The following is a 144,179-nucleotide window of genomic DNA, read 5'->3' as shown; positions in this document are numbered from 1 at the left end:
AGAAGAATAAGAAGTTGAAGCTGAAGTAAAATGGTCTACACAAAATTGAGGACATTCCTCATAAAGGAAGCTATTTACTAGCCAACTGACTACCAAATAAAAATTCAAACATAAACATCTCAAGAAATTTATTTCATAAATGTAATATTTGTGTTGTATATATCTGTGTAAATATTTCATTTCTATCTTATGCACATAGTAGAGTTTGTTGTGAAAGCAGATGTCTCAAAGCAGATATATGGCTATTGTAAAGAGAAGGTGAAATGCATTTAAAGACCACTAAAAAATTATTGTCAACACTCAGTTTTACTTGTAAAGCCTAAACCTGTGTTATAAAGATACCTCACATAATAAATTGTAAATTGTAGTATAGTTTTCTAAACAGAAATTGTAGATATGGTGTCTGTTTTAAGATTACTAATTTATACTTTGTGTCGGAAATATGTGATTAGTTGTAAATAGTTGCATTATTCATATCAGAAGTGCATGTTGTACAAGCTAGAGATAAAAGTTTTGAATAATAGTATATGTACTCATGTGCATAAATACTGGACATATTTTCTATAGGATGATGTCCTACGTCAATGTTTAGCCAGCAGGCAAGGGGCTTAGGTCCTCTATCTTGCAATTGAACTATATGCTTATTTTGGCACTTACTGATGTCCTTCGGCATTAGTTTCCCATAAATATGGTACAAAACTGGAAATGGCCCTTTAACTGGGTTTTACTTGGAATAAAGAAATAAACTGTTTGCAAAATACGAACGAAACAAATACGTGCAAAGCACGGCAGCATAACACACAAAATAATGGCCGAACAATTTGCATCGCTAATTTTCAAAGATATTGCAAAAACTGATATAATTACCATTCACAAGCAGCCATGTTCCAATGTAAATGTTAAGTAAGTAGTGTAAGGTTGTGTCGTTTCCAATGATTCTCCACACAGAAAACGAACAAGCTAATTTGGGCGTTAGATGAAATGCATAGTTTCAGTATCAGCGTAATTGACTCAAAAGACTATGTAACTGCAAATGAGTAACAAAACGAATGAAAAAGTCAGTGCTATTAAAGACTTCCAGAAAACACCATAGTAAGTGGACTTTATGTACAAATAAACAAAGCTGTGCAACAGAACTCGTCTGTGAGAAAAGTGAAAATACTAGTGTTGCAAAATGTGGAATAACGTTGACGCTTAACTTCAGTGAAGTGTTCAGTCATGTGTACAGGTGCAGTATCCGTTATACTTCTGCATCCATTTTCAATAAGCTACCACAAGAATTCAAAAATCTTAGCAGTAATCCACACGTTTTCAAATCAAAACTGAAGAGTTTGCTCATGGGTCACTCCTTCTACTCTGTCGAGGAGATCCTTCAAAAATTAAGCTGATTCTTGTTGCATTGTTGATTGCGTTTACTGAAAGTTATGGCACGACTTTTTTCAGGTTCATAAAAATTTTATTTTTATCTTTTATTACTTTTATATTGTAATTTCACGTACTGACATGTTTCATGACCTTGTTGATTTGCTCCTCAATTTGGTCCAATGGAACTTGACATGTAAATAAATAAAAATGAAAAAACTCTTAGGTAAAGCACAAGTAGCCATTCTAGGAAACTCACACTGCTACGAACCGAGTGTACACAGAGAGCAACGCAAACCACACCTCACAATGTTCCACATGAAGCTCTGGATTGTTGAGGTGGAAAGCGAGCCATGTGATTGCTCAGTACTAGCAGCAATTCAAAACACACTAATAGTGATAGCGTAATATGCCAATAAATAAACTGCAATGCTCATTGCAAACAAGTAACAATCATGATGAAATCGAAAAGAAACGACAACATGGACAACACTACAGGTACGGTACCTTAACTTCAACAGAGCAAACAAAACGCAAACGAAAGAAATAAATGGGCAGAGCGAACTTTAAACTATCACCACAAACAGAATATACAGTCATTTTATCCACCCATAGGACAATACATGTACTAATACATCCTCTTTCAGCCAAACCGCACAATTATATGCTTGTATATTAATGCTTAATTTGTTGTGTCCCATGTACCCCACACCTGAGATGCTGGTCCTGCGAAAGAACAAGACCTAGCCACGTGTATCCAGTAACCAGTTGCAAATCCTGGCATGTCTTCCAATGTTTCTGTCTGTACCTGAGGGTCATGGCATCATCTGCTGTCTACCAGCAAGAACCATCGTTCTAGCAATCCTTTGGAACATATATCATCGCAACTACAAACCATTCTGTTTGACGTTGTAAAAATGTGATAATTCTTAATCGTAGTCAGTTTTATAAAGACTTACGATTTTGATTTGTGAGGAAGAACGTTTATGAGAAACTCACATAATGTGACCTTAAAATGAAAAAGCTGTATGATAAGAGACTCTTACACTAAAGAACAGTTTAAAAACTGAACGTTATATGTAACAATCCTGCTTGACATGAAAGTTTTATGGACTTCAGAATGTAACATGACAAAATGCCTATGAATTTCTGTAATATTTGTATTGTCTTGTAACATGTTAAATAAAGTGTAAATGTAAATGTACTCAAATTATCACCCTTTTTCACAAATGAAAGAAGTGGTATCCATGTAAAACTGTACTATGAAAACATTAAATGAAGCGACATTAGTTAAATATTGATCTACAACAGTCAAAGCAGTATCATTTCAACATTTATGGGGCATTTTACAACGCCCCCAACTTTTACACGAAATTTACCCAAAGTAATGTAACTATGCCAGATACCTCTAGAAGATACATCGATATTCATACAAAGATCATAACTTCTAAGTAATATAAACAGTCATCAAACAAGGGCGATGTTATCTTTTTTTCCCACTGCTCTTTTGTTCTTTCCGCTTTGCCATTGTGTTTGTCTCTCTCGGTTAGCTTGATTCTGTAACGTAGTTAATTCAGTGGATTCGAAGAATTGGTTGTAGGAGATCTTTCTTAGATTGGTGTTTAATTATCTGAACTGTTATTAGAAATCAGAATACCAAGTGCATGCGTTTGAATATCTCTCATTTCATGTAGAGGATCTTTTGTTTTCAATATTATGCTGTGTGAAATAGTGTAAATTGACTTTTATTCCCTTAAAATATATTTCATTTTTACCTCTTTCCTCCGTTTATAGATTCACAATTTTGTGTGTTTTTTCAAATATGGAAGCTTTTCTTTCAGTTATTAAATTTCATGTGCCGTAGTCTTTTGTTTGTGAAATACAATAGAACCTTCAATCATTTTAATATCACAATCCGATAATCAGTTTAATACTAATTTCTGCAAGGACACATATTTCAATTCACAGTCAGTAATAAATTTCACCAAAAGATTACCTCTCCAAGCCAAAGCCGTGGCCGTTGCTACTTTCAGAAGACATTGCATTAACCTTTGTAAAAGTTCCGAATTAATTTAGTCATTTAATGAAAGAGGCTCCAGTCTCTTTTAACGTTGCCGCCATTTCTTTTCAGTTTAACATAAAAATAGTTCACAGCCTGAAATTGTCTTTCATATTGTGTATATAATTGTTCCCCCCCATGAACCATGGACCTTGCCGTTGGTGGGGAGGCTTGCGTGCCTCAGCGATACAGATAGCCGTACCGTAGGTGCAACCACAACGGAGGGGTATCTGTTGAGAGGCCAGACAAACGTGTGGTTCCTGAAGAGGGGCAGCAGCCTTTTCAGTAGTTGCAAGGGTAACAGTCTGGATGATTGACTGATCTGGCCTTGTAACATTAACCAAAACGGCCTTGCTGTGCTGGTACTGCGAACGGCTGAAAGCAAGGGGAAACTACAGCCGTAATTTTTCCCGAGGGCATGCAGCTTTACTGTATGATTACATGATGATGGCGTCCTCTTGGGTAAAATATTCCGGAGGTAAAATAGTCCCCCATTCGGATCTCCGGGCGGGGACTACTCAAGAGGAGGTCGTTATCAGGAGAAAGAAAACTGGCGTTCTACGGATCAGAGCGTGGAATGTCAGATCCCTTAATCGGGCAGGTAGGTTAGAAAATTTAAAAAGGGAAATGGATAGGTTGAAGTTAGATATAGTGGGAATTAGTGAATTTCGGGTGACTACAGGGTTATAAACACAAAATCAAATAGGGGTAATGCCGGAGTAGGTTTAATAATGAATAGGAAAATAGGAATGCGGGTAAGCTACTACAAACAGCATAGTGAACGCATTATTGTGGCCAAGATAGATACGAAGCCCACACCTACTACAGTAGTACAAGTTTATATGCCAACTAGCTCTGCAGATGACGAAGAAATTGAAGAAATGTATGATGAAATAAAAGAAATTATTCAGATTGTGAAAGGAGACGAAAATTTAATAGTCATGGGTGACTGGAATTCGAGTGTAGGAAAAGGGAGAGAAGGAAACATAGTAGGTGAATATGGATTGGGGGACAGAAATGAAAGAGGAAGCCACCTGGTAGAATTTTGCACAGAGCACAACATAATCATAACTAACACTTGGTTTAAGAATCATGAAAGAAGGTTGTAAACATGGAAGAACCCTGGAGATACTAAAAGGTATCAGATACATTATATAATGGTAAGACAGAGATTTAGGAACCAGGTTTTAAATTGTAAGACATTTCCAGGGGCAGATGTGGACTCTGACCACAATATATTGGTTATGACCTGTAGATTAAAACTGAAGAAACTGCAAAAAGGTGGGAATTTAAGGAGATGGGACCTGGATAAACTAAAAGAACCAGAGGTTGTACAGAGATTCAGGGAGAGCATAAGGGAGCAATTGACAGGAATGGGGGAAATAAATACAGTAGAAGAAGAATGGGTAGCTTTGAGGGATGAAGTAGTGAAGGCAGCAGTGGATCAAGTAGGTAAAAAGACGAGGGCTAGTAGAAATTCTTGGGTAACAGAAGAAATATTGAATTTAATTGATGAAAGGAGAAAATATAAAAATGCAGTAAGTGAAACAGGCAAAAAGGAATACAAACGTCTCAAAAATGAGATCGACAGGAAGTGCAAAATGGCTAAGCAGGGATGGCTAGAGGACAAATGTAAGGATGTAGAGGCCTATCTCACTAGGGGTAAGATAGATACCGCCTACAGGAAAATTAAAGAGACCTTTGGAGATAAGAGAACGACTTGTATGAATATCAAGAGCTCAGATGGAAATCCAGTTCTAAGCAAAGAAGGGAAAGCAGAAAGGTGGAAGGAGTATATAGAGGGTCTATACAAGGGCGAGGTACTTGAGGACAATATTATGGAAATGGAAGAGGATGTAGATGAAGATGAAATGGGAGATATGATACTGCGTGAACAGTTTGACAGAGCACTGAAAGACCTGAGTCGAAACAAGGCCCCCGGAGTAGACAATATTCCATTGGAACTACTGACGGCCGTGGGAGAGCCAGTCCTGACAAAACTCTACCGTCTGGTGAGCAAGATGTATGAAACAGGCGAAATACCCACAGACTTCAAGAAGAATATAATAATTCCAATCCCAAAGAAAGCAGGTGTTGACAGATGTGAAAATTACCGAACTATCAGCTTAATAAGTCACAGCTGCAAAATACTAACACGAATTCTTTACAGACGAATGGAAAAACTAGTAGAAGCCAACCTCGGGGAAGATCAGTTTGGATTCCGTAGAAACACTGGAACACGTGAGGCAATACTGACCTTACGACTTATCTTAGAAGAAAGATTAAGAAAAGGCAAACCTACGTTTCTAGCATTTGTAGACTTAGAGAAAGCTTTTGACAATGTTGACTGGAATACTCTCTTTCAAATTCTAAAGGTGGCAGGGGTAAACTACAGGGAGCGAAAGGCTATTTACAATTTGTACAGAAACCAGATGGCAGTTATAAGAGTCGAGGGACATGAAAGGGAAGCAGTGGTTGGGAAGGGAGTAAGACAGGGTTGTAGCCTCTCCCCGATGTTGTTCAATCTGTATATTGAGCAAGCAGTAAAGGAAACAAAAGAAAAATTCGGAGTAGGTATTAAAATTCATGGAGTAGAAATAAAAACTTTGAGGTTCGCCGATGACATTGTAATTCTGTCAGAGACAGCAAAGGACTTGGAAGAGCAGTTGAATGGAATGGACAGTGTCTTGAAAGGAGGATATAAGATGAACATCAACAAAAGCAAAACAAGGATAATGGAATGTAGTCTAATTAAGTCGGGTGATGCTGAGGGAATTAGATTAGGAAATGAGGCACTTAAAGTAGTAAAGGAGTTTTGCTATTTGGGGAGCAAAATAACTGATGATGGTCGAAGTAAAGAGGATATAAAATGTAGGCTGGCAATGGCAAGGAAAGCGTTTCTGAAGAAGAGAAATTTGTTAACATCCAATATTGATTTAAGTGTCAGGAAGTCATTTCTGAAAGTATTCGTATGGAGTGTAGCCATGTATGGAAGTGAAACATGGACGATAAATAGTTTGGACAAGAAGAGAATAGAAGCTTTCGAAATGTGGTGCTACAGAAGAATGCTGAAGATTAGATGGGTAGATCACATAACTAATGAGGAAGTATTGAATAGGATTGGGGAGAAGAGAAGTTTGTGGCACAACTTGACCAGAAGAAGGGATCGGTTGGTAGGACATGTTCTGAGGCATCAAGGGATCACCAATTTAGTATTGGAGGGGAGCGTGGAGGGTAAAAATCGTAGAGGGAGACCAAGAGATGAATACACTAAGCAGATTCAGAAGGATGTAGGTTGCAGTAGGTACTGGGAGATGAAAAAGCTTGCACAGGATAGAGTAGCATGGAGAGCTGCATCAAACCAGTCTCAGGACTGAAGACCACAACAACAATATAATTGTTACAATTTCATGTTTGTAGTTATAAGTATTTTCTGTTCCATGTATAAAACACATAACTAATGTCTGCATTGAGACACACCAGGAGAGTGAACCAGCAAAAGGAATAATGAAAGCAATAACGCTATAAGAAGTCGTAACTGGAAGGTATAGAAAAACAGTGATTATCATACAAGAAATACGACAGTGTACTGTTGACAGCACAGTGTCTCCCATCGCCTTTCTCTCTCACACACTATCTCTGTTTTTCCTCCTTATTTTTGTAATATTCAGTGGAGTAAGATGACGAACTATACAAACTACACGAATGTAACTTGGTGGAGAACACAACAACATTTAGCATCTCTTTCTCCCGATACATCGGAAACAAATAGTTTCTGCATATCAACATCAACAATGTGGTGATCTCATTAAATATATATGTATTTTTCCACTGGAGCTGGCGACAAGTGACAGAAGTCGCTCCCATGGACCTGTGTACACTACTTACCTCCTTGTTGTTGCTCCCTGCAAGTTTCAGTGGGAATCAAGTCAGCATGCACAACTGTTTCCCATGAACTGCAGCACTATACGAGTCTGCTGACACATTCTATGATGCATCGGTGTGAGACATTAAAATGTTTCCAGACTTCGAGTTTTCACTATATCCTTCACACGCTGCACTCGTAGAGCCACATATAGCTACAAAGCGACTATGTAGTTCGATTACTTTCATGCTCATTCCATCGGAATTGGATGCATGTAAATCATCAGAAAGAGGGAAATTCGTATGATTTTTTTTTTTTAGAAGGTTGGTGTATATTACATGTATAAAATCAAACCACGCCTGGTTAGCAATATGAGCATATGCAAATAGAAGAAATGTGCAGAAAAAGACCTGAAAACGGTAAAAAGTACGAAAATTGAGGGAAAGTACATATAAACTCAGGGGAGATACGACAAAATACTGGAAAATTGGGGGAGAATGAGAGAGTACTTACTTGTCTGCTTACTGCTGGCAAGTTCTTGTTCATGGGCACGAGTGTGTGAGAGCAAAATCGATACGAGAAAAAAATCGAAATGGAAGCATTGTGACCCAGGGAAACAGTGATGATCGACTATAATAAGACAGCTCGAATAGACTGTTTAATGCGGATAACATAGAAATGTAGTGTAACAAATTTATATATGTCAGATCACAACCTCAGGTATGACCACAAACTTATCTGTAACCACCTATCTTACATATTTTTCTAAAATCTAGGCATGTGACTACGAAAATCTTTTACATCCTTCTCAGGTAATGAGTGTTGTACTACCAAGTTTGGGGCTGCATTATGTAACTACTGAATGGATTGCATGCTTGACCCTGTACAATACTGCCTAAGTGTTTTAAACTCTAATGAGCATCATTTACAATGTGCTTATCTGTGTTCTCTACCAGTAATAACAATGTGATCCTGGTACCTTACACAACAGTTGCTGCATGGTTTTTTTCAATGACATTATACAGTATGTCTACTGAAGTGGTAGGAGTACCTGCAAGTTGGCTGCGGTCATGGATGATTTTCTAGACTGTTGTTAGGGTGTGAGTTAGAGTGCTACCTGCAATCGTTAACAGCAAACCTCTCCATACCACAGCCAACAGAGAACTTCCAACGCATGTATGACGAATCATGGCCACCAAAAAGATGGAAAACCTATTTCAGAATCCTCTTTTACATGAACGAAGGTGCTGGTCAAATTTGAACATGAATAAAGTCGCTGTTTCATTGCTACTTTGATTCTAAGTCACTGACAGGTCCTTTTTTTAGGTACTGCAGAGCGTATGTATACATTTGCCTGACAGGTGTGTGTGTGTGTGTGTGTGTGTGTGTGTGTGTGTGTGTGTGTGTCTGAATCTTTGTCAGGAAGAGAGAGTGTTCTGTACATGGAGTTAGTGCAGCATGTCCACCAAACCGATGGAAATCCTATTTTGGACCCCTCCTTCAGATGAATGAAGACGCATGTGAAGTACATCATTTTAATGTCACATTTTGGACATGAATCGAGTCATGAGTTTCATAACTACTTTGATTCTAAGTCACTGACATAGCATTGTGAGATACTGCTTATCCTGTGTGTGCATTTGCATGACAGTTGTCCTGTTCACAGAGATAGAGCATATTGGTCCATAATTTCACATGTCACATACCACTGCTATGCATTTGTTTAATTCCTCATAAGATGCATTTTCCATTGCTGGCGATCATTTTATAGGACTGATATCAGCATAGCATAATTTCTGAACTGTAATCGGTTGTGAACAGTGGACACTATGCACTTCGGAAGGCTATATTGCGCATGTATCACAAAAATCTATGTTTTTCTTTGTTATATAAGGAAGTAGTTTTATCATCTTAAAGTCGGTCAACGTAGAAAGTGGAATAGAAAACTGGCAGGGTGGATGTATGTCTGAAGTTGGACATGTATGTCCTGCAGTAGAGCATTGAGAGCATTGCATTCTGCACGACTAATATTTCAGAAAAACATATGGATTTAACTTTATAGTGTGTTTAAGTGCACAACTGTATAGCCTTAGGAGTGTATGTGTTTATGTTCTACAATCATTTTTATCTTGCCAATACCTTCTTAGTGCTGACTCCAGACACTAGAACAATAGGCCAGAATTTATATCACAGCTGATTTATGTAAAATTTTTCAAACTCCATTCGTCTGGAGCTCCATCATACATAAGCCACACATTTCTTGTTAACCATCTGTTACATCAACACAGCACCCTCATATCTACTATACACTGATAAGGAGTGCTCACCTCCTCGACATGCACACATCCAGAGAGATCCTGTGGACTTGGATGGGTGCTGAGAGTAAGGTTGATGTGGAACACTCTTCGTTGAGCAGCAGTCACATACTCAGCTCGAGCTCACTCTGTTCCTTCATGAGATGCTGAATGTAGTGGGTGTAGTACCCTCTTATATACGGCCAGTTGCAAATTAAATCGGCAACTGTGTTGCAGAAAGGGTTGGTCAAAGACAATGCAGGGAGCTCTTTCATTCTCGGACTTTGTCCTACAAATGCGAGAATACTTTGTGAATCCCATCCACATAGAGTTATATGGCAAATCTTCATTAAATCTCACCGAATTTATGAAGTTTTTTGCCTAAGGAAGGTAGTTTTCGCACCTTCTCTCTGCTGATTGCTATTTCCTACACTAAGAAACAGTATTTGTGTCATGTGTTGTAGGCAGCGTAATAGGGTTCATGATATATCCATTTGTATACGGGCCTTGCAGATTAATGACGGAGTTGGTTTTGCAATGATACAGAAATTGAGAACCATGCTGCAATGTCATTGGCTGATAACACCGCGACAGTGACGTGATGAGATATTCTGTTGACTTGACAACTCGTCGAAGGTAGTGGTTTGGACCTTGTGTAACTGGATAAAATGTGTTGAAATTAAGGAAAACGTTGTACACTTGCGAAATTGATGGATAATACGTAATCACTGTAGAAGATGAGATTAAATGTAGAGGTTATCACCTTTGGACAGCTGTTTGGAAACATTGTGCCACGCCACAAACTTTTCCAATTTCCATATATTGTAGTATATTCAACATTTTTGTCATTAAGAAACACCACCTCTCTCTCTTATTCCAACCATTCCATATATTGTGGTAGCAGCATAATTTACATCATGCATTGTCTATTCTTTTGTGTGAGAGCCAATGGAACAAAACGTGTTAGAGTTGGATCGAACCTCACCTGGACCCCAAAGTTATGGTAGAAAAACAACATGTGTGGCTGTGTATATAGCTGTAGTCATAAATTGCTTCAGTGTCTTAGAACAAAAACAGTGTATCAAATTGCATATGAAACAACAACACAAGAACACTCTCCTTGTGATTGATAGTCTGTGGGCTGTGGTCTTCCTCCAGTACAGGCGACAAAACTTTACTCAGATCCGTGGAAATGACTTCGATCACTGGCCACCTGGCCACCTGGTCCAGTGGGCCAATACATTTATATGGTCGATGTCAACAAGGATATGGTATTTGTTTCTGATATTACAGGAGAGAGATACAGTAAAATGTTACTCAGTTCCCTACCAGGCGGCGATCATGAAATTTTTGTGGTTTGTAGTTTTGCTCCAGTGGATCTTACAAATATAATTAGGACAGAGAATGGAAGAGAGAGAGAGAGAGAGAAAGAGAGAGAGAGTGAGATACACTGTGCCATCAACAAAGATTCAGACACCATTACACTGTCCTATTTCTGATGTGGTAATCATAAGAATACCATAAAGGAATTAGGACATGTACAAGGGGATATGTGTAGACAGCTGAATTTCTTTGTGTGGTCCATGCATACTGTGCTTGGTTGTGAATTTCCTCCTGTACACTAGTGTGCAATTTTTTTCGATGTGATAGCTCACTGTCTAGTCAGTGATGGGTGCAAGACTAGACAGCCTTCTAACAAAGGGAATAGAGCTCTTAGAATATGATGAGATTGCGAGACAAACATCAGATGTCTGCAACTTGGCGGAGGACACTTCTTACTCTCGAAATCAGGTGTATCCAAATCCTGTTATCGAAGATGAGTGGATTCGTGAGGATATCACAGGTAACCGATAATCTGGCGAAACACATTACAACCTTTCACATACATCTCGCGACGTGACTGCAATGAGAAAATTAGGGGCTAAAATGAACATATCTACAGAGAGACAATCAGCAGCAGAAGTTCTGTCTTTGTTTTCTCGATAAATTGGAGACGACGTTCTTCCTTATCGTTTTGTGTGCCTGTAAATGGATGAACTAACATCATAATATGTATATTAAATTTACATATACATCTATATTCATCCATCACAAGCCATTCTATGGTGAGTGGCGAAGGATACTATGTACCGTTACTGCTCCTTTCTTTACCTATTCCATTCACAAACAGAGACAGGGAGAAAAACATGGTCTACGTACACGTCTCTGTATGAGCGCTAATTTTTCTCATCTTATCTTTGTGGTCCAAGCAGAATGTATGTTGGCAGCAGTAGAGTTCTTCTGCAGTCAGCTTCAGGTGTTGATTCTCGATAATTTTTCTTGACAAGAACATCACATTCCCTCTGTGGATTCCCATTTCGAAAACACATCTCAGAACGTTTTCGTTTGCAGAAGAGGTGAGGGGAGCATATTGTTGAGCATTGTGGTATTTACCCCAGTGGCATTTAAGCTCCCACTCCTTCTGAGAAAGGTAGGACAACTTTTGCAGGTGTGGAATCAGCTGCCTGACACAGTGAGTAGTGGGGTGTAGGACCAGAGCAGTAGACCCAATACGAGGGCAGGAGTCCACGACCCAGTGGTGCGGGTAACAGCTGTTCACATGAAACCCAGTGGCTGGGTGATGATTGGGGTGGAGGCGATGCCGGAGTGGTGAGGGGAGTGAAACATCTCCCTGCACCCGTACACCGACAGGTCTCAGCAGGAATGGTTTGGGAATGGCATACCAGAATTCTAAGTGACTTACTTCCACCAGCATGACAAGGCAACCGAGAGCAGACTAGAGTTAGAGTTGGATATCTTCAACTATTTTAAGACAGTTAGCACCCATTTTGGTATCAGAGGAAGTAACTACCTAGCCTGTGGGGAGCCTCCGGAGATGCCACAGGAGCATCTGTAATGGTTACCTAACGAGTGTAATCTGACAGCAGGAAAAAAAATTACTCACTGTGCAAAGAGACTGTCATGATCAATTTTATTAATTAGTCAATCAATTTTTCTTTGTGATCAAATTTGTCAACGGAATTTCAATCTCCCAACTACACACGGAGAGAAGATCATATTAAATTTAGCTACAGTACCGAATTTATAAAGTGATATGTAGCATTAACTTGATATTTACAACTCCTCTGTGCTGCTACTTTGAGAGACTTTGTAGGTGATGTGGCATTTGGTCACTTTAAGAGAGTTCAAACATGACAAGACATTCTGTGACAGAGGTAGATAATGCTTTGAGCGCCCCATCATAAACCAAAAATGAGCTTAATAGTCTAGTCCTGTAAATCAGGACATGGCAGATATTAATCTGATAATAACATATTTTTCTACCTGATGGGAGCGTACTTAGGAGAAATACAGTCTGTTCCACAAGATTTTCATAACATATCCAGTTTGTGGAATGATGGTGACTTGAACTGTTGTCTGTGGTCCATTTTAATGTATACCAGGCAGTCAAACCAAGTGAGTCATGTACAAAGAAAAGTCTTGGCTGGTTCATCAACAGAAATGTAGATAATTGGAGACATATCAGCCCGACAGGTGTATCTCTCAGTTGCCTTGAGAACTTACCAGGGCCCTTCTGCTGGAGGCAGTAGGCACATAGATTCCATGTGTACATAGGAAAAACGCACCGTGGGATCCGAAAAATGACCTATTGGCCAATGTACATAGTGATAGCTTTTGCTGCCTGAAGTGACACACATGAACTAGTGCATGATAAACAGCATTTCCTAGTACACGGCCAAATGTAGCTGTCCTTGACAAGTTTAACTGTGGTATTAGATCCACAGTGAGTGTTTGATGAACACTTGCTTGCAAAAGACAGCAGTAGGTAAGATAAGGTGTGGGAGGTAGTTGAGATGTACTGCACTACAATGAAGTTTTTGACTCCCTTAAAATACAATTCATTTGAGCTGAATTCCCATGTCTCCACTCACATAAGCTCCTCTGTCTGCATGTTGACTGCTTATTCTGACACATATTTGCCCAATCAATGGTATAGAAAATTCCACTGACCTCGAAAGGTAGTTGGTCATCATGTTTTCAGTCCCTTAAACATGTCTCCCATCTGTGGAAAATTGACTAATAATTCTAACTGCCAAAACCACATCAGGGAAAGGTTTCTTTAGGCCTTGTAAAAACCAAAGTGGTGGGCTTGTTGTCTGCATAAACTGCATACACTAAACAATGATAACCCATAAACAGTGTCACTCAAAAGGGCAAAAACGGCTTACCTGTTACCAAGAGACCAGCTATCAACTTATCACCAATCTCGTTTGTCACAAAAAGCGACGAACTATTTCATCGAACCACAGATGGCAGCAACACCAATATGCATACTCTACTGAGGATACCCTTCATGCTACAGTGTCCCAGACAACTGTTTGCAAAAGCATAGGTCATCAAGTTGCACACAAATTTCCATACTTTTTGAAGATCTGATCTGCTACAGAAGGCAGGGGGGGGGGGGAGGGGAGGGGGAGGGGGGCACTTGTGGGACTAGATGTGTTTCAAGGTTGATATCCAGTATTTTTGGGCATGTTGCATCTCTGTTGTGTGTGCAGCAAACTATCACCTCTTGTTGGTATATGTTAATGATGGATGCATATCTGCAGGATGTGAATAAATTTTGGTTTTTGTTTAGAATTTTTATCTGTGTTATGTTCATTATAGTTAAAATATCTATGTAACTTGACAGAAAATCCTGGGAAGTTCAGGTCTTACGTTAAATCAGTAAGTGGCTCGAAACAACATATCGAGACACTCCGGGATGATGATGGCATTGAAACAGAGGATGACACGCGTAAAGCTGAAATACTGAACACCTTTTTCCAAAGTTGTTTCACAGAGGAAGACTGCAGTGCAGTTCCTTCTCTAAATCCTCATACAAACGAAAAAATGGCTGTCATCGAAATAAGTGTCCAAGGAATAGAGAAGCAACTGGAATCACTCAACAGAGGAAAGTCCACTGGATCTGATGGGATACCAATTCGATTCTACACAGAGTACGCGAAAGAACTTGCCCCCCTTCTGACAGCCATGTACCGCAAGTCTCTAGAGGAACCGAAGGTTCCAAATGATTGGAAAAGAGCACAGGTAGTCCCAGTCTTCAAGAAGGGTCGTCGAGAAGATGCGCAAAACTATAGACCTATATCTCTGACGTCGATCTGTTGTAGAATTTTAGAACATGTTTTTTGCTCGTGTATCATGTCGTTTCTGGAAACCCAGAATCTACTCTGTAGGAATCAACATGGATTCCGGAAACAGCGATCGTGTGAGACCAAACTCGCTTTGTTTGTTCATGAGACCAGAAAATATTTGATACAGGCTCCCAGGTAGATGCTATTTTCCTTGACTTCCGGAAGGCGTTCGATACAGTTCCGCACTGTCGCCTGATAAACAAATTAAGAGCCTACGGAATATCAGACCAGCTGTGTGGCTGGATTGAAGAGTTTTTAGCAAACAGAACACAGCATGTTGTTCTCAATGGAGAGACGTCTACAGACGTTAAAGTAACCTCTGGCGTGCCACAGGGGAGTGTTATGGGACCATTGCTTTTCACAATATATATGAATCACCTAGTAGATAGTATCAGTAGTTCCATGCGGCTTTTCGTGGATGATGCTGTAGTATACAGAGAAGTTGCAGCATTAGAAAACTGTAGCGAAATGCAAGAAGATCTGGAGTGGATAGGCACTTGGTGCAGGGAGTGGCAACTGACCCTTAACATAGACAAATGTAATGTATTGCGAATACATAGAAAGAAGGATCCTTTATTGCATGATTATATGATAGTGGAACAAACACTGGTAGCAGTTACTTCTGTAAAATATCTGGGAGTATGCGTGCAGAACGATTTGAAGTGTAATGATCATATAAAATTAATTGTTGGTAAGGCGGGTACCAGGTTGAGATTCATTGGAAGAGTCCTTAGAAAATGTAGTCCATCAACAAAGGAGGTGGCTTACAAAACACTCGTTCGACCTCTACTTGAGTATTGCTCATCAGTGCGGGATCCGGACCAGATCGGGTTGACGGAGGAGATAGAGAATATCCAAAGAAGAACGGCGCTTTTCGTCACAGGGTTATTTGGTAAGCGTGATAGCGTTACGGAGATGTTTAGCAAACTCAAGTGGCAGACTCTGCAAGAGAGGTGCTCTGCATCGCGGTGTAGCTTGCTGTCAATGTTTCGAGAGGGTGCGTTTCTGGATGAGGTACCGAATATATTGCTTCCCCCTACTTATACCTCGTGAGGAGATCACGAATGTAAAATTAGAGAGATTCGAGTGCGCATGGAGGCTTTCCGGTAGTCGTTCTTCCCGCAAACCATATGTGACTGGAACAGGAAAGGGAGGTAATGGCAGTGGCACATAAAGTGCCCTCCGCCACACACCGTTGGGTGGCTTGCGTAGTATAAATGTAGATGTAGATGTAGAAGTATGAATACTGACTTGTGGTAACAATAAGTAAATTACATGTAATAACAGTCGGGTGAGTTAAATCATTTGTTACCATTACCTAACATGCACCTGATGTGTAACAGGTGATTAAGATTAATATTTCATAACAGAATTTGGCTTGAGTACACATACAGGGTTGGTGGCACTTGCATTGTGTGCTGATGGAAATTTATTGATGCTGGTCACAGGCAATTGGATGGCAGTGTATGGAAGCCAATAAGAATCACTTAACATAATTATTTCTTTCAGTAAGTGAAATGAATTGATTATATTATTTTTAATATGGAGAGCGTTAAATAACTTTTATGTGTCTGGTTATTATAAATTTTAGGGTAGGTTACTGATTTCTGTAGTTGTTTGATAAATGGAAAAAAGTAGATGTAGTGACACAATGACTTGTAGTGAAGCCTGAAGCCTAGGTTAGGGCTGGAGTTTGACCAATTTACTGTGAGTTGGCGAAGCCAACAAATGTGAATGGAAGAAAATGTAGGTGTGCTGACAGACTGATCTGCAGAGTACTAGTAGCGTAAGTCCTTGAAATGTTGGAAAGTGACAGTTCAGTTGTGAGCCACAAAGCCAATGAAGTTCAATATGGAAGTATGGCTGAAATAAAAAACTGATGTGTACTGCAACCTGAGATATATGTTGAACATTGCAGTAATCTACTTATTTGTCCTGTTTCCGATTTGGCCAAAGACTGTGACTGAGTGATTAAATTGTAACCTAAGAGAATAAAATACCAGCTAACTTTCCTTAGAGGCCATAGAAAATTCCGAATGAGCTTCTAGATTTGCAGTTGACAGCTGCCTTTGTAACTGCACTTTCATTCAGTGTTTACATTCATATGTATATGTCTGTCTGTTGTCACACAACAAAAAAAGACATATACCATCTAAACAGTGATTTTTATTACATTGTGTCCTGTATCAGCAGGTAAGTTTTGTCACTAAATTTGTAGACACTACAATCATCATCGATTTGGTGCATAATTGGCACATACATCTCTCAAAAAAAGAAACTCCATGTTATATGTAAACTATATTGAAACTAGAATGAGGAGCTTTGTGCTATGTATTTTGCACTGAGCTTAGACATGAGTACTTTTTTAAACACTATGAAAGGAGGAAACGTATAGTCTTGACCAGAAAAAAGAAATTAGGTAAGTCAGTTTAGATGTAGGTGATGTTGCAACTTTCTATTATTGGGTTTTGATACTAATTAATTAATGAATAGACACTGTTTTAACATGTTCTATGAGCTATCATTTTGCAAGTATGAAATTTAAACAAATTTTTTGTTAAGTGGCAAAATTCAGTTAAACTTTGTTAAATGAATCTGATTCTTTATTTCAGCAATTACTTCCCTTACCAAACAGTGACAATAATTTTAGAGAACATTGAGTATAGGCACATAGATATTTACATTACTGCACAACTATTCGAATTTTAAGATCTCTTAATTCCAGCATAATAAATTGATTTTCTATTTTTGGTCACAATTGTTACAATTAAATAGCAACAGAAAATTTATTAGTGCTTTCAGATATTTAAAGCTGAATTTGAAATGACATCAGATCCCATCAGAATGAAAAACTGTTCTTATAAACACAAATGCCGATATCCTGCGAAATATCCTATGCATAGCATTTGCAACTTACGAAAATTCTCAAAACTGCATTTTGTTTCAAGCTGATTTGCATTTAAATTCTGGGTGAAAGATTTTTTGAACGAGGATAACATTGCTAAAATGGGATCATGCTTGCTTTACTTGAAATTCTTTAAAATTTGATACATGCTTCCAGAGAAAATGTTAAGCTGGAAAATCATACCTTAACACACATTAAACTATATGGAGGTTATGGACTCTATTTTGTTGATAATATATTTTGTAACTAAGTATTTTTGTAATATTTTTCTATTGACATTTTCTAATATTTCTGGCTGCTTTGATTGAGGTTATTTTTACTAGTCTGGGCGTTGTATCTTTAGCTGCCATACAGCTATTCATAGTATTTCAACCAATCTTTACAACTGTTAAAAAATATCGTCACGTTAGTACGATAACTAGGTTACTCGATCTTTTCCACCTTTGAGTCGTCACTATTACTTTTCCCTGTGCTACAGCTAGGTATCTCTCAGGATTTACTGTTGGATCACAATACTCACTTCAACAAATATGCAAATATAATATCAGTGAGCATTTATCTGCTACAAATAGCTGTCTTGAATTGCCCAGGTGTTCCTTAATAAGAACTGTGAATGATAGGATAACAGTAATGCCGGAGGCAGATATATTGAACTACACAACTGTAATACCTAAGTTTCATACAGGGAAATATTTATGTGGTATGTGTGTGATGGTAACACTGTTTATATCGGCAACAACCTTTGGTGAGTATTTTTGCCCATTCTTTATGGCTTTGTCCGTTTATGCCATAAAGAGTAAAAAAATCAGAGGTATTTGTTTGGTTTCAGAGCTCTCTTCTAGAACTAATTTGTTAGTTATGAGTTCCAGAGGAAAAATATGATGGAATTTGTTCTATAGAATTTGTAGTCTCTTGCTTGTATGTGTAACAATATTCTTCTGAATACTGTAGTTTTTGAATCAAATTTCAACATTTTATTTCTCTTCCCTGTTTCCTTCATTTTCTATGGACATAGAGTGGAAACATTTTTTTAAAATTTTTGTGAAGCTGAAGAGTAAGGAAAGTTTGAAATATAGAGCACACAATACCCTAGCATATGTTTCTGTTCTTCTGTAAGTAGCTTTGATTCTTCATGTTTGCTGAATGGGAAACCACCTATATCAGTCACTTTCCTTATATTTTCCTCACCAGTGACAACAATCATACCTCATATTCGCCATCGGATATCTCTCCTTCTATTTTGGAATATCAACTAACATCTGGTTATGAATCAGATGAAGAGGCACAAAAATGAGCAAATTTAAATTTGTAGCAATTAAAGCTTACTGATGGTAACAAAGTTCAGAGCTATTGTAGACAGCCAATAAAGGTGACATTACTGATGTGCACAAACACTGGAAAAAACCTAGAATTCATTGATTTAAAATTCATGTTATTTCGTCACAGTGAAATGGAATTTATCTCATTGCATTTGGCAGTCACTACAGAATTTTAAAAAAGTTGGTAAAAGTGGATTAGCCTGTTGACAGGAATACTATGATGAATACGCGAGAAGAAGGGGGTGGCAAACCTTTTATTGTTCGTGAAACAACACGTGAGAAAATTATCAATTGACAGTATCATGTGATTTGCTATGTTGCTGTTACGAAAGAAGATGTGAACAGGAAACCAGTTAGATAGCTTAGACCGAGTGAGGTGATGCAGTGGTTAACACACTGGACTCGCAATTGGGAGAACTATGTTTCAAACCAGTATCTGACCATAGAGTTTTAGGTTTTCCGTGACTTTCCTAAATCGCTCGAAGCAGAAGTTGGGATGTTTCATTTGAAACGGCACAGCCGATTTCCTTCCCCATCCCTAACACAATCCGAGCATGTGCATTGTCTCTAATGGCCTTGGTGTAGATGGAACGTTAAATCTAATCTTCCTTTCTTCTTCGGATGGGAATGTCATAAAAGAACTTCTATTTGGTATGCGATTTAAAGAAAACTTTGACGAAGAGTTAAGGGCTCATAACTCAAACAAGAAAAATCAACTAGATCTCATTGTCAAGCACCTTGTACATGCCCGTCGTGATTGTAACAAAGGAAAACTGTTCAGATCAGTGCTTCCCAAAAGGGTACAGTGAAAATTAAAGATTCCCAGAAATTTTCAAACGCATTTCTTCAATAACAGCTATTTTAAGTTACCTGTTTGTTGAACTAAAATAGCGATAAGGAATTACCAAAGGGGTAGAGTAGGTATTCTACGGAATTTAATTTTGCATTTTATCTTCACAATTTTCCCATACTGCTAATCTCATAGTCCACGGCAAAGTGGTTTGTCTTACTGCAAGATCTTTGGTTTAGCTGGTTTCAATGTGTTGCGTGCTGTGCAGTCAGCTGCAACCTCGTGCTTTGGCGGAAAAATGTGTGTGACATTCTCAAGGTAATTTATGAGCGTTTTTATACCGTAAACAAGAATAAGCGAAGAAAATTGTTTCGGGAAGTAAATTAACATGGCACTTCATTCTATCACAATAACAGTTGCGTCTGATGAGTGTAATAGTTCGCGATATGTTGTGATGACGCTGTGATAGCTATGTTTGAGGTTGCTGTTCTTTTTATTATTATTTTTTTAATTGGTACATAAGAATGAGATTTTGTTCTGTATTTAATAGTGATCACATCACCTATGGTGTACTTGGTGATGGTGTGTGAATGTTGTAATTTTTTCAGGCTATCTTCATAACAGCCACATACTTGAGTTATTTGTCCTTGTTGTTTTTGGTGTGTCCGGTAAAATCGCTACCTTTATCTTCGTAAAAGAAACGGCTGAGATTGTGACGTTTTGTCAGGAGCAGTTTGCCTATGCAGTGATCTCCGCCATAATCTTACGAGAAAAGGCGGACAGTGAAGTTCAACCATTCGCAATGTTAGTGCGGTTATGTTGACTTACCTGTAATAATGATTGTGATGTTAATTTACTGTGATGTAGACATTTAGCGGCTCCAGATTTTAGGGCTGACGTAAGCATTTTTCAAGTGCCCACAGTTACATCATTTCATGGTTCGAGTATGTTCGCATTAAAGGAAATGCTGTAGTTCTGTTGCATTTTGTTAGTTTTCATTGTGCTTTGATCACTCGTGTCGTTAGTATTCGTCAAATCATGTGTAAATACAGTTTGTTGTAGCGTGTGGGTTTTAATGGAGTTCTGTATAAGAGTACTGTAACGTTATTTACGAACTTGCGAAATACAGGGTACAAATTAACTGTAATTCGTCTAACATAAAGCATTACATGTCATCAGAAATTAATAGATCATTCATCTTACAGTTAGTAGGAAGTCGTTTCAGTAAATCAGTTTTGTAAGAAAAAACTAAACAATGTCCAATCTTGATGGTAATCAAGAATGAGAACTTCCACATTGGAGTGTGCAATCTACGTTACATGTATCTGGTTTTCTTGAAAAGCTGGTAAAAATTCTAAAATGATTTTGCTTACTGTAGAGTATACATTTGTGAATGAATACAGATAAAGAAAGTTTGAAGGTAATACCTATGTGGAAAATGCATATTCACTGATTAAAAAAAAAAAGTCTGTATGTCTGGATTTTCATCACCTCCCTATCAGATTAAAATTAACACTACGAGCAAAGTGTATAATGAAGTATTTGGTTTAATTCCGTAATTTCACTGCAATCTATTGAATGCTTTGATTGTTTGTAATGCTGAAGTTAGTGCATGCACAAAAAAATACACAATCTTTCATAATTGTCACAATAGAACAGTGTCTGTAAGCCAGTGTTAGAAAGGAGTGGTAGCAACTGTAAATTCTGTTTTCAGTGCATATTATTTTATGATTGTTCATGACCTGAGAAATGTGAATTAGTTTATATAAAGGAAAACTCCTTTCCTTAACCACTTTGAATCTGTTTCCTGTGTAATCACCCTCTTACTGTACCCAGTAGGCGAGTGAAAATACTCCATTATAGCTATACCACATGGTAACAGTGGAAACTGAGTAGACCTACAGCTGTTCTTATCTGAATGCTTTTTTTTTTTCTCCAGACTGTAGAACTGAAGCCATGGACCAGGAGCCAACTATGTGGATAAAAAAAGAGGGAACAGATGAAGTACAAACTGAGTTACACTTCATGGTAAGCTATTTACTTGTATTTCTTAACAGTGTTTCATTAATTTCTGTGAGCAGTATGGTGTGTGAATACATACAATTGATGTCATACAGCTGGAGACATGAGTAATTCAATTTACTAAAAAAAAAAAGGTGAACTTTGTCTTAAATATGGCGTTTTGCACAGTGCATTGAGATAATCCTTGTATTAAGCCTCACATAGAATTGAGCAAGAGTTTAATGTTCAGTAAACATGGAAAACTTTTTTTGATGCACAACCAAATTATGCTGATAAAGTGGGTATATTCTGCTCTGATATGCTTCTTTTAAATGAAAACCTTAATGAGCAACTTAAGAATAACTGACTATTGTAAATGTTAGCAGTGCCATTAAATTTATAAATGGTATGGCTGCAGTTAATGCATTATTGCAGTGTATTGTGGTATGGCATGAGAGTTGTAATTTATTTATTGATGATGATATAAAATAAATTATTTGTAAATAATTTTGAAGTGACATTCACATGGTCACTAATCTGAGAAGTACATTCTGTAGCACTATTAACATTAGGTGTTGACTTTGAATATGTGAACAAAGTGTAAGTGGAACTGTCAGCAGTAAAGTTAAATTTCAGACAAATCACATGGAAGCTTAAACAGTTACACAGCCCATAGGTGCAGAATGAATTTTTATGTTGGCAGTAAAGTATCTATGAAGCCATGGGGCTACACATTAAATACTGATAGATTTGTTCATAACCACTTTGTGTTTGCTGCATGTTGTTACTCATATTGTTTGTGAAACTGCCAGAATGTTACACTTACTGGTGGAAAATTATCTTACATATACATGTCACTTAAAATCCAATGCAGTGCAACCATTTGTAGGGTACTCAGCTATCAGCAGGCAAACAATTTCACTTGGTGCCACTAGTATTTTTATTGTGCCAACCAGAATTGAAGGTCCTTACACAATCACACAAACTACTTGTGTACTGTCTGTGCTGAAAAAATCTGTTACAACATCCATCTAGAGTGCAACTGCAGAAGTACTGTGATAGCATTAATTCAGCATTTGCATTTGAATATATGTAAGTGCTTCATTATAGTTTGTACAAACTGTGATCAGCTTGCAATTCATTTGATAAGCTGTATCACAACAATAATCCTAAACTATCACTGTGAGGAAATGGTAGGAAAGTAAATACACTAAATTGTATGAAATACGGTAAGAGTGGTTAGACCCAACATAGTTCAGGCTTTGGCTTTGACTGCTGATGTAATAATGGTTTGGCACACAGAATGATATGTATGCATAACACACGTTATGTGAATGAAAAGCAACTTGAATAGTCATTGACCTTGGGCCTGAACTTGAGAACTATTCAGAGGCTGCAAGGTTAAAATGTGGTGCTAGACCCTCTCCCCCCTTGAAATACTGGTTGTGGTGAGAGACTGATCCATAGTGCAGCTCAAGGCCTGGCCTATGTTGAAAGGTGGCAATGTGACTGTGAGCTGACGAAGCCTAGAAATGTGAAAGCCAAGTAAAGTATGTGGTAACAAATTGACCAGTAGCACAGCCTAATGTTAACCAAAAAATCCAAATGGTGCCCGTAATGTAACTTCTACCTGCAAGAAAACTTCACATACACTATGTTCTGTGTTAGTTGATAGATTGAACTTTCCTGTGACCTTAACAGATCCATGTTCATATTATATTAGTTGAAAGCCACCTTCTGTGCCTGTTAATTATAGCTTAATTTTTAATTGATGTATATTTTGGGCATTAGCACATGCTGGAAGGTAATGGCACACAATTTTTATTTGAAAATTTTTGAAGCATTTTAATTAAAACAGACTTTGACATTTTACATCTTTATTCTTTGTGTTTACATATTTATTTCAAACAGTCACCATGGCACTGGACACTTTTCTCCTAATGAGACACCAGGCTGTTGGTGTCATCACTGTAGAATGTTTGACTTTGTTGGCAGACCCACATCCTCACCCCTGCTCATACCAATTCATCACTATCAAAGTGAGGTCCTTGAAGGTGTTCTTTAGAGTTTGGAAACATTTGAAAATTCATTGCCTCAAATTGGCTCACTGTGGAAGATGATCAATAATAATGAATCAAAGACGTCAGACTGTTCTAGGTGCAAAAAAAGTTGTGTATGGTCTGGCATTGTCCCGCTGAAGGAGAGGGTGCTTCACATGTGGATGAACTATTTGAATTTTTGCTCTGTTTTCTGAGGGTTTTCTCATGTGCTGACATGGTTAAATAACACACACGCATGTTACACACTGTAGTTCAAACCCTACAGCAGGAGGCTGCTGCATATTGAATCAGCAAAATGGTAACATCAACAGAGTAATGTGCATGGCAAGTCATATTAAGAACAGAATCAAAATTTTGGAGGCATTATTTTCTGGTACACCCTTGCAATAAATTGATGCATTTGACAATTGCCTTGAATGTTGTGGAATGGTTCCCTTGGAATTGCCCAGCATACACACATCAGCCAAAACATGACCACGGATTTGCTATCAATATAAACTCATCCAGGCAATAGCACCACCTTGTCTTCTAGTCAGACATGTGCAGTGCATGGAGTATCTGTGAGCATGCTGACAGGGTGTAAAATAGGGACTGCACACAATCTATCCGAGTCTGACCTAGAGCAGATTTTGATGGCCTGACGGCTTGGGATGAGCATTTTGGAAGCTACACAGCTTGTTGGGTGTTTGAAGAGTGCTGTGGCAGTTGCCTTCAACACAGCGTGAAACAAAGGTGACATGTCCAGACACTATGGGGTTGGGCAAGTACCCTTCATGACAGATGGTAGACATTATAGGCTGGGCACATAGGTAAAACAAGACAGACAGCAAACTGTGGCGTAGCTAACATCAGATATTAATCATGGACAGAGTAAAAGTGTGTCTGAATGCACAATGCTGCAAACACTCCGAATGATGAATGTGTGCAGTTGATGACCCACCAATGTGCCAGTGTTAATGCCATGACATTGACAGCTACAACTGAAATACACATGTAACAATTTGCACTGGATGTTTGCACAATGACAGAGCACTGCATGTCTGGCAAATCCTGATACCTTCATCATGTCTTTGGGAGGGTGCATTTCTGTCACCCACAAGGGAACAGCTCCTTCAGTGCTGTAGTGGTGGGGCCTTCATTATACTGTGGGAAACATCCATGTGGGCACCCATGATCCAATGGAGCTCGTGCAGGGCCCTGTCAGAAAAGGAGTATTGTAAACAGGTTGCAAAGCACATCCAACCCCTTCTGTTGTTATCTTCAGTCCCAAGACTGGATTGATGCAGCTCTCTATGCTACTCTATCCTGTGCAAGCTTCATCATCTTAGAGTAATTACTGCAACCCACATCCTCCTGAATCTGTTTAGTATTCATGCCTTGGTCTCCATCTTTGTTTTTACCGTCAACCCTTCCCTGCAATACTAAATCGATGATCCCTTGATGCCTCAGAATGTGTCCTACAAACAGACCCCTCCTTCTGGTCAAGTTGTGCTACAAATTGCTCTTCTCCCCAATTCTATTCAGTATCTCCTCATTTGTTACATGATATACCCATCGAATCTACAGCATTCCTCTCTAGAACCATGTTTTGAAAGCTTCTGTTCTCTTCTTGTCTAAACTATTTATCGTCCATTTTTCACTCCCATATGTGGATACACTCCATACAAATACTTTCAGAAACTACTTCTTGACACTTACATGTATACTCGATGTTAACAAATTTCTCTTCTTCAGAAACGCTTTCCTTGCCATTGCCACTCTACGTTGTATATCCTCTCTACTTCGATCATCATCAGTTATTTTGCTCCCCAAATAGCAGAACTCATCTGCTACCTCAAGTGTCATATTTCCTAATCTAATACTATCGTCGTCACCTGATTTAATTAGACTACATTCCATTATCATTGTTTTGCTTTTATATCCCCCTTTGAAGGCACTGTCCATTCCGCTCAGCTGCTGTTCCAGCTCCTTTGCTGTGTTTGACAGAATTTCAGTGTCATTGGCAAACCTCAAAGTTTTTATTTCTTCTCCCTGGATTTTAATACCTACTCAGAATTTTTTTTTTTTGTTTCCTTTATTGGTTGCTCAGTATACAGATTGAATAACACTGGGGAAAGGTTTAACTCTGTCTCACTCTCTTCCCAATCGCTGCTTCCCTTTCAGTCCTTCACTTCTATAACTGCCATCTGGTTTCTGTACAAATTGTAAATAGCTTTTCACTCCCTGTATTTGGCAAATGCCACCTTCAGAATTTCAGAGAGTATTCCAGTCAATATTGTCAAAAGCTTTCTCTGAGTCTACAAATGTTACCAATGTAGGTTTGCCTTTCTTTAATCTATCTTCTAGATAAGTCGTAGGGTCAGTATTGCCTCACGTGTTCCAACATCTTTACGGAATCCAAACTAATCTTCCTTGAGGTCAGCTTCTAACAGTTTTTCCATTCGTCTGTAAAGCATTCATGTTAGTATTCTACAGCTGTGACTTACTAACGGATAGTTTGGTAATTTTCACACCTGTCAACACTTGATTTCTTTGGGATTGCAACTATTATATTCTTCATGAGGTCTGAGGGTATTTCGCCTTTCTCATACATCTTGCTCACCAGATGGCAGAGTTTTGTCAAGGCTGTCGGTAGTTTCAGTGGATGTTGTCTACTCCCAGGGCCTTGTTTCAACTTAGGTCTTTCAGCACTGTCAAACTCTTCATGTAGTATCGTATCTCCCATTTCATCCTTGTCTACGTCATCTTCCATTTCCATAATATTGCCCGCAAGTACATCGCCCTTGTATGGACATTCTATAAACTCCTTTCATCTTTTTGCCTTCCCTTCTTTGCTTGGAACTGGTTTCCCATCAGAGCTCTTGATATTATTACAGGTGGTTCTCTTTTCTCCAAAGATCTCTTCAGTATTCAAGTAGGCTGTATATGTCTAACCCCTAGTCATGTATGCCTCTATATCCTTAAATTTGTCCTATAACCATCCCTGCTTAGCCATTTTGCACTTCCTGTCAATCTCATTTTTGAGACATTTGTATTCCTTTTTGCTTGCTTCATTTACTGCATTTTTATATTTTCTCCTTTCATCTATAAAATTCAGTATCTATTCTGTTACCCAAGGATTTCTACTAACCTCATCTTTTGACCTACTTGATCCTCTGCTGCCTTTACTATTCCATCTCTCAAAGCTACCCTTTACTTATCTACTGTATCTCTTTCTCAAGTTTTTGTTAGTGGTTCCCTAATGCTCTCTGAAACTCTCTACAGCCTCTGATTCTTTCAGTTTATCCACATCCCATCTCTTGAATGTCCTGCCTTTTTGCAGTTCCTTCAGGTCGGGACAGATGTCTGCCTATTACACATTACGACTATCTTCAAGTGTCAGCGGTATCTGTCAGTCAACAGAAGAGATTGGCCTGTATGCTTCTGTGCTGCAAGTGTCTCTTCGCGTTTTTACTTCACCTATCACATCGGAAACAGTGGATCTAGGGATGTTCAGGAGTGTGGAAATCTCACATACAGATGTGTGACACAAGTGACCCCCAATCGCCTGACCACGTTCGAAGTCGATGAGTTCCACGGAGTGCCAGATTGTGCTCTCATGATGTCTAATGACTACTGAGGTCGCTGAGTTGCAGTACCTGGCAGTAGGTGGTAGCACAATGCACCTAATATGAAAAAGTATGTTTTTGGGGGTGTACGGATACTTTTGAGCACATAGTTTGTGATGAAGTTATGCTCTGTGCAAAATTCTACCAGACAGCTTCCTCTTTCATTCCTTACCCATATTCACTTACGACTTTTCCTTCTCTTCCTCTTCCTTCTCTCTTCCTCTTCCTTCTCTCTTCCTCTTCCTTCTCTCTTCCTCTTCCTTCTCTCTTCCTCTTCCTTCTCTCTTCCTCTTCCTTCTCTCTTCCTCTTCCTTCTCTCTTCCTCTTCCTTCTCTCTTCCTCTTCCTTCTCTCTTCCTCTTCCTTCTCTCTTCCTCTTCCTTCTCTCTTCCTCTTCCTTCTCTCTTCCTCTTCCTTCTCTCTTCCTCTTCCTTCTCTCTTCCTCTTCCTTCTCTCTTCCTCTTCCTTCTCTCTTCCTCTTCCTTCTCTCTTCCTCTTCCTTCTCTCTTCCTCTTCCTTCTCTCTTCCTCTTCCTTCTCTCTTCCTCTTCCTTCTCTCTTCCTCTTCCTGCTCTCTTACTCTTCCTGCTCTCTTCCTCTTCCTGCTCTCTTCCTCTTCCTGCTATCTTCCTCTTCCTGCTCTCTTCCTCTTCCTGCTCTCTTCCTCTTCCTGCTCTCTTCCTCTTCCTGCTCTCTTCCTCTTCCTGCTCTCTTCCTCTTCCTGCTCTCTTCCTCTTCCTGCTCTCTTCCTCTTCCTGCTCTCTTCCTCTTCCTGCTCTCTTCCTCTTCCTGCTCTCTTCCTCTTCCTGCTCTCTTCCTCTTCCTGCTCTCTTCCTCTTCCTGCTCTCTTCCTCTTCCTGCTCTCTTCCTCTTCCTGCTCTCTTCCTCTTCCTGCTCTCTTCCTCTTCCTTCTCTCTTCCTCTTCCTTCTCTCTTCCTCTTCCTTCTCTCTTCCTCTTCCTTCTCTCTTCCTCTTCCTTCTCTCTTCCTCTTCCTTCTCTCTTCCTCTTCCTTCTCTCTTCCTCTTCCTTCTCTCTTCCTCTTCCTGCTCTCTTCCTCTTCCTGCTCTCTTCCTCTTCCTGCTCTCTTCCTCTTCCTGCTCTCTTCCTCTTCCTGCTCTCTTCCTCTTCCTGCTCTCTTCCTCTTCCTGCTCTCTTCCTCTTCCTGCTCTCTTCCTCTTCCTGCTCTCTTCCTCTTCCTGCTCTCTTCCTCTTCCTGCTCTCTTCCTCTTCCTGCTCTCTTCCTCTTCCTGCTCTCTTCCTCTTCCTGCTCTCTTCCTCTTCCTGCTCTCTTCCTCTTCCTGCTCTCTTCCTCTTCCTGCTCTCTTCCTCTTCCTGCTCTCTTCCTCTTCCTGCTCTCTTCCTCTTCCTGCTCTCTTCCTCTTCCTGCTCTCTTCCTCTTCCTGCTCTCTTCCTCTTCCTGCTCTCTTCCTCTTCCTGCTCTCTTCCTCTTCCTGCTCTCTTCCTCTTCCTGCTCTCTTCCTCTTCCTGCTCTCTTCCTCTTCCTGCTCTCTTCCTCTTCCTGCTCTCTTCCTCTTCCTGCTCTCTTCCTCTTCCTGCTCTCTTCCTCTTCCTGCTCTCTTCCTCTTCCTGCTCTCTTCCTCTTCCTGCTCTCTTCCTCTTCCTGCTCTCTTCCTCTTCCTGCTCTCTTCCTCTTCCTGCTCTCTTCCTCTTCCTGCTCTCTTCCTCTCCCTGCTCTCTTCCTCTCCCTCTTCCTCCTCCTCCTCCTCTCTTCCTCTTCCTAATATTGAATTCCACTCCCCCACCACTATTAAACTTTCGTCTCCCTTCACTATCTAAATAATTTCTTTCATCTCATCATTCATTTTTTCAATCTCTTCATCGGTGGAGCTAGTTGGCATATAAACTTGTACTACTATGGTAGGTGTGGGCTTTGTGTGTATCTTGGCTACAACAATGTGTTCACTATGCTGTTTGTAGTAGTTTATATGTGCTCCTATTTTTATTCATTATTAATCCTACTCCTCCATTATCCCTATTTGATTTTGTATTTGTAATTCTGTATTCATCTGACCAGAAGTCTTGTTCCCCATGTCATCGAACTTCACTAATTCCCACTATATCTAGCTTTAACATATCCGTTTCCATTTTTAAATCTACCTTCCTAATTAAGGGATCTGACGTTTCACTTTCCAATCCGTAGAATGCCAGTTTTCTTTCTCCTGATAACGACGTGGTCCTGAGTTACACCCACCCGGAGATCTGAATGGGGGACTATTTTACCTCTGGAATATTTTACCCAAGAGGATGCCATCATTTAACCACACATTAAAGCTGCATCCCCTAAGCAAAAATTATGGCCATAGTTTCCCCTTGCTTTCATTTGTCCGCAGTGTGAGCACAGCAGGGTTCTTTGGTTAATGTTACAAGGTCAGATCAGTTATTCATCCTGACTGTTGCCCCTGCAACTACTGAAAAGACTGCTGCTCCTCTTCAGGGACCACACATTTGTCTGGCCCCTCAACAGACACCCCTCCATTGGGGTTGCACCTACCGAATGGCTCTCTGTACTGCTGAGGCACACAAGCCTCCCTACCAGTGGCAAGGTCCATGGTTCATGTTAGGTCCACCCCCTTCACGCCGATCATATTTCCCACTGGCAGTGTCATTTTTCATCAAAATAATGCATCATTTCACAAGGCCACAAGTGTGATAGAATGGTTTGAGGAACACAGTGGTGAGTTCCAATTGATGTGATGGCCACCCAACTCGTGAGCTGTGAACCTGATCGAACACATTTGGGATGTGATTTAACATAACTTCAGAGATCATTCCCCCTTTCAGAATTTATGGGAATGAGGTGACCTGAGTGTACAGATATGGTGCCAACATCATCCAGTGATCTACCAAGGCCTCATTGCTTCCATGCTACAATGTCTCCCTTCCGTTACCTGTGCCAGAGGTGAACATACCAGCTTTTAGATGAGTGATGATAATATTGGGGCTGATCAGACTATGGCAGTTACCATTATTGAAAGAAGATTTTTTTTTAGTGATGGTGATAATTAAAGTGGCACATGAAGTTCAGCCAAAAAGCACATGCTGCCCATGACCCCTGCATGGTTCACCCTCCAGTACACCTTTAAGACACCAACTGTCTGTGAGATCCACTGCTGTTCCTGTACACCCAGTTTGGCTCCACAATGCCCACTGGCACCATGAGCTCAGAGCTGTGAGAAGTGACATCTGCCTGACACATGGGGCTGGAATTCAAAGAGGGAGTGCACCATGGCTCAACCTTCCCCACCAAACCAAATTCCCCCTTCCCTACCATTCAGGAGCCCTTTACATCTGACTCTCCTTCGACTGTGTAATGTGCATGCATGAAGCTTTACTTTTGTGTAAATTCAGAACCAGAAGGTTTACCAGGCTCACCACCCTGACAATCTCACAGGGTCCCAAGAACTGAGCAGCTATCTTGCTAGTGCCCCAACTCCCATTTTTGAGCAATATTAGGGTTTCAAACTTGCACTCTGTCCCCAACCTTTACACTCAATCATTTAGTCCCTGATTGTAGCAGATGGCTAGCTTGTAATGTGCAATTTTAGTATTTATCCAGCCTAGCACCAGTTGTGCTGTGTTACTGCTAGGGTGACTTGTTCTGGAAGCAAGTCATTGATTGAGCACAGGTTGACAAGAGGAGAATTGGCCAGATGTGCTAGCATAAGGGGTAGCGTCCAGGGACTTGAGTTGTGCAGTGTAAAAGTCAAAATTGAGCCATGGTACTGACATGTCCCACTTCGTCTGAACCTTGCTGTGAATTGTTAGGCCAGAATGTCATGAATAGCTGGGAAACAAAAGCTAACAAGCATCCTGGGTGGCCTGTAAATAGAAAAAATTCATAAGACATGCTGGATAGCTACCAGGATGGTCACTCCTCTGCTTGGAATGAGTAAAAAAAAAAACGAGAAAAGTCATCTATGATAACTAAGAGGTGCCTAATACCCCCACACACATGAGGAAGTAGACCTATATAATCAACAAGAAATTTATGCATCAGGCATTCCTAATGGGTAGACTCTAAAAGCCCCATGAGGGAATTTGGGTTGATCTTAGCTCCCTTATTGCTCTCACTCCCCCACCAACCTCTGGACATCCTTATACAGGGAGGACAAGGTGACATGTTGAATGACCTTGGCCCCCACCAACCTCTGGGCTTCCATACACTGGGAAGACTAGGTGATGTATGGTCTGATCTTGACAACAGTTTTATAAATGTCCAAATGACTGCCTAAGAGGGTGTTAAGGAAATAATGAGCCAAAACCTAACTAAGAGCTTGATTGTCAGTCTCAAAACAAAATTCCTGGTGTTCCAAATAAATTCTGAATTTCTCAAGGGCAAACAAAACCACCAAGGCTTCCCATTCATGCATAGAATACTCCATCCCCGCAGATGAAAATTTCCAAGATGCATAGGTTATAGGGCATCAACCCGCAACACCTCCTCTCCCATTCTGTTCCTGCAGGAGGACACCTGCCACTTTCTATTCCAGAAGAGTTAGGTGTCTGTCTGCAAGAGGAACAGGAGCTCAAAATTGGGTATGGGTAATACTAGTGGGTTGCTAAGTGCCACCTTAATCACTTCAGAAGATTCCGGATGACTTTCATCCCATTTGAAATTTCTTAAATCGTTAAGGTGTCCCAGTAATTTAGTAAAATTGGGCACAAAATTTCGAAAAAAAATTGTCATGCCTTTGAAGTGTGCCACACCTTTCTTATTTCTAGGAGCTGGAATTTTTCGCAAATCACTAGTTTGCTCCTGGTCAATTCTAATGCAATAAGAGTCAACTAAGATGTCCCAATAATGAAACCTATGTGCCAGTGTCATTTTAGATGGTTTCACAGTAAGTCCCACCTCCCTCTGATAAACCAGAACTGCCTCAAGATGTTGCAAGTGTTCAGACAGACTAGAATTGTAAATTACCATTCCATCTAGCTAAATACAGACACACTTGAACGTGAAATCACCAATAACAAAATCTAGAAGGCAAGACATAATGGCAACCAAAGGGCACCCTGTTAAAATCGTGGAGGTTCCAATCTGTACAGAAGGCAGTGATATGCTTGGAATCCTCTGTTAACATGATCTGATAATAAATAAGATTGAGATCCAGGACAGTAAAATACTGAGCCCGACTGAACCAAGTAAAAGAATTATGCAGTTTGGTAAGTGGCACAGATTCCAAAACTACCTTCTCATTAACTGGATGAAAACCCCACTGCTGCCCGTAGATACTGAGAATATGGCAGAAGCATAGGCTGAGGTTGAGGGTCTGATGACTTCATCAAACAAGATATTATTAATTAGAGCACATATACATTTCGTCTTTAATGGAGAAAGCCTGTAAAGATCCTGCCTCTCTGGAATGTCATTTGTAAGGTGAATCTTGTACTGGATTTTATTGGTGATGTCCAATCTGTTAGTCAACACCTATGGTAAACAATCAAGAGCTTCCAGTACCTGCTTCATCTCTACTAGACCAAGGTGAAAGAGCTCAAATTGTGAACATTGCAGTAACACATTACGAATTCCTGTGGCAACCTGACAGGAGCACAATGTGAATTTTTCAGCTGGGTTAAACTAAAAATAAACAACCCTGCCTTGACAATCTAACAACAACACACTACCACTTAGAAAAACACACTCCAAAATTAAGTTCACTGAAAGATTTATAATTACTGTCCACTTCACAGGCCAAGAAAATTTTCCCATACTCAGTTTTGCTAATCAGAGGCTACATCTGCCCAGTGAGAGCTCAACATTGGGAGGACAGATGCAAATGAGACAATTCACAGATATGGCAGAACTCCAAATACCACAGATAATCTAAATGAGAAACTGAACTGCCAGAGTGGATGAGGGTGCACACTGGTTCCTGGTTTAGTTGTGCCCAAAGGTAAGGCAGGGTTTCCCCTACCTCGGACGTGGCACAGACACAGCATTTCGGCAGTAGAGCACTACCATGCCTCTTTCATTCCTTGTGATGTCAGCTCTTTGACTCTATTTCCATGGAACCAGACATTGCCATACCAAATACCACTCTTTGTTACACTGGAAACACATCCTACGCTTGTTCCGTATGGGTGGTGTCCTTTTAAATTGCCTGGAATCTCGATCCCCATCCTGATAATGACACTTAAGCCCCCATCACTGCTGGTCTGCGAAACTCAGGTTTCAATGGCGGACACGAAAGCCTCTGATTCAGTAAAAGATGTGCATTTATTAGCGAAGGTGATCAATAAACGGTCGTGTGGCTGCATTTTCTGTAATATATTATTGAGTTTTTGTATCTCTGTGACTTGCAATTCCAAGGATGGAATAGCGATATGCATTCATCTATGTACCCAGGAAAAAGTTCATCAGGAAACGGCACTAGCCAAAAATGTTTATGCTTGAGCAGCCTCTTAATATGAGATGACAATGTCAGCCCAATAATTGATTTCCACAACTCCCTCAATGTTGCAATTTTGTGTAAAATTCAACTGAAAACACAGCTTAGCACAGGGGGTACAATGCCTGAACAACAATGTTATTGGAGATGGCCAAAGTGTCAGCATGAAATGTAAATTTGGCCATGATCCACAGAATGGATTTCACCTGTCTTTAAATTCTAAATTGAAAGTTCCATTATAGCTTCAAGCAGTAATATTATTTGGTAAGGTAATTTCCCAAATGAATTCCATTCTGGTCCTTAAAGGTGTCTGTGGCATTGCTACTACTTCCAGGAGTTACCTGTTGGTAGGAGAATCTTGTTCACCACCTATTGCTCTTAATTTTCTTAAATCATGGTGACTGACACCACATTGCAAGTCATGCACCTACCCCTGTAACTGCAGAGCCAATATAACTGGCTTAGAATAGAGATTACATTGTGGAATACCACATAAGTGATTATCCCAATGGATCAATTGTGCCTGAATTGTATATCTTTGCTTACGGTGGGCTTGACTACTTCCTAAATACTCTACATTCTGACACAAGGTTGTCATGGCCGGAGCTCAGTCAGATAGTGCAACATATACCTCCACGGTGCAGTTGGTACTAATCACCAAGCAGTTGTCCACACCGGCTTGCAGACGAGCCTCAAGTTTGGCAACACTGCCCTTACACGGAAACTGATGCACTTTAAATTTGTAGATTAACTGTTGCTTCTTCAATAAGGACAAACTTGGACAGTCATGGGATCTCATGTTCAGCAGTGGGTACCTACACACACACACACACACACACACACACACACACACACACACACACATATCATTGTGAATGACAGTATGAGGATACCTTCCCCCTTTACTTCCAGGAAAATAACCATCCTGTTACCAACCAAACATACAGCAGGAAAAGGGGAAATTAAGTGGAAAGACTGGATGGATTGGGCTTCACATGAGTCACCATTGTTTATTAAAATGTATTTATTTAAGAAAAATAACTAAAATCAGATACATTAGCAGGATTACATACAATACTCTGAACTATCAAATTTAAGACATTACGCACTTTAGTTTAGTGATAATTTAAATAAGGCAATAGTTAAAGACAAAAGCTGTGTCTGACACCAGTTCTTAGATTTTAGATTCAAAATTTCCACCTTCACAAACTGCAACTAAAGAAAATGCTTCAACAAATGAACAAATAATTATTTGGAAACAGATGTCTCTTTAAGACAAGACAGTTGCATAACTCATCTCAAAGGTTAAAACTGAATAGCTGTACTGGAAGACGGAGGAATTTATAGCTGCCTTGGAACCACTAGAAAAAGGAAATTTTTAAAATACACTTCAAAGTGCATGTAGATAATTTAATAAAGTAAACCGGTGCACTGATTTCTAGAGCTGCCTTCAGGCAGACAGAGCAAGTTTATTTAAATCTTGCCCCCAATGAGCAGTTAGGTAATTAAAAGAGAATGAGAGTGCACAGATTGATATAACTGGCTTCAGACACAGTGAAAATTGTATTAAGGTATACTGTAGAAACTGCGTAAGTGATTCAGTAAGTGAATGTGCGTGCATGGAAGCTCAAGAATGCCATTTAAAAAGAAAAACCAGTATTTAGTACTCAGAACCAACTTTTAGCAGTAAATAAATAAAAGGTGAGGAAAGGTCACCCCATGACATTCCATTTGCTTGAGGAGATTGAATTATATGTATATGAAAGCAAATCACCACAAAATCTCCTCTATGAACAAACAGAGTTAGCCAATGCTGTCTTTCTTCAAAATTTCATTCACCTGCTTTCCAAATTAAAGTACAAGAAAAAGTAAATAAATAAATAAAGGTCCATTTTTAAAATATTTGCAATATTTATATGTGCACATCCATCCGAACCCATTTACTGCTTTCAATGTATGCAATAATGTGTCCATAGTTGTAACATTTATTTATGTAGGTCTCGCCCTTCTCATTAACTTTGTTCCAATGTATACCATAATATTTACATAATATCACTGCAGTAACACTTTATAACTGACTGCTCCATTTGTTTATTTTCATTTTAATCAGTTCTCTTTCAATGTAAGTAGTAAGTAATGTAACATTAGCAATTTGTAAATATCCATCACATGCAAGTACATAATGAAATATCTCTGAGAGTGGAAGACTTTGGCATTGTTATGGATGTAATATCGTCATCTTTGTATGCATACATCCATGTGACGAAACTTCTGTGTAAGTGGTGCATTACATTCTATGCATATATATTCACAAAAAATGCATTATACAGTTATCGATGTTGCAAGATATTAAACAACCTTCAGTGGAACGCAATGACAAAATTTCTTCATTGTAAGTAACCAAAACATCTTCCATTTAATGATAATTTGTTTAGATCACTTAAAATTATTGTGAAGCACAATTACGATTAAAAAGACACTGTCTCACATATTGTTTTGGTTGTAGGGCATTACCACTCCAAAGAAGTTTTGTCAGATGGGGAAACAAAACTCAAAATGTAATGTAAAAAGTGAACTAGCCGTATGAAGATGGAACAATCAGTTTAAAATCGGTAATTGTGCTATTTAAGTGAATAAATAGCATTATAAAAAGTGGGCTGTCTGTAATGGCAGAGTGGTTATAGGCGCTACAGTCCGTAACCACATGGCCGATACAGTCGCAGGTTCGAATCCTGCCTCGGGCATTGATGATGTGTGTGATGTCCTTGGGTTAGTTACGTTTAAGTAGTTCTAAGTTCTAGGGGACAGATGACCACAGCAGTTATGTCCCATAGTGCTCAGAGCCATTTTAACCATTTTATAAAAAGTGGCTGGTTGCTGTAATCTTATGTGTAAGAATCAACCAATACTTCGTATACAGCCACAGGCTCAGTATGTCAGTTTTTCACAAAATTTTTGTTTTGTTTTGACAAAATTGTTTTTATTACAGTTTGTTATTTTTGCCACAGGGCCAAGTATTCCCAATCAGCATGAATGTAAAAGAAGAGTTGGAGGAGGGTGCGAAGGAAGAGGTAATTTTGGAATTTATATGACTGCATGGAATTAATCATTGCTGAGTTGGGGTGAAAATGAGATGGTTGTCAATTGTGTGTGTATTCACTTGATCAGTCCTGTTTTTACTTTAGGGTAAAGATGACAAGACTTACATTATTTAGTATGTCCCAGGTTGGAAACGAGGAAACAGGTAAAATAGAATATTTTGTTACACTTTACCCCATATGGATTTAAATATTACCTTTGAGCTGGTGAAACAGTTTAGTTTGTGAGTTTGTAGAATTGCTTCTTCACATAAGCACAAATAAGAATTACATGAGATAGCATTGGCGAAGTTATATGATAATTGCTAGCAAGACTCAAGCTATGATTTCCTGTTTTAAAGCAGTTTCCTTAATGGATCTGTGTATGTGAACACCAGCATTGGATGTTTTTATTCACCATGTTCTACTGCTGTGACAGTTACAGAATCATTCAAGAAAAGTCTACACAAAGTAGTGCAGAAAAAGTAGGTGATCCTAACCTACTGAGTAGAGACTAAGATGTCTGTGCATACATTGCAAGTGGTATGGACAGGCAGTCTTGTGAAGTACTTTTGAACAGTTGTCTGAAAACTGTTGTAAGCTGCTACTTCGACAGCCCACACAAAATTGAAATACTTTAGACCTTGTAACTATGAACAAGCATGTCCTTATAGATGGTATTAGTGCATAGAGGGGTTAGTGATCATGATGCCAGCAAATCAACAATGGTAAATGGATGTAATGGGTCCTTAAAGAAGGGTAGGAGAATAAATTTGCTAGAAAGAGCAGGTACGTAGTTATCAGCATCCCATTTAGGCAATGAGTGAATGTCATTTACTTCCAATATGATTTACATAGAGGAATATGGGCAAACATTAAATGGACTATAAATCACACAATGAATAAGTATGTGGTGAGTAACTGGATTGCAGACAGAAAAGACCCACTTTAGTTTAATAACAAAATTTGAAAATGCTGAAGAAACACAGTTGTACTCTCAGTTCAAAAAAAGTATGTACAGTGGTGACTGGCAATAGTTAATGGAAATTCATGTGTTTGTAAAAAGATATATGTTTGAAGCATACAACTGCCACAATCATACATGAGCAACTGATTTTACAAAGAACATGGAGACTTTTCAGGTTCTACATAATATCATTGGGTCAGAGACATCGATACAGGCAGTCATTTACCAGTCTGGGGTATCTTTGGAGGAAAGCAGATGATGATCACTAGCTACGTGCAAAACTACAGACATACCTAGCTGGTGTAAAAATCTTGACTGAGATTGTAATTCTGTATGATGGCTCTTGAAAACATAATTTCATCTGCAAGAATGGAAATGGATCCCATAATTACTGGTCATGTGAAACTGTTTAGTCTGATATAAAATTTGAAAATTTCCCGGCGAATCAACTGTTCAAAAAGATTAATGAATCTGAGAATCCTACTTGCACTAGTATTTGAGGAATTACCACCAATAGCATGTGCTTTGATTTTTAGTACAAATTTTATCCATATTCATTCTCTTCCTTCCTGTCCCCTCGTCTCTTCTGGCACTCCCATCCCAGTGGTGTCTCCTCTGTCTCTTCATTGTACATTCCTTGCTTTGCTAGATATTTCAAGTGTTTCTACCTCAGGATTCAGCCAGCTATCAGTTCCAAAAGTATTTTGATCATGACAACTTTCCTGGAGGGCATTAAATTCTGGATCTGCAAATACATCAAGAATTTACTGTTAACATTTTGATAGTAGTATGGTCATTACTTTGTATGTAGTCTGATTTCTGTATCTCTGCACTGACTAGCATGCATTCATCAGAGGACCCCAAACAACTGCCTAGCCTAAAAAAAGCTTGCTTTGTGTAGTGCAGCCCTGACCCATCAAGTATTCCTAGAATTCTCCACCTCATAACGCATGGCCAGCAGTCTGCAGTCTGGACAGTCAGAGAATCGATGAAGCCTTTGGTTGAGACCCTCCACTCACACCAAACCAAAGGACTCGAATCAGTTCTGGGAATGCTGATACAAACCGTGTGTGCTGCATGCACTTACGTGTGACACAGGGGCTCTTCGCCATTTGTGCTACCTCTCAATATAAACTGAAGGTGGCCTCAGAACCCAAACACACCCTATGTGCCTGATAGCCACAGCAGGACATTTTCCACATCTCGGATGAGGCTCCCTGGCAGACATATTCAGTACACACGGGATTAATTTCCAGTACTGGACACCATTTCCCTAAGAAGCTCCATAATGCATTTGACATTGGAGGCCCTGATTAACTAGAAAACTTCTGTCCACTTGGGCCTGTCTGGACCCTGACAAATGAACCCCTGCCAGTCCACTCATAGGGTCAATGGGTGAGGCAGTCTCCACATCACTCTCTCTCTCAAACAGCGCTAACTGTTGCGACCCATCCCTCACCATTTGATGAGGACAACTCAGCCACATTGTGTACACCACAAGGTGTCATGACAGCAGAGCCAATGGGCAAAATAGGTGGCACCTTAGGCATCCCATGTGACAAGCCAAATTCTCAGCCACCACTACTACAATAGGAAGCAGTCTGAACGCTGCTGAACATGGCAAAAAGCATCTTCAGTTGTTCGTGAACTGAGGCCAGCTTCTCCATCTGCACACGGCATGCACATGTGATATCCATTCCAGTACTACTATTCAAGAATTAACTATAAAACACACAGAGAAAGCAATGTATAACTTGATATTGTTTTGATGTTTCACCAGTGGAGGCTAATGCATTACTGCACTGTGTAGTTGTTCATTCAAAAGAATTGAGAGCTGTGCAACAGACTGCCAAAAATATGAGATTGCACCTCTTGACTAGAGAGACATGGAAGGAATGTAATTATAAAATTAGAGAGACAGAGCACTACTTTTGTAACTTGATTCTGAAACAACCCCGATTAAATTACGGTATTGTTAGCTGTCGAATAATGTACCAAATTAATCCTTGTTTTAAGTAATGGTAACCCAATGCATACATGCAAATTGGTTTTGACTGCTATGGGTGTTGTTTCAGCTCAGTAATGCTACATTCAGGAGCAAAGATTTTTGACTAAACAAGGTTATGAAATGTATCCCGAAGTAAAGCTACGTATTTTTGGTTAAACATAAATGGAAGGAGTCACTATCACTGCAAAATAAATTTTATTAATATCTAATCTCGACACATGAAATATGCATGTGTTGTCTAATCTTTTGGACATGTCCAAGGGGACAGATAGTATTTTGATCCTATAGCACAATGACTCAGAGCACAAAGTAGAGACATTAGTTGTCTATGGGCATTAATTTACATCAATGGGGAGGGTTTAAAATTTGTGCTGAACCAGGATTTGAAACAGAGTTTCATGCTGACTAGGCAATGCAGTGACAACTATGCCATCTAGACACAGTGGTCATCACATCTGCATGGACTACTCTAGCGTGCTTCCTGTCACACCCAATTCTCAACTTATTCACACACCACTAATGCAGTGCCCATGCTCATGATCCTCAGTACACATGGTGTCTAATTGGTTCCTGTAAGAGTTAGTGTGGTGTGCATCTACATTGCAAGGATCATTGTCTGACATCACCTTAATTGTGTATGTGGGGTCTGTTCTTTCAGACATTTAGATGTATTGTCGTATCCTGTTCCAACAATCGGAACGTGTTTTCCTTACAGCAGTCCTTTGGGCAGTGTTGTGGACATGAATGTGTAATATTGGCATTCCGTACTTATGATCATTTCTTGATAAAAACAATTTTCACAATATGGTATAATTTTGCTTGCTGGGGTCAACCCACAATGATGGCAACAAACATTCAGCCAGTGCAATATTCCTCCTCTCACTGTGCCATTATGGTCAACACTCACTGGTAGTGCAGTTGCATCACTGCATCTGAAAGCAGCAACAATGCATACTAGGAGCATTAAGTGATTGATACCTGATATCTTCTACTGGTGTGAATAAAATATGCTTTTCTTTCAGTAGTAATTGTGCATCCTGTACAGTGCTCTGCTGGTGTTACATACTGCAGTTTGAAGCTCTGTGACAAGCATTTGCTGGCCATTCAAAACAAACAAGACGACTGTGCAATAGACTGCACAAATCTACACATTACAGTTTTGTAAAGATGAGATTACATCTCCGAAACATACTCATTGCTGCTACTTGAGGACCCTACCATGTTCCACAGAATATGTAGTGGAGATCACAAAACTAATAAAAGGTCTGATCTGAGTCTTAAACTCTGCTCCAAATTTGGTGATAGTTGTTCATCTGCAGCTTGACTCTACAAATTAAAAGATATTCTTTTGTCTCACTAAGAAACGTTCATTACCTCTTCAGCCAACAGCCAAAAAGTGAGCCTAGGATGTCCTCTGAGCCCAACCAACAGATTTTGTTGTTGCAAACGAGCTACAGTTCAGAGCTGGCCAACAGAACTTGCACCAGATCTCATATGAGATAGTGGCAGATAAAGAAAAACCGGGAAGGGACACTAAAGATATCTTAAGCCACCTTTACTTTTTCTGTCATTATTTCTTATTAAGTCACATGGAAAGTTTAAGAAAGTTTTACTCAAACTGATTATACACATATAGAAGACAATGCCATCTTATGCTATAAAAAAGATACAATTGTGTTAGTGTTCCTAAAATGATGAATTCTGTGCACCTATTCTTCCTGGCAAAATGTCTTTGTACACCACAAAGTCTAAAAGTTCTTTCTACTGTAGCAAGAGATGCAGGTAGACAGGCAAATATTTTGTACACTGTGTGCAAAGGAGGATAGTCAGATCTAGGACAGAGAGACTATGCTTGCATTACAAATGCCAATCATTAAGGGCATTTATGGTCATTGCTTGTATTGAAGAATCTGTCTTGTTAGTCTCTTTTTAATCAGAGTGATTCTTCTTCAAAGAATGGTAGTTCAGTTAAGCAATCATTCACTTTGCGCACTGGATCACTACCATCATGTTTCAGTAGTTGTGAAGGCAAAAGTATGTTGAATTTTATATGATAAATATTTTCTTCAGCAAAACATTCTCTCATGCCAGTTGTAACATTGTCCAGTGTTGGAATACAAAGTTTTTTCCAATATGTCATAGCATCATCATTCTGATCGCAGTTTTCCCAGTGTCTTTGTCTGCCTGTAAGACAAGGAACACTTGCCTTCATGTCTAACTCTACAATAACTGCCTTTGCCTCTAACAATACAAGCAAAGCGGATATCAGCCTTAGCTCTCATGTCGTCATACACCTTGAACATCTAATCTAATTTTACTTCTGCCATTGTGACGTCCAAGATAGAGACTTGCAAGATTTTGCTGACTGGATATGTTATGCACATAGTGTCACTCAGTGTAAACAGAGTGATAAACTCACAATAACAGAGAACTCAAGCAAAAATATTGGTTTTGGCAGCTGCTGTTCTATCCCTTCAAAACTGTATTTCTTGAAGAACTTGGCAAACTATTTGGAGATCAGCTGCGAATTGAATAACAGCATCATGTCGCTCAACCCATCTCATTTGACAGTGTGAGTGGAGCAAGTGTTTTAGGTGACTCCTCAAGGTTGCAAACCGCTTGCTAGACACTGTAAAGAATGATACTACTTCTTCAATAGTACCAAGTGAGTTTCTCACACTTGCAACTTCGCATCTGCGAGAGACAGCAAGGTTGAGCTGATGACCTCAACATGGTGCTACTTGCTCGTTGATAGCTTTCTTTAATATTGTAGCCACAGTTCCTATCAATTCTGACATACTAACTGAGCAACCATCACATTCTATACCCACACAGTTCTCCAGGGACAGAGAAAGGCTTTCCATTCTCCCTAGAATCGTTGTACTTAAATACTTCACCAGTAACAATACGCTGTTCATGTTGACACTCTTGAGATTCATCATGAATGTTTCCACTACAATCCTTATCTTCATTGATACTTGCAGCTAAACTCAATTGGGCAATGTGCACTATGTCCATAGTCCCATCAAAGATTATGGTGTAATAATGAGAGTCTTTGATTTCCTCCAGTAATCTCGATAACATCACTGTTTCACAGCATGACTTAAGTTCGTTACACATTGTTTTATGTATGGAAGTGGCATTTGCTTTAGTGGTTTCAAGGTGATGTTTTAGTTTCAAGTCTCCAGCGTCAATTCTAAATCTTATAAGAGCTCTAAAGTTTCCCGTGTTACTCACTATACTTTCACGATCATTATCGTTTTCTAATATACTCTCATCATCTGTGTGCCCCTGTAGGGGAATATTTTGCTTTCCATGAAATATGATTGTTTTTATTATAGGTACAAGATGGTCTGTTTCCCTTATGCTTTCCATTCTGTGTCTTGACAATTGATTTATGACCTCAAGTTTGCGTTCCTCGTGTTGCCAAAATAATCTTGCACCTGTTGACACTTCAACATGGTGCTTGAGCTGAGAGTGGGTCTCAGGGTCACCATCTTTACTAAGTTCGGCAAACTTTTAGTGGTTCAGTCACAAGTTTCTTGGCTATAATGGATTTCTTTCCTCAAGCCATTTTATTCTTCACAAAAATTGAACAGTTAATCCAAAGAAGTCCCTTATTGACTTGTGAGAACACCAGCCATGGATATTGTTCAAAATGATTATCGTGCACATGTCTACATTCAACCGGAACTCCCTTGTTGTGCTCAGAAGTAGGAAAGGCATAACCATTTCCAGGTTTTCTTGGGGCTGCGAGAAGCTTGTGTTTTATATCAGCACTAATATTTCCTGATCCTAATATATTCAAATAATTGCCAATATCCATAGGATTAAAGGAATCAGTCGATGAACTTTATTGTGGAAGTTTCGATGAAGTGCTGGGCTCTGCTTTTACATCTGGTGGTATTTTTGTGGCTGAATGGTGACCAGAATCATCAGATGTTTCTACTTTTTTTCTGTGTTACATAGTGATCCATTTTATTGTATTGTTACGATGTAGGTAAATTAGATGCCAATTATTCTCAAACACTTTATTCACACTGAAAAATGCAACACTGGTACACTTAGCACTAAAACACACTCATCCACACTCCCCATATTTCTAAGAACACTAAGCTCAATACTGACTGAAGTCCATGGTAATAGCCAGTAATGCAGTTGTTCACTTTTTATCACTTTTAAGTTATTGTGAAGATTGTAGCTTTCAGACTACCTGGCAGCAACTCTGCTTCTCATATATATATATATATATATATATATATATATATATATATATATATATATATATATATATATATATATATATATATATATATATAAAAAAAACAAAGATGATGTGACTTACTGAACGAAAGCGCTGGCAGGTCTATAGGAACATAAACAAACACAAACATACACACAAAATTCTAGCTTTCGCAACCAACGGCTGCCTCATCAGGAAAGAGGGAAGGAGAGGGAAAGACGAAAGGATGTGGGTTTTAAGGGAGAGGGTAAGGAGTCATTCCAATCCCGGGAGCGGAAAGACTTACCTTAGGGGGGAAAAAGGACGGGTATACACTCGCGCGCGCGCGCACACACACACATATCCATCCACACATACAGACACAAGCAGACATATTTAAAGACAGAGTTTGGGCAGAGATGTCAGTCGAGGCGGAAGTATAGAGGCAAAGAAGTTGTTGAATGACAGGTGAGGTATGAGTGGCGGCAACTTGAAATTAGCGGAGATTGAGGCCTGGTGGGTAACGAGGCGAGAGGACATATTGAAGAGCAAGGGTTTCCATGTTTGGAGAGAGGATGATAGTTTGGATGCTTAGGAGAGTTGCAAACATAGGTAGCATAACTGAGAAATAGTTGTTGGCACCTGATACACAGTGAGTGGACCCAAGCCTCCATGAGTAATCTGTCCACAGGACTAGTTCAAAAGGCTCCTGTTGCAAATCAAATCCCACAATTGTGCATCAGATCCTGTATGCACAATGCTGAGGATGATGCTGAATCATATGCCAGACTCCCATAACCAAGATAGGATTGTATCATGGCTTTGTAAAGCTGCAGAAGGGTAGTGCACCACACACCCCTGCTGGTGTTACGTGACAGTGTACTGAGGTGCAGCAAGCACTTTCACTTACAATGCAAAATACTGGGAATTCATGTTAACAAAGAACCAAAGACCAGTCCTAAAAAGCAGTAAGTTTCTGCCACTTGAGTAGTTTGTCAGGAAGAAAAAGTTCTGGTTGTGGATGAACCATACGATGTTGACAGAAAACCATGACATGGGTCTTGGCAGCAAAAACCAAAATCCATGGGTGAGTGCCCATGACAGTGTCTTTCATATGGCACCTTGCTGTCTACATTCAGTGACACCCACACTAGAGGGGCTATAGTAAGAGGCAAAAATAGTCAGCATGCAAGGATGGTGATACTGATGACCTCACAGCTGGAGGTGACCATTGATGGCTTGCAGAAAGACAAGGACCCTCAGTACAGAGCCCTGCAGGACTCCATTCTGTTGGATGTGGGGAGTGTTGAGCGAGGCACCAACTAGAACCCAGAACACACACTGTGACAGGAAATTCTAGATAAAAATTGGGAATGGATCCCACAGATTCCACTTGTGTAAGATAGCAAGGATATGGTGTCAGTTCCTGGAGGCATACAGCTTTTGCAGGTTGAAGAAGGAGGCAATAATGCATTGACACTGAGCAAAAGCTGATTGGCTGGCAGACTGCAGGCAAACCAGATCATCAGTAGTGGAACAGCCTCGGCAAAAATCACACTGGGATGCAGTTAGAAGATTACGAGACTCAAGGAGCCACACAGCTGCCAGCTAACTGATCATTCAAGTAATTTATGGAGAACATAGGTGACACTAACTGGGCGAAAACTGCTCATATGTAAAGGCACTTACCCAGTTTCAGCACTGTGATAATGGTGCTTTCTAATTGTTGCAATGGGAACTGGCTCTCGCCCCAGGCACAGTTGCAGATGGCAAGGATATGATGCTGACAATCCACTGAAAGGTGCTTCATCATTTGGTTGTGGATGTGACCTAGCTCTGGGACTGTATCAGGGCAGAGGGCTAGGACACTGATGAATTCCCACTCAATGAATAGGGCTTTATACAGCTCTAGGTGGCATGTAGTAAAAGATAATTGCATTTGCTCCACCCATTGCTTGGGAATATGAGACAGGTTGACAATTCACAGATGCTGAGACTTTGGCATATGCAGAGCAAATTGTTCAGCAATAGTGTCTGGGTCAGTGAAGACAGTGCAATTTCAAGGCAGTAGCAGATACACCTACTAGTGTATGGTATATTAGGCACATCTCATCTTAGGTCAAACCTGCGAAGGAGAGGTATGTGACCAGAATGAGATTTTCACTCTGCAGCGGAGCATGCACTGATATGAAGACAACAGGAGATGAGGTACTGGTGGAAGTAAAGCTGTGAGGACAGGGTGTGAGCCATGCTTGGGTATGCTCAGATGGCAGAGCACTTGCCCACAAAAGGCAAAGGTCCCGAGTTCAAGTCTCGGTCCCACACAAAGTTTTAATCTGCCAGGAAGTTTCATATTAGAGATATGTGGTCCGATGGTTGAAACATGCTGCTCCCAGCGTTCTTGTTTACATCATTTCATCAGGTGGCAGACACGGGCATGAAGCCACTTAAAGTAAATAAGATGCTTCATTGGTCGGTGCCACTTATGGTGCTGGAGCGCCTGCCTACTATCGCTAATGGCCTCTGCAATCTCTGATGACCACCAAGGTACTCTTCGGTCAGAGATGAACACAAACAGGCAATTGTTAAATCAGCTGCTAAATGAATCACTGTAATTGTATTCTGGACTGCATTGTTGATGCCTCTATGCAGTGGGGAGAAAAGGCCAACAGCAAAGCCAAAAGCACTGCCATCAGCAATGGTGAGAGCCCATCTGGGCATGCATCCAGGGTAGTGATGCTGAGGTAGGGACAGGGAGATTTTGGAATGGTCACAACCACACAGGTCATCATGAACTCCCCATTGGATGGATGTGAGAAGCCAAGGGCTGCAGATGAAAAGGTTAATGGCCAATAAAATTCTGTGTAACATGCTGAAGAGTGTGGCGGTATCAGTATTCAAGACGGCGGTATCAGTATTCAAGACGCAAAGTTAAAGTTGTGCCAATAAGTTTTCGAGGCCTTATGATGACCAGTGATCATGGTTAAAACCCACAAAGGGTTATGTGTACTGCACTTGTCCAAGATTAGGAAAGATTGGGGAGGGGGAGGAGGGGACCTGAGAAACCAATGCAAATGATATGTCATAAGATGCTTTGTCATCAAGAGGGAGGTAAACACTGCAGACAGTAATATGCTGAAATGCACTTACCTAAGCACGCACAGCCTCCAAAGGTGTACCAAGGGGCTGACGTTTGCTAGAGAGTGTATCCAGAACATATGTGCAAACTCCATTCCAAGTTCCATTGTGTGGTGAGAACTGGGTCATCAGGGGTTGCTGGATTCACTGTATTGGCCACAGGAGTTGAACAGGTGAGATCTGCCAGTGTGGGGTTACTGGAAGGTCCTCCTCCTTCAAGCACTTTTCTTGTCTTTCCTCTCCTTAGAGGATTTTGATGATGCCAAGGGCTTCTCTGACTCAGTTTCAGGTGAAGATAATGATCATGAAGCAGTGCAACCAACAGCCAGTGGCTTCTTCAGCCACTTGCTGGTGTCCAGTTTTAGATAAGTGCAACCCATGGAAGGAAGTGTCCCCAAGGACCCCTTCCTGCCAAGAGCAACCAGAAGAAGCGTATTTGTCTCAGGCTTCGAGGTGGGGACAAATGTCCCTGGTGGATGGGAAGCTATCAATCCCAAAACATGTATGGAAAAGGCAGCAGGAGGGGAGGCCCCAAACCATCAGGGGGGGCAGGGATGGATAAGTGGCCCTGAGGGCCCAATACAGAAAGAGTAATAGGCAGGAGTACCATCGGCAAAGGGGAAATGTCTTTGTAGCTGTAGCATATGACATTGTGTACATGCTGGGGACAACAGCTTGCACTTCCTTTTGGCCTCTTTGTCAGTAGGTTTGTCTTGAGTCTTGTATTCTCGTATCTTATTCACTCTGTAGAAAAGAGTGTAATCTGGTGAGCAGGGAGTGTGGTGCTTTCCACAGTGGACACAGATGCGGAGAGGGGCACACAGGACATTTGCAAGTGATACTTATCCACAATCTCTACAGATAAGGTTAGAGCTGCAATGCAGAGACATACTTAAATTCCAGACACTTTAAGCACTACATAAGGGGGGGGGGCGGTAGGGGGATACCTATGATTTCGCATCGCATCAGTTTACCATCACCTTGACCTTTTGCATCAATGCATCACCCTAGAAGGCCCTTGGGGAGGGGAGGGAAGGGGACATGGACAGAGAATGGAGTGAAAGGTAATTGAGGTCAAGGAGGTTAGAACTGGAGTAAACAAATAGCCAGATGAAGCCAAGAATTCCACTAGTTTTCCTTAAATGAAAGTTCCTTCATTCTGAAAAGCAATGCCACATCATTATTGTACAAAATAGATAACATGTAAGATATCATAACTTTCTGCGTCTCTCCAGTATCACTATTACGGTAGTGAAGTGGTGAATTATGGATGCCATGTAAGCTATAAATTTAATTATTTTACAGTTTAGTGTAATTGTGAATTTGACCTAAATCTGTACAAATAAAAATAAATATAATCGTTTTGCTTGCACCACTAGCAATCTCCAGGACTCACAGCGAACAACTCACGTATGCCATCTGGGCACCTATGGTGGTTGTCCTAGGAATCCAAAACTAGAGAGAAATTTTCTGCGATGATGAACAGGCACAGCAAATGGCCTTTGATGTAAAAAGCGGTGAACACTTGTTTTATGTGGAGTACAGTACAATTTCACAGCTGGTTTACTCTCCACCACTTTTCGTAGTCAAATGGTATAATGATGCAGCCACACTCTTGGTACAATTATAGCTGTAAGTGAACATCTATGCACGGCACCAAAGTTAAGTTTACAGCAACTGCCCTCTTGTTACATCCATATTTGTTTTCTTCCATGATTTTTCTGAGATCTCCTACCTGATGGGTGGACTTTCTATGCATCCACCATATCCTTTATCACAAATTTATCCCTTACAAAAGTTGTGGCATAAAAGCTTTATTTTTTTGGGCCACTTATCTGAAAGATTCTCATGGCATTTGCTATATAAAAAAAGAAAAAAGCTAATTGAGTGGTACAATGTGTGCAGAACAAATACAGCACTTCTGCAGTAGCAATATTAGCAGATGCATAAATATATTTGTGTTAATAATTTCCTTTTACTGTGTCTGTGTGGAAACCAATATTGTAAGCTTTTCTCTATCAGTATTTAGCTTTTCCTTGTTTGTGGGAATGTGAGAGCTTTACCCTCATTTACTAATTTTGTCATTCATCTTAACCGTGCTGTAGCTGTCACTGCCATAAGCACCTGTTGGATACTTAGGTTGGTGGAGGCGGGGTGGTAGGGAAGGGGAACATAACCAATGTGACCTACAAGTGGCCAAAAGTACATTTGACATTCTGGCAGCAAATTTTCTCAAACAACTGAGCTATATATATATATATATATATATATATATATATATATATATATATATATATATATATATTAAAGGGAAACATTCCACATGGGAAAAAATATATATAAAAACGAAGATGATGTGACTTACCGAACGAAAGCGCTGGCAGGTCGATAGGAACACAAACATACACACAAAATTCTAGCTTTCGCAACCAACGGATGCCTCATCAGGAAAGAGGGAAGGAGAGGGAAAGATGAAAGGATGTGGGTGTTAAGGGAGAGGGTAAGGAGTCATTCCAATCCCGGGAGCGGAAAGACTTACCTTAGGGGGAAAAAAGGACAGGTATACACTTGCGCGCGCACGCACACACATATCCATCCACACATACAGACACAAGCAGACATATTTAAAGACAAAGAGTTTGGGCAGAGATGTCAGTCGGTGGAAGTGTAGAGGCAAAGAAGTTGTTGAATGACAGGTGAGGTATGAGTGGCGGCAACTTGAAATTAGCGGAGATTGAGGCCTGGTGGGTAACGAGAAGAGAGGATATATTGAAGAGCAAGTTCCCATCTCCGGAGTTCGGATAGGTTGGTGTTGGTGGTGGGAAGTATCCAGATAACCCGGACGGTGTAACACTGTGCCAAGATGTGCTGGCTGTGCACCAAGGCATGTTTAGCCACAGGGTGATCCTCATTACCAACAAACACTGTCTGCCTGTGTCCATTCGTGCGAATGGACAGTTTGTTGCTGGTCATTCCCACATAGAATGCATCACAGTGTAGGCAGGTCAGTTGGTAAATCACGTGGGTGCTTCCACACGTGGCTCTGCCTTTGATCGTGTACACCTTCCGGGTTACAGGACTGGAGTAGGTGGTGGTGGGAGGGTGCATGAGACAGGTTTTACACCGGGGGAGGTTACAAGGGTAGGAGCCAGAGGGTAGGGAAGGTGGTTTGGGGATTTCGTAGGGATGAACTAAGAGGTTACGAAGGTTAGGTGGACGGCAGAAAGACACTCTTGGTGGAGTGGGGAGGATTTCATGAAGGATTGATCTCATTTCAGGGCAGGATTTGAGGAAGTCGTATCCCTGCTGGAGAGCCACATTCAGAGTCTGATCCAGTCCTGGAAAGTATCCTGTCACAAGTGGGGCACTTTTGGGGTTCTTCCATGGGGGATTCTCCATCCACCCCCCTCTCGCTCTCCATCCACCCCTCCTCTCGCTCTCCATCCACCCCTCCTCTCGCTCTCCATCCACCCCTCCTCTCGCTCTCCATCCACCCCTCCTCTCGCTCTCCATCCACCCCTCCTCTCGCTCTCCATCCACCCCTCCTCTCGCTCTCCATCCACCCCTCCTCTCGCTCTCCATCCACCCCTCCTCTCGCTCTCCATCCACCCCTCCTCTCGCTCTCCATCCACCCCTCCTCTCGCTCTCCATCCACCCCTCCTCTCGCTCTCCATCCACCCCTCCTCTCGCTCTCCATCCACCCCTCCTCTCGCTCTCCATCCACCCCTCCTCTCGCTCTCCATCCACCCCTCCTCTCGCTCTCCATCCACCCCTCCTCTCGCTCTCCATCCACCCCTCCTCTCGCTCTCCATCCACCCCTCCTCTCGCTCTCCATCCACCCCTCCTCTCGCTCTCCATCCACCCCTCCTCTCGCTCTCCATCCACCCCTCCTCTCGCTCTCCATCCACCCCTCCTCTCGCTCTCCATCTACCCCTCCTCTCGCTCTCCATCCACCCCTCCTCTCGCTCTCCATCCGCCCCTCCTCTCGCTCTCCATCCGCCCCTCCTCTCGCTCTCCATCCGCCCCTCCTCTCGCTCTCCATCCGCCCCTCCTCTCGCTCTCCATCCGCCCCTCCTCTCGCTCTCCATCCGCCCTCCTCGCTCTCCATCCGCCCTCCTCGCTCTCCATCCGCCCTCCTCGCTCTCCATTCGCCCTCCTCGCTCTCCATTCGCCCTCCTCGCTCTCCATTCGCCCCCCTCGCTCTCCATTCGCCCCCCTCGCTCTCCATCCGCCCCCCTCGCTCTCCATCCGCCCCCCTCGCTCTCCATCCGCCCCCCTCGCTCTCCATCCGCCCCCCTCGCTCTCCATCCGCCCCCCTCGCTCTCCATCCGCCCCCCTCGCTCTCCATCCGCCCCCCTCGCTCTCCATCCGCCCCCCTCGCTCTCCATCCGCCCCCCTCGCTCTCCATCCGCCCCCCTCGCTCTCCATCCGCCCCCCTCGCTCTCCATCCGCCCCCCTCGCTCTCCATCCGCCCCCCTCGCTCTCCATCCGCCCCCCTCGCTCTCCGTCCGCCCCCCTCGCTCACCGTCCGCCCCCCTCGCTCACCGTCCGCCCCCCTCGCTCACCGTCCGCCCCCCTCGCTCTCCGTCCGCCCCCCTCGCTCTCCGTCCGCCCCCCTCGCTCTCCGTCCGCCCCCCTCGCTCTCCGTCCGCCCCCCTCGCTCTCCGTCCGCCCCCCTCGCTCTCCGTCCGCCCCCCTCGCTCTCCGTCCGCCCCCCTCGCTCTCCGTCCGCCCCCCTCGCTCTCCGTCCGCCCCCCTCGCTCTCCGTCCGCCCCCCTCGCTCTCCGTCCGCCCCCCTCGCTCTCCGTCCGCCCCCCTCGCTCTCCGTCCGCCCCCCTCGCTCTCCGTCCGCCCCCCTCGCTCTCCGTCCGCCCCCCTCGCTCTCCGTCCGCCCCCCTCGCTCTCCGTCCGCCCCCCTCGCTCTCCGTCCGCCCCCCTCGCTCTCCGTCCGCCCCCCTCGCTCTCCGTCCGCCCCCCTCGCTCTCCGTCCGCCCCCCTCGCTCTCCGTCCGCCCCCCTCGCTCTCCGTCCGCCCCCTTCGCTCTCCGTCCGCCCCCCTCGCTCTCCGTCCGCCCCCCTCGCTCTCCGTCCGCCCCCCTCGCTCTCCGTCCGCCCCCCTCGCTCTCCGTCCGCCCCCCTCGCTCTCCGTCCGCCCCCCTCGCTCTCCGTCCGCCCCCCTCGCTCTCCGTCCGCCCCCCTCGCTCTCCGTCCGCCCCCCTCGCTCTCCGTCCGCCCCCCTCGCTCTCCGTCCGCCCCCCTCGCTCTCCGTCCGCCCCCCTCGCTCTCCGTCCGCCCCCCTCGCTCTCCGTCCGCCCCCCTCGCTCTCCGTCCGCCCCCCTCGCTCTCCGTCCGCCCCCCTCGCTCTCCGTCCGCCCCCCTCGCTCTCCGTCCGCCCCCCTCGCTCTCCGTCCGCCCCCCTCGCTCTCCGTCCGCCCCCCTCGCTCTCCGTCCGCCCCCCTCGCTCTCCGTCCGCCCCCCTCGCTCTCCGTCCGCCCCCCTCGCTCTCCGTCCGCCCCCCTCGCTCTCCGTCCGCCCCCCTCGCTCTCCGTCCGCCCCCCTCGCTCTCCGTCCGCCCCCCTCGCTCTCCGTCCGCCCCCCTCGCTCTCCGTCCGCCCCCCTCGCTCTCCGTCCGCCCCCCTCGCTCTCCGTCCGCCCCCCTCGCTCTCCGTCCGCCCCCCTCGCTCTCCGTCCGCCCCCCTCGCTCTCCGTCCGCCCCCCTCGCTCTCCGTCCGCCCCCCTCGCTCTCCGTCCGCCCCCCTCGCTCTCCGTCCGCCCCCCTCGCTCTCCGTCCGCCCCCCTCGCTCTCCGTCCGCCCCCCTCGCTCTCCGTCCGCCCCCCTCGCTCTCCGTCCGCCCCCCTCGCTCTCCGTCCGCCCCCCTCGCTCTCCGTCCGCCCCCCCTCGCTCTCCGTCCGCCCCCCCTCGCTCTCCGTCCGCCCCCCCTCGCTCTCCGTCCGCCCCCCCTCGCTCTCCGTCCGCCCCCCCTCGCTCTCCGTCCGCCCCCCCTCGCTCTCCGTCCGCCCCCCCTCGCTCTCCGTCCGCCCCCCCTCGCTCTCCGTCCACCCCCCCTCGCTCTCCGTCCACCCCCCCTCGCTCTCCGTCCACCCCCCCTCGCTCTCCGTCCACCCCCCCTCGCTCTCCGTCCACCCCCCCTCGCTCTCCGTCCACCCCCCCTCGCTCTCCGTCCACCCCCCCTCGCTCTCCGTCCACCCCCCCTCGCTCTCCGTCCACCCCCCCTCGCTCTCCGTCCACCCCCCCTCGCTCTCCGTCCACCCCCCCTCGCTCTCCGTCCACCCCCCCTCGCTCTCCGTCCACCCCCCCTCGCTCTCCGTCCACCCCCCCTCGCTCTCCGTCCACCCCCCCTCGCTCTCCGTCCACCCCCCCTCGCTCTCCGTCCACCCCCCCTCGCTCTCCGTCCACCCCCCCTCGCTCTCCGTCCACCCCCCCTCGCTCTCCGTCCACCCCCCCTCGCTCTCCGTCCACCCCCCCTCGCTCTCCGTCCACCCCCCCTCGCTCTCCGTCCACCCCCCCTCGCTCTCCGTCCACCCCCCCTCGCTCTCCGTCCACCCCCCCTCGCTCTCCGTCCACCCCCCCTCGCTCTCCGTCCACCCCCCCTCGCTCTCCGTCCACCCCCCCTCGCTCTCCGTCCACCCCCCCTCGCTCTCCGTCCACCCCCCCTCGCTCTCCGTCCACCCCCCCTCGCTCTCCGTCCACCCCCCCTCGCTCTCCGTCCACCCCCCCTCGCTCTCCGTCCACCCCCCCTCGCTCTCCGTCCACCCCCCCTCGCTCTCCGTCCACCCCCCCTCGCTCTCCGTCCACCCCCCCTCGCTCTCCGTCCACCCCCCCTCGCTCTCCGTCCACCCCCCCTCGCTCTCCCCGTCCACCCCCCCTCGCTCTCCCCGTCCACCCCCCCTCGCTCTCCCCGTCCACCCCCCTCGCTCTCCCCGTCCACCCCCCTCGCTCTCCCCGTCCACCCCCCTCGCTCTCCCCGTCCACCCCCCTCGCTCTCCCCGTCCACCCCCCTCGCTCTCCCCGTCCACCCCCCTCGCTCTCCCCGTCCACCCCCCTCGCTCTCCCCGTCCACCCCCCTCGCTCTCCCCGTCCACCCCCCTCGCTCTCCCCGTCCACCCCCCTCGCTCTCCCCGTCCACCCCCCTCGCTCTCCCCGTCCACCCCCCTCGCTCTCCCCGTCCACCCCCCTCGCTCTCCCCGTCCACCCCCCTCGCTCTCCCCGTCCACCCCCCTCGCTCTCCCCGTCCACCCCCCTCGCTCTCCCCGTCCACCCCCCTCGCTCTCCCCGTCCACCCCCCTCGCTCTCCCCGTCCACCCCCCTCGCTCTCCCCGTCCACCCCCCTCGCTCTCCCCGTCCACCCCCCTCGCTCTCCCCGTCCACCCCCCTCGCTCTCCCCGTCCACCCCCCTCGCTCTCCCCGTCCACCCCCCTCGCTCTCCCCGTCCACCCCCCTCGCTCTCCCCGTCCACCCCCCTCGCTCTCCCCGTCCACCCCCCTCGCTCTCCCCGTCCACCCCCCTCGCTCTCCCCGTCCACCCCCCTCGCTCTCCCCGTCCACCCCCCTCGCTCTCCCCGTCCACCCCCCTCGCTCTCCCCGTCCACCCCCCTCGCTCTCCCCGTCCACCCCCCCTCGCTCTCCCCGTCCACCGCCCCTCGCTCTCCCCGTCCACCGCCCCTCGCTCTCCCCGTCCACCGCCCCTCGCTCTCCCCGTCCACCGCCCCTCGCTCTCCCCGTCCACCGCCCCTCGCTCTCCCCGTCCACCGCCCCTCGCTCTCCCCCCCGTCCCACCGCCCCTCGCTCTCCCCGTCCACCGCCCCTCGCTCTCCCCGTCCACCGCCCCTCGCTCTCCCCGTCCACCGCCCCTCGCTCTCCCCGTCCACCGCCCCTCGCTCTCCCCGTCCACCCCCCCTCGCTCTCCCCGTCCACCCCCCCTCGCTCTCCCCGTCCACCCCCCCTCGCTCTCCCCGTCCACCCCCCCTCGCTCTCCCCGTCCACCCCCCCTCGCTCTCCCCGTCCACCCCCCCTCGCTCTCCCCGTCCACCCCCCCTCGCTCTCCCCGTCCACCCCCCCTCGCTCTCCCCGTCCACCCCCCCTCGCTCTCCCCGTCCACCCCCCCTCGCTCTCCCCGTCCACCCCCCCTCGCTCTCCCCGTCCACCCCCCCTCGCTCTCCCCGTCCACCCCCCCTCGCTCTCCCCGTCCACCCCCCCTCGCTCTCCCCGTCCACCCCCCCTCGCTCTCCCCGTCCACCCCCCCTCGCTCTCCCCGTCCACCCCCCCTCGCTCTCCCCGTCCACCCCCCCTCGCTCTCCCCGTCCACCCCCCCTCGCTCTCCCCGTCCACCCCCCCTCGCTCTCCCCGTCCACCCCCCCTCGCTCTCCCCGTCCACCCCCCCTCGCTCTCCCCGTCCACCCCCCCTCGCTCTCCCCGTCCACCCCCCCTCGCTCTCCCCGTCCACCCCCCCTCGCTCTCTCCGTCCACCCCCCCTCGCTCTCTCCGTCCACCCCCCCTCGCTCTCTCCGTCCACCCCCCCTCGCTCTCTCCGTCCACCCCCCCTCGCTCTCTCCGTCCACCCCCCCTCGCTCTCTCCGTCCACCCCCCCTCGCTCTCTCCGTCCACCCCCCCTCGCTCTCTCCGTCCACCCCCCCTCGCTCTCTCCGTCCACCCCCCCTCGCTCTCTCCGTCCACCCCCCCTCGCTCTCTCCGTCCACCCCCCCTCGCTCTCTCCGTCCACCCCCCCTCGCTCTCTCCGTCCACCCCCCTCGCTCTCTCCGTCCACCCCCCTCGCTCTCTCCGTCCACCCCCCTCGCTCTCTCCGTCCACCCCCCTCGCTCTCTCCGTCCACCCCCCTCGCTCTCTCCGTCCACCCCCCTCGCTCTCTCCGTCCACCCCCCTCGCTCTCTCCGTCCACCCCCCTCGCTCTCTCCGTCCACCCCCCTCGCTCTCTCCGTCCACCCCCCTCGCTCTCTCCGTCCACCCCCCTCGCTCTCTCCGTCCACCCCCCTCGCTCTCTCCGTCCACCCCCCTCGCTCTCTCCGTCCACCCCCCTCGCTCTCTCCGTCCACCCCCCTCGCTCTCTCCGTCCACCCCCCTCGCTCTCTCCGTCCACCCCCCTCGCTCTCTCCGTCCACCCCCCTCGCTCTCTCCGTCCACCCCCCTCGCTCTCTCCGTCCACCCCCCTCGCTCTCTCCGTCCACCCCCCTCGCTCTCTCCGTCCACCCCCCTCGCTCTCTCCGTCCACCCCCCTCGCTCTCTCCGTCCACCCCCCTCGCGCTCCCCGTCCACGCCCCCCCCTCCCCCACTGCGGGTTTGGGGGTAAGAATGGGCCCGCGGTATCCCTGCCTGTCATAAGAGTCGACTAAAAGGAGTCTCAAATGTTCTGGCCTTAATGTGGTTGTCCCCTAGGGGGTTTGACCACTACCCTTCAAAATTTTCTGTTAGTGCGTACCATTTGGGCAAGGACGCCTTATGTGGTGTATTATATATCCATCTTGCTCTAGGATCTGGCACAACCGATATTGTCGTGGAGTTGGCCTTACACTGAGCTTCCAGCCTCGTCAGCTGCTGTGTGTTCCGGGCAGCATACAAGCCCTCCATTATGAACTTCCATCTTTGCCCTCCTGACACATATGGATATTAGACACCGGACATCCAGCATGGTAGCCAGTCCGTTGTGGTGGTGTCGTCATGTACCCTCTTGGTGGTAGCCCCCTGACTACACAGGGATCGCACTGCTGCTACCTCCCCACGTATGCCGAGGAGTAGATGCCTATTCCTCTGGGGCATCGGGACTCCCGGCAAAGGCCATCCTGCCAGGTGGTGTTTGCTGTGCCTGGGTGGCGCCCGTGTGGAGAGCCCCTGGTTGAAGTGGGTGGCATCGGGGTGGATGACCCGCAATGAAGCGTGGTACATCATGTCTCGCCTCCACCAGCAGTCTCTAAGCGATCAAGGTCTAACCTCAACGGCAAGAAATACGAACCAAGATCATTTCCCTCCCTGGTCTCTCCATGGGAGGAACGTATGGCTAAAGAAGGCAGTGGAGAATATTCACCCCAGTACCTCGTGTGTACGCGAGTTGATGGGGAATCGTTTGTTGACCAAGCCCCAGTTTTTTGTGGAGCATTTAGAGGACAAGTTCAGGGAGGTGGAGGGCTTGTCCAAAATGCGCTCTGGTTCAGTACTCATCAAAACAGCATCCTCTGCCTAGTCATGGAGGTTGCTCAATTGTGACAAGTTGGGGGATGTTTGTTAGCATTACGCTGCATAAGAGTCTCAACATGGTCCAGGGTATTATATTCCACAGGGATCTTCTTCTGCAGTCTGACGAACTACGTACCAACCTAACGACGAGGTGTTCACTTCGTCCGGCGCGTCCATCGGGGTCCAAGGGATAATCAGGTAGCCACCGGTGCCTTCATCTTGGCCTTCGAAGGTGATGTTTTACCCGAAAAGGTCAAGGTGATGGTCTACCGTTGTGATGTGAAGCCACATATCCCTCCCTCCGATGCTGTGTTTTAAATGCTGGAAGTTCGGGCACATGTCATCTCACTGTACTTCGGCATCACATGTCGAGATTGTGGACGTCCTTCTCATCCCAATACTCCATGTGCTCCGTGTTAACTGTGGAGAACACCATTCCCCCTGCTCTCCAGACTGTCGGATCTTCCAGGAGGAAAGGAGTATAATGGAATATAAGACCCTGGACCGCATGACCTACACCGAGGCAAGGCGGAAATATGAGCGGCTACATCCTGTGCCCATGACATCCACCTATGATGCTGCTGCAACACTGGTTTGAACCTCTACCATGTCGTCACCTACAGTTCGATCTCAGCTCTGTCAGAATTCCCGGCCCCCTTTGTTGTTGGGGGCACTTCACTCCCTGTTGTTCCTGCTCCATCTACTTCAGGAGCAACACTTCCCCAACCATCGGGGACATCTGTTCCCCCTTCCCAGCCAGAGAAGCATGAGCCTTCTTCGGCTCCTCTCGCCTGGAAGGGGTCCCTTGGGACCCTCCCATCCCAGGCTTTGCCCAGTGCCAAAGCGGACACCCGCAAGTATCTCAAACACCCACCAGTCGCTGGTCGTAGGGCGTCACGGTCGTCTTCAGTCCCTGAGACTGACCCAGTGAGGCCCTCCCAGCCAGAACCACCGAAGGCACAGCACGCAAAGCAGTCCAAGAAAAAAGCTCCCAAGTATCCTGACATTACGGTGGCACCTGTCCCACCGCAACGTTCTAACTCTGCATCCGAAGATGAGGTGGAGATTCTGGCGTCCGCTGAGGACCTGGATCTCGCCAATACCTCAGACGCAATGGATGGCTGTTGTACAGGTAGAGACTCAGTAGCAGCAGGGCCCAGGAGGCGTAATCTGCCTCCCCAGCACCTTTACGCCTTTCCCATCAATGGACAATATCATCCACCATCTAGCTGAGCTCAGACAACTTATCAGCCTTCACCCTTTCTTCTGCATTGCTCTTCAGGAAACTTGGTTTCCAGCAATGCAAACCCCCGCCCTCCGTGGCTATGGGGGTTATTATAAGAACCGGGCAGCCTACGAAAGGGTGTCTGGTGGCGCCTGCATATATGTCCTTAACTCTTTTCACAGCGAGTCTGTACCTCTACAAACAGCTTTAGAGGCTGTTGCTGTTCGGGTGTGGATGCCACAGGCTGTTACCGTCTGCAGTCCTTACCTTCCACCAGATGGTGGTGATGCGCAGCATGTCCTGGCTGCGCTGATAGCCCAATTGCCGCCTCCTTTCTTGTTACTGGGCGACTTCGACGCCCATAACCCTCTGTGGGGTGGGTCAGTGGCGACCGGTCGGGGCGCCACCATTGAGCACTTATTGGCACAGCCCGATCTTCCCCTTTTAAATGATGGTTCCTGCACACACTTCAGAGTTGCGCATGGCACATACTCTGCCATCGACCTTTCCATCTGCAGCCCTCGCTTCTCACCGTCTGTCCAATGGAGAGTGCATGACAACCTGTGTGGTAGTGACCAGTTTCCGATCTTTCTGTCACTGCCACGGCGACACTCTTCTGGACGCCCTAGCAGATGGGCTATGAATAAGGCTGACTGGGAATTGTTCTCCTCCTCTGCCGCTATTGAGCCTCTCTCTACTGATGATATTGATGCGGTGGTTCAATCGGTCACCACCGGCATCGTTACTGCTGCCGAATCTGCCATTCCCCGTTCTTCTGGGTCCCCTCGGCTGTGGACTGTGCCTTGGTGGTCACCTGAGATCGCTGAAGCGATTAAAGATCGCCGGCGGGCACTCCAGCGTCACAAGCGACATCCCTGCATTGAACACTTCATCACCTTCAAACGGCTGCGTGCGCGGGCCTGCCGCCTTATCCGCCAAAGCAAGCAGGAGTGCTGGGAGCGGTATGTGTCCACCATTGGCCTCCATGTCTCTCCATCGCAGGTCTGGGCCAAGATCTGACGCCTCTATGGCTATCGGACCCCTGTCAGCGTCCCTGTGCTCTCACTGAATGGAGCAGTTTGTACAGACTCCGATGAAATTGCCAACAGCTTGGCAGAGCATTTTGCTCTTAGTTCCGCTTCTTCCAATTACCCACTGGCCTTCCGCACCATTAAAGAGCAGGTGGAACGTCGGAGCCTTTCTTTTCGCACCCACCATCCTGAATCGTACAATGTTCCATTCAGCGAGTGGGAATTTCGCAGTGCCCTCGCCGCTTGTCCTGATACTGCTCCTGGGCCAGATGGCATCCACCGTCAGATGCTGAAACACCTTTCAGTGGACTGCCAGCGACGCCTCCGCGACCTTTACAACCGTATTTGGGTCAAGGGGGAGTTTCCGTCGCAATGGCGGGAAAGTATTGTTATCCCCGTTTTGAAACCTGGAAAGAACCCTCTGGAGGCGGACAGGTACCGTCCCATTAGCCTCACCAACGTTCTTTGCAAGTTGCTTGAACGGATGGTGAGCCGGCGGTTGAATTGGGTACTGGAGTCTCGGGGCCTTCTGGCTCCGTCTCAGGGTGGGTTCCGTAAAGGCCGCTCCGCCGCCGACAATCTGGTGAGCCTGGAGTCGGCCATCTGTACTGCCTTTTCCCGCCGTCAGCACCTGGTCGCTGTCTTTTTCGACATGCGGAAGGTGTACGATATGACATGGCGTCATCACATCCTTTCTATGCTTCATGGATGGGGTCTTCAGGGCCCTCTGCCGATCTTTATCCGCAATTTTCTGTCGTATCGTACCTTCCGCGTGCAAGTCGCGGCCTCCCATAGTTCCTCCCGAGTCCAGGAGAACGGTGTGCCCCAGGGATCTGTTTTAAGTGTCTGCCTGTTTTTAATAGACATTAACGGGCTCGCTGCGGTGGTGGGGATGTCTGTCCCTGCTTCCCTGTATGCTGACGACTTCTGCCTTTACTACAGCTCTATTGGCATTGCAGCTGCTGAACGTCAGCTACAGGGCGCTATCCGTAAGGCGCAGTCTTGGGCTGTAGCGCATGGTTTTCAGTTTTCGGCTGCCAAGACCTGCGTTATGCATTTCTGCTGGCGCCGAACGGTCCATCCTGAGCCGTGGCTTTATCTTGCCGAAGAACTCCTTGCTGTTGTGGAGACCCACAGGTTTTTGGGTGTAGTTTTTGATGCCCGGCTGACTTGGCTGCCTCATATTCGGCAGCTTAAACAGGCGTGTTGGCAGCATCTAAATGCTCTGAGATGCTTGAGCCACGCCCGCTGGGGCGCCGACCGGTCTACCCTGTTACGGCTCTACCAGGCGTTAATCCAGTATCGTCTGGATTATGGGAGCCTGGCTTATGGCTCAGCATTCCCATCTGCGCTGCGGTTCCTGGATCCACTCCTACACATCGTAATACTCCTTGCCACTGGTGCTTTCTGGACCAGCCCAGTGGACAGCATACTAGTGGAGGCAGGTGTCCCTCCCCTGCGGTTATGGCGCCAACGTTTGCTGGCCGCTTATGCTGCCCATGTTTTAAGCTTGCCCGGGCATCCAAACTATCATCTCCTTTTCCCGCAATTGGTCATCCATCTGCCACAACGTTGGCCCTGGTCAGGTTGTGCGATCGCGGTCCACGTCCGAGAGCTACTCTCCGGGCTTGGGGCTTTACCTCTTCGGCCTCCTTTCCGGGCACATCTGTGTACACCCCCATGGTGTGTGCCTCGCCCTCGCCTTCAGCTGGAATTGGCACAGGGCCCGAAGGACTCAGTCCCTCCGGAGGCCTTCCGCCGCCGCTTTCTTTCCCTCCTTGCAATGTATCTGGACTCTGGAATTGCGTACACTGACGGCTCGATCGTTGCTGGTCGTGTCGGTTATGCGTTTACTCTAGGGGACCATTCTGAACAATGTTCATTGCCGGCTGGCTGCAGCGTTTACACTGCTGAGCTGGTCGCCATCTTTCGTACCCTAGAATATATCCGCTCCTGCTCAGGTGAGTCCTACGTGATCTGTAGCGATTCCCTAAGCGGTTTACGAGCTCTTGACCAGTGTTTTCCTCATTCTCATCTGGTGATGGCTATCCAGGAGTCCCTGCATACTCTTGCGCATTGCGGCCACTCTGTGGTCTTTGTTTGGACCCCAGGCCATGTTGGGATACCCGGAAATGAAAATGTTGACTGCCAGGCGAAAGAGGCCACCAGTACACCATCTCTGGACATTGGCCTCCTGGAGACAGATTTGCGAGTGTTCCTACGCATCAAAATTTCTGGACGTCTGGGACACCGAATGGCGCGTCCTGCCTTCACGAAATAAACTTCGGCCCATCAAGGAGGCTACCGGTGTGTGGAGCTCCTCCTTGCGGGTCTCTCGCAAGGAGTCTCTTGTCCTCTGCCGGCTGCGCATTGGGCACACATGGATGATGCACGGCCACTTATTGCGACGTGAGGACCCACCTTATGTCGCTGTGGCTCTGTTTTGACAGTGGTCCACATTTTATAGGACTGTCCACTTTTAGCTGTGCTCAGGCAGTCGTTCGCATTACCTGACACGCTCCCTGCTCTTATAACAGATGACTCTGCAACGGCTGACTTAGTTTTCCGTTTTATTCAGCCAGGGGTTTTTTATCATTTAATCTGAGTGTTTCCATTTTATTTTATTGTTTTGTGTTGATTCTGGCTTTTGGCCTACGATTTTAAACTGATTTTTAATGTGTATCTGAGTGGTTGGCTTTTCCTTTTTTATTTCTATGGTCGGCCAACCACCGTCACACTCTATGTGATTTTAGTCCGTTTTGTCTGGTCTTTGTCTAAGTTTCTCTTGTTCTGTGTCGTCTGTGATCTATTCTGTTAATCGTTTTTATTCTCTGTTGGTGTTTTTAGTATCTGGAAAAAGAGACCGATGACCGTGGCAGTCTGGTCCGTTTCATCCCAGAAACCATCCACCCTCTCCCTCTCCATCCACCCTCTCTCCCTCTCCATCCACCCTCTCTCCCTCTCCATCCGCCCTCTCTCCCTCTCCATCTGCCCTCTCTCCCTCTCCATCCGCCCTCTCTCCCTCTCCATCCGCCCTCTCTCCCTCTCCATCCGCCCTCTCTCCCTCTCCATCCGCCCTCTCTCCCTCTCCATCCGCCCTCTCTCCCTCTCCATCCGCCCTCTCTCCCTCTCCATCCGCCCTCTCTCCCTCTCCATCCGCCCTCTCTCCCTCTCCATCCGCCCTCTCTCCCTCTCCATCCGCCCTCTCTCCCTCTCCATCCGCCCTCTCTCCCTCTCCATCCGCCCTCTCTCCCTCTCCATCCGCCCTCTCTCCCTCTCCATCCGCCCTCTCTCCCTCTCCATCCGCCCTCTCTCCCTCTCCATCCGCCCTCTCTCCCTCTCCATCCGCCCTCTCTCCCTCTCCATCCGCCCTCTCTCCCTCTCCATCCGCCCTCTCTCCCTCTCCATCCGCCCTCTCTCCCTCTCCATCCGCCCTCTCTCCCTCTCCATCCGCCCTCTCTCCCTCTCCATCCGCCCTCTCTCCCTCTCCATCCGCCCTCTCTCCCTCTCCATCCGCCCTCTCTCCCTCTCCATCCGCCCTCTCTCCCTCTCCATCCGCCCTCTCTCCCTCTCCATCCGCCCTCTCTCCCTCTCCATCCGCCCTCTCTCCCTCTCCATCCGCCCTCTCTCCCTCTCCATCCGCCCTCTCTCCCTCTCCATCCGCCCTCTCTCCGTCTCCATCCGCCCTCTCTCCGTCTCCATCCGCCCTCTCTCCGTCTCCATCCGCCCTCTCTCCGTCTCCATCCGCCCTCTCTCCGTCTCCATCCGCCCTCTCTCCCTCTCGATCCGCCCTCTCTCCCTCTCGATCCGCCCTCTCTCCCTCTCGATCCGCCCTCTCTCCCTCTCGATCCGCCCTCTCTCCCTCTCGATCCGCCCCTCTCTCCCTCTCCTCTCGATCCGCCCCTCTCTCCCTCTCCTCTCGATCCGCCCCTCTCTCCCTCTCCTCTCGATCCGCCCCTCTCTCCCTCTCCTCTCGATCCGCCCCCCTCTCCCTCTCCTCTCGATCCGCCCCCCTCTCCCTCTCCTCTCGATCCGCCCCTCTCTCCCTCTCCTCTCGATCCGCCCCTCTCTCCCTCTCCTCTCGATCCGCCCCTCTCTCCCTCTCCTCTCGATCCGCCCCTCTCTCCCTCTCCTCTCGATCCGCCCCTCTCTCCCTCTCCTCTCGATCCGCCCCTCTCTCCCTCTCCTCTCGATCCGCCCCTCTCTCCCTCTCCTCTCGATCCGCCCCCCTCTCCCTCTCCTCTCGATCCGCCCCCCTCTCCCTCTCCTCTCGATCCGCCCCCCTCTCCCTCTCCTCTCGATCCGCCCCCCTCTCCCTCTCCTCTCGATCCGCCCCCCTCTCCCTCTCCTCTCGATCCGCCCCCCTCTCCCTCTCCTCTCGATCCGCCCCCCTCTCCCTCTCCTCTCGATCCGCCCCCCTCTCCCTCTCCTCTCGATCCGCCCCCCTCTCCCTCTCCTCTCGATCCGCCCCCCTCTCCCTCTCCTCTCGATGCGCCCCCCTCTCCCTCTCCTCTCGATGCGCCCCCCTCTCCCTCTCCTCTCGATCCGCCCCCCTCTCCCTCTCCTCTCGATCCGCCCCCCTCTCCCTCTCCTCTCGATCCGCCCCCCTCTCCCTCTCCTCTCGATCCGCCCCCCTCTCCCTCTCCTCTCGATCCGCCCCCCTCTCCCTCTCCTCTCGATCCGCCCCCCTCTCCCTCTCCTCTCGATCCGCCCCCCTCTCCCTCTCCTCTCGATCCGCCCCCCTCTCCCTCTCCTCTCGATCCGCCCCCCTCTCCCTCTCCTCTCGATCCGCCCCCCTCTCCCTCTCCTCTCGATCCGCCCCCCTCTCCCTCTCCTCTCGATCCGCCCCCCTCTCCCTCTCCTCTCGATCCGCCCCCCTCTCCCTCTCCTCTCGATCCGCCCCCCTCTCCCTCTCCTCTCGATCCGCCCCCCTCTCCCTCTCCTCTCGATCCGCCCCCCTCTCCCTCTCCTCTCGATCCGCCCCCCTCTCCCTCTCCTCTCGATCCGCCCCCCTCTCCCTCTCCCTCTCCACCCAACCCCCTCTCCCTCTCCACCCAACCCCCTCTCCCTCTCCCTCTCCCTCTCCCTCTCCCTCTCCCCCCTCTCCCTCTCCCTCTCCACCCAACCCCCTCTCCCTCTCCCTCTCCACCCAACCCCCTCTCCCTCTCCCTCTCCACCCAACCCCCTCTCCCTCTCCCTCTCCCTCTCCACCCAGCCCCCTCTCCCTCTCCCTCTCCCTCTCCACCCAACCCCCTCTCCCTCTCCCTCTCCCTCTCCACCCAACCCCCTCTCCCTCTCCCTCTCCCTCTCCACCCAACCCCCTCTCCCTCTCCCTCTCCACCCAACCCCCCCTCCCTCTCCCTCTCCCTCTCCACCTCCCTCTCCACCTCCACCCAACCCCCTCTCCCTCTCCCTCTCCACCTCCCTCTCCACCTCCACCCAACCCCCTCTCCCTCTCCCTCTCCACCTCCACCCAACCCCCTCTTTACAACCCCCGCACCCACTCCACCCCACCACTCTATGAAAGAGCCATGTAGGAATAAGACAGAAGCCTTGAGCCCTTAAAATTTCCATTTTTCAGTTTCTTGAAGACCCATTAAAGACTGATGGCGCTACTGTTTTGGTAAAGCAAGATCCCAAACTGAAACAAAATGCTGTTGGATCTGAGCATAATATAAGTTTTCATGTAAGCACTGTATTGTTTCGAAAGTGTAGTAAGAATGTCATGATACAAAAATGGGCAATTCAAGCTGAATTTTCATGGATGGTGAACAATTGTAACCTATGATACCAGTTATTTTCAAGACTTTTTGTGGTCTTCCAGTTGACACTATTTAGATGTGCTATTTGTAGGTTATTACCGATGGTATTTTAACAGCACTTGTAACAAGCAGATCCTTACAAACCATTAACCTTGCATTAATTTTTTATTATGATTCTATGTAATGAATACTTTCAGTACATACTCGGTGTCAACAGAGCGAAGAAGACTTGCTTTTGGAAGTAAATGTTAATGTTATGTCTCTTTCTCACACTGCTGTAGCAGATGATGTGGAACTTTGATATGTGATGGGCATATTGTAAAGTTCCTAGTCATTATTCACTGTAGTATTTACATCATTGCTGAAATCCTACTTTCGCTGTATGTAATTCTGTATGATTTTCGTCCAGTACACATGACATAAATTTTGTTTCCTAAAGAGCAGGCACTGAACATACATGCTAACAGAACAAGAAGCTGTATAAATAGCATTAAATTTGGTTCATTTTGCTGATACTGTGTCAAATGCCATATTCATTTGATTAATGACCAAAAATTTGTCATACGTACAGAAGTTAGTCAGCAGTTATAATTCAGGTTGTTTTCTTCTTTCAGTCTGTTAGAGATCCAATGGGAATATCTTGGTCCACTGATTTTATCAAGGAGGACCCTGAACTAAATTTGGAAATGAATGTAACAGAGAATATTGTAAGTATTTACATCTCTGATTTATTGCTTGTAGTCAGGCAATAGTGTAGAATATAGGGTGCATTGCAGTGGAATTGTTACAGATTGTCAGTTTTCTGGAACTTGTTTCTGTTCATAATTGTAGAGTATTCTTGTACTCCTGCACCTGACTTTCATGCCACCTGGTACGTGCTGTTTTAAATAGAAGTGGAAGGGGACTGGTGGCTGACCTTGTTCATATCAAGTATATTGTATAATGGTTGTGTGTGATGGATAAACAGAATTCACGTTTGGATGAAGTGTAAGTTCTAATAGTGTAGATCATTTGAGAAATATTCCTCCTTTCGATAACTTCTGATAAATACAATTCAAAAGGAGATTGGCTATTCTTATCTTTTGTGTGAATCATAGTTATTCTTGAATTTGTCCTAAAAATTTTTGGGGGTTTGAAAAAGAGAGATAAAATTGGTGTATTGCGGATCAGCCCTTATACTTTGGCCACAACCTGAAATAAGGCAAAGAGAGGGGAACATTCAACACACAATTGCAGAACGTTAGGCACTGGCTCATTCTTCATCTCATTGTTCATAAAACAACTTGTTGCAGTTATAAAGGATACTTCAGGCACTGAAATGTGTGGTGATTATACAAGCATACAGGTCAAGGAATCAAACTATCATGCTAGGGACAGCTCAGAGTATGTAAAAGAGTGTAGCTGATTCACAGCTAACAGGCCAAGACTTACCGTCACATAGACTCATACTATGCCATTTTAAACAAATTAAAGGGATGCATTGCATCACAAGCAGACAAGACAGTAAGTGAAACAGTAGTAGTGTTTCACAAAAAGGGTTATGCAGAAATGAGAATGCCATGCATAGTAGTCATGGATGTGCATATGAGGAGTTTGACCAAAACAGCGAACTGTAGTGTGTTCTAGGGCATAGCTGTAGTTGTCAAAGTGGCTGGATTGTAGTTGGTGACCACTTACTGGCCTTCGTATGCAGCCCAAGAGATCACAGGTCAAACAAGATGTCCCCACAGCACTAGGGCCAGAGGTTCAGGGATAGTGTCCACTGCAGGGAGTGCTGCTCCCATAGCAAGTGTGCAGAACAGTGTGTTGCTGGTTGTGTGGTCTGGAAAACCATGTCATGTTGTTGGCACTGAAATCACTGACGTGTACCCCACTTGTTACTCTGAAAATATGTAACATAAATTAAATAGTGGTAGACACCTGAGCAGCAAATGTAAGAGCAGGATGTGTGACCATAACAGTGATCTTGAGTAACACATGCAGCTGTGAGGTGAACATCGTAGTTCTGTCAGCTAGCACGACATGCAGTCTTCGTGGTATGGAGAACATAAAATGCTAGTGCTTAATAATGATGCAGAAAAATAGGACTGACCATTTTGATACTGGCACATGGCCAGCAATATTCTGTATTAATTGTTGAATTGGGAATTATATTTGGTTATTGTATGAGAAGCTAGAGCAAGCTAGCAGTGTAGCAAAGTAACACTTTGTTGGAGGAGCAATTCAGTGGCAGGCTGCTACATGTGTTACTGGTAGGTTCAAACAACACACAAGTGTTACGGAGATGCTTCAGGACCTCAAACAAGAATTCCCAGAGAAAAAGGGGTTGTTCTTTTGAGGAACAGTATTGAGAAATTTAGAGAACTGCCATTTGAAGCTGACTGCTGAACGATTTTGTTGTTTCTTAAATTGCACATAAGGACTATGAAGATAAAAACTGAGAAATCAGGGCTGTCATGGAGGCACATATACAGTCTTCTTCTCTCATTTTTGCAAGTGGAATGGGAAAGGAAATGACCAGCAGTGTTATGGGGTACCCTTTGCCACATGCCATTAGGTGGATAGCAAAGTATTGATGTATTTGGAGATACTAGGCAAAATAAGTAGCTGACTAATTTAATAGGAGTGACAGTGATGTTTTTAATAGTAAAGTATGTATACATATATACAAAATAATCTATTAGCAATTCCCATAATTAACAGTTTCGGTAGATTAGTGCGTCATAAACAGCTGGTTGTAAGTATTCTTCGCAATGGTAAATTCCTGTGGGAGCTTCTGCCTTCAGATTTGCAGCCTGGCTCATCCCACATCCATCCACATTTTTTTTTTATGGAATGCAGTGTGTAAATCAAAGAATGAACAAATGAATATCATTCACACCCCAACTCTAGCTGGAGCAGAGGTTACAGTGTTGAAAAGAAATTTAATTTTATGAAAAAAATTATGAAACATTCCAATAATCGATGCAACCCATCAAGACAAATTTTACTGAAAGAAGTTATACGTGTACAAGCAATTCTTCATGATGTTTAAAATCATCAGATTTCACAAGGCTATAACTTTGTCACAAATAAAGGTACAGAATTTTGGTCACATTTTTACTTCTATACATGCCTGCATGGCCTTTATTTACAAAGGAACCATATGATTTTCCTGTTCCTTACATTTTATGTGTGTGCACATACAACATTAAGGTGCTTTTCACAGCTGTGTTTAGGATCATATTCGTTATTTACTGATCACAAATATCAAAATTCCTTTCAACACATATAAGCATCCAGGCGATAGACTTGATCCATGCATTTGCAAGCATGTCAATTTAGGAAACTCACTGCTGTTCGCATGTAGCATCATAGTTCATCGAAAGTTGTTGGAAGAGGAGGCACATAGGTGGAGCCTTTCACAAACTCCCATCAATAAAAAAGATACCATACTGTGAGCTGTAGCAAATTTCAAGGTCAGGTCTGCAGCCGTGTTAGCTCATCAATCACTCAGGGTGCTTGCTGTTAAGAAGTGCTGTTCTGTGCAGGTTCCAATCCAGTGATACACCATCCATATGAAAAATTGTATGTCTGATAATTTTCCATCTCTTCTGTTAGTCCATCTATGTGTTTTCTAATATTGTCAACTTTCTTAAATTTGTTCCAGAAATCCCTTCTCTTCAGATTCAGTTCAGTGCTAATCCCACTAAACTGTTCATCACATTACATAATTTGAATTACAAATCATGATCACTACCAAAAAACTTCCTGTCTCATATTGCACAGCACATTACCCTTATTAATGTTGCAGCTACCAGTTAGTCATCCCTTGAAGACTCATTTTATAACATGTAAAGCAATCAGAAGTGGCCTGCTACTTGAAGAAATAGACATTACTGATAGATGAAAGATTCTCTAGGTCAATGAAGAGGTTTATGCAAGGTTTTCAGTTGTCAACATCACATCACATTCCTACTACAAGCTTGTAAATACTAATTTGTTCATAGCTGCCATACCCTATAAGATTATCCTATATGATACTACTGAGTGAAAGGATGCTAAGAAGCATTTCTGCAAGTTGACACTCTGGAGGAACATTGATTAATTGCAAGGCAGAAAGGCATGTGCTTTTTGGGTAACTCATTCTCATGCTGGTGCCTCCTTAATTCATTATCAATCCGAATGCCCAAGAACTTAACTCATGGATCCTCATCTAGTGTCTGTCATTGATATCTCCTTGTATCTGTAAGTCATTTGGATTTGTTTGGAATTGCATTATGTGTGTTTTTGTAAGTATAAATGTTGAATTTTTGTTCTGTTGCCTGTGAACCAGTTACAAGCATCTTCCATTATTCTCCTGGCTGTTTGTAGTAAGAATGTGTTTGCCAGTTATCAGTGTTCTTGTCATCAGCAAGCATTGCAGATTTTGAAGGCATCTGCAATGGTTTTAGCTCAACTTTTATGTAGGTCAGAATAAATCAAATTTTGAGCCCTGTGGGAATTGTATGTATTGTTTCTCCATTTTGTATTCAGGTTTCCTCCCAAGGTATCATTTAGTACTATGACACAGTTTTTTATTGTTAAGCTAAGATTCAGTTCTTGTAAGTGTAATTCTTTTAACACAGTAACACTGTAGTTTCCCAAGTAAAGGGAGATCAAGGTTGTAATGTATTGCCAGTAGGTTTTCTCCACTTCTACTACATACTTCAGTTATGCTGTAAATTCAGCACAATATTTTATTAATTAGATTATTAGATCATTTCAAGAAGAGTTCCTGCTTCTGCCACTAGATGATTCTTGTAATTGATTTGACCATTCATCTGATGGCCTGATGTTATCTCAGTTTTTCTAAGCATTATGCTTGTGCTTAAGTTGATAGCACTTTCATTTTGCATGTTGGTATTCCAGTTGCTGAGGATTTATTTATCAATTGTCATTTTTTTTTTTTTTTTGAGTTTACATATATTTGAGTTTACATATTCTCCATTTGTCATTTGGAGATACTTAGTGGAACTGTGATCACTAGAAAGTGGAGTGCCAAGTGGAGAAATAGGAGTGCTGTTGACATATTCATTTGTTTGGATTCTGTACAGGGGTAATAGCAGTGGAGGCAGCCAGAAACATTTGCACCCTGTTTGTTTAATGCCATTGGACAGAGATTTGCAAGAATATGGGGTTGTAATTGTAAGGAGATTTGTTTTACCATTATTGACTTAGCTTCAGGGTTTGATGATCATTTAAATCCATTAATTCAAAATGAGCCATGTTACTGTACTTGAGAACTGGCAAATTGAATGAACTGTGATCATTTCATGACTCTTTGACATTTTCATGCAATGGGGAAGGCTTAAAAATAGGGTGTATGGATACCACATGCACTAAACCAAAATCACAAAACTGGATGGCCATATGTGCATTCTTGCTTGCCTGTCATCAGTTACTTGTGAGCAACACTAATCGTCCCTAGACTGTATCATTATGCTGATGAGAAATGGTGGCTTTGTGCTAAAATAAGGAAAAGAAAGGAATGGTTGAGACCAAACAAAGCAGCAACAAAAAGCATCCACAAAAGACAATGTTGTACATCCTAAGTGCTGCCACTTTTGTATTGTGTGAATACATTGTAGCCTTTGTAATGGGTTTCAAAAACATTACCATAGCCTCTGCATTTTCAGAGATGCCATAAATTATTTTACACCTCTCTCATTTAAAATTTCTGCCATGACACAGTCTAGGATTTATCAGATCAATATGCACATCCTTGACAGCATCTGTTGCTATTGTGTCTTCGTCTGCAGCATTTGGTGCCCGCAAGAATCATTTTCCACCTCCGAATACCCAGCACATCTTTGATGGGTTGCATCCTCAGTTATGAAAAGATGTTGGTTTTTTCAAGCTTCAGGGTTGGAGTGACAACAATATTATGATAGCTGAAGGTAAATAATAATTATTGTTTTGAATATGAGCAAAACGTTTGACCTGAATGTAAGTTATGCTCACTAAGTTGTACAGAAACCATCTTCCAGTACCATAAAACATGGTTTTTGCTTGAATCAGAGTTTGTGCTCATTTATAAAAATCTGTATCTCAGCCAGCATACCCTTTTCTGTGTTTTGTCTGTTTCCACACTCCTCTTCTTATTTTCTACCAAAATAGCATCCATCACAACTTTGCCATGACATGCTGCAAAAAATAACAGTCCATTTTCACTTTAAATACTTTCGAACACAAACTGGATAACATGTACTTGTTTTCTAATAGGGGAGTACAACCATCTCAACAAATTGTAAACTTTTTTGAGACATGAGATCATCTTCTTTACTTCAGGTGTAATATATATATATAAGAACATAGCTATAGAAACTTTCATGTGTTAGATCTCATTGGTGATGATGGCATGATAAAATGTTTCCGCAGCATCCAAGCAAAACCTGTGAAGCCTGTACTTGTTCATGTGATGATGAGCACTTCGACCTTTGTCTCATTACGCCAAGAAGCATTCTCTACAAAGTCTGTCTGTAGATCTCCAGATTTGAGAGATCCATTTTGCACATATCCCCAATTCAGCAGATTTGAGAGATTTTAATGAAACAGTGAAATATTAAATATAAAATTTGCTTATCAATTCCTGACAACACATCAGTGATGGTACAATTAACTACTTCATATTTTTGTTGCCTGTCAACGTCAATTCATTTTTTTTCCATTTTACTTATTGATAAGTAAATTTCATTATTTAATGTGGAGTGAAGTTTAGGAGTTCACAACTCTTTCTTTCACTTTTTCTTTACTTTAAATCCATACATTTGCTAAGTTGCTCTCTTTCCTTTCTTCTGAAGTCTTGTGATATTTTCTTGTCACTTTCTCTACATTGAACCAACTGTAACTGATTTGTTTATAGTTTTGCAACATTCTCTCTCTCTCTCTCTCTCTCTCTCTCTCTCTCTCTCTCTCTCTCTCTCAAATTTACTATACATTATCTTTAACAGAAAGCTAGTATTAATAATGTGTAACAATTGCACGAGCCTTAATATGCAGATGTATTACCATGTAAATTATTCAGCAAATGAAACTTTTATTGTTTCATACATAAAAGAAATCCCCTGTAAATTCTTTCTTTAACAGCACATTTTATAAATGTGTAGGTTAAAGTTAACGAACAAAAAATATAAACTTTCTTCCTGACCCACCTTCTGAGTAGTAAGAATCCTTGACATTAAACTTAATCAGTATTTTTAGTTGCATATATGGCAGCAAACATTATGAATTTAAACTTAAAATGCCTCTAGCACTGTAGCCAGACAAAATGTACTTTGTAACATGGTCTACGCAGTTCAAATCAGCACACAGGAAGTGTCATACTGATCAGTATGTTAGGTATGTATTGTGAAGACAAAGATTCTTCACATCATTGTAACCCCTTCTTCTAACTTTCAAAAATTAGATGTGGGAAATTATTTACGTTTTTCCTCCGCAGACAGGAAAATAGATACTACAGATAAACCGTGATGCAAAAACAAAGATAAGGTTCAGAAAATTATATTTTACTCTCGTGTTCACATTTTGGAATTGTTCAGAACTACAAATTTGCCAGGCTAGATGGCTGGCCTTCAGCTAGCTTCAGGAGGTGAAATAGCTAGTTCTGGCAATACATGCACACAAAAGTACAAGGAACTTCCATAGCTTTTTGAATTAGCAGTTCCCTTATCTGGAAAGAGTTAGTAATGGATACAGGAAGGTTGGGAAAGAAGGGCAGGTCACTGACACCCAAAGAGTGCAACTCACAAAGATACATCATCAGTTTGACCTTATATTTTAGAGAACAAAAGCATACCATACTTTACGGATTATGACACTTTTTTTCTTCATTAAATTTCCTACAACATTCAGGTGTGTCTTACTCTCAAAAGTAATGTATAAATGTCCAGTGTTTGATTTAAAATTCCTGCCAGGCTTAAAAAAGGCCATATATTCAATGCTGTGGGAAACTTATCTCTATCTGGCAACACTGGAGTCAACTGGCAGCAGTAGTGCACTGATGCGATGAAAAAGTTGTGGAGCCTCACAAGCTTGCTAACACTGTCCCCCCTCCTGTCCTGCCATTCCAAACCCAGAACACTCCCTAGCCAATGTGTCATTGCAGTCTAGTGTGCCAGTGAACTTGAACTGAAAGCGATTTGTGTTATTCGTAACAGAGTAGTATTTTATTTAGTAGTTTCCTAATGGAAAAATAGAGGTTTCGTATGATGTGGGCTATAAATTGAAGGTAATAGCACATGCAGAACAATATGGAAACAAAGCAGCTGAGTGGTATTTTGGTCCTCCTCCAACAGAAAGAGCCATTCATGATTGGCTTGCAAGTAAGGAAGAACTGAAAAAATGAAGAAGACTACATGTGCAAATTGAGGACCGAATACAGAATGGCGAAAACTACATGGTATCCAAAATTAAAGCAAGAAACAACTACTTCCCCGCCCTGTTTTTCATTCACCATACAATCCTACAAACTGTAAACCAGATGTCCATACGATCGTGTTCTGCATGGAATACGGCAGTCTGGTCAATTGACAACTATGCCAGTGATGTCAGTGATTGTATGAAATGGGTTAGTGTTTGTTGTGTAGCCCCACATTCACAATCACCATGTACACAGCTACAGACAATGCAGGTGGACACAGAGGAAATGCCTACTAGACCGGGCAGTGGAGGGCCATAGAAAGAAAGGGAGCAAGATAGTCAAAAATTGATGTGGTATGATGGCTTAATGTGAATCGTGTAGTTGTTTGTTGTATGGGACAACAGTTCATAGAGACTCAAACTGTATCCCAAAATCGAAGACAGGGTTGACCATGTGTGACTTAAGAAGAGAGGACTGTTATTTGGCTGTAAGGTCACAACAGATCACATGAGTACTGCACGGCAACTGGCATATGGGCTTGCTGCGTCCGCTGGATGTGTTGTATCAAAGTAAACTGTGTGCAAATGACTTTGCCAGAGTTGCCTTTGTCGGAGACCTGCTGTATGTCTAACTCTGACACATCTTCACAGAAGGCAATGTCTAGAGTGAGCAGGCAGCTTGCTTGTGACCCAGGGCATGCTGCCCTGTCTTGTGTTCAAATGGTGAACCCCATGCTGCATTCTGGGATGTCACTGTCTGTCACAGGTGTGTTGTGTAGGTTGTGATAAAGGGACAAGAATTATGTAGTATACGAACCGATGAGTACTTCAGCTTTCCAAATTGTTTGTTTAGGGTTTAAGGCAAGTGGCAAGTGATGAAAAGCTTCCACCTTTCCACTAGCATTTTGCAGCATTGACTGTTGCTCTACTATGCCCAGCTGGCTCTGCTTTGTGAAGCAAGTTGGCCATGTTTTGCTTTGAAGTGCATAACACTATGTACCGACTTAACAGAAAATCCTAGGAAGTTCTGGTCTTACGTTAAATCAGTGAGTGAGTGGCTCGAAACAGCATATCCAGACACTCCGGGATGATGATGGCATTGAAACAGAGGATGACACACGTAAAGCTGAAATACTAAACACCTTTTTCGAAAGCTGTTCCACAGAGGAAGACCGCAGTGCAGTTCCTTCTCTAAATCCTCGCACAAACGAAAAAATGGCTGATATCGAAATAAGTGTCCAAGGAATAGAAAAGCAACTGGAATCACTCAACAGAGGAAAGTCCACTGGACCTGACGGGATACCAATTCGTTTCTACACAGAGTACGCAAAAGAACTTGCCCCCCTTCTGAGAGCCGTGTGCTGCAAGTCTCTAGAGGAACGGAAGGTTCCAAATGATTGGAAAAGAGCACAGGTAGTCCCAGTCTTCAAGAAGGGTCGTCTAGCAGATGCGCAAAAGTATAGACCTATATCTCTGACGTCGATCTGTTGTAGAATCTTAGAACATGTTTTTTGCTAGAGTATCATGTCGTTTGTGGAAACCCAGAATCTACTCTGTAGGAATCAACATGGATTCCGGAAACAGTGATCGTGTGAGACCCAACTCGAGTGTTATGGGACCATTGCTTTTCACAATATATATAAATGACATAGTAGATAGTGTCGGAAGTTCCATGCGGCTTTTCGCGGATGATGCTGTAGTATACAGAGAAGCTGCAGCAGTAGAGAATTGTAGCGAAATGCAGGAGGATCTGCAGCGGATAGGCACTTGGTGCAGGGAGTGGCAACTGACCCTTAACATAGACAAATGTAATGTATTGCGAATACATAGAAAGAATGATCCTTTATTGTATGATTATATGATAGCGGAACAAACACTGGTAGGAGTTACTTCTGTAAAATATCTGGGAGTATGCGTGCGGAACGATTTGAAGTGTAATGATCATATAAAATTAATTGTTGGTAAGGTGGGTACCAGGTTGAGATTCATTGGGAGAGTCCTTAGAAAATGTAGTCCATCAACAAAGGAGGTGGCTTACAAAACACTCGTTCGACCTATACTTGAGTATTGGTCAACAGTGTGGGATCCGTACCAGATCGGGTTGACGGAGGAGATAGAGAAGATCCAAAGAAGAGCGGCGCGTTTTGTCACAGGGATATTTGGTAACCGTGATAGCGTTACGAAGATGTTTAGCAAACTCAAGTGGCAGACTCTGCAAGAGAGGCGCTCTGCATCGCGGTGTAGCTTGCTCACCAGGTTTCGAGAGGGTGCGGTTCTGGATGAGATATCGAATATATTGCTTCCCCCTACTTATACCTCCCGAGGAGATCACGAATGTAAAATTGGAGAGATTTGAGCACGCACAGAGGCTTTCAGACAGTTGTTCTTCCCCCGAACCATACGCGACTGGAACAGAAAAGGGAGGTAATTACAGTGGCACGTAAAGTGCCCTCCGCCACACACCGTTGGGTGGCTTGTGGAGTATAAACGTAGATGTAGATGTAGAACACTCATACCCATCTGCAACTGGCTCTGTTTCAACTCACTTCTGCTCTGGTGCATTTTTTTACCAATTATGGTTGATACACTACATTGATATTTTAATCAAGACCCTGGTGTAATGAGTAGTATATGTTGGTCAATCTGAGGGACAGAGTTACTGGTGACTGTTATTTCCAGCCTTATTTCACCTCCTAAGTATCATTCTAACAGTTACCTTAAACCTTTCACTGAATCATACACATTTCCATAGGGCCCCTTGCCCTGCACTTTAACTCAAATACCATGGAACTAATTTCATTACTATGCTCCTTGCACAGTTTTTCCTAACTCTCTACTTCCCACTTAAAAGCGACAATAAATCAGTTATTCTTTGTAGAATATCACTGCATTCTGCTTCATTCTGCTGCTTTTATGCTCAGGTTATCCAACCCAGTGGGACCTGAACTATGGCTGGGTCCAAACTGGGTCATGTTCTTTGTCTTTTATGTACCAGAACAACATCAGACCCATTAGAATAAGTGCTGATGCAGTCTTTGGTATGACAATAGTCAGTGTTGTCTCTTTCTGGTGCTGATCTTCACAATATGAATTTACATGCTGCAATAAGTTTTCCAGGGAGATTGGTCCCTCCTGCTGGTTCAGAAGTGTGTTCATAGATTACATTAGTTCTGGCCCTAGAGATTGATTTAAGCTGGTTAGGTTTGCAGTAGGTGGCAATTCCATGGGCTCCTCTGGTCAGTACAAATGTGGCTGGGAAATACTCAAGTGAGTTCTCCCAGCAGTCATTGTGGACAGGCAGAAAGTAGGCCCCATTATGTTGCACGCTGTTCCATTTAATAAGAAAGCATTCACCTTTCATCCTGTCCTCATTGCTGATGTACCCCTTCACTTCTTGAAACATCTAGATGCTACTACCATCTTGTCAGAGCTAGGGTCCAACCCATGTGCCTCGACCAGCTGAAAGTACAATACTGGCTGGACCACTTTTTAATTGCATTCTCTTTCCTCCTTTGTCCCATTAGCAATTTCACTGCACAGGAATCCTGCCCCACTCTTATTACCATACTCGGACAGACTGTGATTTTCTCTCAGTGGCATTTTTGTAACTTTTCTTCCTCCATTTCTACATATCTCCCCTTGTCTTTAGCAGTTAATAACAGTCACGGAGTTATTACTCTCACAAATTTCTTCAGTATTCCCCAGTTGACGAGCAATACACGAATTACGTAGCGGTCATGATGTGCTTGTTTCCCTGCTACTGTTACAGAAATAGAAATGGAAACTTTTCTTCCATCTATTCTCACTTACGCCTTGGCTACTTCAAATTAAAGGCAAGTTTTTGTGCTCAGGTGCTGAAACCAACCTCAACTTTGGTGATAGTTCCTTCTGTACTTTCCTTAGAACCTTTAAATAGTTCTCTTCTTGCAACAAATTTATCCCTAGCTGAAACACTACCTTCTACAGACTGCAACCATTTAAATAACTACTTCCCTATCCAAGACTTCTACTTGCGTTTGCAGAGCACTGATATTCTGAGTAATATGTAATACTGCTTCTTTTCTACTTCAGCTTTCTGCATTTCCATCTTTCTTCTCAGTTTTATGCATAAGTTCAAAATCTTATTCACTTAGCCTTGCTGTGCATTGTGTCAACCTATTGGGAAGGATTCTTTAACCCCAACAACCATTTTAATGCCGCATTATCTGTTATTACTCTAAATGTTTTACCGTACAGTTAAAATTTGAAATATGTGAATCCATAAATAAGGTTAACATTCCATTCTCCCTTATGGAATAATTTCATTCTGCAGAATCCAGTTGTCTTGAGTGTAAGCTACTGGATGTTCTATGCATTCCACCTCTTCTGATAAGACACGGGCTGGTGCATGGTTTTATGCATCACATAATAAAATAAATTCTCTATTAAAATCTGGAAATGCCACAATTGGACTCAATGCTAAAGCTTCTTTAAACTCAAAGGAATGTTGGCACTGTTCTGACCACACAAATTTGGTACCCTTTTAAATTGTGTAACATTCTGGCAATATCTGCACATCCTTCTATGAACTGGTGGTAATAGTACAAAAGTCCAGAATGATTTCCACTCGTTTACAGATTATGTTATAGGAAATTCACTTAGAGCTCTAATTAATCTTGGGTCTGTCTTAACTCATCTTCTGATATGTCCTATTCCATAGCAAAATCACACTTTCCTGTACTCAGTGTGAACTTCACTGCTTTTAACCTTAGGAATACTTCCCTTCATCACTGAATGTGCAGTTTGATATCACTTCCATAGATGATTATGTCGTCAAGATGCACAGGGGATTTCCATAGTTGCAAACTTATTAGTATTGCATCCGACAATCTCTGAAATGTTACAGGTGCCTTTTTTAATGAGGATGGCACACTTCTGATTTGGTAGTGTCCCCAGGGGGCCAGAAATTCGGTTTTGTGTCAGTCGTGTGGTGCAGGCTCTATTTGGTGATACACTTCAAATCCATTGTTGAAAAATATTAGCATTGCTGAGAATGATCCATAGTTTCTGTGATGTGTGGGAAAGGGTAGGCATCTGCTATGGTTTTCACATTTAGGTGTCTGTAATTAAACACAATCTATATTTTTGGCACAACTATTCCTGCCCACCATTAACTATTACATTCTTCAATTATTCCATCATTCAGCTGGTGATCGATTTATAACACCAAAATTGGGTGAAAGTTGCTAGCTATTCTGTATGGTTTATGATAGGCTGATGATTCATTTCCTATTGGTATGTAGTGTTGTGCAATATGCGTACCTGATAATGGTCCTTTAGGAAAAAATAAATCATTGAATTCCAAAAGTAGTTTTTTCATCTGTTCCCTATTGCTTTCCTCTAAGCGCTTTAATTTTGCTCCCCATACTGTTTAAGTAATATCTGGCAATTCTCCTTTTCTGACACACCGCATGTCCCATTCTTCTTCCTATAAGATATTCATGTTAGTGATTAATAACTGGTTTGTTAATCGTATGCCCTCTGTGCTGAAACGTTACATAGAAACAGGTATGTGCATGATATGTCTGTTAAATAAACAACCCACCTGTTCTAATACCTCTTTCTCTTCTAATGGTTCCACCAAACACAAAATTCCTATTGGTAAGCTAGACTCATCACTGACCCAAAGTAATTTCACAGTACCCTTAGATACATAATCATGAAAATCAAGTCTTAGTATGGTTGTTCATGGTTTAATTAGTTCATCTTTTGCAACAAACCCTCCTTGCCACCTCTCTACCATGACTTAACCTAACTGAAGCATTTTGCTGTCATGTTCCACACTAGATAGCTGGAAGTTAATTATAGCAGAATGCTGAATAAGGAAATCTAGTCCCAGAATCATGTCATAGCCGTTAATTGTGTGTTGCACAATCTCTAATTATTGTTTAAGTTAAGCTGTATCCAGGTGGATGCCTATGTCCACCATCCTAATGGTGTGAAGTCTTCATTCCCACTCAATGCAGTCTGTACTGTGGTGGGTCCAAGTGCTTACTTTTCACCAGATCACTTGTGGCAGCTGAAACATGATCCCTGCATCCAATATCATCATGGAATCCTTTTCTTCCTACTACTCTTCTTATCACGCACAGATCTTATCGCATCTACTTCTGCATACAGTTTTGTTTCATCTAGTCTTACTGGGAATCACCGTAGGTGGACAAAGAGTCCCAGCTAGTGTTTAATATCTTATTTCTCCTGCTCCTCTACTTTTAAAACTGTTATGTCTTCTTACTTTATTCACATCACCCTGAGGCTGGCAACATTTCATCCTTATAGGGCCTGTTCATTCAAACTTGAAATGTCTTCTATTAGCTGCAAACACTGACCATCTGCCCTGCATTCCAGTCAACAAATTGAACTCCTCATGCTTTGTAGTTAGCCACACTGCTGTGCACAAATCTGTTGGACACCCTGTCCACAACACATTGTGTTATTTCTGCATGCAGCCCTCTCAAAAAAGCATTGAAGATACTCTGCTCTGCTTCTTGCAAAATAATGTCATTGACTTCAGCAACCTACCCCAGTGTACAGGTTCTCCCATTAATTTTCCTTATTCTGTCTGCAAATTCTTGCACAGTTCCTGTATTTTTTTAGTTATTACCTCTAATTGTTCTCTATAGCGACTGGCACTATTTTGCTCCATATGTCTTTGAATTAACCTTTCTTTAAATTCTTTGAATGAATGTTATGGCTCCCTTCAGAGCTTCTATATATCCTAAATACATCTCCTGTTACCCTCAGTTTTGTAACAGTCAATAATACTTAATTAGACCAACCTTGCATCTGAGCCAGATACAGAAGGTGAAGACCTGCTCAATGTCAGTTGTTTTACCAGGACAAGGAACAATTCAACTTTTGTCTGACAGATTTACACTCTGTATAACGATTGTGATTCTGTCAACCCATGAAGTTCTATATAATCTGCTGGTATTTCTGCTACCTTTCCTAACAATATGCATACTGCTTCTGGTTATGGCACACCTTGTGTCTCTGGTTCTATTGAAGCTTTGTTCTTGACAACACTCACTTTGAGAACTAACATTCACACGACAAGAAGACAAAATACATTAACTTACTTCTTAGATGTAATTGTGAGCCATATTGACTCCCAGCACTGCATACACATGCGGCCCAAATGATTACATGTGTAACATTTTCCTAGAAGTGATTTCATACATTGCTCTTAGTGACTCTCAAGGTTACACTGTGCACATCTAACAGTCACTAACTAATCATGCCTTCCATTACCTCTAAGGGTAGAAAAATCCACTGGTTCTCCATTTGCAATTAAATCTACTTCATAAAATTCATGACTGTCAGATGTTTTTTCTATTACCCCTTTATTCACTGTAACATGGGTGTAGGTTCAAACATTGCTCTAAAAAGGAGGCAAACTTCTGACATCAGTGTTGCATGACCCTTGGATTGTCACATGTGGAGAGTGAAATGAGATGTCAGGACAACTCAACTGTAGATATGTCTAATTAGTTTCTTTTGTCCAAACCTCAACCATAGTACATCAGGAACAGCTTATTAGAAGCTTCCAATTGCCTCTCATTTGAAATAGTAGACATCTAGCATTGCTGACAGTGCAAGGCTGAATGTGGGGTCACTCAGTGCTGCTGTCAGCAGTGTCTCTGGTTACGACAGTGATGACACCACAGTGGTGCGCCTGATTATGGCTGTGAACTTCCTCCAGTGAGCAACCAGCCCCCTCGTGCATCACAGCAGGCTGTCTAATGGTCAAACGGCGACCCCACACTACGTTCTAGGATGTCACTCTGGGTGTCACAGACTTGTGGGTGTTGTTGGCTCTGATATTGAGACAAGTCATTTAGTACACAAATGGCTGAATGTTTATACATTCCAGGCTATGTTCGTTAAGGGCTTCAGGCAAATATTTTAAACACAACTGATGTCAGGTGAGGAAAGTCTCCCGACGTTCCACTAATGTACTGCAGCATTGGCTGTTGCTGTACCACATCCAGCTGACAGCTTCGCAATGCCAGTTGGTTGTGTTTTGCTTTGCAGCATGTAATACTCCCACCCATCTGCGGCTAACTGTGTTGCAGCTCACTTCTGCTCTGGTGTATTTTCTGACCAAATTCACTTGACATGCTGCAGGAAAAACCCAACAAGGTCTCACACCAGAGAGATAATTGAAAGGACCTAGAATCAAACATGTGTGTCAGTGGGAAAAAAGTCATTGTATAGAGTAAGAGAAGACATAATGGTCACATATTTCAAGAAGTACAGCATAAGTAATGATCTAGCAGGCAGTGAAGGCCATCTCTTACATGGAGAAGACAGTGGTCATGAAGGAGAAACTAAATTGTGATATTCAGGTGCCTTTAGGTCAGTTTGCTTTTATACACTAAGAATTTTTTTAGCCTGGCTTTCCAATCTAATATTAAAAATTGTAAAAATGTTACTTTTAAAGAACTGGTTAAAAATGAAAGTGTGCCTCATAGCCCAAAGAATCTTCTAGTCTGTAAAATATACTGAGGGTCTCACTGGAGACTTGACCAATCATTATTATCCTCTCAATCTTGTACAAAAACAAATCTCTCATGCCTTATCTTTCCAACCATCCATTGTCTGGCCACAGAGGAGCATTTCCCTTGTAACTCAGTACCACACAGGACTGGAGCAACTGAATTATGTTCTCCATCTGGGTTCTGACTACCTCTCATCATGCCCTGAAATGAGAAATTTTGTGCCCACTATCCTACACACACCTCCCCCAGCGGTATTCCACCATCCACCAAACCTACACAATCTACTCGTCCATTCCTACACAACTCCTGCTCCAACCCCTTGCCTCATGGCTCATACCTCTGTAATAGGCCTAGATGCAAGACCTGCCCCATACATCCTCTGACCACCACCACAAACACCTATCCCATCAAAGACAGGGCTACCTCTGAAACCAGTCATGATCTACATGCTAGGCTGCAACTGCTGTGCTGCATTCTGTGTGGACATGACAACCAACTAGCCATCTGTACGCATGGCTGGCCACCGAAAAAAGTGGACTACTTGGTTGCTGAGCATGCTGCCAGACATGACATCCTTCATTTGAATGACTGCTTCACAGTCTGTGCCATATGGTTCTTTCCCACTGACACCAGCTTTTCTGAATTGTGCAGGTGGGAACTTTGCCTGCATTCATGTAACCCTCCTGGCCTCAACCTTCATTAGTCATTGTCCTCACCCATCCAGCTTCCTGTTCCATTCCAGCACCATACAGCCCTCATTCCACCATCACACACAGTCATTTTACTTCTCTCCTTTTCGCCTCTCCCCTGCCCCGCCTCTCCCCTGCCCCGCCTCTCCCCTGCCCCGCCTCTCCCCTGCCCCGCCTCTCCCCTGCCCCGCCTCTCCCCTGCCCCGCCTCTCCCCTGCCCCGCCTCTCCCCTGCCCCGCCTCTCCCCTGCCCCGCCTCTCCCCTGCCCCGCCTCTCCCCTGCCCCGCCTCTCCCCTGCCCCGCCTCTCCCCTGCCCCGCCTCTCCCCTGCCCCGCCTCTCCCCTGCCCCGCCTCTCCCCTGCCCCGCCTCTCCCCTGCCCCGCCTCTCCCCTGCCCCGCCTCTCCCCTGCCCCGCCTCTCCCCTGCCCCGCCTCTCCCCTGCCCCGCCTCTCCCCTGCCCCGCCTCTCCCCTGCCCCGCCTCTCCCCTGCCCCGCCTCTCCCCTGCCCCGCCTCTCCCCTGCCCCGCCTCTCCCCTGCCCCGCCTCTCCCCTGCCCCGCCTCTCCCCTGCCCCGCCTCTCCCCTGCCCCGCCTCTCCCCTGCCCCGCCTCTCCCCTGCCCCGCCTCTCCCCTGCCCCGCCTCTCCCCTGCCCCGCCTCTCCCCTGCCCCGCCTCTCCCCTGCCCCGCCTCTCCCCTGCCCCGCCTCTCCCCTGCCCCGCCTCTCCCCTGCCCCGCCTCTCCCCTGCCCCGCCTCTCCCCTGCCCCGCCTCTCCCCTGCCCCGCCTCTCCCCTGCCCCGCCTCTCCCCTGCCCCGCCTCTCCCCTGCCCCGCCTCTCCCCTGCCCCGCCTCTCCCCTGCCCCGCCTCTCCCCTGCCCCGCCTCTCCCCTGCCCCGCCTCTCCCCTGCCCCGCCTCTCCCCTGCCCCGCCTCTCCCCTGCCCCGCCTCTCCCCTGCCCCGCCTCTCCCCTGCCCCGCCTCTCCCCTGCCCCGCCTCTCCCCTGCCCCGCCTCTCCCCTGCCCCGCCTCTCCCCTGCCCCGCCTCTCCCCTGCCCCGCCTCTCCCCTGCCCCGCCTCTCCCCTGCCCCGCCTCTCCCCTGCCCCGCCTCTCCCCTGCCCCGCCTCTCCCCTGCCCCGCCTCTCCCCTGCCCCGCCTCTCCCCTGCCCCGCCTCTCCCCTGCCCCGCCTCTCCCCTGCCCCGCCTCTCCCCTGCCCCGCCTCTCCCCTGCCCCGCCTCTCCCCTGCCCCGCCTCTCCCCTGCCCCGCCTCTCCCCTGCCCCGCCTCTCCCCTGCCCCGCCTCTCCCCTGCCCCGCCTCTCCCCTGCCCCGCCTCTCCCCTGCCCCGCCTCTCCCCTGCCCCGCCTCTCCCCTGCCCCGCCTCTCCCCTGCCCCGCCTCTCCCCTGCCCCGCCTCTCCCCTGCCCCGCCTCTCCCCTGCCCCGCCTCTCCCCTGCCCCGCCTCTCCCCTGCCCCGCCTCTCCCCTGCCCCGCCTCTCCCCTGCCCCGCCTCTCCCCTGCCCCGCCTCTCCCCTGCCCCGCCTCTCCCCTGCCCCGCCTCTCCCCTGCCCCGCCTCTCCCCTGCCCCGCCTCTCCCCTGCCCCGCCTCTCCCCTGCCCCGCCTCTCCCCTGCCCCGCCTCTCCCCTGCCCCGCCTCTCCCCTGCCCCGCCTCTCCCCTGCCCCGCCTCTCCCCTGCCCCGCCTCTCCCCTGCCCCGCCTCTCCCCTGCCCCGCCTCTCCCCTGCCCCGCCTCTCCCCTGCCCCGCCTCTCCCCTGCCCCGCCTCTCCCCTGCCCCGCCTCTCCCCTGCCCCGCCTCTCCCCTGCCCCGCCTCTCCCCTGCCCCGCCTCTCCCCTGCCCCGCCTCTCCCCTGCCCCGCCTCTCCCCTGCCCCGCCTCTCCCCTGCCCCGCCTCTCCCCTGCCCCGCCTCTCCCCTGCCCCGCCTCTCCCCTGCCCCGCCTCTCCCCTGCCCCGCCTCTCCCCTGCCCCGCCTCTCCCCTGCCCCGCCTCTCCCCTGCCCCGCCTCTCCCCTGCCCCGCCTCTCCCCTGCCCCGCCTCTCCCCTGCCCCGCCTCTCCCCTGCCCCGCCTCTCCCCTGCCCCGCCTCTCCCCTGCCCCGCCTCTCCCCTGCCCCGCCTCTCCCCTGCCCCGCCTCTCCCCTGCCCCGCCTCTCCCCTGCCCCGCCTCTCCCCTGCCCCGCCTCTCCCCTGCCCCGCCTCTCCCCTGCCCCGCCTCTCCCCTGCCCCGCCTCTCCCCTGCCCCGCCTCTCCCCTGCCCCGCCTCTCCCCTGCCCCGCCTCTCCCCTGCCCCGCCTCTCCCCTGCCCCGCCTCTCCCCTGCCCCGCCTTATACCACATAGCTGCCATACCCTCTTTCCACCTTATCCTTGCATGCTCCCCAGCAGCACTGCACTGTATGTCACCCGTACCCTACTATGCCTCTCCACCCCAGCCTTCTTGTACCCTTGCTCAGCCACTACTTCCATCATGTTGCTGCTCACAGCATTGCCTCAGACTGTAGTCGTGTGTGTGTGTGTGTGTGTGTGTGTGTGTGTGTGTGTGTGTGTGTGTCACTTATTTTTGATTTAGGAACTATAGGCCAAAAGTTTTATTTGTGACACTCTTTTTGTTTTGCCTGTCTATGACTTAGCATCTTCACAATATGGCAAGTGTTGTCAACTTTGCTTCCCCCTGCTGGTCCAGGGGTTAGAATAGGCTTGAGATATTCCTGGCTATTGTAAGAGGTGACTAACAGGATTGTCTCACTTTCCATGCCTATAAGTTCTGGTCTCATTTTATGATTTGACCTGCCACTTTCCAAATTCTACAGAAGTTCAGGCCATTTGGGGAAGGACACCTTACGTGGTGCATGAGTTATCCATAGTGCCCTTAGATACGATCTCCTGAGCCTCTTGTCATGGCTTTGCATCTCCACCTGCAGATGAATTATTTGGGCGAGGACACTTTCCCGGGTATGTCCTCTTCCATTGTCTCCTGTACACTTCAGCCCCCATGACAGTATTGGATTTCTCGGCGCCCAATATCCAGTACAGTAGCCAGTCTGTTGTGGTAGGGCCACCATGTAACCATTTGGTGGTAGTCTCCTGACAACACAGGGATCACACTGCTTATGCTTGAGCTGTAAACTGCCCATGTATGCCAAGGAGTAGATGCCTGTCTTCTTGGGGCGCCAGGACTCCCAGCTACAGCCATCATGCCAGGTGGCCTTTGCTGTGGCTGTGTGGTGCCCATGGGGCAGTGGGTGGCATCATGGCAGATGACCCCCAATTAAGCAGACTAAGTCACCTCTTGCTGGTGACTGTATGGCGCCAGCAGTCTGTTGTTGTTGATGTGGTCTTCAGTCCTGAGACTGGTTTGATGCAGCTCTCCATGCTACTCTATCCTGTGCAAGGTTCTTCATCTCCCAGTACCTACTGCAACCTACATCCTTCTGAATCTGCTTAGTGTATTGATCTCTTGGTCTCCCTCCACGATTTTTACCCTCCACGCTGCCCTCCAATGCTAAATTTGTGATCCCTTGATGCCTCAAAACATGTCCTACCAACCGATCCCTTCTTCTAGTCAAGTTGTGCCACAAACTTCTCCCCAATCCTATTCAATACCTCCTCATTAGTTATGTGATCTACCCACCTTATCTTCAGCATTCTTCTGTAGCACCACATTTCGAAAGCTTCTATTCTCTTCTTGTCCAAACTGGTTATCGTCCATGTTTCACTTCCATACATGGCTACACTCCATACAAATACTTTCAAAAACGACTTCCTGACACTTAAACCTGTCTGTAAGAAGGGCAAAATCGAGTACAATGCTGACAGATATGATCCAAAATCATTTCCCTCCATTGCTATGCCATGGGAGGGTCGTAGGGCTACAGAAAGAAGAGAGCCATATTCGCCTCGTCATTTAGTCTGTAGCAGAATGGACAGGGACTCCTTTCTGTGTACGAAGCCTCAATTTTTTGTTATCTTGAGGGTAGTAAGTTTCGGGAAGTGACAGTGCTGTCCAAGATGAGAAGTGGTGCAGTCTCGATTCAGACAGCATCCCCAGCCCAATCCCAGGCATTACTTGCTTCTGACAGGCTGGGTGATATTCCTGTTTGTGTCACTCCCCATAAAAGCCTCACCATGGTCCAGGGGATTATTTTCCATTGCGACCTCTTGCAGTCTGACAACAAGCTCCACGCCAATCTAGAAATCTAGAATGGTGGGTGTTCATTTCATCTGGTGCGTTTACAGGAGACCCAAAGACAACAGGGGCGCTACCTGTGCCTTCATCTTGGCGTTTGAGGGTGAGTCATTGTCTGAGTAGGTCAAGGTGATGGTTTACCACTGTGATGTTAAACCATACGTCCCTCCCCCTATGTGGTGCAATAAGTGCTGGAAATTTGGGCACATGTCTTCCTGATGCATTTCCAATGCTATATGTCGAGACTCCCTGTGCACCTCCTCCCACTTGTACCAGCGGCAGGGAGCAGCACTCCCCCAGCTAGACAGACTGCACAGTACTCCAAAAGGAGCGGAAAATCATGGAGTACAAGACCCTGGACCAGTTGACTTACCAAGAGGCTAAACGTAATTTGGACGATTCCACCGCGTTTGGTTGACGTCCATATATGCTGCAGCTACATTACCCATTGCCATCACAAGTACCTACTTTGGGAGCAAGGACTCCTCCAAATGCAGGGGACATAAGTGCCCTCCTCCCAGCCGGAGAAGCAACAGCCTCCTCTGGCTCGTCTCGTGAGGAAGTGGTCCATTTGGACCCTCTCTCCCAAGGTCTCCATTAATGCCACAGAGGACACTAACCAGTGGCTAAAGAAGCCAAAAGCTGCTGGACGAAGAGCTTCACGGTCTTCTTCGATGGCTGAAGCTACTTTAGAGAAGTATTCCCAGCAAGCCCCTAAAGAGAAGTGAGAAGGCAAAGAAGTCTGCTAAGAAAAAGAACCCTCCTGTGGCCTCAACACCACCACCACCACTACCTACCAATTCTGCACCTGCGGATGAGGTGGAGAGCTCAGCATCTCCTGAGGACCTGGATCTCACTGATGCCTCATCCACAATAGGAATGCATACAAATACTCAGTCGGTGGCAGCAGGTGACTCTGATGCATAACCTGCCTCCTTGTGTGCTTCATGCCTTCTTGGCCTCACGATAATCTCATCCTCCAGTGGAACAGCTGCAGTTTTTTCCATCACCTGACTCAGCCATGGCATTGTTTAGCTTCACACCTGCTTTCTGCATTGTCCTCCAGGAAACCTGATTCCCAGTAATGCAGACCCCTGCCCTTCATCGCTGTAGGGGATATTACAAGAACTGTAGTGACAATAATAGTGTATCAGGTGGAGTTTGTCCTGAACTCAGTATGCAGTGAACCTGTGCCCCTTCAAACCACTCTTGAAGCTGTGGTTGTCAGGATAAGGATGATGCAGGAAGTAACTGTCTGCAATGTATATCCTCTTCCAGATGGTGCAGTTGCACTGATTCAACAACTCCCTAAACCTTACCTCCTTTTTGGAGATTTTAATGTCCTTAACCCATTGGCACTGTGCTTACTGGCTGAGGTGGAGATGTTGAAACTACAGTGCCTCATTTCGACCTCTGCCTCTTAAATACTGGGCGCCCCACATATTTCAGTGTGGCTCATCGCACTTACTCCGCCATTGATTTATCCCAGAACTTCTCCCATCTGTCCACTGGAGAGCCCATGATGACTGGCGTGGTAGTGACTACCTTCTGATCTTCCTGTCATTCCCCCAGCACCATTCCCCAGGACGTCTACAGAGATGGGCTTTAAACAAGGCAGACTAGGAAGCTTTCATCTCTGCTGTCACCATTGAAACTACTTCACATTGTACCATCGATGTGGTAGTTGAGCAGGTCACTAGAACGATCGTTTCTGTGGCAGAAAACACGATCCCTTGTTCTATAGGGTGGCCCCGGCGACAGTCTGTACCTTGAGGGTCCCCGGAAATCGCCGAAGCCACTAAAGAGTGTTGGCGAGCTCTACAGTGACGTAAGTGCCACCCTTCCCTAGAACAACTAATGGCTTTTAAAGGGCTTGTACGTGCGTTCGCCAGCTAAAATAGAGACAGAAACAGGCGTGTTAGGAGAGGGATGTCTCGACCATTGAGTGCCATATGTCCCCATCCCAAGTCTGGACGAAGATCAGATGTGTGTGTTGGTACCAGACCCCGACAGGTGTTACTGGCATTAACATCAATGGCGTGTTACCTACCGTCGCAAACACAATTGCCGAGCAATTTACGGAGCACTATGGTTGAGCCTCCTCTTCAGAGAATTATCCCCCAGCATTTTGCACCCTCAGAAGGCAGATGGAAAGCCCTCCAGTTCACTGAACGTTACATTGAACCCTATAATGCTCAATTTTCAGAGTGGGAGTTCCTCATCGTCCTTTCACATTGCCATGCCACAGCTCCTGAGCCAGATCGGACCCAGTCAGATGATGAAAGATCTCTTGTTTGATTACAAGCAACATCTCATCTCCAACTAGATGTGGAGTGATGTCATCTTTGCATCGTAATGGTGGGAGAGCACCATTATTTCAGTGCCCAAACCCAGTTAAAACCCACTTAATGTGGATAGCTATCAGCTCATCAGCCTCACCAACGTTCTTCGTAAGCTGTTAGAACATACGGTAAGTCGGTGGTTGTGTTGGGTCCTGGAATCACATGGCCTGCTGGCTGCATGCGAGGGTTTCCGCCAGGGTCACTCTACCATTGATAGTTTCCCTCAAGTCTGCCATTGGAACAGGCTTTTCCAGATGCCAACACCTGGTTGCCATCTTGTTTGATTTACGAAAAGCTGAAGACATGACCTGGCAACATATCCTTGCCACATTATGTGAGTAGGGTCTGTGAGGCATGCTCCCGATTTTTATCCAAAATTTCCTATCACTCCGTATTTTCCATGTCCAAGTTGGTTTCCTCCTATAGTTTCCCCACATATACTGGAGAATGGGGTCTTGCAGGGCTCTGTATTGAGTTTATCTCTATTTTTAGTGGCCATTAACGGTCTTGCAGCAGCTGTCAGGCTGTTGGCCTCACCTCTGTATGCAGACGACTTATGCATTTCGTACTGCTCCACTAGTAATGGTGTTTCTGAGCAGCGCCTACAGGGAACCATTCACAAGGTGCAGGCATGTGTTCTAGCTCATGGCTTCCACTTTTCAGCTGTGAAGTCGTGTGTCACACACTTCTGTCATCGTCGTACTATTCATCCGGAACCAGAACTTTACTTTAATGATGATCCACCATCACTGTAATGGATAAATTTCGATTCTTACGACTGGATTTCAGTGCCCGATTGACATAGCTTCCTCATCTTCATCAGCTGAAGTGGTAGTACTGGCAGCACCTCAATGTCCTCTGCTGCCTGAGTGACACCAACTGGGGTGCAGATCACTCTATGGTGCTGCAGCTCTATCGAGCCCTTGTTCAGTCCCTTCTTGACTATGGGAGTCTGGTTTATTGTTTGGCAGCTCCCTCGGCGTTACGTTTACTAGACCCAGTGCACCACTGTGGCGTTTGACTAGCAGCAAGGTTTCAGGACAAGTCCAGTGACCAGGCTGGAGTGCCTCCAATGAAGATTAGGTGTGCACAACTGCTCGCCAGTTACGTTGCACACATTCCTAGTTCTCCTGAGCAGCCGAATTACCGTCTCCCTTTCCCATCCACAGCATTTCATCTCCTGCATCAGAGGCCCAGGTCAGGGCTTAAGATGGCAGTTCGCATCTGATTTCTTGTGTCTGAAGTGGCGTCCCTGATTTTACCACCTATGCTCAAGATCCATTCACGTAAACCTCCATGGTGTACACTGAGTCCGAAGCTTTGCCTGGACATTTCACAGGGCCCTAAGGACTCAGTTAACCCTGCAGCTCTTTGCTGTCAATTCCTCTCCATTCTTGACATGTAACGGGGTCATGAAGTGGTTTACACTGACAGCTTGATGGGTGATAGTCACGTTGGCTTTGGGTATGTTCATGTGGGACATACTGAACACCACTCCTTGCCAGACAGCTGCAGTCTTTTGACTGCAGAGCTGGCAGCCATTTCTCGTGCTATTGTGTGCATCCACTCATGTCCTGTTGAGTCGTTTCTTCTCTGTACTGAATCATTGAGCTGCCTTACAAGCTATTGACTAGTGCTACCCTGAATGTTCCGTGGTGGCGTCCATCCAGGAGTCTATCTATGCCCGGGAACGGACCAGTTGTTCCGTGTTGTTTGTGTGGACCCCAGGGCATGTCGGAATCCCACGAAATGAACTTTCCAACAGGCTGGAAACCACTTATGGAGATCAGCATCCCTGTAACTGACCTGCGATCCTTATTATGTCACAATATTTTTCAGGTTTGGAAGATGGTATGGCATAATCTCAGTACGCACAACAAACTGTGTGCCCTGAAGGAGACTATGAATGTGTGGAAGACCTCCATGCGAGCCTCTCGCAGGCACTCTGTTGTCGCAAGGACCCGCTTTGTTGTCACTGTGGCTGACATGACTGTCATCCACATCTTGCTGGACTGCCCACTTCTAGCCACTCTGTGGTGAACTTTTAACCTTTACAGCATCCTACCTTCGGTGTTGGGCAACAGTGCTTCAACAGCAGATTTATGTTTTATTCTTGATGGGGGTTTTATTATACCATCTATGGGTGGGCACTTAGCCTCCCTCTGAGGTCATCATTCTCCCTCCATTTTAACTCTGTCGCACTTTCTTTGCATTTGTTTGTCTTCATGGTCATCTATTCCCTACATGTTTTCATCTCGCCTTGTCTTTTTTGGGGTGAACATTTTAATGTGTTGCAGAGTGGCTGGCTCATCCTCTTTTATTATTATCAGCCAGCCCAGACCACATGCTCTGTGTTTTGAATACCCTCTTTTCCTTATGGTGTATGTTTTCCCTGTTGTTTGTTCCATTCTTTTTTGTTCTGGGTGTGGTGTTGGGTGTTTTTGTACCTTCAGCCTTGCTTCCATCAGGAAAAAGGGACTGATGACCCTGTAGTGTGGTCCCTTTATACCCAAAACCAACCAGTCAATCAACTTTGCTCTTCATAATATTGTTACACTCCATGCAGGATTCTGCATTACTTGATTCCATAAAATATGATGCTTGCAAGACGTCAGTGCTGCAGTTGATCTGACACTGAAATTTGCTCCATAATTCTAATATTTTGCAGTTATAACCAACTGAAATACAGCTTTTAAAGATGAACGTGCATAAGTTGACGGTTACTCCACCCCACTCTAGCATCATGCGTGAGCAAGAACACTACACTGTTGAGTTGATAAAGTGTTTGCGAAATACTGTTTTGGTGCTGCTTTTATGTTTGTTCACTGTCTAAAAGTGTGTGGTGTCTCATCTGTAACTGGAGACAGATCTCTTTACTTCAAATATTCTTATGTTGCAAGTCACAAAGTGTAAATGAGTGAAGGTCATGTTACAGTAGTAGTATAACTCTCACCTTGTTTCTTTCGAATTTACAGCTGGTGCTGTTAAAGTGAAGTACATTTTGCAGGAGGTGCACCGTTCCTAACATAATTGGGGTGATCAAAATGTAGATCAAAAATAGGTAACTTAATTTCATAAGTCTGAAGTTTGCTAGGTTACTTATTTTCATCTTGAGGTGTGTACATGTAGCTCCAGAATATGGATACAGTAATATTGTTAAAATACAGGGTGTACATAAAGTCCAGGAACACTTTCAGTTATTTATTGCACAAGAACTAAACATTGTACTGATATCACACCCATTGCATTTTGAAAAGAAACTGACAGTTTTTTTACAAACACTCGATATGCGAACCATGAGTAACACAGCAGACATCAATACGGTAATCAAATTCTTGCCATTTCCATACCAGCATGTCTCTTGTACGTGCTCCACATTCACTTCACTCACACTGGCATGTCCACTTCTCTTTGCTGGGCACAAGCAACCTGTTGTAACGAATTTGTTGTCAGTGGTAAATGGCGTTCCTTGTTGGCGGCTTGTTACCATACTTGGTTCTAAAGATCTGTTTAACAGCTGTAGCGCACTTGTTTTTGTCAAACTCCAACACACAGAAAGCTCGCTCTGCAACTGAACTTGCCGTGTTTGCAACTAGTACTGATTATCAGCATATTACCAAATTACGCTGTGGCAGTAGACATCAAAAAAACATTTTGGTATTTCTCTTCAAAATGAGATATGTATGATATCTGTACAATGTTTGGTTCCTCTGAAATAAATAAGTGTTCCCAGACTTCATGTGCTCCCTGTAATACACTACTGCTTCTAAAAAGTAACACATTCAGAAGCAGTGATCTGCACCTTGCCACAACAAAAGGACTGTACAACAGTAGTAACATAATACGTGATTTAAATGGCAGAGAGGTGGTGTGCCCATAGGCCCAATATAGCAGTCTTTTGTGTGATAGGACAGGTCAGTATTACACAGCACTTGGTGCAGAGATGTCATATGAAATACACTCCTGGAAATGGAAAAAAGAACACATTGACACCGGTGTGTCAGACCCACCATACTTGCTCCGGACACTGCGAGAGGGCTATACAAGCAATGATCACACGCACGGCACAGCGGACACACCAGGAACCGCGGTGTTGGCCGTCGAATGGCGCTAGCTGCGCAGCATTTGTGCACCGCCGCCGTCAGTGTCAGCCAGTTTGCCGTGGCATACGGAGCTCCATTGCAGTCTTTAACACTGGTAGCATGCCGCGACAGCGTGGACGTGAACCGTATGTGCAGTTGACGGACTTTGAGCGAGGGCGTATAGTGGGCATGCGGGAGGCCGGGTGGACGTACCGCCGAATTGCTCAACACGTGGGGCGTGAGGTCTCCACAGTACATCGATGTTGTCGCCAGTGGTCGGCGGAAGGTGCACGTGCCCGTCGACCTCGGACCGGACCGCAGCGACGCACGAATGCACGCCAAGACCGTAGGATCCTACGCAGTGCCGTAGGGGACCGCACCGCCACTTCCCAGCAAATTAGGGACACTGTTGCTCCTGGGGTATCGGCAAGGACCATTCGCAACCGTCTCCATGAAGCTTGGCTACGGTCCCGCACACCGTTAGGCCGTCTTCCGCTCACGCCCCAACATCGTGCAGCCCGCCTCCAGTGGTGTCACGACAGGCGTGAATGGAGGGACGAATGGAGACGTGTCGTCTTCAGCGATGAGAGTCACTTCTGCCTTGGTGCCAATGATGGTCGTATGCGTGTTTGGCGCCGTGCAGGTGAGCGCCACAATCAGGACTGCATACGACCGAGGCACACAGGGCCAACACCCGGCATCATGGTGTGGGGAGCGATCTCCTACACTGGCCGTACACCACTGGTGATCGTCGGGGGGACACTGAATAGTGCACGGTACATCCAAACCGTCATCGAACCCATCGTTCTACCATTCCTAGACCGGCAAGGGAACTTGCTGTTCCAACAGGACAATGCACGTCCGCATGTATCCCGTGCCACCTAATGTGCTCTAGAAGGTGTAAGTCAACTACCCTGGCCAGTAAGATCTCCGGATCTGTCCCCCATTGAGCATGTTTGGGACTGGATGAAGCGTCGTCTCACGCGGTCTGCACGTCCAGCACGAACGCTGGTCCAACTGAGGCGCCAGGTGGAAATGGCATGGCAAGCCGTTCCACAGGACTACATCCAGCATCTCTACGATCGTCTCCATGGGAGAATAGCAGCCTGCATTGCTGCGAAAGGTGGATATACACTGTACTAGTGCCGACATTGTGCATGCTCTGTAGCCTGTGTCTATGTGCCTGTGGTTCTGTCAGTGTGATCATGTGATGTATCTGACCCCAGGAATGTGTCAATAAAGTTTCCCCTTCCTGGGACAATGAATTCACGGTGTTCTTATTTCAATTTCCAGGAGTGTAGCAACATGTAACCAAGTGCCACTATTCCTTTCCAGTTCCACAAGCTGGAATATCGGGATTTGTGTGTGTTCATGGGGCAGAATTATTGGTTGTTCTGTCATGTTTTGGCTCACACAAGGCAAGCTCCAACAACACTGAGGCAGATGCAGAACCAGTGGAGACAAGGTACTGGAGGACACAATGTGACCACAGTGTGAGATGACCACCATATTGTCTGCTTGCAAGGTGTTACAGGAAATGCATAGTGGAGCAAGGTGATGCTTACAGCAAGTGGTTTGAAAAGCGCAAATAGTGCTACAAAAAGGAAAATTAACTTGGGTAACAGGCAGGATATTAAGAGGAGAAGACTTCATGATGGTGGATCAGAATATAAATCACAATAGGAAAGGTAGTTCATGCAAAACAGTCACCAACACAAGTGAGTGGAGTAATGCTGGATTGGTTTCATTGGTTTTGTAAAATGACATATGTCTATAGAATAACAACTGTGCTGAACAGCAACTTATTATCCCTGTAGAGTACATGGCTCTAACAACATATCTTATGTGCATCTTCTGGCAATATTACAGTAAAAATAAGTCACGTGGATAAAACTTACTACAGTTCTATCTTTATCAGTGATGAAAAAGTAGAATACACACTGCTATATTATTAAAAGAGAATTTGGAGTACGATAATTCAGTTGAATATTGGGTAGTAATATTGACAGCATGATTCAGTATTTTACGCAATACATAATTGTGTTCAAAAGGAGGATTCTAGAACAGAAATATGTAAATTAATGTAAAGCTGTACATAGATTACCATGCCTTGGTGCACAATGAAATCAATTTACTTCATAAACTCTACATAAATAGGCGTGCCAGCCAGACGAAAGGAAGGTACGACAGATAGTACATCATGGAAACAAGCTAGTTTCAAATATAAAGTCCATTCAAAAAAAGTCCGTTAAAAAACATTGCTTGACATATTCTGCATCACCCAGCAATGAAAACTCTCTCTTCAACATAAACAGGACAGAGGAGTGACCACTCCTGAAGATGGTTGAGGAAAATAGTGTAGGCCAAAGCCTTATCAAATGATGAGAGGTATATGAATTAGGAATTCAATTTGAGTTCCTCAAAGTAGGAATAAATCTTCAAAAGAATGTCTGTACCACAATCTCAGACTCTGCAGAATGTATAGATTCTTTATGCTTGCAGATTCAGATGAGATACAAATGCACAACATAGAACTTACGTCAGTTGTCACACAAAAGCAGACCGAGCATATAAACTGCTAAAAAAAAAAAAATTGGAAATGGCTACAAAGGAACAACAATATATATGTAACATATGTTGACCTACAACAGGTTCTACTTTGTCATACATTGACACATTCCATGGTATTCTGCCAGAGATAGCTGCCATCATATAATTTCATGGTTCATGACTTCAGTACTTAAATAACACCGTAAATTTAGGGGCTGGATCTGATGCAAGGTGTGGTTCAGCCAAAATAGTTTCCCGTCGGATTAAATTTGTGATGCTTGAAGAAGGTATGGAACACAAAGTAATTATATGGTCTGACCACCATGTTGGGCAGAACAATAACTGGAGAATTTGAGCACTTTATTTCCATCTGGTTAACTGCAAGTACTGTGGAGAAACACACAAAAAGTTTTTGTGTTGAAGTCACAGTTTCCTACCTCGTGACAGGAACATTGCAGTGATTGAGAAAAGAATGTGTCATAAGTTATGGCTCCTTTAGAATGGAAACATGTCATATCTTAGGCCTCTGTAGAACCTTCAAAATTGACCGTTGAGGAGATGATGCAGGAATTGAAGGGCATAGGATCTGTTGAGCTGGTTCTCAAAACAGCACCTGCGTAGAAAATTCCTGGTGTTCTCTGTCTGAAGTTATGCAGTAACAATCCTTGAGGCATATGCTTGTTTCATCCACGTGAAAGACATTTTATTTTGAAACATGGTTGTGAACATGAATTAAAAGAAATTCTGTTGTTTTTTGATTTTTGGTTGCTCTACAGTGGTGTACTGAAACTTGTAACAAGAAAAAAAGTGATCTATTGTACATGATGAAGTACATGGAATCAAAGTAAAGGCATTTTATGAAAACATTCAGTGTGCCATCTGTGTGTAATGTGCCAGCTTTGGGTCTCAACTTGATAACACTCATGTTCTATAGCTTTTTTAGGACCAAATTAATCAGTTTAAAATAAATATTAGTTTGTATCTTGCTATAATTTTCCTATTTAAAACTTTGGAATTCTAGGCAACCTTATCATTACAGCAAAATACAGAGTGATCTGCAGTAATGCCATAAATCAGTTGCTATAATTTTTTTTCGTTTTAATAGTTATTTATTTTCTAAAATCTGTCTTTAGTGCAATTTTAAAAAGCACAACCATTTTCAATAGTCTGCCCCTGCAAACAATACAAATCTGCTATTACTTTGTTATTAACAGTTTTTGTCACTTTCATAAAAGTCTGAAATGTGCAAGACAGCATTATTAATGCACATGCTTCATTTTACTATGATTATGTTCATCTATCAAGTGACACTAACTCAGAATATGATTGATTGGTGCCTTCTTCCAGTCACTAGGAAACTTTCATGGCCTCTGAGGTGTTTGGTAAGCTAGTGTTATAGAAGGAACAAGTTCAGTGTAATATGAGCAGTATTGTACAGCCACCTCATATTGTCCAGGTGTGTTTTTTTTTCTATTAAGTGGCTACACAGTAGAAAATTGACAGAAATTGATCATCTCAAAAATCTGTCAGTTTGGTGTTCTTGCCGGTACTGAAAGAAGGAACTCCATTGCAATATCCAATGATGAAATAGGTTTGGAAGAGCAAACTGTATATTTTGGCCATGTGTGTGTTATCTTCAGTTTGTGTGCCAGTAGGGTGCCTGATGGTGATTTCAGTCCAACTGCTGACACTGTTAGGACTCCTTACTGAGAATAACAATCACGATGCGTAATGTTAATGTTACGAAATTGGTCCTATGATGTATTGAGTTTCAGGCTAGTGAACAGATCTGATGTCGGAGTGTACTTCTACAGTCCCATGCATGGGTCAAGGACATCCACCACTGAGTATCTACCCTGTTAAAAGCACCATCTGTCTAGACTAGATTTTGTCAGTCAAGCACCATTTAAAAGTACGAAGTTAGGCATACATTGCAATAGTTAAGGTATACTTAAACAAGATGTGTAAACTGAATTTAAATGCAGTGATAATAAGGAAATATAAACAGTGGCAAAGTTAAATTGAATGGTGTATACTGTCAATGTAAGACACAAAAGTAGAAATAGCCATACTTAAAATCATTATTTTGAATTATATATATTTACATAGCAAGGTTGAATACTTCAGACTGAAGATAATGCAGTTCAGTTATGTGAATAATTAGGGATATTTAACAGATTCCCCAATTACATAAGCTACTTCGAAACCAGAACTAAAATCAAAGTTACAACTATGGGGTAATATAAGTTCATCTTTGATGCTGTGTCACTGATCAAAGTTCAGCACAAAACAGAACTATCACTTGCACAAAGTGAAAGTTCTTCAGTCACAAAAAGATACATCAATTGAATGTAATCAGAAAATGTGAAAATCCTCACGTTTTGCTAAAATCATATCGTCCATGCAATTTCAGAGAACTGAAATGGCACAACTGGTTGGCTGCCCAGAGACTTCAGTTCAACTACTGTCAAAACCTACGCAGACTTAACAGTAACTGTTCACCATCCCAGACTATGTGAGAAACACAAATATATTACCAAAGACTATGAGGCACTGCTTATTTAAAACCTCAAGAAACCATACCATGCTAGTCATCTTCAAACCATCTTACAAAAGTAAATTAAAATAACAATGATTGAAAGTACATAGTTTTTGTTAAAATTAAACAACTTGAAATAATCACCTTCCCATGCTGGTCACTTTAGCAGCTTACTAAACATTCTAAGATAAATATTACATTAAATACCAGTGAAAACATGATAAACTGCCATCATATGTAACTGTTAAAATAACCAAATACAAGGAAATATTTCTATACAAACAAGTGTGTCATATCAGGTGAGATCATAATTTCCTGCTCATTTACATGGCGCTTTAGGTTACTATGTAGCACATACCAAGTTCAAATTACAACCAATTGAACTGGACCCATCTTGGTCACACTGCGTAATAGTTAATTCATCAAAAAAAAAATACCTAAACACAAATTCACTAAGGATGATTGATTCGATTCGATTTGATTTGATTTTTGTAGGAAATCTAAAACAGCTTTGGTCTAATCTGGCACGACCTACACCGAAACAGTTTGTTTTGCAGTATTGCTCCCTGGATATCTAGTAATACCAACCAGTGCCCTTATATAGTGCTAGGAGTTCCTTTACCAGTTCTTTATTAGACCCAATTTCTACACTTGTAGTTGCCCCGAAAATTACCAATACCGTGCAGCAGTTTCTTCTGTCTCATCACAGATGCTACATTTAGGGTCTTCTTCCATTATACTCATTGTATGTAGGTGTTGTTTGAAATTCCCATGGCTGGTCATCAGTCCTACCATATGTTTAATCTCTTTTCTATTGAAGCCCAGAATTAGAGATCTTATTTCAAAACACGGCTATGACAACATTACCTTATCATGTTTTTGGTATAGACCTTGGTCCAGTGTTCTGTGTGCTGTCTTCTAAGCCAGTTCCGTAGTTCTAGTTTGATCAAAGCCTTGGTAATTGCCAGGACACGTTCCAGTCCAATGAATGGAGTCTTTGCCCCCATCCTGGCCAATCTGCCGGCTTGTTTGTTGCCACCAATCACTGAGTGGCCAGGGACCCTCATTAGGTTTACCCTATTGCTTTCCCCTAGCTCCACTAGAGCCCTGTGACATGCTTAGATCTTGGTGCAGGAGCTGCCAATGATTTCCGGGCTGCCTGGTTGTCTAAATAGATGTAGATGCTATGTATAATCTCCTCCAGACACACCCTGATTGTAGTAATTTCAGCTCGAAATACAGAGACCAGTTTTTATAGAGGGATGATGGCCTCCAGTCTTGGCTGAACCACGTACACCCTGGCCTCAAACACCTTGGTCTGATTTCGACTTTTCAGTGAACCAGGCAGTGTCCCCCATATGGTGACAAATTGTTTTTCCCACTGCTCCCTGCTTCCAGTTATTGTATTGTAAGGCTTGTTGAAGCAGTTGGGAATTGTTATATAATAGGCTGGCATTTCCCCAGCCATTCCTATATTTTCCTCACTCACTATTTTAGTGTGAGAGTCTCGATATCCCAATGAGATCCAGTTTTCACCAGTAACCAAGTAACAAAATTGTTGCCAAGAAAGGTGCTAAAATGGTAACTATAAAAACAAGTGAACATAAAAAAATGCACTAAACTGTTGTTTTTTGATGTTGTGTTGATTGTACTAAACTTCATCCAGTGATCATCTTCAAGTGCTAAACAGTGTCAAAACCTTCTGAATACTTCCAGGTGTTGTTCATGTACATGACAAGGCTTGGATGGAGGAGGCCAATATGAAATTGTGGATTAACAATGTTGAAGCAAAGGAAAGTCACTTCGTCGAAGAAGAATTCTCTTCTTGTGCTATATCACATTAGTAGTCATTTGTAATATTTTGTGAAAGAGAAATTGAAGCAGTTAAATACAGAGCTTGCTGTTATTGCAGGATGACTTACTTCACAATTGCAACTTCTTGAAGTCTTGACAAATACACTGCACTGAAGAGCCGTAGAAGCTGGTATATCAGGTAGGGCCTCTTAACAATACCACCACTTGCAAAGTAGGTTAGAAATCGGATCAATAATGTTGTTCCCACAGCATATGTTCGCTTTATCGGGCAACAACAAATTTGACTGTGGATGGTATTGTCAGAATGGAAATAATGAAGTCACTGTAAAAAAGTCATTAATTTTGGCACTTACCTTGAATGGATTCCTATGTAGATTTTGTCGAAGTTATGGCTCATCTTGTTGATTCTAGGGTGACTCCACTTTGACTGCTAGAAGGTCCAGATCTGTATTTTAGCAATATTTGAAGACATAACAAATGCGTTTTTCAGGAAATTGTTAATGATCAAACAATCCCAGATCAGAACAACGGTATGACAGAAATAATTTTTGGCTTGGTGTTCACGATCCACATTTTTATTAAACTAAATGTAAATTCACATATATTTCTTCTTAATTGTCACATCATCAAGAAAACAGTTTTGTATCAATCTTCATTTATTTAATTTCCAATTTAACCAAACACAAGACTTGAATGTTCTTATACAAAGCGAAATAACAACTTCTGCAAAGTGAAACAAAGATTGCTCTGTGCGCATTCACACCGGAACAGTTACAACTAAGTCAAAGATTATGACAGTCTCACAGAAATGAATACACACAAGAACCATATCATTGTAATATATCGATACATCAGAGTACCTTTACATTAATAAAACCAAATGTGAATATTGTCACTAAAAGTCTGTCACTTCGCAGAAAAGTAGTACGATATTACTGCTATCGGGAACTGGGGTTGGAGTGCCGTAATGGTCACGTAAATAATCATTACAGGCCCCAGTGAGCATGCAGAAGTGCTGCAAGACATTGTGGCATGGACTCGGCTAATGTCTGAAGTAGTGCTGGGGGAGAATTGACACCAAGAATCTTGCAGTGCTGACCACAAATCAGAAAGAGTATGAGGGATTGTATATCTTTTCTGAGGAGAATGTCGCGAGACATCCCAGTCATGCTCAGTAATGTTAATGCCAGGGGAATCTGGTGGCCAGCAGAAGTGTTTCTCAGAAGAGTGTTCATGGAGCCACTCTGTAGCAATTCTGGAGGTGTGGGGTGTCACATTCTACTGCTGGAATTGCCCAAGTCTGTCAGATTGCACAATGGACGTGAATGGATGCAGGTGATCAGACATGATACTAACGTATGTGTCACCTGTCAGTCATATCCAAATGTATCAGATGTCCTGTATCACTCCAGCACTGGCCCCACTCCATTACAGAGCCTCCACCACCTTGAACAGTTCCCTGCTGACAGGCAGGGTCCAGAGATTCATGAGGCTGTTTCCGTACCTGTACACATCCATCTGCTCAATAAAATTTGGAATGATACCCATGTGACCAGGCAACATGTTTCCAGTCATCAACAGTACAATGTCACTATTGACAGGCCAAAGTGAGGCGTAATGCTTTGTGTCGTGCAGTCATCAAGGGTGCACGGGTGAGCCTTTGGCTCCAAAAGCCCATTTCAGTGATGTTTTTTTCAATGGTTTGCATGCTGATACTTTCTGATGGCCCAGTATTGAAACATGCAGCAATTTGCACAAGGGTTGCACTCCCATCACACTGAATGATTGTCTTCATTTTTTCTTAGTTTCGTTCATGTAGTATCTTTTTCTGGCGACAGCGATTTCAGAAATTTTATATTTTAACAGATTCCATCTTTACACTCAGAAATGCTGTGTCCCATCACTCATGCTCTGGCTATAACATCACATTCGGACTCGGTTACATCTCAATTGCCTGCCATTGTTGCAGCAGTAGATTAGAGATTAGATTAGATTAGATCTATAGTAACTGATACAACAGCTGTGCCAGACATATGTTGTCTTATATGATCATTGCCGACCATTGTCATATTCTGCATGTCATTATGCATGCATTACATGTCAGTCTTTGAATATGCATGCTTATACCAGTTTTCTGTAGCACTTACGTGTATTTAAAGTCTATGGAAGGGGAATGGACCAAATGCATGATGGATTAAGCCCAACATGAGTTCATGACAAATGGAGTTCTAAAACGATCTACAAAGAAACAAGTGTGTCAGTCAATAAAGCAGTTGTCATCTTGGGTGAGGGAAAATATTGTTAAATCTTTCAAGAAATAATGCTCTTAATGGTAGTGAAGACCATCTTGTAAATAAAGAGAACAGTGATGCTGAGGAAAGAGGAAAGGTCTGATAATGAATTTCAGTGATTTTTAAAGGCTGACTTTGCAACATAATAAAAAAATGATAAAAATTTAATTTTCTTAAAAATTGCTTGAAAATTAAGATTCACCTTACAGTCAGTAAAATATGGTAGTTGTTTTCTTTGAAAGGAGTTTGATTTGATGTGATGAGCTGACATCAAACAATGCACTTAAGGATTGTTGCTGCTGTCCAGAGGGTCATCAGATTGTGTATAGTGCCACTGTTGTTTACTATATGCTCCTTTCATCTCACCATGCGTGTAAACACAGTCCTATTACAGTAGCACCCAAAAATGTTTTATAGAAAGCATTAATTACAACTACATAGACATAACTGTGTAATGGAAAAAACTGCCATTGGGTAATTGAAAAACATGAAATTGTAATCTATTTAGTAAAAGTCTACATGTAGTTTAGACAAGGTTATGTTGCATCAAGAGAGAAGTAATTCTTCTGAATCAAAAGTAATTTGTAGGTCTAAGTGTGTAAAAATAATACTATTTTGAGATCTGAAGAACAAATCAGTATTTGTTGCATACCCATGGGCTTTGATTACAGCTGCACTTCAATTTGGCAGTGAATCCACAAGCTTTTGTAACACGTTAATTCAGAGTTCAGACCATGGATCCAGTAAGATAATAAATTGAACCTTGTTTTAGTAGCTTCTACCATGAACACATCAATTCAGCTCATATCGGAGGCGCCAGTTGAATTTAGATCCAGGCACCGGCTTGGGCACTTAAAAAGTTTGTTTTTGGCCTGGAAAGAATTTTTTAGAAAATAGGTGGAGATGTGTTTCGAATCATGATCTGCTGAAATAGCCAATTATGTGACATGTTGTGTCTCCTACATGGAATCATATTCTTTTTTAAAATGTGACTGTACAGGAAACATCCCCACAACATGACAATTCAACCACCATGCCTAATGATCTACACGTGATCCTCGTTTTTTCCCTTTAGCTTTATTGTTATGCATACAGGGTGAGTAACTATTGCCACCTAGAATAACTCCAAAAGTATGAGAGTAGCTGAAAAGTTTGTGGGACAAATGTTGCATGGTACAACGGGGGCCATAATATGACGTTGGTATTTAGTTGCTAGGTGGGGTCACATCAGAGATATGAAGGTCAACTTTGTTTTTTTAATGGGATGCTATAGTTTGGTACTTACTTTCTGATAGCGGCTATCGAGATGAATCCAATGATGTGCAACAATAAGGTCTTTGAATGTCAACGAAGAGCAAAAGGTGGCATGAACGTCCATTTACAGAAGGTGTTCGAAGTGATGATCATTGGTATCAATGCAGTGCTGCAATCTTCTTGTCATGGATTGACTGGTATTCCTTATCACATCAGCACTTACCGAAGCACATGCTCTTATAATTCTCTCTCATATCTTATGCAAATAGTAAATATTCGCCAAATAGGGCGTATCCATCTAACGTGCCATTGACGTGTAAACACTATTTGATGGTTTTGCAATAGAACACTAATAGGAACAGTAAGACTACAATCGTTGAATCAAGTGAATGTGAATGATGTATTCCTTTGAAGAACAGGTTGATAAGCTTCTCATTTACGGAGAATGCCAATGAAATTCAGTGAGAGCTGGTACTGTTGCACTGTGGTTAAAGATCCTTGTGCTACTTTGCATCAAATCACAAGAGAATCTGGCATGAGCCAGAGTAGTGTTGTTCATGTTCTGCATCACCATAAATACCACCCTTACCATATCAATCTCCACCAAGAATTAACTTGTATGGATTGTATGCATCGCATTAAATTCTGCTGGTGGCTCAACTTCAGATTCAGAGGGATGACACATTTATTAATTTAATTTTATTTACTGACAAGACTACATTCATGGACCATGGAAACGTTAAATTGCATAACATTCATTACTGTGCAACTGAAAATCCATGTTGGTTGCTCCAAGGTGCACACTAGGTCAGTGATGGTGTAGTGTGGGATTCTGGAGGACAGAATTATAGGCCCCTATGTCATAGAAGGCAGTCTTAATAGTAGGAAGTACACCACATTCCTGCAAGAAACAGTAGGTCTGTTATTGGACTAAAAACCTGTAGGAACAAGGAGCAGAATGTGGTATTAACATGATGGGTGTCCGGCACATTTTTCGCTGATGGTTAGAAATGAGTTGCAGAGAAAATTCCCAAATCGTAGGACTTGACACAGAGGTGATGTGTCGTCACCGCTTGACACCTGTGGATTGTTATTGTTTTTGTTATTATTATTATTACTATTATTTCCTTCACTTTCTCAGACGTTAAGTCCGGTTAAAAATGGAGTGACGCGGACCTTGATCAAGCGTCACTTCCTTTTAACTGTACGGTATATGTTATATTGCATTTAGGAACTTTCGGGTAATTGAACATGTATCAATAATTACGGATTTCTGTAGTTGTATATATATGTTTGGATGTAGCTGTATTGCATTGATGTACTGGTGGATATTGTGTGGTATGACTCCTGTAGTTGATAGTATAATTGGTATGATGTCAACTTTATCCTGATGCCACATGTCTTTGACTTCCTCAGCCAGTTGGATGTATTTTTCAATTTTTTCTCCTGTTTTCTTTTGTATATTTGTTGTATTGGGTATGGATATTTTGATTAGTTGTGTTAATTTCTTCTTTTTATTGGTGAGTATGATGTCAGGTTTATGTGGTGTTGTTTTATCTGTTATAATGGTTCTGTTCAAGTATAATTTGTATTCATCATTCTCCAGTACATTTTGTGGTGCATACTTGTATGTAGGAATGTGTTGTTTTAAAAGTTTATGTTGTAAGGCAAGCTGCTGATGTATTATATTTGCTACATTGTCATGTCTTCTGGGGTATTCTGTATTTGCTAGTATTGTACATCCGCTTGTGATGTGATCTACTGTTTCTATTTGTTGCTTGCAAAGTCTGCATTTATCTGTTGTGGTATTGGGATCTTTAATAATATGCTTGCTGTAATACCTGGTGTTTATTGTTTGATCCTGTATTGCAATCATGAATCCTTCTGTCTCACTGTATATATTGCCTTTTCTTAGCCATGTGTTGGATGCGTCTTGATCGATGTGTGGCTGTGTTAGATGATATGGGTACCTGCCATGAAGTGTTTTCTTTTTCCAATTTACTTTCTTCGCATCTGTTGATGTTATGTGATCTAAAGGGTTGTAGAAGTGGTTATGAAATTGCAGTGGTGTAGCCGATGTATTTATATGAGTGACTGCTTTGTGTATTTTGCTAGTTTCTGCTCGTTCTAGAAAGAATTTTCTTAAATTGTCTACCTGTCCATAATGTAGGTTCTTTATGTCGATAAATCCCCTTTCTCCTTCCTTTCTGCTTAATGTGAATCTTTCTGTTGCTGAATGTATGTGATGTATTCTATATTTGTGGCATTGTGATCGTGTAAGTGTATTGAGTGCTTCTAGGTCTGTGTTACTCCATTTCACTACTCCAAATGAGTATAGCATAAGTATTTATAGCTTTTGTCTTGTTTCTTGCTGTCAATTCTGTTTTCAGTATTTTTGTTAGTCTTTGTCTATATTTTTCTTTTAGTTCTTCTTTAATATTTATATTATCTATTCCTATTTTTTGCCTGTATCCTAGATATTTATAGGCATCTGTTTTTTCCATCGCTTCTATGCAGTCGCTGTGGTTATCCAATATGTAATCTTCTTGTTTAGTGTGTTTTACCTTGACTATTCTATTTTTCTTACATTTGTCTGTTCCAAAAGCCATACTTATATCATTGCTGAATACTTCTGTTATCTTTAGTAATTGGTTGAGTTGTTGATTTGTTGCTGCCAGTAGTTTTAGATCATCCATTTATAGCAAATGTGTGATGTTGTGTGGGTATGTTCCAGTGATATTGTGTCCATAATTTGTATTATTTAGCATGTTGGATAGTGGGTTCAGAGCAAGGCAGAACCAGAAAGGACTTAATGAGTCTCCTTGGTATATTCCGCGCTTAATCTGTATTGGCTGTGATGTGATATTATTTGAATTTGTTTGGATATTAAGTATGGTTTTCCAATTTTTCGTTGCTATGTTTAGGAACTGTATCAATTTAGGATCTACTTTGTATATTTCCAATATTTGTAGTAACCATGAGTGGGGTACACTATCAAAAGCTTTTTGGTAATCAATGTATGCGTAGTGTAGCGACCTTCGTTTAGTTTTAGCTTGATATGTCACCTCTGCATCTATTATCAGTTGCTCTATACATCCTCGTGCTCCTTTGCAACAGCCTTGTTGTTCTTCATTTATAATTTTGTTTTGTGTTGTATGTGTCATTAATTTCTGTTTAATGACGGAAGTTAATATTTTGTATATTGTTGGTAGACATGTTATGGGGCGATATTTAGCTGGGTTTGCTGTGTCTGCTTGATCTTTAGGTTTCAGATAAGTTATTCCTTGTGTAAGTGTATCAGGGAATGTGTATGGGTCTGCAATGTAACTGTTAAATAATTTAGTTAGATGTGAATGTGTTAAGGTGAACTTCTTTAACCAGAAATTTGCTATTTTATCATTTCCAGGGGCTTTCCAATTGTGAGTAGAATTAATTGCTTGGGTGACTTCATGTTGCAAAATTATCACTTCAGGCATTTGTGGTATCATCTTGTATGTGTCTGTTTCTGCTTGTATCCACTGTGCATGCCTGTTATGTTGTACCGGGTTTGACCATATGTTGCTCCAGAAGTGTTCCATCTCTGTTATGTTTGGTGGATTGTCTATTTTAATGTGTGTGTTATCTATTGTCTGGTAAAATTTCTTTTGGTTTATGTTGAATGTTTGGTTTTGTTTCCTTCCATTTTCACTTTTTTTGTATCTTCTGAGTTGTTTGGCGAATGCTTGTAATTTCTGCTTCTTTTCGTCTAATTGCTCTATCGCTTCTTGTTGTGAGATTTTACCTAACCCTTTTGTTTTTTTTTTCCGAGATTTCATTTCTTATAAATTGTGTTAGCTGTCCGATGGCTTTTCTCAGTTTTTCTATTTTGATCTGTAACCTGTGTTGCCATGCTGGTTTTGTGGGTTTCTTCTGTGTTGGTTGGTTCTGATCTCTGCCTAGTGTGTATATTTAGTGTAGTGAATGCTCCTATATAAACCAGTAGTTGTAACTCTTCCATAGTTGTGTTTTCATTTATTTTGTTGTGTATGATTGTGTTGGTACTTTTTATTGTTGTTTCGACTTGTGGGTTATTTGGTGGTCTATGCAAGAATGGTCTAATGTCTGTATTTGTGTCTTTGTATTCTATATATGTTAGCTGAAATTTTTCTTCTATATCTAACATCTGTGTCACTTCGTGTTCTATTTGTGCTTGTTCTGGTGGCTGTCTTAAGATTTCGTTTTCCTCTGATTGTTTAATTGGTGCATGTTGTTCTTTGTTTGTTTGCTTTGGGATGTTTGAGTCCATTACTGTATTTTCTTCTTCTTCTGATTGCACAATATTTTGTTTCAGTATTTGTTGTACTTGTTGTTTGATGTTTTTTAATTCTGACTGGGGTATCCTGTTATTTTTGATTATTACACGGATCTGATCAGCTAGTCGTTGTTCTGTTAAAAATTTTAATTCTGGGTATCTGGTAATAAATGTTGTGTATTCTTGTGATCTGTATCCAGTTGTGTTGGTTCCTAGGTTTGTTGCTTGGTAATAACAGAACATGAGGTGTCGATTAACTTCATCTGACCATCTCGTCCTCTGTCTTTGTTTTCCTTCTAGGGTGGTTGCAGGAAGCATATCCTGCGAAACATCTCTATTTGGATTTAAATCATTTTCCAGTTGGCTAGCAGTGTCATCGTTACCATTGTGGGCGGGCATAGGGTTCAAGCGTCGTCCCCGACCATGACGACGCTTGTCCAAGGCTTCATTAGTTCTGTCCTGAACCAACTAATCACACTAAAAGGGGGTTAGCCCTATTAGTGGTTTGTTCTTTTCGTCGCCTTTTACGACTGGCAGAACATACCGGAGGCCTATTCTTTTCCTGGGCCTCCATGGGGATTATTATTATTATTATTATTTTATTTACACATGAAGTTCCACAGGACCAAATTGAGGAGCAAATCTCAAAGGTCATGGAACGTGTCAGTACATGAAATAACAACATAACAGTAATAAGAGATAAAAATAAATATTCATGAACCTGAAAATGTCGGTCCATATGTGTAAGTAAACGTTATCACCAATACTATAAGAATCAGCTTAATTTTTCAAGAAACTCCTTGACAATACGAAGAGTGACCCAGAACTCCAGTTTCGATTTGAAAGCGCGTGGATTACTGCTAAACAGTTTTGAATTCGGGTGGTACCTTATTGAAAACAGATGCAGCAGTATACTGCAGAGCTATTGGCCCAAGGGTTAAGAAAGTCCAATCCAAATTCAGGTTTGATTTCTGGTGAGTATTAACCTAGTGAAAGCTGCTTATTCTTGTGAATTAACTAATATTGGTAACAAGAAACGACAATAAGGAATATATACAGGGTGGTCCATTGATCGTAGCCGGGCCAAATATTTCACGTAATAGGCTTCAAACGAAAAAACTACAAAGAATGAAACTAGTCTAGCTTGGAGGGGAAACCAGATGGCGCTATTGTTGGCCCGATAGACGGCACTGCAGTAGATCAAATGGATATCAACTGCGTTTTTTAAAATATGAACCCCAATTTTTTATAACATATTCGTGTAGGATTGTAAAGAAATATGAATGTTTTAGTTGGACCACTTTTTTCGCTTTGTGATAGATGGCGCTGTAATAGACCGATAGCTCACAATTAATAGACAAGCATTGGTAATGGTAGGTTTTTTAAAATTAAAATACAGAACACTCGACTGTTTGAACATTTTGTGAACTTACCATTTCTGAGAACGCATGCTATTTCAGTGTGATTACCTGTAAATACCACATTAATAATTGCTCAAAATGATGTCCATCAACCTCAATGCATTTGGCAATACGTGTAAAGACATTCCTCTCAACAGCGAGTAGTTCGCCTTCCGTAATGTTTGCACATGCATCGACGGTGCGCTGACGCATGTTGTCAGGCGTTGTCGGTGGCTCACGATAGCAAATATCCAACTTTTCCCACAGAAAGAAATCTGGGGACGTCGGATCTGGTGAACGTGCGGGCCTTGGTATGGTTTCGACAACCAATCCACCCGTCACGAAATATGCTATTCAATACCGCTTCAACTGCACGCGAGCTATGAGCCGGACATCCATAATGTTGGAAGTACATTGCCATTCTGTCATGCAGTGAAACATTTTGTGTAACATCGGTAGAACATAATGTAGGAAATCAGCATACATTGCACCATCGATAAAATGGGGGCCAATTATCCTTCCTCCCATAGTGCCACACCATGCATTAACCCGGCAAGGTCGCTGATGTTCCACTTGGAGCAGCCATCGTGGATTTACCGTTGCCCAATAGTGCATATTATTCCGGTTTACGTTACTGCTGTTGGTGAATGATGCTTCGTCGCTAAATAGAACGCGTGCAAAAAATCTGTCTTCGTCCTGTAATTTCTCTTGTGCCCAGTGGCAGAACAGTACATGACGTTCAAAGTCATTGCCATGCAATTCCTGGTCCATAGAAATATGGTACAGGTGCAATCGATGTTGATGTAGCATTCTCAACACCGACGTTTTTGAGATTCCCGATTCTCGGGCAATTTGTCTGCTACTGCTGTGCAGATTAGCCGCTACAACAGCTAAAACACCTACGTGGGCATCATCATTTGTTGCAGGTCATGGTTGCCGTTTCACATGTGGCTGAACACTTCCTGTTTCCTTAAATAACGTAACTATCCGACGAACGGTCCGGACACTTGGATGATGTCGTCCAGGATACGGAGCAGCATACATAGCACACGCCCCTTGGGCATTTTGATCACAATAGCCATACATCAACACAATATCGACCTTTTCCGCAATTGGTAAACGGTCCATTTTAATACGGGTAATGTATCACGAAACAAATACCGTATGCACTGGCAGAATGATACGTGATACCACGTATATACACGTTTGTGACTATTGCAGCGTCATCTGTCACAAAGCGAAATAAGTGGTCCAACTAAAACATTCATATTTCTTTACGTACTACACGAATATGTAATAAAAATGGGGGTTCCTATTTTAAAAAACGTAGCGCCATGTAGCAGCCCAACCATAGCGCCATCTGTTTCCCCCTTAAAGCTAGACGAATTTCGTTCGGTGTAGTTTTTTTGTTGGACGCTTATTTCGTGAGATATTTTGTCCGGTCACTATCAATGGACCACCCTGTATATTGAGAGGCCAATGTCAAAATACCCAGACTCATGAACAGAAGTGGACAAGAGGCGCTTGACTCACACCATTTGTTACCCGAACCGCCCGTTTCTGAGCCAAAAATAACCTTTTAGAATGGGAACAGTTACCCCAGAATATAATACCATACAACATAAGTGAATGAAAATAAGCAAAGTACACTAATCTTCATGTCGAACGATCACTCACTTCTGATACCGTTCGAATAGTAAAAATGGCAGTATTAAGTCTTTGAACAAGATCATGAATGTTGGCTTTGCAATACAGCTTACTATCTATCTGAACACCTAGAAATTTGAACTGTTCAGTTTCACTAATCATAGACCCATTCTGTGAAATCAAAATGTCAAGTTTTGTTGAATTGTATGTTAGAAACCATAAAAACTGAGTCTTATTGTGATTTAGCATTAGTTTATTTTCTAAAGGCCATGAACTGAGGTCATGTACTGCACTATTTGAAACTGAGCCAATGTTGCACCCAACATCCTTTACTACCAACCTAGTGTCATAAGCAAACATAAATATTTTAACTACCCATAATACTACAGGGCATATCATTTATATAAATAAGGAACAGGAATGGCCCCAACATTGATCCCTGGGTATTTGCGAAGGAGATTGTTCATAAAGACATTCTAGCTACACCTGAAAATATATGAGAGAGAATTGTTAGAGCATGTTCTTCGACACGTGTCAATGTGATAGGGAATACCACTCAGTCCATGATAAGATCATTGCAGCACTACATTCATACCAATGACCATCACTTTGAACACCTGTAAGTGGATGTTCATGCCACCTTTGTGACGCTTTGTTGACCTTCAGAGACCTTACTGTTACACACAATTGAAATTGTCTCCGTAGCCGCTATAAGAAAATATATATCAAACCATAGCAACACATTTAAAAAAAGAAAGTTGACCTTTATATCTCTGAAGCAACATAAAACCCAAGTCATATTATGGCCCCCATTCTATCCTGCAACTTTTGTCCCACAAACTTCTCAACTCTTACATAATTTCAGAATTATTCTTGGTGGCAATAGTTAGTGACTCACCCTGTATACTGGACACCATCAGAAAATAAATACGTTAAATTAACTTTTGTCACTCCATAAAACCTTAGACTTGTCTTTGGCACTCCAAGTTCGGGGTTTCCTTGGGAACTCTATCCAGTTCTAATTTTTTGAATTTATGAGTGGGTTTATTTCATTTATCATGTAAATCACCTGTTACTAAGTGACTAGACATGTGTCAGCTCAGTCCCTTATGTTGCTTCAGATGATCCCTGTTTTGTTGAGAAGCTTCTCTTGGAGCAGCAGCTGATTGCTTACAAATCATTCTGTCCACCCTCCTTGCTCTTCTTCAAGGATGACTGGACCTTGGCTTTTTGATTACTGTTATTTCCTATTCTTGCCATTGACTGTGCACATTTGTTTGTGGTTGCGATATGCCTTAGTCTCCAGATGTACTACACTGCTAACTCCCAATCTTTAGAACATGCAGGTTTGAATCCTGCCTCAGGCATGGATGTGTGTGATGTCTTTAGGTTAGTTAGGTTTAAGTAGTTCTAAGTTCTAGGGGACTGATGACCTCAGAAGTTAAGTTCCATAGTGCTCAGAGCCATTTTTGTAACTTGCTGTTGGGTTTAGAAGTCACTCCTCACCTCTACAAGTTGGTATGGGCTGCCCAGAGGACAGAGACCTAAATGTTTCACTTATGATGGTCGATTCATTGTCAGTGGGTGGCAGTTTTCATAATAAACAAAAGTGAATGAAAATCGTACACAAGGTGTAAAAGCATGACAGATTAAAGATGCTTGTAGTCACTTTTCTTTGTGAAGTGTCTAATAAGAAGTATGGCCACAGCTGAATTATTGGCTTGTGTAGTTATTTACAGTACTGAAAACAAAGTGAGAAAATGGAGAGTGAATTCTTACTATCATTAACTGCAACAGTTTATTATGTCCTCTTTAATGATATTTTGAAGCCTCACTTACAGCATTTTGTGGACCAATCACATGTTGGGCATTAATAGAAATCTGTTTACTGTCTTATCTGTTGTAAATCACTGGTAATTTCTTCAAATATTTCAGGTGGAAACCTCAACAAGATACCCATCTGATAGTGCAAGGTAAGTTTTCATAATTCACTGCAGAACTTTGTGAGAAATAAAAATTATTATTACTTGTGAAAGTACTTAAGATATAAAATGCACTACTGTAATTATTCAGTATTACCAATAAGCAACATCATTACAAGATAGTATGGTCAGTTATGCTATTCTCTGCAACAACCATTATGTGACTGTTGGTAGAGAAATAGAGCAAATGTCTAATATCCATACAGGAAAATAAAAGTTCAGGTGGTATATCAGCAGCTGTATTGTGCTTAATGCAGAACATCACATGAAATTCAACAGATTCATCTTGATGGGCACAAGCTAATGTCATACTGACGTAGAAGAAGAAAGAAGAAAGAGTGAGTGGCTATATACCCAAAAATTTGAGCTGATTCCCAGCCTTCTAGGTTAATGAATATAGTGTTGAACAGCTCTTTCAATGCTGTGCCACAGTGGTGCTCAGGAAACACACAAGCTTGTAGTGGTGACAGTTTATGGGCCACCATCAAGAAGAAACATAATTAGCTGGTGCCAGTTTCAGTAAGGTTGTGAAGACTTAACCTTTGAATCCTCATTCTCTTTGTTTCTCCTTCATCCCAGTGTGTTCCTGAAGGCTTGCCCATTCATTACACACATTACAGGTGACAAGGTATTGCATAGTTCACAAGGTAATGCGCAATTCCCAGCTCCAGGTCAACAGGTACGGTTTGCACATACCCTCTGATACAGGCCAGGCACAGAGAGGGGTGACTGCCTAAGCTGTTACCTTCCCAAATGCCTATTGGTCCCTCTGCCTGGAGTTCGGGAGGTGTGGCCTGAGGTGTGAACAGTCACTTAGGGTGGAGGGAACATGCCATTGGAGATGTTGGCAATAATGGGGGATTTTTTTTTCAGTGACTCAATATCACCATCTTAGTGTGTCTACTAAACATAAACAGAATGAGGCTAAAGATTTGAAGTCCCTCTCAGCTGCACGTAAGTTCCTCATGGTATCACGTACCAGAGGTGGTCAGTCCTTTGCTACGTTTTATGCGTGCATTATTCCGAAAGGTGTTGTTGCAGTTGCAGGCCCTGTGAAATTCTTTTCTCATTTATGTAATGCAACTTTGCTTCTGAAGATGTATTGCGATTTTCAAGCCCAACAACTGCGTACAGCATCACTCCTCAAGATTTATCCTGTTCCCATCCAGGAGATCCGAGTCAAAGACATAAAACCCCACCCTGTTACTTGAAGTTGTTAGCTAGTCTAAATCCGTGCATTTTACCATCTGGCATTTACAGTACCGTTTTTGCTATGCCATGCATAATGGAGACTATGCCCACCGAGACTTGCAACCTCAAGTTCAGTATTGCAGTAGTGAAATCACTCAATCCACAGTAGCATCCCAACTCCTCCTACAGCTGCGCAACAAGCCATCAGATCTTTGCCCTGGTGGCGAAATCACCTGCTGCACAACTGTCAGGCTGAAACATCAAAAGCAATACTTGTGCAAAGACTTTCTACAGCCAAAAACATGGTCTTCATCTTCCAACTAGAAAGCTCTAAGAAATGAAACAAAAAACAAACGGTTTTCTCCTTTCCTGACTTGGAGATCCCCTTCAGTGCTTTTGGCACATACACCCTCACCCAGCTGACCTCCATTTTGCTGGTGCCCACTGCCTACCGATTTTCTGCCATGGAATTCACTGGCTGACCAAGGGAGAATGCTAGTATGTTCGTAGATCTCATGGAACAGTATTCTCCAGCCTCTGCCCTCTGTAGCAGTGAAGTTTTGAAGGCTGGCACCCAGCAGGCATCAGGGTGACTAACCTTCATTTGTTCCCTCATCCCCAATCCCCATTATAACTCTTCTCCAATGAAACATTCCTGGCATTAGATCCAACAAGGAGGAATTACAGCTGCCCTTGGAATTTCAGTGTCCGCTTGTTTTCTGCTTCCAAGAAAAAAAAAATTCCTTCAAGTCCTCTATAACCTTTCCCCCAAGGACACCATTCCACCTCGCAGGGAGACCATGCTGGTGATCCATCTCATTAAACATTCCACTGATAGCTGTTGCAGTCTGCATTTTCCTTCCTCATTTCACCTTTTCTCTTTGTAACATCAACACCCCACCATCATTTGCTGTTACCAAGTTGGACTTGCTCTAGCTCATTGTTCAGCTCCCTTACTCTTTTTTGCTGCATGGCGACTTTAATGCCCACCATCTGCTGTGGGGCTCATGGAGAACCTGTCCAAGAGCTTCCCTATTAACTGACCTTCTGAATCATCTCTCTTACCATTGGAGCACCCACGTTCCTTTCAGATTCCATGCACATTTATTACCATTTGGACCTCTCGTTCTGCACTGTCCAGCTCATCCATCGTCTTGAATGGCCCATTCCCTCTGACACATACTCAAGTGATAACATTCTATGTGCTATCCATTCACCGACTCCTATCCCACCTAAGTGCAAATCCAATTGGCAGCTTTCCAAGGCCGACTGGAGGCTTTACTCCTCCCTCATGACCTGTACGCAGATGTGATGACCAGGTAAAGTGTCTTCTGAACGTTATCCTTGCTGCTGCAGTATGTTCAATACCATGCACTTCAAGTTTACTGTAGCATGTCCTGGTCCCTGGTGGACTGAGGCATGCAGCGATGTGATTTGCTTGCAGAAATGTGCTCTTCACATTTTGAAACATCATCCTGATGCATCTGCTAGAGGGCTGGTATTCTCTGTATTCTATACATGCGGGGCTTCAGAGGTATTTGCCCCCATTTACTACAGGAAGTTCTGAAAGACAAAGTTTTCTCGAGGTTTATATGGTTTGGCTGTGTCACATTTATCCAGGAAAAGGAGAAGCCTGAATACTCGTACAGAGTATCATTATCTTTGCTATCCCAATTAACCATATTGTGGACTCTCCCACCAGGCATCTCAGCTCCCTTTTCGTCAATGATTTTACAATCTGTTGCAGTTCTACATCAACTTGTCTCCTTGAGCGGCGTCTTCAGCGTCGTTCCTATCGTCTTTTCTCGTGAGGCATGGGCAGTGGCTTTCACTTTTCCACTGCCAAAATCTTTTATATGAATATTTGGAGGCGGAATGAGTATCTTACACCCTCTTTAAATCTTGCACCTTTTGTTCTTCCACTCGCTGTAACTAGAAAATTCCTGGCGCTCATGTCTGATAGGAAACTTTCTTGGTCATCCCATGTATTCTTACCTGGCTGTACATAGTACCCAGTCCTAAGTGGTACTTCCAGGGTAGAGGATCAGACAACCCTCCTCCATTTTTTTATCCCATGCCCATTCATAACTAGACTGTGGGTGTTTAGTTCATTCCTCAGCACCTCTGTCCATCATGTGCAGTCGTAACACACTCCACTATTATGGAATATGTTTCGCTACTGGCAGCTTTTTACAAGCCCAGTTGAGAGTATATGCAGAAGACGCTGAGCTGCTAGTCATACTGGCATGATGTCCTCATTGGATAGGCATGCCGTTTCACACCTGGCCACTTGTCCTATTCCCTCTTATTCAATGACTCCCTTGTCTGCCAGTATGGGGCACGCCATACTCCTTCGTTACCTCCCGGAGTTCACTTTTGGCTTCTGCTTCAGCAGTGTAACTTCACGATACTTGCCACATTCCTGATGGTTGTGAACCTTCATGTAGAAGCCCATGTTCATTATGGACTTCATTTTCTTCACTCGTATAGGCAGGACACACTGTAGGAAAAAATGCATAAATAGTATGGACTAATCTGTTGTCAAGTTAGAAAATTCGTTGCAATATTATTACACTCTACACGAATTGTACTGACAGGTGATATGGCCACCGGTTGATAACTAAAAAAATTTTATCAGTATTATGCACCATCACTTGACCTTTCGAGACACCTAGTAGCCATCCTATTGAATATTTGTGACTAAGGTCCTCAATGTGTTTTGCTTTTATCTCTGATTTCAACATATTAATGTTTGCATGTACCTCAAATCCTTTAAGAAAACGTTTCAAGTATGCATATGAATTGTCAGTGTCGCAAGAGCCAGGAGGTATTGCCACAACTTCCCCATTCCCTAGATGCAATTTATTATTAATTCAGTGACGTTAGCCATGCTTTTGTGTGTTTCCAGACCAGCCAATGCAGCACATCACTACCCCATGCTCATATGTTGGAGGAAAGTAGTTTGCTTTCAATTTATATCAATTAGGATTAGAGTGAACGTCGTTACATCGTAGATTCAGATGATGTGGAGACTTGCATACTTCTTGTTTTTATGCAATTTTCAGGAAAAGTATCATGCAGAAATATCCTCAGAGGTATCAACTGATGTCATGGTAGAGTCGAACATTGTACAGGAGCTGGTTCCTATTGGTGAAGTGACAACACAATTCTTCAGGTGGCCTTAAATCATCAAGAGCTCCGTATCCCAAACAACATCCAAATTGACAGTTCCACGTTTCTTGTATTTCCACATTGTCTCAGGCAGTGTATCCTACATAAAAACGCTGTGAAATCTCGTTATTTTAAATTTTCTGGCGAGTTTAAGCAGCTCTTATGTTTTTAATCCTTCTTTCCAGTACCATTGCTGTGGGCCTTTTTTTAAATGTACAGCCCAAGCCATTTCCTGTTTTGTAAAGATAGGCCTTTAATGATAGCGATGGCCTCCATGGTCATATTATGCCTTTTGCTGTTTGTAATTAATTTTCGCATTTTCGGGCACTCTGTACTGCTCGAAATATGATTTCAGCTCTCCTATCTAATGAAACCAGTGGCTGTAACTTACAGACATTTGCTCATTCACTCATTACTCGCGCACACTTTGGCGATTCCCATAAGAGTTTGGGCAATCTGTGCGCATTCGCACAGACGAAGGTCAATGGCTGGGTAGCCTTTAACTATATATATGAAGACAGTAACTGTTCTCGAAAGAACCAATACTGTAGATGACCGTGCAGCTTTTCACTGGAAATGTCTACAAGGTACATTACATAGGTAGAATTGTGGACAGTTGGGAATGTCTCACGGGAAGTGTGCAAGTGATAAGTCCCTACGGTAGCGCTATTCTTCTGTGTCCTCGGTGGCTCAGATGGATAGAGCGTCTGCCATAGAAGCAGGAGATCCCAGGTTCGAGTCCCGGTCGGGGCACGCATTTTCAGCTGTCCACATCGAGGTATATCAACAACACCTGTCAGCAGCTGAGGGTTTCAGTTATCACTTATTCCAGGGAAAAGCTGCACAGTCATCTACAGTATCTGTTCTCTCGAGAACAGTTACTGTCTTCATATATACCAATTTTTTAAACATCCCATAGGTTTTTCTTCTTTAGTATGCAGTGAGCTGCATTCAGTATTGCTTGAAGGTTAGTCCGGTATCCAATTTAAGTTCAAGCAAACACTGCCTTATCAATGACATACTTGCACAGCCTTATCAATGAGTGAGCATTTGGTCTGCAATATGATGAGATTTATTTGTAGTGTAGGCAGTGTTGTCCTCTTTGCATACACTGTCCAGAACCTTAAAGCCCTTATCACCATAAGCTAGGTGCTATTTCAATTTTGTTCCAGCTATACAGAAATTGTATCCAGAGATACAAACTTCTGATGGCAGATTCTCGAGAATACCACCTCCAACTTTGTTGATACGTTTCCTAGCACTCATGTCCCACTACTGCATGGTTTGAGCTTTGCTGTTCATATTACATAGGATTGTGAGTGTTCACCCAGCTGTTGAGCTTTGATGAGAAACTACCCCATTTCATCAAAGTCCTGTTCCCTTGACATCTTATGACCAGCTCTATGAGGAAAATATTGGGTTCAAAGCTTTCCCGTAATTCATTTGTGACATCAGTAGGTTTGTTCTTAATTCTGTGGTGAATAATGTGATTATACTTGTCAATGATTTGTGGCTGTATGTTCAGCCATTTGCACATATGTTGAAGATCAATTGCTTCCACATTCGGTTTTTAATTGTTCAGTGCAACCAATTGGCAATACTAGCTTCCAAATGGGAGAATGTTGAATAGTGATTTATCCCACATCATTCCAATTCTGTTTTGAACTGCCTGTCGTAAAATTCACTTCCATCATGTCTCAAGGTTGTTGGACAGTCGATTAGTCCTGTGTGCAACAATTGTTCAGAAACCTCTCAAACCTCCTTCCCTATCTTTCCTTTCAAAGGTAAGGCCCAAGCGAAATTGGAATGTGTCTGTGACCCTGAGAAACCATTATTTGATTGTTAGTAGTCTTGTGTATTTGAGATCAGCCTACCATACATAATCCATTCCTCATATTATCAGAAATATTCTGCATGCAGGTCTGTAAAGCTCATGAACAACTCTCTCCTCAATTACTCGATGATGTATATTTTTCTAAGCTCAGGTAAGATCGATAATATTTTGTTCATGTGATCTGCATTCTCTTTACCAGCTGAAGCTGTAAGCAGTCATAATCGAGCTATGATTTCATTTAGTTACTAGAGGTGGATTGTTCAGTGTCTCAGTGTCTGAACTTCGACTATTTTACCTACATTATGTGGAGCTGCTATTGCTCTATTTCTCGCTCTGAGACTTCCGTTCATCCTTTTGGGGTTTTACATGCATTGGTCATGCATAATATTGGACCACATGTTTTTAGAGTTTCAGGGTATATTTTTAACATTTGACATTTTCGAAATTATTAACTGTAACAACCTAGGCAATCTTTGAAATTACTTGTTCCCTGTTCTTATTGCCTTCTTGGTTAAGCATATTGAGTGCTTACCTAACAAATATGGTTTTGCCCTGATGACCCCCATATGTTCTGTCTTAACTCAGCATTACTCCTCCTGTTTCTGCTTTTATCCATAGTCCCTGACAGCTCTTTCAGCCTGTCGGTGCATGGCGTGACTGTCGTATCTCAAAATTAGCATAGGCAATGTGTCCCAGTAGCCAGGCCATGGCGTTGCTCTTCATTCTTGCATGCAGTTTAAAGTCAGGAGAGAGAATTCACGTTGGTGTCACACTGGAAGGTGCAGTTTGGTTTATAAGCCCCACCATCAGTCAGCATAACTCCCGTATTTCCCACACATAGCGGCACTGTATATGATGTTCTCTGATGTCAGTATCTCCACACTGGCTAATTGTTTGAGAGATGCTCGTCTCGTTGCAGTTGACCTAACCTTCACAAAAGTAACTCCTGTCAAATTGCCATCTGCACCTCAGTTTTTAACATTACACTTTTTCGCCAACATGCTGCTGTATACTAAGCCATTTTTGAAAATTTACAACTTCCATATACTTTGAGACAATTGGTGGTGATGGGAGTGAAGTGTCTTAGCTATCACATTGTTGTTCCACATATACGTTAGTTTTGCATTGACTTCTTTAATTTCTCATTGACACACAGTTCACATTGCTGTATTCAAGCATTCAACAACACATCATTTGTAGCACCTTCATTAACAAGACCTTCAGTTCCATTAATTTAGTGTTGATTGGCTCCATTTTTTGGTCAAACGCACTTGCTTTGCGTCCTCTGAATGTTTGTGCAGCACATGCGCAAATTTGTACATAGTGTACAATATACTGACACAGGCACGTTTTGGTGCATTGCCTTTCTGAAGAAACTTGTTGAAGTTTTGTTTCTATTGACCCTCATTCAATTTACTAGTTTTATCTGTAACCAGCAAGCTATACTGAGAGTTACTCTGGCAGTCCTCACATATAACGAATTCATTGAGTGACATGTGAGCTCCTACACATGCTTGGAAAATATGCTTTAAATTCAGATTGTCCTGTTCAGAAGTTCAGACCAACAGCTGTGGTATGCTTAAGTATGTCTCACTGAAATAAAATATATTGACTTGCATGTGGCGATCAAAGCAGAAATATCTGCAGATATCCTGATTTTCCACTGAGATGTTAACAAATAAGAATGTGCTGTGTGGTTTTACATTTTCAGGTGGTAGAATATCATTGCTTTTGCTGGTAGTTCAGTATGTTAGTGCCTTAACTCCATGCAAAATCTCCTGCAGTAGCTGATATTTTGACTGAAACAGAATTTTTGAAAAATATATACATGCTCTAAGTGGACTCCCACAGAACCAATTTTGTGGTTCTTCTGGTTTCTACCTTCATCATTGCAGGACCAATCATTTAAAGACCCTTGTGGTGAGACTATTTTGTCCACTTGGTTATGGTGGTAATTGTTTATTTACATTGAAATAGAAGGGTTTTATAAACTCTTCCTTACAGCTGGGTATTCCAACAAACTTAATTTAGATCGTAATTCAGTGCGCACATCTGGTAATGTTGAATAATACATTTCCACTTCCATCAATGCACAGAATGCATCATGGAGTGGAGCTATGGTAGTTTCAGGCGACTTACTAGTAAAGACTGCCAGTCTTGCTTGTGAGATGAAGGTGGAGCTCTCCACCTGTAGCATCCTGGGCAGAACTGAAAGTGGTTCTTTGGTGCAGAGTGGAGTGAAGGTCTGAATCAGTCCCAGACTGTTCTGCAACTGTGTAGGTTGCAGATACGTCGCCTAGCGCCAAAAGGTGGTGAATTTATGAGTTCTGCTAAGTGGGTCAGGAGTCAACTATACAAAGGAAGCAGTTCCACGAGTATGGGGAATGTGTAGAGGAGTCTGGTCTTTTTTTAGGTTAGAGAGTCTCAGGTAAGTGCAGAAATGTCTTCAGTTTCAAAGGATGCAAGTACAACACCGAAAGAGGGTAGATACAACCACAATAAATGTATGGAAATAAGTTGAGCTGAAATTTTTCAAGAGACCTAACCATGTTCACAAAGAATAGTTGAAATACAGTTGGTGGTGTAGTGTTCATTGGTATTCGAAATAGTTTACCTTGTAGTGAAATTTAAATGGATTGTTCCTGTGAGGTAGTACAGGTGATCAATTAAAAGTTACGGGTTGAGAGGCTGTGGTCTATCTGTAAAACAACTTCTTCCTGATGTTTCGTAGCCAACTGCGGGCAACATCTTTGGAGGTGAGTCAATGATAGCAGCCAGGTCGTGGAGATCCCATTTATATAGAGGGCATCACCATACGTCACATGGGGCCGACTGTAAGTCTACCTCTAACTAATGTCATTATTCTGGATTGAATGTAATCGATCGTCACGTCGTTGGAACAAAGTGGACCACCATATCCTGTCTAACTTTAAGCCTTCCTTTATTCTGTTGAAATTATTGTGGTGGTCCTGAATTTCTATAGTTTTCGTATACATACCTGCAAAATAATTGGTGTTCTGGCGAATACTCTTGTCTCACTAAATTTTATTTCATGATCACCATCTTTAAAAACTTGTTCTACTTCAGCTAATTTGTCGGTACATCCCATTTGACAGTTTTGTGTTCAGTTTAGCAGGTATCGACACTTCTTATCTTTGCTCCAATATAAACCTTCCCACAGCCACATGGAATTTCATACACCTCAGGAGTTGCTTAAGAGTTGCCGTGCGTCTTTCGCCGATCTTAAGCACTGACTAATCTTGGTCAGTAAAATTCTTCTGGGTTTGAGGCCGCATTGTCAATAAAATTCTTCTGGGTTCGAGGTTGCATTGTCAACTACAAAATTTTATAATTGACAATGCGGCCTCAAACCCAGAAGAATTTTATTAGCTGTGACGACGGCCTCAGAAGCCTATGTTTCCACTCACTAATCTTCTTTGTGGATCTAAAGACTATTTCAACTAGAAACTTGGCCAGAACTTTCCCAATACGGTTCGTAGTATATATTAATAAATAAATTGTACACCACTCAGATTCCTATCAGAATATGCTGATACAATAGCTCTATACTTAGCAGTCATGTACAACTCTTCAACTGCAGAAAGATAGGTACCCGAAGACAGGATATTTACACAAATTACACCAGAACCCAGAAAGGAAATGGGAGTAATCCGATGAAATGCCGACATATTCCACTAAAGTCGCTTTGGAATAGGTTTTTGGAAAATATTATCTGTTTGAACATTATGAATTACCTTGAAGACTTCATTTATTGACAAACAGCCAACACATATTCGACAACCATAATTCTTGTGAAACATAACAAGCTCTGTATTCTCGCAAAGTAATGGCTGATTTGGACAAATGACATTACATGAATTCCATATTTTTTGGTTTACAGAAGGCTTTTGGCTCAATTCCTCACAAGTGACTTTCGATTACATTGTGTGCCCCTGGAGTAGCACCCTAGTTGTGTGCACTGATTCGTGATTTTGTACCAGAAAGGTCACAGTTCGTAATAACTGACAGAAAGCCATCGAAGTAATATCTGACGTTTCTCAAGTAAGTGTTATAGGCCCTCTCTTGTCTCTGACCTACATACACGATTTAGGAAACAATCTGAGCAGCTCTCTTCGATAATTTGCAGATTATACTGTCATTTACCTTATTGTAAAGTCATCAGATGATCAAAACGAATTGTGAAGTGATAAAGATATCGGTATGATGTGAAAAATAGCAATTGACTGTAAATAATGAAAGTTATGAAGTCAACCACCTGAGTACTGAAAGGAATGTGCTAAATTTCGTTCACAATATATGTATCATACAAACCTAAAAGCTGTGAACTCAACTAAATATATAGGAATTACACTCACGAATAAATAAAATCATAACATTCATGTAGATAATGCTCTGGAGAAAGCAAACCAAAGACTGATTCCTTGGCAGACCACTTGGAAAACGTAACAGGTCAACTAAAGAAACGGCTTGTCTGTGCTCTTGTGGAGTATTACAGTGTGGTAGGGCTCATCAAAGAAATTCAGAAGAGGACAGCTCGTTTTGTATTATCGCGAAATAGACAGTGCTATAGATATGCTACATGAACTGGGGTCGTGGTAAAAAACAAAGGTGTTTTTCACTACAGCAAGACTTTTTCATGAAATCTCAAACACGAATTTTGTCATCAGTGTGGTATTTTATTGGTGCCCATCTACGTAGGGAGAAATTATCATCATAGTAAAGTACGAAAAATCAGAGCTCACATGGAAAGATGTACATGTTCGTTTTCCCTGCACGCAGTGAGAGTGGAATGGTAGAGAAGTAGATTAAAATGATAGTTCCATGACCCTCTGCCAGGCCATTAATTGTGAATTGCAGAATACTAATGTAGATATAGATCAGCCATCATCGTCATCTTACATACGTCTATGCTCGTTGGCTTAGGACGTTTAGGTGGTGTGGCTAACTGTCTCAAAGCCAGTTGCTCTTCACATATTTACCAACTGTACCCTCATTTCATTTTCTGGAATACCACAGCAACAGCAGCAAGTTGCTTCAGTATCTTCATCACCACCACTCCCATTACAGCATGCCATGGCCAAAAAGTGTATTAACTGTGTATAATACGTAGTAGACGTATTCATCAGTTATTATCAAGATGCAAATGCTGCGAGGGAGTTGTACGTAGATATTTAGAAAAGAAAGTACCACCCACTACTGACACAATAGTAACGAAACATAATAAGAGTTTCAGGTACATTAGTACTTAAACGTTCGTCGTATGGACAGGCATTTTAAACAATTCAAACGTACGCAACACTTAATTCATGTTAGTTGTAGTAATGTGATATGACATGATGGGCTCAGAGATGTAAGGAGAACAGGGCAGTGTGTGCTTCCGTAAGTTGCTGGAGCAGTGGCCATGGGTGTGGTTGTGTTCATGGATGGATGCTAACGCTGATATCAGTGAAAAATGACATGCATCTCAACTGAGCGGAATTTTGACCCTGTGAATGCAGAGCAGAGGGCACTTGGAACAGGAGCTGCTACATGTACAATCAGCAGAAGCACATGGAGGAGGCAGGAAGGTCCTGTCATTGTTTTCCTTCCAACGTCCGCTCAAATATCCCCTTTTCATCCTGTGCACCTCAGGCCCTAGCTCCGTTACTGTCTTCTCTCTGTCCCCCTCCCTGTCGCCTCTCTCTCTCTCTCTCTCTCTCTCTCTCTCTCTCTCTCTCTCTCTCTCTCTCTCTCTTTGTCCGCCCACATGATGAAAGCAGCAACCAAGCCCGCATCTGTACAATTCGTTGTAGATGCTATTTTAACAGGTCATACTCAGTATTGTAAACTTGATCGATGTCAATATTGGTTCCTGTTCCACCCATCCTGCTTTGTTAAACCCGTGCGCAATGACCCTACATCATGTATCACTTGGCCAAGACATGCACTGGGCTTGCAAAAACTTGTCACAGGAAACTTGTGAAAGGCAACAAGATTGCTTCCTTGCATAAAGTTTGTGCTGCTCTACATCATAGAGTGACAAGTGGTGGTTGAGAGGGTTATGCCAGTTTTCACAGCCTTCATCTTCACTCCATTTTTTGAATGCCAACAAGCACTCTTTGGCCTATTTTGACTTAGTGGATATCTCTAAGCTCATACCTTTGCTGCAGTGTCATTTCCACCACGGGTGCCTTTCGAATAGCATTGTAAGCAGTGAGTACCAGACAGACAAGGTCATATGGTAATGCTTTGCTTAATTCATGCTGCTATTGACATGGCTTTGCAGATTTTTTGACAGTCACTGTCAGTGTGCACACTGGACAGAAGCATATATTTGATAAGAGCTAGCAAGAGAATGGGATGAGATCTACAGGGAACCTGATGCCAATTTCAAATTTAATGCGAAAATAATTTCCCTAAGGAATCAAACAAAACGTAATCGTAAGAAACAATCTAAAAAGCTGTGACTTAGTAAACAGATAAGAATATGTTTTATGCAGAAAATGGAAATTTATTTTACAGCCAGAAGGATAATTATCCAGAAAGAGCAAAGTATTACAAAAAAACTTGCACTGTATTAAGAAAAGGTATTAAAAAGTCAAGAATTGTGTGCATGTCTCAGATTCGTACCTCTGATAATAAAACAGTTTGGGATATTGCTAGAAAGGCAACAGGACAGTCGAAATCACAGGAAGACTGTATTTCTATCAAACTCAATGAAAAGTTTAACAAAAACCAGAAGTAAGAAGTAATTTCAATAATCATTTTCTAAATGGTGTAAAGAAAATAGGATCCAGATGTTTATTAGGAAATAATAGGTTGTACATGGAAGAAGCAGTATCTGTGCAATTTGATAGAATTGAAATTCAACGCACCTCAACTGAAATTAGGAAAATAATAAATTCGCTCAAAGTAAAAGCTCGCATGGAACTGATAGCACTTCCAGCAGAGAACTGAAAGCCTGTTGTGAGTTGGACATGCACTAACGGTTTAATTCGTATTTAAGTGGAAGAGTCCAGAAGGTAGAAATTAACAGTAAAGTCAGCGGTCCTCTAACTGGGGAGGTATCAAGAACAATGTCCCACAGTGTTCGTTTTGTTCCCCAAATTTTTCTTAATATATGTTAATGACTTGGCACTCTACATTCATGAAGATGCAAAACTAGTTATTTTTCTAATGATGCAGTAATCATACCCAAACAATAATTAGCTGAGGAAATTGTGATTTATGTCATTCAGGAAATGAAGTGGTTGTCTACAGATAATCTCACAACAAATTTTGAGAAAACAGTATATATTGTTCTGTGCAGTAAATGGCATAATACCATTGATAAATATAGATTTGGAACAGAAATCTGTTGCTAAGCAGAATATTCGAAATTTGTGGGTGTGTGCATTGATGAAAAATTAACTGGAAGAAACGCATCAATGAGCTGATGAAACATTTCAGTTCAGCATCTTATGCTTTAAGGGTTATTGCAAATTTTGGTGACAAACATATCAGTAAATTAACTCATCATTAAGAGAAAAAGTATTCATTGTACAAAAGTGCATAATCAGAATAATAGGTGGAGAGCACCCAAGATCACCTTGCAGATACTTAGGGAATTGGAGGTATCAGCAGTACATTTACAATATGTACATTAACTTATGGAATTTGTTATTAATGATGAACCACAGTTCAAAGATAACAAAAAATGGTTCAAATGGCTCTGAGCACTATGGGACTCAACTGCTGTGGTCATCAATCCCCTAGAACGTAGAACTACTTAAACCTAACTTACCTAAGGACATCACACACATCCATGCCCGAGGCAGGATTCGAACCTGCGACCGTAGCAGTCGCACGGTTCCGGACTGCGCGCCTAGAACCGCGAGACCACTGCGGCCGGCTCAAAGATAACAGAAAAGTGCAGTGGGCTAAATCTGACTGTGGCACAGGAAGAGATGAATTGTGCTCCCCCAAAATTGTTTGGTCGTTTACCAGGTAGCATTAAAAGTCTGACAGATAGCCAACTAGCATCTAAAAATAAATCAAAAGAATTTATGAATGATGGCATCGTCTACTCAGCAGACGAATTTTTAATTACAAAATAGTGATTGTAAATAGAAAATATTCGTTGTGTAAAGAAACCTAAAGTTAAACTCACAAGCTCCACATGGCAAAATGTCATATTTATGATCTGGGGAACGAGTATTAATGTAATTTAATGTAGTGTAATGTAATGTAGTGTAATATCATGAAACCAGGCAGGGACTGTACACTTAATTAGATATTTAGAGTAAAAGGTTCTAAAGTGTGTGTGTGTGTGTGTGTGTGTGTGTGTGTGTGTGTGTGTGTGTGTGTGTGTGTACCCACACGGATGATGTACACTCTCCAGTATACAAACCTCACCAAATGCGGAAAGCTTCAATGGGTGGTCCCTTAATTTTTCTGTTTATCACAAATTGTTTCCATGATAGAATCAGAGTGTGAAGGATATCAGGGAGATACTGTGGGGAAAGGATGATGAACATTCAGTGATTTCAACTTCCTATGAATTATGACAAAGGAAATAATAACCTCACTCTCAACTAGGGCAGAAAGCCACACCAACATTTGTAACTGAATTGCTCAGTAAAAACACAGGTAGCAGTGATGGATATGGAGCACTTAGTCCAGTGCCCAGTCTGTCACTTAGCAAAGATACAAGGTGACAATTATTAAACTGTATGAAAAAATCGTAAATTAGTTACAAACTAAAGCGTTTACACACTTTATTCCACATGTAAACCTTTCTACAGATATTCTGATTTAGATTGACATGTTTGATATGCCTGCCAACATTGGCGATGCTGTGGTACAGCCAGAGTGCATAATTCTGCAATACCCACTGAAGTGTCGGAACATCAGTGTCGTTGATGACCCCCTCAATGTCGGTTTTCAGCTCAGTAATGGTTTTGGGGTTACTGCTGTACACCGTGTCTTTAATATTGTATTGCACGTTAACTGGGGACCTAGGAAAGACAGAGAGGCTCCATCCCCACTGCAGCTGCAGTGGTCCACAACCCCACAACAACTACGACAGTCCACCCCTCTGCCACCCCACACCGAACCCAGGGTTATTGTGCGGTTCGACCCCTGGTGGACCCCCAGGGAACGTCTCGCACCAGATGAGTGTAACCCCTATGTTTTCGTGGTAGAGTAATGGTGGTGTACGCATACGTTGAGAGCTTGTTTGCACAGCAATCGCTGACATAGTGTAACTGAGGCGGAATAAGGGGAACCAGCCAGGCTGGCGTTGTCTTTAATATAGCCACACAAAAAGTACTCGGATCTGCTCAGATCCGGATTAGGGATGTTTCAGAATTCCAGTAATTTATTATTTTATTTTTAAGTTAAATTCTTGTAATTCTGATTGCTAAGACCTGATACACTAATAAAAAAATTACATTATCCCGCTATTGCAGGGTAGTACTGCAGCAATAAAACAAAAACGAGGGAATATCACCAAAAGAAATATTTTGTTGCAAAGGAAATGCGCCATTCAAAACAACAAAACGAGTGCACACACAGGCATCTGCAGACATCGATGTTAAAAATTCTGCATTATTTTCTAACAACAAACTGCTTTCAGTATGTTTCATTCTTGGGCTGATTTTGATTAGTGACGTCACAGCTGCTTACATTTCTAACAGAAGATGGTGAAATATCGCGAATGTAGGTTTCAGAAGTGTTCCTTTCAACGTAAATGTAAGATGATGATGCGTGTCAGACTGTGAGATGAATTCCTTAAATCATGGAGCATTATATTCCCATTCAAGACTTAACGCTTAGGACCAGCAATGTTGAAAAATTTGGTCTCAAAATACCAGCAATTTATGCCATAATTTTAAATTTTGTTGGCACACTTGCATTTCATATATCTTGAAAAGATAATACACACAAAAAATGACCAAGTTTCGAGTTTAGTGTCTCATAATTATTATAGTTCTTTCATTGATTACAGATTATGCATTAATGCTGGCAAAAAGTATAGTTGCCTTTTCAAAAACAAGACTGAAGTAAGTCCTTGAGCGATTTCACATGTAACAAGCTTTACTGTGGGAAAAGTCAGTGGTGTACAGAACATGTAAACAGCCATGTAACCCACAAAGTGTCCAGTGCACATCAGTGACATTTATAATCGTGCTTGTCAGAAATATAAAGCTGCTAAAATTGAAGCTGGTGCTCCTAGGGTCCCGCCTAACCACACCTCGAAAAAAACAGCAAAAACTTTTGAAAAGTCAATATTATATATCAACACTAAGCTTCTCTTGTAGTTGTACTGATGTATATTAATTTAATCATTAACTTCTTCCGTTTGTGTGTTTGCACATCTTAACATTCATGTTGTCATTGGCTGACTACATCATTGCCTATGCTCTGAATATTTGTGCCATCTTTGGCGAGATCATGTGACGAGCAATGCTTGGCTGGCAAAAGCATGCCACAATCATGATTTCAGTGCTTTGGAAGCTAGCGTAATGTAATTGTGTTTATACTTACGTGATACAAAAATATGTAGTGTACATGTTTCCGTGCATCAAAGATCTTTCAAAAATGCTTTGATTTTTGCTAGGTTGAGATTCATAAAGTGCCAGGAAGTTATGCATAGGTTTATAAATCCATAACCATTCAAGGGATTGATACGGTTTACAGCTCCTAGGGAAATGATACCATCTTTTGACATGGAAGAATGTACTTCCATCCAGTAAAAAGTTTTTGAGCCTAGAAAGCGCGTTTCTAATTGGGAAATCTGGGAAATTTTTTCTTGCCAAAGTATACCCCCTAGTTAAGGTTTAAGCCTTCCATATGCAATGAAGTGCCTATTGACAAGAAACACTGTGCACTAGTGGTACGCTTGTTTTATCAGACCAGTGGCACTGCATTGGAGGAATATTATTGAAATAAATGTGTTGAAGAATACAATCAAGAAATTTGAAGAAATAGGTGAATTGAGTGGTGCAGCAAACACTCATAGTGGTTGCTCAAGTTGCTTTTAGTACAACCGACCATGCAGCAGATGGCTCAAATTCTGCAGTGAGTGCTAGAGTACTCACACTCACACTCTGCCTCTGACTGTGCCTCATCCCAATCAACAGTTCAAAACATTTTGTGGCACATTTTACACTAGTATCTCTCTAAGGCTCAGAATGTGTTGCTAAAGAAAGCCCATGACTAAAGAAACCCATGATAGGATACAACGCTGTGACTTTGCTTTCATTTTTGGCATGCATGGAAATGAGTGACCTTTTGCTGGGGAATATTCTTTGGATGGGCAAGGCATATTTTACTCTGCATAGGGCTGTGCATACACAGAACTGTCACATATGGGGTTGTCTTCCCAAATCTTGTGTAGGAACATCCACTCCACTCAGCTTACGTGACAGTGTGGTGTGATTTCACAAGTCACATCTGAACCTTATAAAGACCTTGTTATGCGACGAGATTCCATCATTTCAAGAACATAATAGTGTCTGTGACATTATTTTCATGTGAGATGGGGTGGCATGATATGTCAGTTGTTGAGTGAACAATTGGTTTCATGAAACCTTCAGTATCATCCACGTTATATCTATGTAGTTTAAAGATATGTGGCCTTCGAGATCCCCTGACCTAAACTGATGTGACATGTGGATGTTGGGATATGTGAAAGATTATTTGGGGATGTATCCAGATACTCCTGATGAGAAGGATATCATATGATGACAATCAATCTTATTAAACTGGATATGCTGTAGGCAACTGTTAACCATGTCATGTCATGGACCAGCATTTTGTAAATTCAGTAGACCATTTTGAACATGTAACTTCTGATCATATCCTAATAAACGTATCAGAACCATCATTATCATTGGTCTGATCGTTTCTCCTCTTTTGTCCTGCACTGATACCTCATTCTCACTGCTTACAGCGCCATATTTTCACCTGGTGGCGGAAATTGAAAAATTATTTTTCAGTGTACTTGGTGAGGATACCAGTTAATGAACACCCTACAATGTTACAGCATCCTGCAAAGTATAGAGCCCACACTGCAGCACCCAGAACACTGTCAGTTTAATTATAATCACTTGAAACGCCCCAGATCGACTTCTTGTCATGAAAACAGGGTGCTGTTCAGAAAATTTTGTCCTAAGTAGAGTCATAATGAAGTTGCTATGATGTCTTGCAGAGATACCACACTCGTTCTATGATTGCTACTCAGCAGGGGTTTTATCAACAGTGTGTGTTTATTGTTATTACAATGTAATAACTATGGTGACTGCTGCCAGTGTTTTTTACAATATGCAGTGTGTGCCACGTCTCTCTAACCATTCAAACCAGCCTGAACAGACTTATTATTCTCAATGAGTTCTGTCCGCAGTCATGGTCTAGTAGCTGGCATTGCTGCTTCTAGATCATGGGTTCCCAGGATTGATTCCTCGCCGCGTTGGGGACTTTCTCTGCCCAGTGACTGGGTATTTGCATTGTCCTCATCATTTCTTCATCATCATCTGTGACAGTGGCTACCTTTGACTGTGTAAAAAAATAGAATGTGTAAAAAGTAGGACTTCGTACAGGTGCTGAAGACCGTGCAGTTGAGTGCCCCACAAACCAAACATCATCATCCATGAGTTCTGAGCCTAAAAGAACCGTACTTCAACTATATTGATTATTGAGGGGGTTGGTAGTCTTCGGGAGTGGTGACCCCATTGCAATACTAGCTTATATATATGCAGTGGGACTTCGCAACCAGCTTCAGCCGAAAGACCAAGTAAAGGTGGCGAGATGTCCTATTAATCCCCCGACCTTACTAGTTGTCATATGGAGGGGTACCAGAGTAGATAGATACATTGTAAGAAAGCGTTTTTGTTCATAATGACAGCTCTTTGGTTTGAGAATCGAGACAACAAAGGAATAAAGTAGAGGTAACATCTGCAGTGCCAACGTTTATAACATATGTGGTCTAAACCATTAGCAGTTTTATTGTCCAGGGTGTAGTATGTGTGTCAATAAAATATATTTGCACTTCCATTGACACTGCATGAATAGTGTATGAATGTACCTGCAACAAAAATTGTTGTGCAGTAAAGATTAAGGATTTGACACAAGTACCCAGTACCTACACAATGCTTACATGGAGGTCTCTAAAACAATTGATAAATAACTAACATCAAAATTTATTTATTGTTGAACTTTTCCACATATTCTCTTCAATTTCTGGTTTGTTTATGGTTGACTGGCATAGCATAAAATTTTAATTGTAAGTTTCATTTCTAGTACTTTGAGAAACAGAAAGGTATTTGTTTGAAACTTTACTTGCATATTTTTTCCGATTTCTTTCTTAATTATTAATATACAGTTACTTCACTTTCCTATGTTGTATCTAATTGAGTTAAAAATAAATAACAAGATTTAGTGATTCAGTTGTCAACTTCTAGAATCTGACACACACCATGATCTCAGTTACGTTCAAAAATCGTGTGATCCCAATTACAAGTTTATCAACACTCGAAATTTACCAGACCCATGCCAAACAGAACTATATACCCAACACATTGCAAAAAAGTGAAAAGTTACAGTCAGAACAAAAGATAACACTGGAGCAGGCACGCTTTCAGTATCTGTAATCTTCTATTTCCAACATGTTCCACATACTGGGGACCAGAAACACATCACAATTTTGATCTGTGGGAAAGGGTTTAACTGCAGGTGGAATAATGGGACCCAGATAGTACAGGGGTAGCTCATGCATCAGCTGTTATCACTGCCACTCAGTATGAAGTGTCAGCCTGCAGTGTTTAATGGTGATGATGTGGCCATTAATGTGTGTGTCCTTCAGTCAATGGTGTTCTGCAATGCCAGATGACCAGATGTTGGGAAGATGTAGAACTTTTAAAAAAGGCTCACTGCAAATGTACTGGAAAATTTACAACCATTTCCATCCTTTCAGACAGTATTTCCATTTGTTCAAGGCTTCATATAAGTTGCAGTGCCAAAAACGCAGTCTTAGATTGAAACCATCTGCAAGTGTACATTCATTCATCAGTTTGCAATTTTTCCCCCTTGATTCCTGTGACAATGTTCTTGTTCATGAACAGTCATTATCCACCTAATTAACATCCATACTAGATACCTAATCAAAATATTGAAACTTGCACTAGTTCTTGAATCACTGGGAATCAAACAAAAAAAATCTGTTTACTAGGTGAAATAAATATATCATTGCCAGAGGTGAAAGTGTCTGCAAAACAAAGAAAAGGCACTTAACAAGCTAAGATAATGGAAGAGGAACATTTAAAAATTATTTCTCTGATTTCAATCTTAAATGCCTTGAACTTAAGTATTTTGAATTATAACATGTAAGTGATACATCTTTTGATAAATTTAATAAATTTGTGTAGACTATCAACTTGTAGCAATGTATTTTAAAAAGATTGTAACACATGCAATTATTTTAATTCTGATCTAAAAATTTCAAATCAAAGTGACAGTGTCTCAGATTAATCATTATTGAATTTCCTCTGGTTATTTTCGTTTTAAACCATTTTTACCTCATCAGTTCTTTCCTTCTGGTGGACTATTATAATTTTAAATTGCTAACAGTAAATATATGATTTCGTATGCACTTTTATGACTTGTGCCCTATAGTACTGGATTTATGGACATTCAAATATTGTTTCTTTGTTATATATATATAACATTCTGCTCCTCACTCTTCAGATTGACTCAGAGTACTGGTGGGAGGTGTGGCATATGTGAAGAAACATGTCACCATCAACTGGTCCAGGATGAATTTGTGATAGATATGGAGAAGTCAACACAAGAGTTTGGTACGCATACAGGAGATGTGACTGTTGATAGTGAATGCTCAGTTGCTACCCAATATGACTGTAGTGCGAGGGAAAAGGAATTACATGTATATAGCTGTAATTTCTGCCAACAGGGCTTTCCTTCAAAATACAGACTCATAAAGCATGTGTTTATGCACATTGATGGCATGCAACCACCTTTGTATGTTTGTAAGTGGTGTTGTGAGATATTTGACAGTAAATTTAGTTTGAAAAAACATCTGAGAATGAGTGAGAATTATCACGTCTTAACTGCTGGCATCCATGAAAAATATGGCTATAGTGATGAGCATCAAAGCAGTATCCTTTTGGATAGTTTGCCAGAAGTTTCTGTTACAGAACACAATGTGTGGTCTTCATACAAGGAAACTTGGAAACCTTCAAAGAAGTCCTCTAATGACATGTGTAACACACCTATGGGAAATGATGCTGACAAAATAAGTGACTATGGAACTTTGTCTACAGCTGTTAATGTCAGGACCCAGGGTGATCTACTTACTGCAGACAGCATGCACAAATGTGGTATTTGTGGCAAATTGTGTGGTAGGTCAGGTCATCCCAAGAGAGAGAAATTACTTGACACTGGAAAGAAACCCCACAAATGTGAGATTCGTGGGGAATCGTTTTCTCAGTCAGGTCATCTCAAGGCAGAGGAATTAATTCGCACTGGAAAGAAACGTCACAAATGTAAGATTTATGGGAGATGTTTTGCTAGGTCGAACCATCTCAAGAGACACGAATTAATTCACACTGGAAACAAACCTCACAAATGTGTGATTTGTGACAAATCGTTTGCCCAGTCAGGGAGTCTCAAGACTCACAACTTAATTCACACTGGAAAGAAACCTCACAAATGTGAGATTTGTGGGAACTCTTTTACTAGGGCAGATTATCTCGAGACTCACATTTTAATTCACACTGGGAAGAAACCTCACAAATGTAAGAGTTGTGGGAGATGTTTTGCTAGGTCCAGCAGTCTCAAGAGACACGAATTAATTCACACTGAAAACATACCTCACAAATGTGTGATTTGTGGCAAATCGTTTGCCCAGTCAGGTTATCTGAAGAATCACAAATTAATTCACACTGGAAAGAAACCTCACAAATGTGAGATTTGTGGGAAATCTTTTCGTATGTCAGATAGTCTCAAGAGACACAAATTAGTTCACACTGGAAAGAAGCCTCATAAATGTGAGATTTGTGGCAAATCTTTTGCTAGGTCAGAGTATCTCAAGAAACACTTATTAAGTCACACTGGAAAGAAACCTCACAAATGTGAGATTTGTGGGAGATGTTTTGCTTTGTCAGGTTATCTCAAGAAACATGTATTTCTTCACACTGGGAAGAAACCTTACAAATGTAATATTTGTGGGAAATCCTTTGCTGTGTTGAATGCTCTCAAGAGGCACACATTAATTCACACTGGAAAGAAATCCCATGAATGCGATATTTGTGGGAAGTCTTTTGCTAGGGCTTATCTCAAGACTCACATTTTAATTCACACTGGGAAGAAACCTCACAAATGTAAGAGTTGTGGGAGATGTTTTGCTAGGTCCAGCGATCTCAAGAGACACGAATTAATTCACACTGGAAACAAACCTCACTAATGTGAGATTTGTGGGAGATGTTTTGCTTTCACTGGGAAGAAACCTTACAAATGTAATATTTGTGGGAAATCCTTTGCTTTGTTGAATGCTCTCAAGAGGCACACATTAATTCACACTGGAAAGAAATCCCACGAATGCGATATTTGTGGGAAGTCTTTTGCTAGGGCAGGCAATCTCAAGGCCCATCATTAATTCACATTGGAGAGTAACCTTACAAATGTGAGATTTGTGGGAAATCTTGTGCTGTATCCAGCATTCTCAAAACACATGCATTAATTCACATTAGAAAGTAACCTCACAGATGTGAGATTAGTGGGAAATCATTTGCTATGTCAGGCGATCTCAAGACACGTGCATTAGAACACATTGGAAGGTGACTTCACAAATGTTACGTCTGTGACAAAAGTTTCACTAAATTGGGTACTCTCAAGACAGATGCATTAATTCACATCAGAAAGAAACTACAAGTAAGTGTTGGTTTACACAAATAGGTTTTCCTGGTTTGTGCCCTCAAGGCCTATAAAGTAATGGATGTAACAGGGGACAATAAATTGCAGTTCCTGTGAAATAATATTAAAATGTGGTAGAATTGTGGAAAAAAATGAGCAATGATGTGTACTATAGAGTGGTATAAGATAATGTGACAATATAAAAATCCATATCTACAGATTGTGATGTCAAGAACTTGTATTACTAAATACTCCAGAGACATGAATCAAATCTGTTTTTGTCATTAACACTGCTGCTCTTTCCTATCGATCTTGAGACAAGAAGATTGTGAATTGTGATAAATCCTTACCTTCGTCAGTAATCATAAGTACAATGCAATATTCAGTATAAGGCCAAGGAAATGTGATGACTTGCTGCTTAATATTCCAGACATAGTCATTATGTAGTACTCATAACTGCACTTTAGAAACAATGTTATCAAAAATATATCCATGGCACTTCCTGCACAAAGACTAGTAAACTCAACACTGGAGAAATGTGATTATGGCATTATTTAACTAATGTATGTTTTCTCAAGAGATCTGCTGTGTGTGTCATTAATAGTGTGTACATGTATGTTTTGTTCATATTAACCCTGCATTTGTAAACGTAACAACAAATATAACAATCTACTTAATAGCATGTTTGTCCACTTTTGGAATACATGAACAATTCTACATGATATGGACTTGACATGTCGTTTTCATATTTCTGGATGTATGTCGCACTAGTTGTACTGCACACATTCAGATCAGCTAAATGGTGTGGTTGAGACATAACTGTTAGTTACCATGCTACTCAGACCACTGTGTAGTCGTTCTTTACATGTGACAGTTACCTGCTGAAAGCTGCCTTCACTGTGGGAGAGCACATCAGGCATGAAGGAATGTATGTAGTTGCTATAAAGGTGACATAGTCTGCAACTGTCATGATGCCTTCACTTATTACCAGATGTCCCAAAGGAGCCAATGTGACTTGCCCCATAGCATAACGGGCCCTCGATCTGATGCCATTCACCTACATGACTGCATATCTGGATGTGGCATCTCACCTGGTGTAACAAGAAATGTCACACGTCCTGACAGTTGGCAGTTGTCATTAGCATTGACCTTCATTCCAGCATCAATGATCCCTTGTGCAATGCAGTTGCAATTGAAAAATTTGGTGGGTTAGTATGGAAACATACAGAGACCATATGTTGTGGAGCCCTATGTTCAAAAATGTACACTGAATTGTGTGTTTTAAAATGTGTATTGCCTCTCCAGCATTATTTTCTGTCATCAGATATGTCTCATATTGCCACGTTTCCAGCTTTACAGAGCAGACAAGCCTCTGATCTCCAAGATTTGTAATGTGGTATAGATGTGTTACATCTTTTCATAAGGTTATGGATTTATCATCTTTCAACCACTTTCTTTGGATGTTCACAACAGTAGCATAGGTCCAGCCAACCAGCTTCACCACTTTTGAGGTGCTAGTTCCCAACTGCAATACCACTGTAGCCGGTCCTTTGCTAAAGTCACTTACGTCATTGGATTTACATGTTCACAACCTATCTAATTGGTAGAACAATTCCTTCTTAATCTCTGATCTGCTATACATGTAATCTGCTTACTGCATCATTAGTGTACAACATGGCATTCATTCTCCTCACAGGCAGTGTTCATGATATTTTTGCTCATCAATGCATCTTCATGTAAATGGGTCAGATGGGAAAATGTGTAATCTAACAAAATCATTGTGCTTGGTTACCATTTACACCAGTGCACAATAGCTATATTTTTTTGTGAAATTTTTTTGTTTCACAAAGCTCTGTACATAATTCAGAGATATTGTAGATAAGTGTTATGCACCAAAGTTCTTAATTCTTTGTTAAGCATTTAATACTGTGTAAGGTACATGCAAGAATAACACTTTGGAGAGCTGAGAACGTGAGTACTAAATATGTCTAGTGTTATATTCAAAGATGTTTCCATTCTGGATATTTTTCTTAATTTGTGTAAATAAACATGACGTTTTGGGAAATGTGTACTTATGCTTCATTTTTAATTTTAGAACGATTGTTTTTATTTTTGATTCCCTATTTGTTATTTGTGAAAGTGGTTTAGTACATGTTCCATCATATGTGTAACAACTGGGGTTGGTTATAATTAAGTGATTGGCACTGTTCCGTTTTACTACACTTTGTAGAGATGTGATTACATTTATTCCATCTTTCTCATGATAGGACATCCAGATGCATTTTTATTAAATATTGTTATTTTTTATTTTTATTATTTATTATTTATTTTTAAATATTTTACTAAATATTTTCCAATAAAAGGAAAGAAAAACCAGGCTTCAGGACAATAGCCTTATATTCAGATGAATCTGAAAATATACTACCAAGTGTGGCGACTTTACATATTATGAATCTCTAAGAAAAACAGTAAAATTTGTAGTAACATGTTAAAAAAGGTTCACAATGTTAACTGAATGTCTAAGGGTGTCAGCTAAAGATGGGTTATGTAGCGTTTCTCTAGTACAAGAGATGTAAGCAGAATATAAACATATTCAGTGGTTGTGTGGAAAACTACCCAAAGAACTGAGTCTACATAAACACAGTACATACCCACAAATTAAAGAGTGTAACTGCACCTATTTAAATAATTACCTAAGCTAATCACTACAGAATAAATTATTGTACAAGAATTGTCAAGGAAAAGTCAATTGTAGGATGTGGCTCCAGGAACACATGGCAATCAAGCATACTGTTAAAAAAAAAAACAACGGAGAGTGCTTTAAAACTTCTGACTGGTGTTTACATCAGAACTCTACCTATAAGGTCACTAACAACTGAGGGCATAGTGCTGGAGAATAGGGTGGCAGGGCACATCTGATCAGACTGAAAGCTGGTTCCAAGAGAGCCAAATTGAACCTCGCTATGCTCTTTGACCCTGTGTGACCATTAACAGCTGTCTGATTGGTTGCTGGATAGGTTTATGGAATTTTTCCTCACTAGCAATGCTTCCTGGAAGTGTAACCCATCAGCATCCTCACTGTCAGAATGGTATGAATGTGAGGAAGGCATATACAGTGGTAACTGGTACAGAACCAGCCCCTGCCTAGTCACAGCTCTGCAGTGAAACATATTTCATGAAGTTTTTCCCACTCAGTCTGTCAGTCTACCACACACATTTCAGTCTCACTCCATAGCATCAGGCTAATTATTTCAAAACTACAAAAGTGGTAGTTTAATGTTTGAAAATGATCCTTTGGACGGGTGGCTCTTGCTAAGGGATGCAAGCTTCTAATATGGGAAACAAAGAATTTCCAAAATACAGTAAAAAAAGTGGACAGAAATAGAAAACTCAAAAGTATTTAAGAAGTTACAGATAATAGTACAATAATTATGAGTTCGAATTGACTGATTTTGGTTATTGTAGAAATATATACAGCCAAGTGAGATGATGCACTGGTACAGTGGTGTTGTAGTGCAGAGGCAACAGATGTGCCAACCACGTTCTGAGGCAGCAGGGACAGCATGAGGGCTGTCAAGATGCGTCAGCTGTGCAGTGGCTAGGCTGCTGCAGTGGTGATTCCCGTGGGCAGTGATATAGTATTGTGGTCAGGAATGACAGCATTGGGGCCACCATTTGTTGTTACCAGTTGTGAAGATCATGAAAGACTGTAACACAGCATCGAAGGGGTGCAGCAGCAAAGGCAGGCTGGGTATTTCAATACAAAAGGAGGTTTAGCTAAATAATATTGGTAAGATTCATAATTTTTCTATAATCTCTGCAGTTTGTAGTATAAAAGTTAACATTACAAAGTTATTGAAGGATACATTACAAACTGATTATATATCCATAATAAGCTAATCTCATTAAGACAACTGTAGCACTATCATTGTTTTATTAAATCTTATTTCATGTACTCAATTGATACTGATTGTTAAATCCTACCTCATTGGTTTGGTCCTTAACTGAGTGGAATGTAACTCTCCCATGTTACAGAATAAGAAAAATGACAAAATTATGCAATGGAAACAAACTAATACATATTAGCATCCCTTCTCCTAATGCTTAGTCATAAACGAGAGTTGTGACTGAATTGTGCCAGGATCCAAAATCCACTTAAGTATAAAATTACCCAACAGCTGCTGCCTGTCCACCACTGGTTTTGGTGATCTGAATACTTCACAATATCCTTGATTACATATGATCCATATAACAATTATGAGGACAACTACAGTGACTGCAAGAGAGATGACACCAGGGCAACCACTGTATGTAGGTATTCCAGCTTACTCCACTCAGTGAAGTGTGCATTGATGTGGTCAGTGGTAACTTGCAATTTTCCCAAGCTAGTATTCGTCAGTGGTTTGCAGAAAGCGAGTCTTCGATTTGTTTGGTAGTTTAGACAGGCTGTCAGTTAGGTGCCGTCACAAAAGGTGTTTCAGGCAAATTAGCAGAAAAAGTTTAAAGCTGTTGTGTTTGTAAGTTAAATGAGCAGATAAGCTAATGGTGGGTGTGATACATCATATGTTAGAGAAACTCGATAAGTCAGAAGTGTAAATGTATGGTTACAGCAGAGAACTGCTGCTATAGTTGACTGTGCTACCAAATACGGTAATCTGTTCCCAATGGGCATAAATAGAGATTTGTGGATTGCAACAACTGTGCTAGAGCAACGGAATTATTTAGGACCCTCTAAAAGCAATGCAATTTCACAATTCATGACACTGGCTCAGAGTAATAAGTTAGGCCTCTTATAATAATTATTATAAATGCACAGGTGAAACTCGAACTACATGACAGTCTGATGAATAACACTTGCAAGCAAACAGGACGTCCATTTGCCAAACATGGCGTTCATAAGTAGCTACACAGGCGACAAGTAAAGAAAAGGTGATAACATTCAAATTTGCAACTGGTGGAAGTCATGGGCAGAGATATCTGCACATTTAACACATCTGTAGATCATGACAGTTGTACAATAGCATTAGTGCAATAATACAGCAAGGTTGATACCTACGTGGAGTAGATCATTTGCATGTGTACTGATGCATGAAATGAATTATTAGTTATGGTTTGCTGGAAGGTTTCAGCTGGCACTAAGTTAGGGCTGAGTCTCTCTTGCAGTCATGGCTGAATGGTAGTGAGCAGGGTTTGAACATTCAACTGTTGCTTGGGTGTTATACAACAAGATCTGTAAGGCTTTAGTTATTTCCAGAGTAGCAGTGAGTTTGCACAGTTCCCTGTGAATGGTTATTAAGTCACGCTGGAGCGCGTTTTTAAGTCCCTAATATTGCAGTATTAGCACAGTGACTATATTATGAGTTTGTCAGTTGGTAGCTGAAAGGTCTTCATTGTGAGTGAGCCATACATGCAAGCATACTAGGATTTCATGATACTGCGTAACAAAGAATGAAGCTCGCTGGGGAGCTTTGTCACAGCGATCAGCGTCAGTCTGATCAGGGATACCAAATTTGTTTTCAGCACAGCTGCACTTCCATTAAACCAAACTCGCATAGCATGGCGGAGTGGTACTGTGACTGGTTGTTCACAGGATGAACAGAGTCTATAATTTAGTGAAGGAGAATTAAATCAGTATGAAAAGACAGAGATGGTAGTACCCATTGTCTGGTCATTTCTGCTTGCATGCTGCAAAAGTTAGCACTCATGTGGAGGCAATTTCAACAGGGTACAAATGTTCGATGGCTTCACAGTCAAGATGATTGATCAGCAGTATTTATAGCTTGTTCACAGGTGCTAGTTGTCTTGAAATTTTGCACAAGTTTAAAAGTTCGGTATTCTTTCGAAAAAATAGTGATGATTTATGTTGAGTAGGGCTGAATGTTGAGAGGACTGAATTCACAGCCAGTTGCTTTTGGCATCCTTTTAGAAGGGACATAAGACGTTATAGCCTAGCATATTGCAGAATTTGGTCAACAGTTGGCTAATGTGTATGGTTTACTGTAGCTGTACTAATTATACACTTTGTTGTTAAATCGAATGTGAGTTTCTATCCTCACTTTTCTGAAAATCTAATGAGAATGAAACCACATTTTGGAAGTGTCCATTATGTAAACGGGCATGAATATGGAGATGTTAGATTTAGGACAAGGATGTCAAAATAGGAGCCAGTGGACCTACCCAGTAGTGATACCTCCCTTGGTGAGCTATGGGAAAGAGTAGAGGGCTAACCTGATAGGAAAATGGCCAAACCAGCTTCAATTGTCTGTAACGAAATTAAAGTTGCTGGTATTGGTTACAATTATAATTATAATGTATTAAAATATAACAGATGGTTTAATAAGGATGGGAGGTGAACTAGGTAGGGAATCATGATCAACTGTCCATGCACGTGATGTCTCAAGCAAACCAGCATGTTATGCACCATACAGGGTAGCCTATGTAATGGACTGAAAACAGGTGTTCACAGTAGTCAATTTTTGAAAAGGATTGTAGTCTTGTGACTGTTGAGGGACCTAACTGGTCCAAGCCAGTCCTAATTAAATTAGGTGATAATAAACAGATGGCAGAACATGACAGTATGAAGTGAGAAACAAATAAATTAACAGGAAAAGAGGTGACATCATGCACTACAATTACTGCAACTTACATTTAATCATAAAGGGAAGTAATAGGAAGGGCAGGAGCTTGTTGCTAGATGAATCAGTCGTTTTTCGTCATCTCATCAGCCTATCAAGGTGTAATGAACTTATGAGTAGTAGGAATCGAAGTGAGTGTGCTGCTGCCATACAAGATTAGTGTCATAAAGCCATAGAATTTTATTCTGGTGCTATAAAAATATGTCAAAGCTAAAGGTAGTAAAGGAATGTGAAATGGGCAGAAACGCCTATAGATACACGTGGTAAGTAAATGAGTTAAAAGAGGCAAAGCATTCATAGTTTTTCTCAGTGATGCAATGCTGGCAAGTAGTACGTTATCTTTGTAGGTATGTAAGACACTGGGGTGTGTCCAACTGTATACGTGTTTATAGTGTACTACATGTGAATGCATAATGTGGTACGTATTAGTGGACATGAGTCACAAAAGTAACCAGTATCAGAAATGTATGCATATACAGAGTCACTGCTCTCATGCTTAGTGACAGATGGGCAAGCACAGAGCAGTTGAACAGATTGCTTGAAGCATTCTAAATCTTTCCATACACGGAATGATGGTCATCAGATGTGTTTGCACTCATGTCATCAAAATAGCAGAGCCTAACTGGTAGGTAAAACACATCACTGGAGGGACAAATGCACAAAATTGTGGTTTAGTGAGTATTTAATTAGAGTATGAGCGTAACTGATAACATTGGTGGCGGCCACATTGGGAAAAGACATCATTATTCATATTTCTTCTTGAAGGAGTGAGCAAGGCTGAAATTGGTGTGGTGCCAGGAACTGCTTGATAAATGTGATTGTGTACTGCTGAATGATACATTTCATGCAGTGGAATATGTAGATAATCTCTTAGGTCCCCTTTTGCTCAATGACGACGAGTAATGTAGCACAAGTGTTCATAAGCATCAAATGGAGGCTCCA

General features: G+C 43.2%; 1 protein-coding gene across 2 annotated transcripts; it reads left to right on the top strand.

The window, feature by feature from the left end:
- The first annotated feature begins 36,879 nt into the window (after nt 1-36,879).
- On the top strand, nt 36,880-136,291 carry LOC124720148 (zinc finger protein 729-like). 2 transcript variants are annotated; one of them, XM_047245454.1, is made up of 4 exons: nt 36,880-36,938; nt 66,117-66,209; nt 113,452-113,489; nt 134,419-136,291. In XM_047245454.1, exons 1-4 carry the CDS (start codon nt 36,897-36,899, stop codon nt 136,151-136,153), a joined length of 1,908 nt encoding a protein of 635 aa, XP_047101410.1. In that variant the 5' UTR covers nt 36,880-36,896; the 3' UTR covers nt 136,154-136,291. The 2 variants fall into 2 exon arrangements, with proteins under 2 accessions (XP_047101410.1, XP_047101411.1); XM_047245455.1 differs by lacking the exon at nt 36,880-36,938 and adding an exon at nt 100,731-100,811 and having other exon boundaries at nt 66,124-66,209.
- Nucleotides 136,292-144,179: the final 7,888 nt, after the last annotated feature.

This window comes from Schistocerca piceifrons, chromosome 11, assembly GCF_021461385.2.
Source record: "Schistocerca piceifrons isolate TAMUIC-IGC-003096 chromosome 11, iqSchPice1.1, whole genome shotgun sequence".
In the NCBI taxonomy this organism is placed as follows: Eukaryota; Metazoa; Arthropoda; class Insecta; order Orthoptera; family Acrididae; genus Schistocerca; species Schistocerca piceifrons.
The sequence above is the reverse complement of the archived record's forward strand: the minus strand, read 5'-3'. Positions and strand labels throughout refer to the sequence as shown.

Excerpts from the sequence above, each read along its gene's own strand:
- LOC124720148 (XM_047245454.1), top strand. The coding sequence starts at position 36,897 with ATGAATGTAAAAGAAGAGTTGGAGGAGGGTGCGAAGGAAGAG. Across the intron at positions 36,939-66,116 it reads AGGAGGGTGCGAAGGAAGAG|TCTGTTAGAGATCCAATGGG; the intron begins GTAATTTTGGAA and ends TTCTTCTTTCAG. Across the intron at positions 113,490-134,418 it reads TACCCATCTGATAGTGCAAG|ATTGACTCAGAGTACTGGTG; the intron begins GTAAGTTTTCAT and ends CTCACTCTTCAG.